General features: G+C 39.6%; 2 long non-coding RNA genes and 1 pseudogene across 2 annotated transcripts; 1 reads left to right on the top strand and 2 right to left on the bottom strand.

The window, feature by feature from the left end:
- The first annotated feature begins 62146 nt into the window (after window positions 1-62146).
- LOC101176155 lies at window positions 62147-93864 on the top strand. The gene is made up of 3 exons (XR_179003.3): window positions 62147-62284; window positions 92479-92535; window positions 93612-93864. It is a non-coding gene; the product is annotated as an uncharacterized LOC101176155 (long non-coding RNA).
- Window positions 93865-117546: 23682 nt separating this feature from the next.
- LOC115837452 lies at window positions 117547-117682 on the bottom strand (annotated as a pseudogene).
- A 1557-nt stretch (window positions 117683-119239) lies between these two features.
- On the bottom strand, window positions 119240-120930 carry LOC105740514. The gene is made up of 3 exons (XR_001116554.2): window positions 120847-120930; window positions 120453-120516; window positions 119240-119566 (listed from the first exon to the last, which is right to left on the bottom strand). It is a non-coding gene; the product is annotated as an uncharacterized LOC105740514 (long non-coding RNA).
- Between the last annotated feature and the right edge of the window lie 23249 nt (window positions 120931-144179).

Here is a 144179-nt window from a genome sequence, read left to right as displayed (position 1 = left end):
TAAACAGTGCGGCGGTTCCAAGGCTAGCCCAGTTCTATCATAGGTTAGGTACAGGCTTCTAAGGCATATCTTATAAATTCAACTACCAAATTTAATATGGATCCCACTGTATGTGTTCTAATCTCCAACTTTTGGAATGCATCATTACAGTCAGTAGGGAACTACTTAGACAAGTAAGTACAATGAATGAAGAGTATTTTGAGTGTGAATGTGGCATGTTATGACAATATGTTCAATGTTTTTAATTCTCTTTCACCATAGAATGTTTTTTTGATTTCTCATTTGCTTATTTGTGTAGCTTATAAGATAACTACATATTTAACTTAGCATTGTGAGAAACAAAATTGATAACATTGCTTTAATCTCCTGAATGTATAATATGTTCTTATTTCTGAACACATAAATTTTTCAGGATATGGAGGAAATAAGCAGTCCAATCTCCACTGAGCTGTATATTTTTTCAGATGTTTATTCTGGAGTGAATATTTACGGGCTAGATAGAATTTCTTGAAAATAGATATGTCACTTTCTTGTTTATATGTAACATTTATTACAAATGGCAAGAAATGATAATTTAAAACTAACTTTAAAAAATGAGTTCAGGACAGGTGCGGTGGCTCTCGCCTGTAATCCCAGCACTTTGGGAGGCTGAGGTGGGCGGATCACTTGAGGTCAGGAGTTCAAGACCAGCCTGGCCAACATGGCAAAGCCCCATCTCTACTAAAGAAAAAAAAAATATATATATATATATACACAAAAATTAGCTGGACGTGGTGGCGCATGTCTGTAATCTCAGCTACTTGGGAGGCTGAGGCATGAGAATCACTTGAACCCGGGAGGGGGAGGTTGCAGTGAGCTGAGATCACACCACTGATCTCCAGCCTGGGTGACAGAGCAAGACTCTGTCACACACACACACACACACACACACACACACGAGTTCAGGGAAGTTTAGTTTAGAACTAATTTATAGCTTGAATACTTTGAGGTAATATTTAGATCAATTTATTATTCACTAATTTTGTCGAAAATTTATATCATGACTATTCTGATTCCATCTCAAGGCACAAGGTTACTCTCAGTGGATAAAAACTCAGCTACAGCTGAGGTTATTGAAATGCCATGCATATAAGCATCCTGGCTGATTTTCAATTTGCATATGTATGTGGGTAGGGTGTGTGTGTCTGCACGCACGCACAATCCTTAAAATTACATGGAATATTAACAAATAATATCATGCACATCCGATGTTTGTGCAATAATATTAGAGAGAGAGAAGGTTATTCTCTGAGACCCTCCAAACATCTTGCTGATAACTAGTTTTATCCTTTGACACCACCGTTTGAGGCCACAGCAGCTTGCTGACACTCGAACAGTGAGTTAGTGACAGGCTCTGCAGAGAACAGAGCACTTCTCTGTCCACAGAATTCTGGGCACCAGGACGAACACATATGCACTGTAGACTTTGAGTATTTTTATATGACTCAGTATAAATGTATACATTCATAGCCTCATGAGCGCATGTCTGTAAATATGGGGTCTCAATAGCTTCATGCATTTTCCTCACTAGCCAGCGAGTTCTCTGGCATACTTAATCAATCCTCTACTATTCTTGGATAGGAAGTACTAAATTTCTGAGGTTTTAACAAATACCATGTTTCACTTAGGCAGTGTAGAAATTATCCCAGTATAAGTACATTACTATTTTTATGTTTTTGATTTTTAACTTTTATTATTTTAAAAATAACATACATAATGTATATTCATAATGGAAACATATAAAATGCAGATAAGTAAAAAGAAAAATATACCTGATCCCACCATGTGGAGATAATAGCAACCATAATAAATTTGATGTATACCTGATTTAGACTTTTTTCTATGTACTTATATACATGCATAAAATTTTTCACAAAAATAAATCATATAGATGTCTTAAAACCTTCAAACCCTGCTTTTAAAATTTAATATACCATAAATACCTTTCAATTTCCAACATAATATTTAATGGCTGCAAGCCAAGAATATTTTAGCTGAATAGGACCAGGAATTCCTTGCTGCAAAGATCTTATATTAAATTGAAACTTAATCATCCCAGGGCCTGGCCTCCTGAGGATAAGTTGTACCACTGTGGCATCAAAAGGTAGCCAAAGGGCACTGTTTAGGTAGCTGGGTGTCTAGGTGAGTGTGTGCATGTGTGTATGGTACTTCACAGTGTGGAACTGAGCTGGGGGTAGAAAGAGGTGTGAACTACAGCCCTGGGCCAGGAACCAAAGACCAGTGTCTGGGTTTGGATAGACCCACACTGCCACTGCGAATTCTAAATTTAATCTCATCTTCCAGATAATTTTGAAGCTTACATTTTTTAAGGAAAAAAAGAGATAATATTTTTTATTTAGTAGTTTGCTTTCATAACTTTAAAACATTTTGGCACATGATAGGTGTATTGTCCTTCATTTGTACTTGAGGCAGCCCCTAAAAATGTCAGGAGCAGGCCTGAATACACAGATTATATACTTCCTAAATTTCTAGAATGTATAATAATTGTTTTATATAATAATTTACCTTTCTGTATGAATGAAAAGGAGTATTACGTGAGTGCTCATTTATTGACTGGCTGAGGTTCAATTTAATATGATATTTATTGAAACTTCACCATATACCATATTCTACTGGGTACAGGATGAGAGGCAAAAATACATAGGCCAGACCCTTACAGGACTCCCAGTCTTCTGGAGACCTCAGACTGTGAAATAATTATCCCACAGAGTGATAAGTGCATCAGACAAGTGTGAACATGGTACAGAGCCACAGAGAGAAAAGAGTGGACAACTTCAGGGTCAGGACCCTGGGATCAATTAATTTATCTGGACAACTATAGCCTCACAGAAATTTTAAAAAAGCTGTGTAAACCATTCCATTCAAGATGAATTATTGTAAGCCTTTGAAATAGTTGAACATTTTAAATTTTTGATAAATTTGGTAAGTTGGTCACTAGACAAATTGATCATTCAGGAATTCACTTTGAGTAGATGATTTTCACCTAATCAGCCTGTTTCTTTGAGGGGCTGATCTCAAGGTACATTCATAGAAACTCCGTCCATGCTGGGATTTAAAAAACACATAGGAAGCCCAGGTGTGTTGGCTCAGGCCTGTAATCCCAGCACTTTGGGAAGCCAAGGTGGGTGAATCACCTGAGGTCAGGAGTTCGAGAACAGCCTGACCAACATGGTGAAACCCGGCTCTACTAAAAATACAAAATTAGCTGGGTGTGCTGGCGCACACCTGTAATCCCAGCTACTTGGGAGGCTGAGGCAGGAGAATCACTTGAACCCAGGAGGCAGACGTTGCAGTGAGCTGAGATTGCACCATTGCACTTTGGCCTGGGCAAGAAGAGCAAAACTACTCGAAAACAAAACAAAACAAAAAAACACACAGGAATTTGAATGGGAAGGAATGTGGTGAGTTAATGAGGAAAAATACTCTGTGAAGAGGGAACAGCACATGTGTCAGCTTGGAGGCACAGCATGGAGTGGCACATTCTGAGAACAGTAGGTGGTTAAAATTGCTAGAGGACTGAGGTGAGGAAGCAAAAGGAGATAAAATTGGAGAGAAAGAGAGGGCTACAACCTGGAGGGTTTTGTGGTGCTGGGTTCCATGGAGTTTTATCCAGTAGGAAATGGAAGCCATTGAAGGATTCAAAGGCAGGAAGTGAGAACATCAGACTGCATTTTAGACAGACTGTGCTGGCAAAGGAATGAAGGATGAATTGAAGGGGAGTAGTCTGGAAGGAGGGAGTTCACTGCTGAGAAGGGAGCATCCACAAGGGTCATGATAAGGGCAAATTCTGGATTCAGAGTGTTGAGATTCAAAACTGCTTCTATGACTTAGCAAATGTGTGCGTGGGCAAACCTGGTTTCCTCCTCTGAAAAATACAATAATAATAGCTGTGAAGATTAAAAGAAACAATACATACAAAGTGCTCAAGGAAGAGCCTGCTATATAGCTCTTAATACATGCTAGCTATTATTATTAAAATGTAATATAATTATTATATTTAGGAGTTCAAAAGAAAGATATTGATGGTCAGGCAGTGGAGGAGGGTGTAGGAATAAGAAATATAAGGAGTGGATTTGACAGGCCTTTTTGGCTATTAGATTCAAGATGAGGAAGGAGGAATTTGGGAAGACAGGAGCAAGAACAAGTAGGATGGTGGAAGATAATGAATTTTGCTTTGGACATGGTGAGTTTTAGATACTTTTGGGTCATAAAGGATATCCAGTGAGCAGATTGATATGTAGGCCTGCAGCTCAGTAAAGAGAAGTGAAGGCCACATAAGCAAAATGCCGGGGTAAGAGATTGATCAGAAATAGCTGCACTGATGTACAAATGCCATTCCATCTATTTGGCCCTTGATGCATGATGTCTGTTAGTACTCAGAAGAGAAGGCACCTTAATAGCTTTCTTAGGTGCAATCTCCACTGTAAAAGCTTTGCTTATCAACTGAACTAGGTAGGGCTTCTTTACTCTTACATTCTTTGTTATGGACTGAATATTTGTGTCTCTCCCACCCCACCAAATTCATATGTTGAAGACCTAATCCCCAATGCTGTGTTATTTAGAGATGGGGCCTTTGGGAGGTAATGAGGGTTAAATGAGGTCTTGAGAGTGGGCCCCTGGTCCTGTGGGATTACTGCCCTTATAAGAAGAGGCACTACTCTGTTTACATACACCAAGAAAAGGCCACACAAGCACACAGTGAGAAGGCGGCTGTCTACAAGCCAGAAGAGAGCCCTCAGAGAAACGACTCTGTTGGATCTTGATCTGATGCTTCTAGCTTCCAGAAATGTGAAAAAACTTTCTGTTGTTTAAACCACCCAGTCTATGATATTTTATTTTATTAGGCAGCCTGAGCTGACTAGTATATCCTTATATAAGGGGTTCTTTGTATTTCTCCTATGGGTTGGTCTTTTGTTTCACTCTCTTTATTAGTATATGTTTCTTATCACTCCTTCCAGATTATAGGTAGCTTGAAGGCAGGTCTTTCTTCATACTTATGTTAGCATTCCCTGTGGTGCCCTGCACAAGGTTTTGCCCAAAGGAGATGTTCAATAAACATTTGATGACCTTAAGATAATGCAGTAATTTCTGTGAAGAAGGTCACAGATAATAAGCTTAGGGCAGGAGACTAGGCAGCATTCAAGACTTGGGCTCAGGTAGAAACAGAGAAGATATAGGATTTCAATGTGAAATTTGGAGATTAGCAAGGACAGAGGTTCTCAACAATCATCAGTGAGAAGAGTGAAATGGCCAACATGTCTCTATGTAAGGCATATACTTTTTTGAGTATTTTGCACTATGCAAGCCATTATGTAAAATTATGTTTTGGCTTGGCTGCTTCAAATTAACTTTGAAAAAAACATATTGTTTTTGAGTTAGAGTTTGTCTAAAGCAAATGAGTTTAAAGGCTAAAATCGAGAATAGGTCATGTCCTTAATAATTTTACGTAGTAAAAGATATTTTTAAAAGAACTACCAATCAACTAAAAAATCCAAAAATCCAACAATGGCAGCCACCGCCCCCCAAAGAAACGAAATGAAACAAAACAAGCAAAACAAAAAATATTTTGTTTATTGTACTTCAAACTCTAGTTTATTGGGAACCACTTAAAATTGACATAATGTTCTTAAGTGGAGACTCAGGGGTGATGCTGTGATTCTGTGTATTTTCTGCGGGATGCCAAGTGCGTTCTGGGGGTCATGGTAGAAAACAGAGAGGGACTTTGCCACAAATGTCTCAAGATATCCCCCTGTGAGGATAGAAGAAGTGGGGGAGATTTATTTATTTATTTTCTCTGGAGCATCTTTCATTGCCATCTTGCTAATCTCCTGAGTGCTACTGGAAACAAGGACTTTCTAGTATCATCAGCGCTGAAGCCCAACAGTACAGAGGATGAAAATGGAGTACAATTGACTCTACCAACCTATCCACCTAAGAGAAACCAGCAAGTGGTTGAATGGATGTCACAGCCTGGAGCAAACTCTTAGACTTGTGTTCTCCAATAGGTGAGCCACTAGAGCCACAACTGGCTATGAGCACTCGAAAGTTGGTCAGTCCAAATTGAGATTGAGATGTGAGTGTAAAATATGCACTAGATTTCAAAAACAGTTAACAGAATGTAAAATAACTCATTAATATTTTCTTATTCATTACATGTTGAAATAATATTTTGTATATATTAAGCTAAAAATATGTTATTAAAATATATTTGCTTGTTCCTTTTTTAATTTGGTAACTTGAAAATTTAAGATTACATATGTGAGTTATGTTATATTTCTGTTGGACAGAGGCTAAGGCCTAACACCACCAATGGACAGATGTATATCCCAGTCTTGACAGAATGCAGAGCTTACAGGAATTTGTTTCTTCTCGTATGAATCATGCCAAGTGGTGTATAAATGCAGTTTTATTGTTTGTTTAATAGCCCTCTGCACATCCAGAGAGTCTTTTATCTGAAAATCTCAAACATTAATTAATTCTCACTGAATAGCTGAGGAAGGCCACTGTGTGCTCGCGTGGCCTTTCCTTGGTGTATGCGCAAGTAAAAAGAGTAGTGTCTCTTCTTATAAGGGCAGTAATCCCATAGGACCAGGGGCCCACTCTCAAGACCTCATTTAACCCTCATTACCTCCCAAAGTTCTATTTTACAGATGAGAAAACTGAGGCATTGGGGAGATTTAAATAATTTGCTTAGGGCTACCTATAATAGGGTGGCAGAGCTCAGAATAGAGAATATGAGTAATATGAGTCATTGTAAATAATCACACATCTACCAGCAAATAATACCTTTTTTCTCCAATCAGGTGAACTCCATCAGGGTAGGAACCATGCTTTTAAAATACTATTAATATTTCCAACTAGTAAAATACTGAATGTGCAGTGAATATTACAAAATAGTATAGTAATAGTCATTGTTATCAGATCTAATACCTTTTGGCATTAACTATTAAAGTACAAAAGTGGTAAATACATGGTCTTTTTAATTGTATGCAATTTTTCAAATGCCGTCTGAGGGAGGGAATCATTATTATCTCTTAGTTTGAAAGCAGACAAGTAAATCCCACCTTTGATTAGTTCACTTGTTTTTAAAATTTCATTTCCTACTTTGAAGAGAAGACATTGCAAGCAAAAGCTTGTTGCTCTAGATTTGGATTCCAGACTGGCAGAGGAAGGACGAAGCTTTGAAACTCTGGTGCTCTTACTAACATTCTTCTGTCATCTTCCACTTGTGATATAGATCTCTTTTTATAAGCTCAGGCATTAGAGCTTTGGTGAGTGAATTTTCTCAAAAGAGGCCATCTTTATCCAAGTTAAATAGGGGAGGGAAGGCTGTAAGAAACACACATCAGGCTTCCTGGACAAAAGCTACATGAAGCAGTTTTTTTCCCCAGTCTTCACATTATTTTTTTCTTGCACTGTGTAAGAAAGAAAGAGAGAATAAAATCTACTACTACTATGATTACATTTCCTTTGATTGAGCCTGATTGTCAATGTTACTCTAAAATACTGGGCTACTAAAGTGTACAAGTTTAGGAGTAGAACTGGGGAGTTATAGAAATCATTTATTCATTTACTCAACAATGTGTATGTATCTTGTATTATGTATTCAAAAAATATTGATCACAAATGCATAAGTGACAGATTTCTACATCTCCCTAATTCTGCTCCTTCTAAAAATCATTTGAATAAAGTATATTTTCCAAGAATAGTTGAAGGATGTTAATTTTTGCCAATACACAATTGTATATACAGGGGAGTATGTTCATATAATGCCCTGTTTACTTTCATTGCTAGTACAGTTAAGCCTGATCAGTTCTCAGTGTATCATCTTGTCCTTGTGACAGGAAATATGACTAGAGTGCTGAAAGGTTTTTAATTATACTCAAGGTTACCTCAAATAATGATAGTCTACTTGTGGGCACATGTCTTAGAGGAGAATCATAGTCTGTGCTTTGTGCATGAGACAGATTCCTTCATTTCCTTAGCTTTTTGCTTGAACCAGAAAAATGGTTCAGAGAAATTCATGCATACTTCCCTACCGTCCCCACCCAGCAATGGTGATGCTGATGCATGACGTATCAGTCAGTGTGAGGAGAGTTTCAATACCTTTGGTATCTTTGATACTCCAGGCTCAGAATGGAATAGGGGTTGGGGAGGAAGGAGTGAGTAAATGACCCCCCAAGGAAAATGCTGCAGACTCCACCTCAGAAAATCGTCTGCAATGCCAGGTGTGGTGGTTCACGCCTGTAATCCCAGGACTTTGGGAGTATCACCTGAGGTCAGGAGTTCAAGACCAACCTGGCCAACATAATGAAACCCTGTCTCTACTAAAAATACAAAAATTAGCTGGGCGTGGTGGCACACACCTGTAATCCCAGCTACTCAGGAGGCTGAGATAGGAGAATCACTTGAACCCAGGAGGCAGAGGTTGCAGTGAGCTGAGTTTGTGCAATTGCACTCCAGCCTGGGTGACAGAGAGAGACTCCGTCTCAAAAAAAAAAAAAAGGAAATCCTTTGCACCTGATATTTTTATTCCTTCAATGCTACTGAATTCCACTTTTGCGGTGTGAAGAGTGTGAGGGCAGGGAGAGTAGGAAGGGTGAGGTAGGGGAGACGATATATGCATGTTGAGTCCTTTAAAAACTTCCCCCCACATGGTCTCTGCAAATCTAATTGGTCATCACTTCCTGCCATTCAGTTTGTCCAGATGTATTTATTTTCTGTTATTGCAAAGCCACTCAGCACTCCACCACCAGAACAGGGTAATATTGGTTCTAGCACATCTCTGTTGGCAGAGAAATCAGAAGGACTTTGAAAAACAGTGATCGTTTAACTTTGCAGTATAATGGATGGTTTTGTAGGCCTTTTTAGCTGACTTTGAAGTTGAGATCTTTTACACAATTAAATGTAGTTGTTACAGATTCATGCCAGTGAGAAAGCATGAAGAGTTGTGTTTTTCAATACCTGGAGGAAAGAGGCAGTCATTGCATGGATTGATGCCTCACAGCCCTATAGTCTACGAAAAGGTTTATGAAATCAGACTATCTTCATTCTTTCAGTAACTATGCTAAATCTGTAGTAGCTAACCTGCCAGGAAGTATTGTCTGAATGACAACTGGACAGACAGTGGGGGGTAATCATTCGAACTTAGATATGTATTTAATAAAGATTATGCAAAATATTAAAAATTTAAAATGGTACATTGAAGTCATGAGAATACAATCGTCTTTGAGCAGAATTAATGAATTGATGCCATTGCACAGCAGGAGAAGTGGGGAAGGTAGGGGGAAAATAATAGACTAATGGAATTTCAGGGTGTTTGGTATTCAAAAAGCAAATGTTTCCGCTTCTGATGAGTCCTCTAAGGACAATTCCTGGAACATGGCCTGCAGAAATTCTGTACAACCACAGCCCTCTCACTTCTCCAGCAGCAGCAAGACACCGCCGGGGCAAGACCATGGCGCTTTCTGCCCAGGCTCTAATTCATGCCTGCAGAATAACAATCTGCTCTTGGTGCACCAAGCACAATGCAAGCCCTCTAAGCTGCCACTCATGCAGGGCCTGCTAACACTCCCGGCCCTTGTTTCTGATTCTTGGCATTGTTGGGGCAGGGAGTGTGGGGAGAGTCACACACTTCCATGCTGGGAAAGGCAGGGCCCCTGGTGGCCCAGCAAGTCATCAGACAGCCTGGGCAAGAGCAGCAGCCAGATGAGCTAGAGGGCAGCTTGAACCTCTTGGCAAACTTGCCAAACATTGAGGAATCTGGGGATTGTGGTTCCAAAAAGTCTGGTCTCTTTTGGAACCAGACTGAAGCATGAATTTGAGTTGGGGAAGAGGGATCCCCCAACTCAAAAAAAAAATCCACCTCATTAAAAATTCTTTTGGCATGGCAGATTGATACAGAGTCTGATTGTAGTGCCAATGTCTTTCTAACACCCTTCAAATAACAGTGCTGACAAATTCCCAAGCAGCCATCAAATTACATGATCTTGACCTGGTTGGATAAAAAGTGATGCTAGCACAAAGGTGATTGATTGAGGATTATGACAATCAGACAGATGACACAGTGAATATTGGAAGTATTAATAGCAGCTTATTTCTAATCTTTACACTGTAGGCAAAAGAAGTAACGTGTCAAAAACATCATAGAATATTTTTATTATGGGAGGAGGCAAAACGTTCTTAAGCTTATAATGTAGTGGCACCTCATAGGTAAGGCTTAAAGACTCAAAGCTTTGTTTTAAAGCAAAGACTGGTGTTGATTCTCAGTCAATTTAAAGGATGAAAAGAGCTGTGAAACTATTTTATGGTAAGAATAATAGCTACTACTTTTTGAGCACTATGTTACAGGGATTTTAAATATATTAGCTAATTTAAGCCTAATGGCAGCCTTGTCAGGTAGGTACCTTTGTCCCCAGTTTATATACAACTGCAAATTCTGAGACAAAGGATAGCTAGACAGTTCTGCCTGAACCCAAAGCCAGTGCTCTTCAATTCACTGCAGTAAGCCACCTCTCTGGAGCTGAAAAGAGACATGAAACTAGAGACATGAGATAAATGGATTTTTTTCTCTAAAGAATTGCCATTTTTCTTGATCTTGGATAGAGCTTTATCTTGAGAAGTAACCACGGTTGCTCTTCACAGACAAGATACAGCAACATCTAATATTGAGAAAAACTGTGAGCATTTCCACTTCTGATTAATGAATCAAAACTGAACCAATAAAGTCTAGCCTTTGTGACAGTTCTTTGTCTCCTCCTTGGCCAAGAATTTCTGCACACACTGAGTCAGAGTGTCAGCACTCTCTTAACTTGGCACACAACTTGACATGAGTCACTAGAAGGATTTGAAACTTAGGGTTGGAAAAAGCCACTGCTGTTAAGTTGGTACAGACAAAAATATTTGGGCGTCAACTCTTTTGTTCCTGGATACAGCTTGTTCATTCATCCATGTGTTGATTCATTCAATAAATATTCTAATGTACCCAATAAAATACAAAATACTGGGTAAGAAGTTTAATTAGTAAAAAAAAAAATAATAATAAACAGTGAAAAGCAAGTGTCTCACCTCAACCCCTAGTTTCTCTGTTGAGGGACAATCACTGCTAGCAGTTTCTTGGAGGATCCTTCTAGAGATACTCTAGGCATATATGTGCCTTTCCCTTGGTTTATGTAAGTGTTATTGCACCCCTGCAATAACCTGGGCACTGATTTATGTTAAGTGATGATCAAGACTTGGGCCCTGTCCCTGAGGAGGAAATAGAACATAAACCAACTTCTACTTTATGATTGACAAGTTCCCTGATTGGAGGTACTTATTAGGAGTGGTGGTGGTCTGAGTGAATCAGGATTGAAATATCGATGTGTCTTATCAGCTGTCACAAGTAAATTGTTGTTATTAATAGTGAAGTGCCAGCATTTGAAAATTATTTTTTAAAATAGGATAACATGTATTCCTCTGATAATCAACCTGAGTTGCCTCCTAATTTGCTTGTGAGACAGAAAGGTGTGGAGATTAAGCCGTTTCACTGAGAATTGTGCGTGACGCTGGACACACCCATGGTAGGTTCTCTTGTGAATGTGATCTGGTGCATATCCCAGGGAGCTGAACATGTTGTACAATCAGGGTACAAGAAGAGTATAATTTCTTCATTTTGTGGGGGACAATTAGAAAGTTTTCCCTAAATAGTATATGCTCCCATTTAGTGGGGTATGGTTTTCCTAGTTGCCTGGTTTCAAAATATTCATCCTTACAATGGAAAGGAAGTCAGGAAGTGACAAAGCCTCCCATCTGGATTGAATACAGTTTGGGACAGTAGTTTGTGCACGGTGAGGCAGATAACACTTTGCAGATTTAGGAGACAGCTGAATCTGATGCATGTGGATGCAAGCTACTGGTAGAAGGCTTGGAGCAAATCCTTTCAATGCAGCTTGGATTTATGGGAGATTTTCAGGCGCCTGTAGGCTTTGAAGAGGGGTGTACAGTAGTATTTGGTTCACAAAGAGTTCACGTTTACTTTGGTTCACCTGGATTCTCACTCCCAATTGAGTTTTACTTCCAGTATGCTTGTAAACCAACTCCAGACTCGGATGCAAACTCGGCTCAATGTCTGATAGGGAGTTAAAGAGAGAAAATAAAAAATGGCATAAATGAGTTTCACATGATTTCCAATCCAAGCTATGAGCTGGCTCTGGCTCACTCAATCAGCCAGGAGCAGAAAAAGTTTTGCAAACTTCAGTGACCCTTGCAAAAAACCTGGTCTACATCCTGCCTTCAGGAGAAAAGCCAGAACCGGTTAGATGTGCCCTATTTTGGTTTCTATTACAGCTTGCCTTGCAGCCGTCCTAGGAGAGAATGTGGCCCAAGTACATTCTCCTCTTGATCTTCCAAATGTGCCCCTCTAAGGGGCAAGAAGGTTTGCTTTTATTATGGCACATAAGGCAAAAATGTATCTTGGAATGAAGCACAGCTGAATTGCTGAGGGCAGGACTATAAAATACAATCTTTCCCAAGGATTTTCTTCCTTAGGAGCTCAAATGGCAGCCTAGCTTGACAGCAGGGGCTCTACGCTGACTTAAGTTTTTATATCATGTCAGAAAAATATAAATATAATTATCTTCCTTCGTTAAAGAACCCATAACCCAAATTTGTACAGTTAGTCAAATTTCAGTTTAAAAAATACTGAAATATGTTATTATCCTTTTAAAAGTCATCTGTACAACACTATGATATAGGGCATAAGGTTTGAGAGGGATTTTTTCTTCCTTCCTTCCTTTTTTTCCTTTCTTTTTAAATTCATATGAAGCAGAACTAGATCTGAGTGAAATCTTGCCTTTTCACCTAGTTTTTTTCCCTAGCTAAGTTAAATAAAGCACAAAAAGAGTGCATTTCCCAAGTACCTTATGAGATCCTGTCAACTTGTTTCTTCCCCTTGCTTTGAAAACCACCCCTAAAGAGATAAAATTACTTGCATCAATTCTTACAGAAAAGCAGCCAAGGTTTTATTAAAAACATTGTCATTCGTACTCTTGCATATTTTCTTTTTCTCCCTAACATGGAAGGACATCAAATATAAAAGAAACACAAATGTACAATACTGCCTCTTTCATCTTTGCTCAATTTCCAAAATCCTCCAACCCATCGCTTTACTTTTCTTTATTAAATTTTAAAGCTGAGCAAGTGGAATGCTGCATTTGAATTGTGAGGCCATGGGGGACGTTGGTGAGAGACTATCTGCATTGTTTCACTCATTCAATTCTCATAAACTCTTCTCACCCTGTATTGGGATTGGCGAAATACTTTTATACCTTGGGGAAGATGTTCAAACTAATTGGTTTCCTATAGAACTCAGAATTCTGGAAGCTCATGATCCTTGATATGACTGTATTCTTTAGTAATTAAAAAAAAAAAGATGAAAAAGTGTCATTGATACCTGGTTGAATACACAAACTTTAAAAACAAGTTCAGAGTTTTCTCTCAAATGCATACAATGTATTACAGAGTATTTCTTGGAAGAGCAATCCTCTGAAATACACATGAAAAATAATTTGAAGATTAAAAAATAATGAAAAAATGTGTTATGATCTGGATTTCTTCCTTTTTAAAATTTCCAGCTTGATAGTGTTCACTAAAGCATGTCCCTTTGAAAAGCGATCTCTAAAAGCCATAGTTGTGAAGGAGACTCTGTGGCAAAATAAAGGCAAAATATCTATAAGTTAAATGAAAAAAAATTCAAAATTTTATCTTTTTTTAAAAAGACTAAAAGGAAACACATCAAAAGAATAGCCTAGAATTGCTTGTCATCTTTTTCTTTTTTCTATTTTCATTCTTTCTGCAATTTGGAATAATTACCTTTCTAACAACAATAATACAAAGATCAGCTATATATAGTCCTTATATTTTTAGTGGGTCTGATTTATCCTGGACTGCCCTGTGCTTGGAGATGCAGACCTCTGATTTTTAAAAAATATGTGCTTTAAACACAGAATAGCTTATCAGAAACTGTAATTGTGTTAGATAAAATCTCAGCCCTAAAAGAAAACAGTACTGTACGTGCCAGGATAAGCATTTTGAAACCAAATGAATAACTGAGGTTATTAGTTCAACGATGAGCACACCTGAGTTTTGAGACGTATGACCCAATAGCATATGGTGAAATCCTGGATCCACAGATAGTGTCTCATATTCACTAAACTCATCAGAATGAGCATTTAGTTCCTCTAAAGCAAGGTGCAATAAATCAGGGGAAAGCTACAGATCCTGTCAGACCTGCTTGCATTCCTTTCCCCTCGGTGATTCCTTAGTTCAAGAGGGTTCATCCTTTGGGAATGTTTTAACACCCTTTGGAAACAGTGCCAAAGTCCAGGGCTTTGACAGCTTGATAAAACCTTATTTTAGGCTGGGTGCAGTGGCTCATGCCTGTAATCCCAACACTTTAGGAGACCAAGGCAGGCGGATCACCTGAGGTCAGGAGTTCGAGACCAGCCTGACCACCATGGTGAAACCCTGTCTCTACTAAAAATACAAAATTAGCCGGGCATGGTGGCGCATGCCTGTAATCCCAGCTACTCGGGAGGCTGAGGCAGGAGAATCGCTTGGACCCGGGAGTTGGAGGTTGCAGTCAGCCGAGATTGCGCCATTGTACTCCAGCCTGGGCAACAAGAGAGAAATTCTGTCTCAAAAAAAACAAAAAACAAAAAACAAAAACAAAAAAAAACACCTTATTTTACCCTGAGATGTAGAAAAATTAGCCTCTGGGAGGGGCTAAATTATCAAAGGCAATGCCATGTAGCAGCAGTAAGCTAACTAGCAGATCTTGGAGAGATGAGCGCCCCTTTGAACTTGCTGGGAAGTTTAACAGCGAGAGTGCAGATTCCTGGGAGAAGATCTGTTACCAAAAGACGATAAAGCACTAGTAAGTAGCTTTCCAGCTGGACAAAAGACAGGAGACAGAATCCATCCGGCTGCAGATCCGTGTTTAATTCTTGCACTGGGGGAGGGAGTAAATACATAGAATTTATGGGATGGCGTTGAAAATATAATAGATGCCCAAACAAGAAGTTGGGCAGATTCATCTTTCTTTTGTATTATGGACTGGAATTTAAAATGTCAGTTTGAACAGGGAATTAATTGGACTTGCTGGGATGACAAATCATGAGCCATTAGGGAAACTGGTGATTTACCGATGCCAAGGCCAGCTCTCTTCCTGGGGACTCTCTTTGAAGTCAGGGGATGTTGGGAACACAGGGGGTGAAGGGAGGAATGGAAATTAGGGTGAGAACAGGCTTTGTAGTGGTATCATTTCTCCAAAACAATATAATGCTTTTCCCTACTTCATTCATTCAGCAAATATTTCATGACCTCTCTGTGCCTGGCACTCTGCTAGTATTTGGGATTCAAATATGAATACAGGAGAATTCATCGCTTAAAGAGTCTGGAGGTAATTTCAAACACTGACAAACTTCCTCTTCCTATTCTTATTAGGAGGAGCAGCCTGGAAGATGCATTGCCCCATATTTCTATAATCTTATGTCTCTAATTTAAAGACATTTCAAATTTCATATAATTTTACGCTTTTTAGTAAAGGCAATTCATTAAATACATAAGATGTTATTTGAAATGCATTTTTTTTAACCTAAATAAACTCATTTATTAAAAGAAAATCCCCCAAGTCAGACAGAGTTTTTGTTCCGATTTTGTTGTTGTTGTTTTGGTAGAGACAAGGTCTCACTGTGTTGCCCTGGTTGGTCTTGAACTCCTCAGCTCAAGCAATCCTCCCACCTCAGCCTCCTAAAGTGCTGGGATTACAGGCATGAGCCACTGTGCCCAGACTAATTGTTGTTTTTTAACAATATAGTTTCTATATTGATTTCATGAGCCTCCTTTTCCATGTGTTGAAATTCATGGATTGTATTAGAAAGACATTTGACCTATTGGGGGAGATAGATTATTATTGTTTTTAAATCAATTAGACATCTAGCTAGGCTGAAAACAACCACTAAAAGGTTTTTGTTTGTTTACTTGTTTTTGCCTGGCAGCCATACAACCAAAGTACAAAGGCTTGTTTAAAAAATATCTGTTTTGCCAATCTAAACCTCTCTTAAAGGAAGGAAATAAAATTTTGTAACTTTCCAAGAAGTGAAAACCAATTAACATTTTAAAGTCACATTACACTCATAAGCTCTAATACATTGTTTTCAGAAAAGCCATTTCTGCTGAGTCAGAATCTAAAATAGGATTCAAATACCTATTTCCTTAATAGGTTTAAATGACTGTGACTAACAATTTCAATATTTCTTGTTTTATGGAAAAATTTTAGTTTCTCAAGGATCCCATGGGGATTGGACATGATGGTGTTTAAGGGCCTCTAATGATCCCTGCCTTGGATACGTGTAGTCCCCTCCCACACTGCATCAGGATTGGTCTGTGAATACGGCAGAAATGATGGTATGACTTTTCCTAGGCTAGATCACCAAAGACCCTGTGGCTCCTCTCTCTCTCTCTTTCTCATACATACGCACATCATTCCATCCAGGGGAAGCCAGATGCTGTGTTGTGAGGACAGTCAGGCAGCCCCATGGAGAGGCCCATGTGGCAAGGCATTGAGGACTTCTGCCAATAGCCATATGAATGACCATCTTGGAAGTAGGTGCTCCAGCCCTGGATAAACCTTCAGATGACTGCAGCCCCTGCTCAGAGCTTGACTGTAACCCCCTCAGAGACCCTCAGCCTGAGACACTCAGCTAAGTCACTCGGAGGTTCCTAACCCACAGAAACTGTGAAATAATAAATGTTTATTGTTTTAAGCCACCAAGGTTTTGGGGTAATTTGTGATGGAGCAATAGATAACTAATATAAAGGCCCTTTCAAAAGTGAGATTAATTGATTCTCTGATTCTCATATCACACTGGTAATAGCTGCCATATGAAATATTCTTACTGGAAGCCATGGGAAGTTTTAAATCTCTCTAGATTCCTGCACATTGCTTGCATTAATTAATACATATACCTGTGTATATCCATATATACAAAGTTAATGCATTTTTTAAACATTTTTTGAAATTCATTTTCAACTCTAAAGACAATATATGCTTATTAAAGAAAATGTGAGGGGAACATTAAAAAAGATTACCCATAGTTCTAACACCCAAAGACATTTTTGTGTATAGTTAGCACATTTGAGTGTACTTCCCTATATTTTCTTTCAGGGTGTTTAAAAAAGTAGTTGTGATCATATGCTGTATAACCATATTTTCACCAAGTCAAATCCACTTCCTTTAATAACAGAGCCCAATAATGTGCTTTGCTCATCTTTGTCATTCAGCTCCCTGCTCCCAGTGACAGGTTCTCAGAGAAATCAGATGCAACTATGTCCTTAGCGTGCAGATGGGTCGTGAGGGTGTCATGTGTTTGGAGCCAGGCTCTGGTAGGGAGTGACCAGTGCCTGGGGTGCCAGACACATGGAAGATAATTTACATCAACAGGCAGTTCCCTCTGTGCATATTCTTTTTATTTTCAGTACTAACATGTGTGAAGGGCCAACCCCTGTCCCCCACTAACTTATATTTATATCCACAAATTTCTTAAGGGAATCAACACTCCCTTATTCTCTGCTCTTCATAGAGGGCTGCAATGCTGGCAAAGTGTAGGCATCAGGACCCTCTCCAAGGCCCTGAGAGGGGTTCTACAAAATGTTCAGATGGTTATACATTTTTGCAAAATTTGCAAAAATGAAAAAACTTGAATCACAATTGGTTAAGACTGCTACATCTTTCCACTCTGCCCCACCCCCGAACCCAACACACATACACTTTCCTTTATGCAGGGTGGTGCTGAGTGGTCATGTGAGGGCATTTTATTGTTATGATTTTTTTTTTTAACAGAACCTGAAAAATTGTGTAAGTTCCAGGACCTAAAAACCTGGATATACCTCTTCGTCTCTGAATTGCAAATATATACGTAATATATTTTTAATATAAATATATATCTGTGTGTATTTATATATATATTTTAACAGCTTTTTCAATTGCTTTGTACTGTGAACGTAATTTATTATTTGCTAGCCTTATTTGTTAAGTCAGAGGAAATTTCAGAGCCGTGAGGGTTACAGGATGACAGGATTTCTAATGAGCTCAATGTGTTCTAAGTGGTTTTATGTGATTCCCAGGGTTGCTTCATCAGAATCCATAGGTTCTCAAGTGGCGCTCCTCCTTGTGCTTACAGAACCCCACTTGGTGACTCTATAGATACTTTTTGCAGAAAATGGCTGCCTCTTTAGTTGTCTACTGTGACTCTTCAACTAGGAAAGAACCAAATAGATTTAACCTACTCAACTCGACACTTTTGAACAAAAAAGAATACAGAATATATAGCGCCAACCAGGTGAGTGTTCAACTCTATAAAAAACTGTGTTGCTCTCTGAATGTTTATTCATTTTACTTGTTGATCAGAGGAATTTATCCTTCTTTTAAAAAAACTTTTGAAATTTTAAAATCAAATCAATGCCTGCTGTAGCAGCCAGGAAAATATGCTCTTCAGATGTCCCTTTAAGAGGACCTGCGGCAGGGCGCAGTGGCTCACGCCTGTAATCCCAGCACTTTGGGAGGCCAAGGCAGGCTGATCATGAGATCAGGAGATCAAGACCATCCTGGCTAACACGTGAAACCCCGTCTCCACTAAAAATACAAAAAAAAAAAAAAAAAAAAAAAAAAAAAAAAAAAAAAAAAAAAAAAAATTAGCTGGGAGTGATGGCGGGTGCCTGTAGTCCCAGCTACTCGGGAGGCTGAGGCAGGAGAATGGCGTGAACCTGGGAGGTGGAACTTGTAGTGAGCTGAGATCGCGCCACTGCACTCCAGCCTGGGCGACAGAGCGAGACTCCGTCTCAAAAAAAAACAAACAAACACAAAAACAAAAAAAAAACCTGCTGTGGGGCACATAGCAGAATGACAGCCCCTAGCTGCCACATCTTTTGATATACTGCGGCATTCATGCTGAGCCACAGCCCTCTGGGCTGCTCCCAGCCAATGACTGAACACTGCAGTGGTGCTAGAATGCGAGAGCAGGCCCATCCTCCCTGACACAGAACTCTGCTAATTGGCGACTTTTGCTTAGACATTCCCTATCAGCCCGGCAAGTCTTTCTCAGAACTGCTCTGGGTTCCCAGGCTCTTCCTATCCAGCTTTTCCTTGACCCTCTCTCTTCACAGGTGGCAGACCTGATCTCAATCCCAGCTCTCTGCCTGTCTACTCCTGCTTCCTCCTGCCTTTATCCTTCACAGGCTAAGCATTAAACATCAAGTAAGTAAACATCAAGTCCCATCTAAGCATCTGCTTCTCTGAGCATTTGAACTGACATATATACTCACTGTTAAAAATGAGCAAATCCAGAAGGGCATATACGAAGAAGCCACAGTTCCTTCCCTTATTCTCTCCTGCCCTGCATTTCCTCACATGAGGAAACACTTTAAACAGTTTCTCTTATAGCTCTTTGACAGTTACTTCTCTACTCCTAAAATAAGTTTATGCCATGCTTATTATTTGATATATATTTTAGATATTTGTTATATACATACAAATATATGTAATATATTTGTTATCTTTTTCTGTAATATGTTTATGCCATATCTTTCTTTTCTTTTTTAACCGTTGAAGTATAATGGACACACAATAAACTGTTTATTTTTAATGTGAGCAGTCTGATGAATTTTGACATTTATATATGCCACAATCAAGCTATTAAAAAGGGCAAGGAGAAACTTTCAGGGGTGAGCATATTCATCACCCCTGAAAGTTTCCTCATGATCCTTTTAATACCCCCTACCACCTCTCTCCATACTCTCTGATCTGTTTTCTGTCACTATAAGTTAGTTTTCGTTTTTCAATTTTAAATAAATGGAACCTTATAGTATGTGCTATTTTTTTCTGGCTTCTTTCACTCAGTGTAATTAATTTGAGATTCAACCATGTAGTTACATGTACCTAATTCATTCTTTTTTGTTACTAAGTAATATATCTCATTGTATAGATACAGCATGATTTGTTTATTCATTCATCTTTTGGTGGACATTTTAGTTGTTTCCAGTATGGGGCTATCACAAATAAAGTTGCTATGAACATTTTTACACAAGTGTTTGTATAGATTTACATTTTCTTTTCTCTTTCGTTTCTCAGAGATCATTGTTCTTTATCATCGGGCGTCCAAAGTCCTGAGTGCCATTGTTTCATATATTTTATCTGGTATTTTAGTTGTTTCAGGCAGTACGGTAAATCTAATCCTTCTTACTCCATTCGACTGGAAGTGGAATTATCACATACCTCTTTAGCTAATCGTAGTCTCCCTTTGAGTGATCCAATACCACTTCATGTGTAGTGTATGAACCCCCAGTATGCCTATTTTTTCTCTCCCAGCCTTTGTGCTATGATTGTCATACATTTTGCTTTTACTTGTTATAAACTCTTCAATACATTATTATTACTTTCCTGTTTCTTTAGTCAACAAGTGTAGACATTATCTGCTGATTTCTATAATGTTGGCTATGGATTTAACTCACTTATCTTTCATCTTCCAAATCTGGCCTTTCTTTTCTCCACTTCCACATAAATTGCCATTAGTTTTAGATTTTTTCTGCTATTAACAGTTACCTGTGTAACTACAAAAAATACACTCACATCCTTACTTCTAATTCCATCAACCATTTGACAGTACCTCTTAATTCTTTGATTTGTGAGGTGAAAGTATGAAAGCCCTTAGCCTTTCCTTCATTTCTTGATTCCTCCTAATCTCAACCAAATGCTTAATTGTAACTTATGTTGTCAAGAAAAAAGAAAACAAAAAACATGAACCTCATTCTGCAACTACCCTTAAGTCTTCCTTTTTAGGCTGACCCCATGGGTTGATTCTAAGAGTTGAAAATTGATCAGCAGTGATTCCATTATGACTATGTAAAGATTGTTCACTGCTTAGCTGCATAAGATACTAGGATTTTATATCTTTTTTTCATAGCTTTGTGATTTTCTTGGAATTTCTAATTATTTCCTCCTCTCCATCCCCATCTTTTGCATTACTGTGATTTTTTTTTACAACTTGATATTCCAATTTCTTAAAGGTAGCATCAAATCTGTGGATTACTTCAGCTCATATACATTTTTTTTTTCCAGATATCTGCCTTTTAAAGCCCTTGTCCTGCCAGGTCCAAACTGGGCTTTTCTTCTCTAGATTTATTGAAAAGCTAAAATGGAAGTGACAAATAAGCCATGTCTTCCTTCCATTTTTCTCCCATTTGGCTTGTTTCTTCAACTCCGTATTTTTCTCTTTTTTGGTTTACTCTCTTATTTTATTGGAACACATTCTTGAATCACCTCTATAAGAAAGGTATATGGGAGGTAAACTTACTAAGTCCTTCCATGACTTAGAATAACTTTATTCTACTCTTCAATTATATTGATAATTTGATTGAATGTTGACTTTTTCATTTAAAATCATTTTTCCTCAGAACTTTGAAGGCAATGTTTCATTGTCTTCTAGAATTCAGTATTGCTGAGAAGTTAGATGACAATGTGATTTTTTTGAAAAAAAAAAAAAAAAAAAAAAAGGCAATTTGGTTTTTTTTTGCTTTGAATATTTTTTGTATTAAAAAATCTTTGATATTCTTAAATTTCACAATTCTGTGACTGAATATGGGTCATTTTTCATTCATTTTGTGTAGTATTCTAGTATTTTTTTTCCTGCTTTTTTCTTCAGTCTAGAGACTCATGTCTTTCAGCTGTGATAAATTCCCTTTTAAAAATTTGTTTGTATTCTCTCATTTTGTTTGTTCTTTTTGGAGCTTCTATTCACTGGACATTAGCCTCCTGGATTTGTACATTACAATTTAGCCTTTTTTTTTTCACATTTTTAATCTACTTGTATTTTCTACTTTCTTGGAGATTTCCTTGATTTTATCTTTTAATCAATTTATTAACTGCTTAAATCACTATACTTTTAATTTCCAAGAGGTCTTTCTTATTTTGGGTCATTCCTTTTTTATAGTATCCAGTTCTTGAATTATAATCTTAATATTTTTAAATTCTGTCAGAGATAATTCTTGTAGTTAAAATATTACTTTTTAGTATGTATTCTTAAAATGTGCAAGTTTCTGTATATCTTGCGTGGGTAATGAGTGTGGACATGTCCATGGACATACATTTCTCAAGGGTTGGTATTTAAAAAATCTACTAAGAGATATTATTTTTCCTTTTGGTAGAATGCAACTTTCTTCAGTGTAAGTTGAGTTTTCAAAATATGGAGTTCACATGTTCAGAATACGTACTTTCTCACTGAACTAGACCAACTGCTGCATTGAATTAGCTTTAGAAAAATTTGTTTTTCTTCTTTCAAAAATTCAGGAGTTCTTTTCTTTTTTGTTGTATATTTATATCTCGCATGTCAGCTGATGATCTGAAGCCAAGGGACCAATACTGGGTAATCTATGACCAGAGTCAGATGAGAATACTTAGTAGCTGGGACAGAAACTCTTGCAAGTGTTTAGAAACTGATGTCCTCTCAGAGTAGTCCTGGGATGTAGATGCAGTGGGAGGGCAGGGGAGAAAGGTCATTAATCTGGTAATTGACCCTTTCAGCATCTGCTTTCCTCCAGATATACTAGTTGGGTGATCTAATTGCATGGTTGTTCAGAGTTTTAAAAGTATATGCAAATTGATAAACTACGCACCAAAATAGTAGCCTTGCTTATTTCTGGGTTTCAGGATATGGGATGTTATCTTTCCTTTTAAAAAATGTATATCCGGCCAGGCGCAGTGGCTCACGCCTGTAATCCCAGCACTTTGGGAGGCCAAGGTGGGCGGATCATGAGGTCAGGAGTTTGAGACCAGCCTGGCCAACATAGTGAAACCCCTTCTCTACTGAAAATACAAAAAATTAGCTGAGCGTGGTGGTGGGCGCCTGTAATCCCAGCTACTCAGGGGGCTGAGACAGGAGAATCTCCTGAACCCGGGAGGGGGAGGTTGCAGTGAGCTGAGATTGCACCATTGAACTTGAGCCTGGACGACAGTGCAAGACCCCATCGCAAAAACAAAAACAAAAAATATAACCTTATTTCTGAATTTCCTACAATGAACATAACATGTAATAAGAAAATAATTTATTTTTAAAGTGTATATATGAAACTTTCTTCTTAATCTCCATTTACTATGTTGAAAGTTGCAAAAAAATAAAAATAAGTAAAAAAATAAATTTTAACTCTAGAGCTAATGACTATACCTGAGATGAAAAGACTAAAATCCTTCAATGGAGAGGGCCAAGAATGTGATAGAGAAAGGGGAAGGAGAGTGGGTAAAAATATTGGTGGGGAGGATATAGAGAAGGAGGTGGGAGCAGAGAGAAGAGGCGTCAGGTATATACTCTTCTGCCCTTCTCAACGCTCACAAATGGTGGAATCATGACTTTGGATATAGTCTGGATTTGCAGATGGAATATAATTGAAATTGGACAGCTGAACTTTCAGTATTACTGTGGTGGAAACTCATGAGGTAGGTTTCTGCCCTGGTATGATAATTCAGAAATAAGTTACACATGTGGTTGGATGGTATGTGCATCACTGACTGCCCATTTAAACAGGCAATATTCAGATCACCCATACCACCCAGGCAGCCTCTGCTTTGAAGAGGGCTTTTGAGAGAAGGCTGGCTTCTCCCTACTGAGGATCTATTCATTTGTAAAATCAACAAATGCAAGGGGACCTGTACTGAGATTTTTACTCAGAGGCCAGAGTTTAAAATGCTGTCAGGATTGAACGGAATGTAAAAACCACATCACCACAGAATTGCATTAATGAATGATCTGGAAGATGGACTGAAAGTAAAATTTTGATGTACTCTCAAGAGAATGAGAGCAAAGCATTGGAATACAAAATTGACTTTTGTATTCTCCCTTTGTTAAAAGGAGTATAAATGTTATCCATTAGAAAGAGTCCATTCTTTTTTGGGAATCCCTATAATTCAGGAATTTGCATCCATGGGCATTATTGAGAAATGCCAATGTTTAGAAATCTTGTGCCTTGAATGGCTTGTTGGGCTATATTTTAGTATGTTTGAGTCACACAACGACCAACTGGCCTAAGAGACTTATTTTAAAATTCTAAGCCTGGAGTATCTAAGAAGACTTTGAAACCAACCCCTAACTTTAGGAGAGGTCAAATTTAAGCATTGCAAAATCAAACTACAATCTTATATTGTATAACTGACTTAATGATTACTGCTAAAAGTGAATTAACAATACCTAACAATAAATCAAAGGACAAATACTAACTGTGATATGCCTCTCAATATACAACATACCTGTCAAATTGAGTCACTTTCAAGCTTATCGTGAGTGCAATGACTTGTTATGTCTTGTCATATCTTTTTAAAGAAATATATTGTCAGTGTCAGGAACTGTGGCTTCTTTTGTTTTTCTGTATTCTGACAGCAAGGGTTGCAAACCTCCCACTCTCCAGCCACTCCCCCAAAACAAACGAATATACTCAAACAGCGTAATTTTTATTAGCTTATTCTTAAGGGTGATATCTTATCATCTTGGTGTAACAAGAGTTTCAGAAACATAATAACACCAGCTAATGTTTTTGTGCGCTTGCAGCATGCCAGAGAGTCTCCTAAATGCTTTACTTGTATTAATTTATTTAATCCTCACAGCAACCTGATTAGATAATATGGTCATTATGGATTGAATTATGTCCCTCCTCACACACACAAAAAGATATGCTGGAGTCCTAATCCCTCAATACCTCAGAATATGACCTATCTGGACATAGAGCTTCTACAAGAGTAATCAAGTTAAACTGAGGTCACTAGGGTAGATCGGGCATATGTAGATAGAAGATGACCAGAAGAGACACTGAGAGAAGATGCCATCTAGAAGCAAAGGAGAAAGGCCTAGAACAGATTCTTCCTTCACAGCCCCCAGAAGGAACCAACCCTGCCTACCCCTTAATTCAGATTTCTAGCCTCCAGAACTGTGAGATAAACTTCTGTGAAGTCATCTAGTTTATGATACTTTGTTACAGCAGCTCTTGTAAACTAATATAATTGTACTATTATTATTGTCCCCATTTAAAAGTTGAGGAAACTGAGGGCAGAAAGGTTAAGTAACAAGACTGAAGTTTGGCCTGGCGTGGTAGCTCACACCTGTAATCCCAGCACTTTGGAAGGCTGAGGCGGGTGGCTCACCTGTCACCTGAGGTCAGGAGTTTGAGACCAGCCTGGCCAACATAGTGAAACCCGATCTCTACTAAAAATAGAAAAAAATTAGCTGGGCGTGGTGGCGGTTACATGTAATCCCAGCTACTCGGGAGTCTGAGGCACGAGAATTGCTTGAACCCAGGAGGCAGAGGTTGCAGTGAGCTGAGATCACGCCACTGAACTCCCACCTGGATGACAGAGCAAGACTCTGTCTCAAAAAACAAACAAAAGACCGAAGTTTATGGCTAGTAAATGGGATGAAAACTCAATCTGCTTCCAAATTCTGTCTTCCTAAATGGCTAAGGTATTTTACCTCTCTAAATTCAATTATTGTAGACATTGCTCTTGGTTCCAACTCTCCCTGCCAACCTCTTTCCACCCAGTGCATGGCACAGTTATGATGAACCATTGATTAAAGTGAACCCGAAATGAACAAAACAAAACAACAACAAAATAACATAACAACAACAACAACAACAAAAACATCTAATAAATATATTGAGCCCTAGTGTCGGGCACTTATTATAATGAGGAACTGATAATATAAAGATAAGATTATTCTGGTCTGTGTTCAAGACCTCACACCTTAGAAGGGGAACATACTCCTTACTTAGGGTGAGGGAGCCCCACAGGGGTGCATAGCAGAGAGATGAGTCAATTTCACCTAGGAAGAGGCAAAGACCTCTATGGAAAATACCCCATGTAGGAGATAACCTTGAGTTGGGCCTTGGTAAGTGGAAAGAATTTGATAGATGGCTAACTAGAGAAATGTTTGGAAATAGTTTCATTTTGGTGAATGTAGTTGGATACCTAGGATTAGCTCTAATTTTAAGAATATATGAATGAAAAAGCAACACTGGAGCTCTAGGCAATTGCTTGGCAAGGCTACTTTTATCAAATGAGAGAAGAGCTGTAGACAGTAGACAGTTTCTACTTTTCACAGTTATACTCCAATGGTCATTGGCTTAAAGTTTAATAAACCTGCATGACCTAATGGAGGAAAGACTTGGGAACCTTAATTGAATTCTCAGGGGCAGTTGAATCTGTACCAGTTGAAACTGGGACCAGTAAGGGAGGCTGATTAATGTCTCAGGATCAGGGTAATATTGAAGCTGGAATATAGTCTGGAATATAGTCGTATTTTGTTTGACCTTCACTGTATTGGCTAATACTGAATGAACAGCTTCCTCATAATATTAAAAATTTCTGTCTTCTCCTAAAAATATAAATCAAAAGACATGTGTCAATGTTATTTAGGTAGCTTTTCTTTGAGTGATGACCCAGGAACCTAAACTTCTAATCTGTGGCTTTGCTGTATCCGTTGCATGGCTCCCAAGATCTCCTGTGGTATCTTTTTCACTTCAGTAGGGGGAAAAGAAAGAGTGAATAATTGAGTGGGAGATTTTTCATGGACCAGGCCTGGATGGAGCACCCTTTCCTACCATATACATTCCATTGGCCAGAACTCAGGCACATGGTCCTAACTAATTATAAGGAAAGCTGGGAAATATAGTCTAGCAGGAAGAAAAGGAAACAGAGTTTGTTAAGCACATAGCAACCACGTATGTATTCTCCAGCTCACCATAGCTCCTACTGAGACTTCTTCACTAATTTATCTACCTAGCTTCTGTAGGCATTTGAGTTTGCAATCCCCAGTTTAGGTATTGAGAGTTGTAGTAGAAATTACTCAGATTTGGAGTTAGACAGACCTGTTTGAAAATTAGTTGGCCACAGTATTGCTTAAGATAATAGGGTCTTAAGAGAGACCAAAACATAGTTGCTTAAATGAGATAAAAGAAATACTCCCCCACATAGAAGTCCAAGTTGATAGTGATTCTAGAATGGAGGGCAGCTCTACCTCTGAGGTCATTCAGAAATCCAAATTCCTTCTATCTTGTTGGTCTGCCACCCCTAAAGTGTGGTCTTGGTCCATGTGATTGGACCAGGTGGTTTACTTTCAACACTAGTGGGAAGAAGGAAACAGGAACTGGAGGGCATGACCTGGAAGTTAATCACATCCTTTCCTTCTGTTCACATTCCATTAACCAAAATACAGTCACCTGTCCCACAAAGCTGCAAGGAGATCTGAAAAATGTGACCATTTGCTGGGCAGGCATGTGCTAAGCCATAATTTGGAAAATTCAGTTACTAAGAGAAGAATGAGGGAAAACTATAAATAGGCCACAGTCACGTACTATTTGTGTGGCCTTGAAAAATAATAAAAATAAGCAGAGGTTCAGTTTTCTTATATAACAAGAGATCCGAAGGTGGGTTGTTGTTTATCAGGCTAATGATGTTTGGGAAAATATTTCACTGAATTTTCTTTTGGCTTTTCTCTCATGATTCCAAGACAGTTGTTCAAGTTTCAATCATCACATCCAAATTCAAGTAAAGAGGAAGACAAAAGATATACCAGTTGCATCTTTCACATTTATCAGGAAAAGCAAACATCTTCCCAAACTCCCAGGCATTCAGTGAGTGATATATACATATTATCTCAAAAGAGTTACTTATTTATTCTTTTTTTGTTTTCTTTGTAGTTAACATGTAATTTTATATATTTATGGGCTAGAGAGTGATATTTCAATACATGTATACAATGTGTAATGATCAAATTATAGTGATTAGCATGTCTATTTTTAATAATTCTGAACCTCAGTTTTCTCATCCATTAGATGGGATGCGAAGACCTATCTCATGGAATTGTTGTGAGAATCAACGAAATAATATTGTTGTCTAGAACACTGCCTGACATATGATAGATGCTCAGTGAAGAACTTATTATTTGAGGCAGTGAACCTTGACAGTTCTGTATTTGAATCCACATGACCTTGATTAAGTTGCTTACCTTCTTTGAATCTGTTTCCTCATCTTGAAAGATGGGGATAATTGTATCTTCTTTTTACAGAGCTGTTGTGAAGATTAAGTGGAGTTACATATATTAAGCACCTCATAGGAGCAACTCTTTTAAAGTTTAAGCAGGAGCCACCCTGAATTTACTTGGGGTGAGTAGGAGAAAACAGGAGATGCTGGGTATATGTTGCTGAGATAGCTTTTCCCAGCACACTCAAGGAAGGATGGGGTTGTGTAAACATGATGACTACAGCAAAACACCAATAGGGAGGGATGATGGGAAAGCCAAACACAGGTCAGGTCAGTAAAGGAAGCACAAGTCCAGGGGCCAGTTCACTCTTCTACCTGAAGCAGAGACAGCACCAGGCGAGTTTCAACAGGGCTCTGGTTACCTTCCCAGGTGGAAGGCCAGGCCCTTCTCAATTGTACAGCAGTGGGGAGCTCTGATAGTCTGGAGATGATCAGCAAACTTCAACAGGGCTCTGTCAGTGTCATCCCAACAGCCAGTTCTTGGGGCAGCAGAGGACCCAGGACAGGTCTCTGAAGGATGCCTTCTTCATCAGGGTGGCCAAGCAGCTGTGTTGGGGCAGTTCATGGCAAGCAGATATGGGTGAGGTTAGCCTCATGAATTACAAAGAGGCTGAAAATGAAGGCTTCGTTCCTGGGGGCAAATTTGGCCAACACTAGGAGGGCCTTTCCCCTTCATGACTCTTGGGAGGGGTTTGTTGGGGGAAAGAGACATTGAGAGGCAAGATGAAATAGCTCAGTGTTTACCCCAATCAGTTTACTCCCTACTCTTTGTCTTTCTTTCTCTCTCCCTCCATACTTTCCTTCTTTCTTTTTCTCCATCCCTCCTTCCCTTCCTTCCCTTCCTCTCCTCTCCTCGCCCCTCCCCTCCTCTCCTCACCTCTTCTCTCTTCTTTTCTCTATTTTCCTTTTCTTTCTTTCTTTCTTTCTTTCTTTCTTGCTTTCTCTCTCTTTCTTTCTTTCTTTCCTTCTTTCTTTCTTTCTTTCTTTCTTTCTTTCTTTTTCTTTCTTTCCTTCCTTCCTTCCTTCCTTCAGCTTTATTGAGATATGATTTGTGTACCAACAATATCATTCAGTGGTTTTTAATATAGCTGTTTGTGCAACTATCACCATTACCCACTTCCAGAACAATTTGATCACTCCAAAAAGAAACCCTGTACCTGATAGCAGTCAAATTCCCTATTCCTCTATCCCCAGCCTCTGGCAATCATTAACTACTTTATATCTCTATGGATTTGCTCTTTCTGGATACTTCATGTACTTTTGTGGCTGGCTTCATTCACTTTGTTTGAAAACCTTTGTTTTCAAGGTTTATTCATGTTGTAACATGTATCACTCCTTCATTCTTTTTTGGTCGATGATTTCCCCTTATATGGCTATACCACATTTCATTTATCAATTTGTCAGCTGATGGACAGTTGAGCTCTTTTCATCTTTTGGCTATTATGAATAACACAGCTAGAACATTTGTGTACAAGTTTTTGTGTGGACATGTTTTCATTTCTCTTGGGTATATACCTAGGAGTAGAACTGCTGGGTCACATAGTAACTGTATGTTTAACCTCTGAGGAACTGCCAGACTGTTTTCCATAGTGACTGTACCATTTTGCATTCCCATCACTGTGTATGAGAGTTCCAGTTTCTTCACATCCCCTTTTGCTGGTTTGCAAAAGGAACACCAGGTGTCTGAACCAATACTTGTTATTGTCTTTTGTATTATACCCATCCTAGTAAGTGTGAGGTGGGACCTCACTGTGGTTTTGATTTGCATTTCTCTGGTGACTAATGATGGTGACACCCCCACCCTTTTTTTTTTTTTGATACAGAGTCTCACTCTGTTGCCCAGGCTGGAGAGCAGTGGTACAATCTCAGCTCACTGCCACCTCCACCTCCCAGCTTTAAGTGATTCTTCTGCCTCAGCGTCCTGAGTAGCTGGGATTATTGGCATAGCCACCACACACAGCTAATTTTTGTATTTTTAGTAGAGACAGGGTTTCACCATGTTGGCCAGGCTGGTCTTGAACTCCTGACCTCAAGGGATCCACCCACCTCAGCCTCCCAAAGTGCTGGGGTTACAGGTGTGAGCCACCGTGCCCAGCCACCCCCACTTGTTTTAAAGAGCAAGCTGAGTGGCTCCTTCTGTGGCAAACAGCATGAAGATCATACAGCTTTTGGGGAAGGCCCTACCATATTCCAGAATGGCATCTGCAAAGACACAGAGCTTGTGCTCAGTTATTTAGAGAAGGGCTAAGAAGAATTGAGAAGTGTTCTGAGGTGGCTGACAATTTGCTTCTGTTCTCCCAACTTGGATGACAGAGATTTTAGTTATCTCTCCCAGGGCTGAAAGATGGTAGTTCCAGCTGTAAGTGGAAAGTTGCTCTAAAAGCCAAGGTGGTTAATATAGTAGAATATTCAGTGTTAAGCAGCTTCATTTGACTTTGCTGGAAACAAGGTTTATGAACAAGGTCAGGAATTCATCAAGTGCCCTAGCAAGCCTTAGGCAGAAAAGGACTTAGCATTTAGAACTCTGGTTCCCAGCTGCTTGCTGAGTTCTCGTTTTGTATGAGCACGAGCTGGCAATTAAAGACCCCAAATTGCTGAAAGTTAAGTTAGTAAAGAGTTTCATGACCATCTCCATGGAGCTAGATGAAACTGCTCCCTTCTCCTCTTGTACCTGGACAGCAAGGTCATGAAGAGGCTGCATCAAGCCCCAGGGAAAGAGAGGAAATTAGTTACTTCACATTGTGTGCCCTGATTTTTTAAAGCACTAAATTCACCTCTGCCGTCCTTGCCCACAATTCCCACTTCTTGCCCACAACCGTACAATAAAGCAGTAGATCTGAGATCTTATGAAATCTTGCCTGAAGTGCTCTTCACAAGGAATATTCTTTGAGCTAGTTCAGCAGACGAGGAAGGAAAAAGTCCTCTCCCTCTGCTTGGACAGATTAGAGAAAGATGGGAAAGGCGGGAATGCCTCCATCAATGACTGGTAGGGAGGAACACCACAGGAAGAAGTAATACTATGTTGATTGTGTTTGAAGTGGGAGAACCTGGTATTTTCTGAAGAGCCACCATTTCAAACAGCGTTCTCATGACCCTCTGATGGTGTTTAAAAGAAGTGAGTTGAGGGGATAGAAGCTGATTTGCAAAAGGAATACCAGGTGTCTGAATGATCTGCCCCTTTGAAATGTCTGGAATTTTCCTCTTCAAAGAACTGCTAAGTGGAATCTGGCTTTCAGATACTCTGAAAACGTCTCCAGACTTCAACAACTTTCCCAGATTGTGTGGGGAGCATTTATGTACTTAAAAAAATAATCATCTATAACATCTATTGTACTTGGTGTCTGTTTTGGGTAAATTCCCAGCCATGAAAAGTACAAGCCATGATCTGTGGAGAAAGGAGTTGGTTGTGTCTCTTACTTTGTTGGTCAAGCATGAGGAGTACACGTGGAAGGGGTGTTCTTAACAGGGAAGGAAATGGACTCATGCACATGCTGCAATTCAGAACCAAGAGATTTCCTGACGTGCTCTTGTGCTGCTTAGGATGAAATGTGCTTATAGTGGAAATTAAAAAAGACAGGGGATCACGCCCATAATCCCAGCACTTTGGGAGGCTGAGGTGGGCGGATCACGAGGTCAGGAGATCGAGACCATCCTGGCTAACACGGTGAAACCCTGTCTCTACTAAAAAAAAAAAAATACAAAAAAAAATTAGCCAGGCATGGTGGGGGGTGCCGTAGTCTGAACTACTCGGGAGGCTGAGGCAGGAGAATCACTTGAACCCAGGAGGCGGAGGTTGCAGTGAGCCGAGATTGCGCCACTGCACTCCAGCCTGGGTGACAGAGTGAGACTCTGTCTAAAATAAAATAAAATAAAATAAAGACAGGAGAAAGTAGTCTTCTGAAATGTTCTTGGGTGGGTGGGAGGTGAGGTGGAGAAAAAGGACAAATGGTATTATGATAATATATCTTTGTTCTAATGACTGGTATTCTGATGGAGAAATGAATAGCTCAATCCCCAAACTAGTGCCAGTGCCATAAATTTTCATAGAATCAAGAATTCATTTTCAATCTAAATTAGTTTTTTTTTTTTTTTCTGAAACGTGTTCCCCAAACACCAACAGTTGACTCTTCTGTGGTGGTGAATGGATAAAAGGAGAAGCAGAAGAGGCAGTGGAGAGGCAGTTTGTAATACTAGTATAGTTCAGAATCCAGAAATCAAAGACTTTTCTGGTTATCCCTCTATTATAGTTAATTATTTTGGATTCTTAGAAGGATTAAGATAATCTATATGAAAAGGTTTCTTGATCAAACTCACCTGGTTAATCTACTTGCTGGAGGGAATCCATAGTCTCATTAAAAGTTAATAAGTTCTTAGGCTAAAAATTGGAGTGTGTGTAACATATTTGTAACATTTAGCAGAACTATGTGGGAGGTTAGAATGCTGTAACCATACTGATTCTTTAAAAATAAAATGATTTACATGCCAAGTTGATATAAAAGCATTCCTCTGAATGAATAAAAAAAAAATGTAGTATTCTGTGTAAGAAGCTGTGTAAGTGTTTGGTAAAGAATTTTTTTTCACTGAGGATAGAATCATTAATGTATACATTTTCCATTGAAATCCAAGCCATTTTATTTTGGACTTGAGTTCTGAAAAATTATACAAATTTATATAGTTAGCAATGTATACTTAGAAATAATAAAAAGGAATATTAAATTGCTTATATATGTCTATTATAACTATAATCAGTGACCATAGTTTCAAAACCAAAAGCAGGGCACATAGTTTGCCAAACAGTCTTATACAATCATTAATTTTGAATGCATTGCTTGAATGTCTACGGTGTGCCAGATACTGTATTAGTTTCTGAGCATAAGACAGTGAACTAGAGTCACACATGGTGATCATAGGGCAGAATATTTCTTATTGAACTACCTCAGAAAATCTAGGTTGACTGATTGCTATAGTTATAAAGCATGCCTAGTTGCATATTACTACATCTTTTGGTTGAATTTAATCAGTAATTTCTTTCATGTGACAAAATGTCACTATTTGTACATAAATTTCCACACAAGGTATAAAATAGGGTACATATGCTGTGGTTTATGGGCTTTTGTTAATGCAAAGTCCCTGAAGCCTACAATTTAGAAGTGGTTTACGTTCCAGAAGTTTGTTTACAAGTCACTTGTTCAATGGTAGGTTTCCAAAGCCGATCAGAAAAAAACCTATTTAACCCATAAAGCAGCTGAAACCAAGCACTTGTCTTATAATTAAAACTAACCACTAAGTTTAACAATGTTTCTAAGGTTGAGGGCATTCCAAGTTCAATTTCAGGTTCTATCCACAAGCACATTTTTCCTGGAAGCAGTATGGAAATGCGAGTGGGAACATTTCCCTAATTCCAAGATAATCAAGGGAGCTACCACCTAAGCAGGGGCAGGTCCAGGCTTTGCAGTGGCCTGAAGATTAGACCACTTGGGGGGCCCTCTTTAAGAAGAATAATACAAAATTAGATATGAGACCTTGGAAAGGGCCCATGCCAGCTAGGACACCCGAAGTTTAAGCTTCATTGGTGTCCTTGGTAAATCTGTCTCTATAGCTATGGCAGGGTCAGGCCAGGGGTAACAATGGATGGATGGGTGGGGGATTTGTCAGAGGAAGTTGAAGCTCTGTGGGGAGCAATTAAAGGACTAAGAGAGATAGACACTAGGCCCCTAACACAGCCAATGTAGTGGGATGGGACATTCAACAGCTATGATTTTTCCCGTGCCAGAGATGGTGTTACCCTGACCTTTAACAGAGTCAAGGGCATGTTGTTGGAGGGACAGGACCTTTGGGGTGGCAGGATGAGGCCATATGTGGGACATTAACAGGATTGGTGAAAGGATGGGTAAGACTGGGTCAAAAGCGAAAAGTAGAGGGATGGGGATAGGGACAGATTCTGTAGCTGAGGTGGGATGGGGCACAGGGTTTAGGTTAGCTCCACATTGCTGTGATTAGCAGGTAGAAGGATCAGGCCAGCATTAGAAAAGGGGATTGCGAAGGAAGAAAGGAGGTGCATTCTCACCTGCAGCAGGTGGAGGAAAGAGGCCACTGGTGCAGGTGTGGTAAGAAGGGGTGGAGTCCCCTCGAGTTCAGAAAGGCATGATGTAAGGGGCCATGAATAAGCCAGAAGCCATGAGTGAGACACAGCCTGTAATTATGAAGAAGGATAACACTCACCAGGCCAGAGTGTGATTCGGATGCATATGAATTGAGAAAACCCAGTCATTTCAGATGAATTAGAACAATGTGTTAGCAAACCCCACATGAACCTATAATCTGCAGTAGTTAGGCTTAGGATAAAGTCTGGTGAGCACTCTGTGGTGACAAGAGATAAGCCTATGACCTTTGAATAAAGGCCACTGGCTTGGTTGAGAATAATTGTCTTTCCTGAGGAACAAGTGAAATGAGATTTTGATTTCTTACACCAGAAGAGCTTGAGACAAAGCCAGTTGAGAAATGTAGAGTCTACACATGAGCACCACACAGTCGTTTTCCCCTAAAACCTCTGTGGGTGAGAGACTCTGAATATGAGCCTTCTCTAATAGCTCAGCTTGGGTGACTTCTGTGGCCCCAGGCAGCTTGGGCAACTCCTCTGGCCCCAGGAGTTTGATCAGAGAGATTTCCACAATTAATGCTCTAAGTGTTCTTGTTTTGAAAAGAATGCAGTGGCCATTATGCCTATGCATGTATCTACAAATAGTGTCCTTTTAAAAGGCATCTATAGCATTAAGCAAAGATAAAGAATGGTAGTTATGAAATATAGGGGTGGGGTGCAAAAAAATAACGTAAAGCTAGTATGTTAGGAGGTCTGCAATGTGAATCTAAGGTCAGATGTTATATGAAAAAGTACTGAGCTGTTTTTCTTTCTCATGGAGAAGGGTGTTTCAAAGCAAGAAACAGAAAATGTGAAGTATATCAGTCAGGCCCTCTGGCCAGAAAAACAAGCCGTTCCAGGTTTTTCTAACAGTAAATTTGACATAAAGAATTGATTACCTATGAAATAGAGAGCAGAGAAGCCAAACATGAAATGCAGAGAGAATTCCAGAGATTAGCAACCTTCTCTCACTTTAAGACTGGAAGGACAATAGCAGGAAGTGGCATTATCAGAGCCCAGGGCCATTCTGTGGGGACTAGAACCATAGTAGAGACTTTCCATTTGGAGCTGAGACCACAGAGGGGACATTACTGGTGCTTGAAATACCACAGGGAACACAGAGAGAAACATACCCTGGCTTCTTTCTTCCTTTTACCCCTCATTCTAGTGCTCATGCCTTCCATTGGCTATAGCTAGCCGGACCAGAGGTCCAAGCAACCTGGGAACTGTAGTTTCTTTCAGCCAAAGCAGAGTACTGGATTCCTAAGAGAGCAAACTGCAGGTGGACTGCATAGCACAACAAATTTAAGTTTTGTGTAATGAAGGATATTGCCAAACTGCCTTGGAATTATTAGCCCTTTATGTGATCAACCCTGTAATAATGTCATAAGGTGACTAGAAAATATTACTGTATTATTAGTGAAATTCTTGAACTTGATCTTCACTATTTTTGATATAAACATTTTAATAAATAGGTAATACAGGCACATGAAACAAAATTCAACATTATGAAACATAGTTTAATGCCTACAGCTTTGTTTTGGTTTTTTGTTGCTGTTGGTTTTGTTTTTTTGCTTTGTTTCATTTTTGCTTAGGATTGCTTTGACTATTTGGGCTCTTTTTAGTTCCATATGAACTTTAGAATACTTTTTTCTAATTTTATGAATAATGATGTTAGTGGTTTGATAGGAATAGCACTGAATCTGTAAATTGCTTTGGACAGTATGGCCATTTTTACAATATTTAGATTCTTCTAATCCATGAGTGTGGAATGTTTTTCCATTTATTTGTGTCATCTCTGATTTCTTTCAGCAGTGTGTTGTAGCTCTCCTTGCAGGGATATTTCACTTCCTTGGTTAGCTGTATTCCTAGGTATTTTATTTTCTTTGTGGCTATTGTGAAAGGGATTGTGTTCTTGATTTCACTCTCAGCCTGGATGTTGTTGATGTATAGAAATGCTCCCGATTTTTGTAAATTGATTTTGTATCCTGAAACTTTACTGAAGTCATTCATCAATTTTACAAGCCTTTGGCAGAATCTTCAGGATTTTCTAGGAATAGAATCATATCGTCAGTGAAGAGAGATAGTTTGACTTCTTCCTGTCCTATCTGGATGCCTTTTATTTCTTTCTCTTGCCTGATTTCTCTAATAATTCTGTTACTATGTTGAATAGGAGTGGTAAGAATGGGCATCCTTGTCTTGTTCCAGTTCTCAAGGGGAATGGTTCCAGCTTTTGCCTATTTGGTATAATGATGGCTGTGAGTTTTTCATAGATGGCTCTTATAAAGCCACAGTAACCCAACAGCTTGGTACTGGTACAAAAACAACACATAGACCAATGCAACAGAATAGAAAACTCAGAAATAAAGTCACACACCTACAACCATCTGATCTTCGACAAGGCCAAGAAAAACAAACAATGGGGAAAGGACTCCCTATTCAATAAATGGTGCTGGGATAACTGGCTAGCTATATGCAGAAGATTGAAGCTGGACCCTGACTTTTCACCATATCCGAAACTAACGCAAAATGGATTAAAGGTTTAAATGTAAGGCCTCAAACTATAAAAATCCTGGAAAACAACCCAGGAAATACCCTTCTCAACATCAGCCTTGGCAAGGAATTTTTGGCTAAGTTTCCAAAAGTAGTTGAAACAAAAACAAAAATAGAAAAGTGAGACCTAATTAAACCAAAGGGCTTCTGCTCAGCAAAAGAAACTATCAACAGAGCAAACAGACAACCTGCATAATGGGAGAAGATATTTGCAAAGTATACAACTGACAAAGACCTAATATCCAGAATCTATGGGGAACTTGAACCAACAGGCAACAAACAAATAACTTCATTGAAAAATGGGCAAAGGACCTGAACAGACACTTCTCAAAAGAAGGCATACATGTCACCAAGAAACATGAAAAAATGCTCAGCATCACTAATCATCAGAGAAATGCAAATCAAAACCACAGTGAAATACCATCTCAATCCGAATGGCTGTTATTAAAAAGTCAAAAAACAACAGGTGCTGGAGAGGTTGCAGAGAAAAGGGAAAGCTTATACACTGCTGGTGGGAATGTAAATTAGTCTAGCCACTGTGAAAAGCAGTCTGGAGATTTCTCAAAGAACTTAAAACAGAGCTACATTTCAACCCAGCAATCCCATTACTGGGTATATACCCAAAGGAAAGTAAATCATTCTACCAAAAAGACACATGCACTCATGTGTTCAGCGCTACACTGTTCACAATAGCAAAGACATGGAATCAACCCAGGTGCCCATCAATGGTGGATTGGATAAAGAAAATGTGATACATATATACCATGGAATACTATGCAGCCATAAAAAAGAATAAAGTCATGTCCTTTGCAGTAACATGGATGGAGCTGGAGGCCATAATTGTAAGCAAATAAATGCAAGAACAGAAAACTAAATACTGCATGTTCTCACTTACAAGTGAGAACACATGGACATAAACATTGAGCACACATGGACATAAACATGGGAACAGTAGAGACTGTGGACTACTAGAGGGCATGGTGAAGTTAAAAAACTACCTATCAAGTACTATGCTCACTACAAGGGTGACAGGATTTGTACTCCAAACTTCAGTATCATGTAATATTCTCATGTAAAAAATCTGCACATATATCCCCACATCTAAAATAAAAGTTGAAATTAAAAATTAAATTTTAAAAAGTTATGAAAGGATAATGAAAAGTCTCAGCCAGTCCTCACCCTCCCATATAGCTATATCATATCTATATATCCATATCTTAATCTATATCTATCCTTTTTTCTATATACAGAAGACATATATTTTCTCTTCCACAAGTAATAGCATACCACATGTGCGGCTCTATTGATTCATTTGGGACCTACCAATTTAACTCCAAATATATTTCTTCTCTGTACAAATACAATGGCTGTGCCCACTGGGTCAGACTTATGCCTTTCTATAAATCATCAGGCTTGCAGTCATCCAGTGTTCAACCAGTCAGGCAAAGAATTCTCCAAGGCAGTAATTCAACAGAAGCTTTGTGGATTTGTCAGACTGATTCAAGGGTTTGGAATGACTCACTGGGGCTTGGGTTAAGTAATCTCTGCTTAATCATATCACTTGGAGCAAAGGTAAGTTGAAAATTTAAATCCTGGTGGCTCAGTAGCTCATCTGGACACTGGCAGAGTAATTCTCAGCCCAGCAACAGTGTCAGGGTCAGAAAAACAGCCCCGAATGCCTTGTATTATTGTACAGCAAGACAATGACTGCATGGGTTAAAAAGAGTATGTACATATGTCTGTGTTTATGTGTACATATGCACACATACAAATACATTAATATATTCACACACATATATTCATACATACTACACATGTATGTACACATGGGAAGAAAACAGATTTGAAAACTTCTCAAGTCTCTGGAACAGAGACACCTTTATAAGCTTAGAAATGATAGAAATAATTACAAAATGAAGAAAAAGCTCAATTGATTATAAGAACATTAACGTGTTCTGCATATAAAAACACAAGAACAACAAAAATACAAAACACTGGGAAAATACTTTTGGTAAGTATGACAGGTAAAGGGATGACATCTTAATTATTTAATACATTCATGTACAGCTATATAGTGAGGTGACAGTAAGAGCCTCAGCTTTGATGTTAGACTTCCTATGATATAAACTTATCTGGGTCCCAGTTTCTCCATCTGTAAAATGGTTATCATGGTAATACTTTTTGGAGTTTTGTGAGGTTTAGATGTGATATATATGTAAAATACTTAGAACAGTGCCTGGCACTTGATAAACACTCAATGGGAGTTACCTATTACTGTTATTAGTAAAAGCAAAATTGTTAAATAAATAAAAAATGACCTGAACAGTCAACTGCAATTGTAATGTTCAGGGAAATGTTCAAATTTATAATTTGTTCAAGAAATATATTGTTGTACTTTGGCCAGCGTAGTTAAAAAATTAATACCCAATGCTAGTGAAGATGAAATAAAACTAACACACTTTTTGTGGCAATAAGGTTAAAACTATACTTTTGAAAAGAAAATTGGCAATGTATATTAAGAGTCATGCAATGTTTAAATTCTTGTTTAATTTGATCACTTTGCAACTTATAATTTTCCTTAAAGGTATAATCCAAAGAGAGAATACCTTATAAACTAATTTTTTCTGCATTGTTTATGAGAAGGGCATAAAGTCCAAAGCAGCTAATATACGTACCTATAAAATGGTTGATTACATTCTGGTACAATAATTGTATGTATATGCATCAATACCAGATGATAGTTATTTGCAACAAAATGGCAATTCATATACTGTAGTTATGTAGTTTATATTAAAAATATAAAATTCAAAGTTATAATGACTATATAGCAACATTCTTATTATGTAATTTTGAAATTTTATATATTTTCCCCATACTTAAACTCATATTAAAAGCTTGGGAGGCAATACATGTAAATGAAAATTTTTGTGTTTGGGTGATGCAGTTATGAGTAATCATTTTTCTTTTCTTTTTTTATCTTTAAAATTCTTTAAAATTACTTTTAAATTACAAAAGTAATTCATGCTTATTGTTTAAAAAATTGCAAAGGCATATAGAGCAGAAACTAAAAGTCCCTTATGAATACCCTCTCCCAGTTTTCTACCCTCCCATCTCTATTCCAACCCCTCAAATCTCACACTCTTCCTCAGCAATGACCACTTAGGAATATGTCCTCCTAAATACCTCTGTATGCGTTTACACATACGTACATACATCTGCACATTTACCACACACATTTTCCTTACATTGATGGGATTTCTACTATTCTGCTATTTGCCTTTTCTGCTTCATTAGTATATTTTCTTTGGTCTTATTCCTTGACAGTTCAAATAGAATCATATGATTATTACATTCACAATATGGGCACGCAACGATTTGTTTTATCAACCCATTATTGATGAATTTTTGTGCAGTCTTTTTTTTGCTATTGGAAATATTGTTACAATCCTTGTACTCTTTGTTAATATGTGTGTTTCTTTAGGACAGGTATTTAGAATGAAATTGCTGGGCCAAAGATTTGCCCATTCAAATTTCTAAGAGTTGCTTCCAAACCACACTGTGAGAAGACTTTATCAATTTTTATCTCCATAAATTTTTTTAAAGAAAATAGTCAAAACCAGAAGTCCCATGAAACTAACTTAAGAGATAAGCAAAAGTGTCTATAACCCATTGATTTCCATACCAGAGGTAGGTAACTTAATTTTAGTTTTACTCTTTCAGTTATTCTCAGAAATTTGACTAACTCATGATTCTACCATACCCCTCATTCATTTTTTACTTTGACTTTACTTTGACATTCTGGTCAGTATGCTCATTTCTAGGTTTTGTCCTAGAAGTGTGTTTCAACTGGTTGGATCAACTTAGTAAATAAAGATGAGTAACTTTGTAAATAAAGCTAATTTCGACACTGTTCCTAGAGCCGCTGGGCATGGTTGTGCTGTTATGCTCTACAAAGGGGACTCAAGGGCACTGACATCCTGTCTGCGCTCCACTCACCAAGCCCTGTGAGTGAGGGGAGGGCAGAGTCTGCTTGGAGGAAATAGTTCCTTTCCAAATTCATGTAAAAAATGGTTTATTGAGGTCTCAGCTGCCCTGATGATTCATAATTAAAATTTTTTTAATTTAACTGATTCTTTACCTCTCAATAAGGTTTGCCATATTAAAAGGATGATGAAAAATTTACAATTAGCCTTAGAATTTAAAGGGTAAGTATAGTTCAAACATAGTTCTGTCAGAATTTGGCTATAATGAAAAAAAGTTTTGGTGAGCTAAGGAACCCAATGAGAATACACATCATTAGGACAAGAACTATAATTGAAAATTCAGAAGCACTCTAATAATTTCCTTATCATTGATAGATTTTGGAAAATCATAAAATGAACTCATGCGTATACTGCCAAATAATGAAATAGAATAGGGCTAGGATACATCTAGTTTATAATTATTATAGCTATTGAGTATTGTTCCACTGTTAAATATCTTTTTTTTTGGAAAGGCCTAACTGAGATATATTCAAGCAGATATAATTATTGCTGTTCCATGGATGCTAAACAAGATATTTCACATTATCTGTAATGAGGCATGAAGTAATTACAATTTCAATGGTGAGCACTTGATAAGTTGTAGATCATCTTCCAATGTAAGAAGACATCCTCACTCCACTTTATAATGTTTAAACTAGAACACACACAGTGTGCCTGTAAAAGCAGTCAGCAGTGAACAACTTAAATAGAAAATACTGAGCGTAGAGTTGATGGACTGATGTGCATGGATTGGGCAAGGATCTCACAAAAATCTTAACATGAGCTGATCCTATGGGCCTAAATAACATCAGGAAAGGTTTAGGTTATACCCAAAGGTAGGAAAGAAGAAAGGAAAAGGACAGACTTGCCAAGGGAAGTATTGTTACCTGAAGTTTCCAAGGTAACAAAATTATCTTTTGGGGATACCTTTATAATAAGACACATGAGTTTATGAACGTAGGCTTTAAACTTTTTTATTTTTATTTTTATTTTTTTAGAGATGGGGTCTCGCTAAGTTGACCAGGCTGGTTTCAAACTCCTGGGCTCAAGTGATCCTTTCACCTCGGTGTTCAGAGTAGTTGAGACTTACAGACATACACCACCATGCTTGGCTATGGCTTTTTTTGTTTTTGTTTTTGTTTTTTATTTCTGGCGATGGCAGGAATGTAAATTTTAGGAGAGAATGAGAGACTAGCTCTTGTTAGGGATTCTAAACTTCCACTAAATAATTCCTGACTCTGACAGTTAGCAGGTATATTCTGGATGGGCTCTAATAAGTTAGATCCGTATTTAACAAGCAGAATTATTTTTGCTTTGCTTTCTGCGACTTTGGATTCACTCAGAAGGAAAGTGAGGACAGGATGAGTATGGACCACAGCTCTCATGCTCCTTCTGGCAGCTCTAAAACCATCAGAGTCTAAGACCATCCCTGCCCTTGACTGCATGGGGAGTTTGGATCTACTAACATGAAGTTGCCAAATCACAGTAATATCAAATTCAGCCTGGGCCCAGCTGTTGAGTCCATGAAGTTCTCAGGCAACATGAGAACTGGTAGGACTGCTAAGAACAGAGCATCAGGTGGGTGGGCAGCATAAGATGTGTGTGCTAGAAAGAGGAGAGGGGAGGATATGCATGTTAGCAATGACTATTTGCCACATTCTCTGAGGCTGGCAGCAGCTCTGGAGCAAGACATTCTGAGTTACTGGGGCAACAAAAACTGAGTTGGTAAAGCAAAGCCACAAGTAGTTCTTAAATTTCGTTTAAGCCTCAGAATCAAGCCTCTTTCTCATTAAACTGCTAAACTGGGTCAGTTTACAAATAACATTGGACTGGTCTCAACCACCTCATTAATTCTCTTCTAGTTTATGTCACAGAAACTAGTCTATGCCTTCTCACCTGTCTGTAGGATGATCCCCTGGTTAACTGAATATAGTCTATGTGTTTTTATCTAGAAGATAGGTGTCCTGAGGTGAAATCCCAAATCATAAGACACCCATAATTTACCATTATAAGAAGACAAAGAGCTCACTTACAATGACAATAATAATAGTTAACATTCATAGAGTGCTTATGGTTAACTACTGTGCTGAGTGTTTGTACACATTGCATAATTCAATATGGAAAACATCCACTTTGAAATATAGACTAGTAGTTATTATCCTTATTATAAAGTTGAGGAACCTGAATGATAAAGAAGTTAAGGAGCTTGCCCATGGTCACATCACTGGTAATGGCAGTAACCAAGATGTTTGGCTCCCATAAGGAAAACCTAACCAAACCTAAGGAAATCCTAACCCTTAATATACTCAAGGAACAGGCTAGATCCACTTATTTATTGTAGCTTCTTTTTCTTCTCTTTATCCATGAATAATAAACTATTCCTGAACATCACCCTGGAAAGATAGCTTTGAGTTGCATGCCTCCAGTGCATATGGTATACACATTAAATTGTATACACCTAGTAACAGAATAACACGAAAGACTGGACCCAGCAGCCTGCTTGGCATACTGCAGTCTTTGAGCCCCCTTGCAGGACCCCCAAAGCAGATTTAGTGCTTTTGGGAAAGAACTGTCCCCTCTCAATCACAGAATTCAGTCGAAACACTGTGAGTATGTAATCCATGACACATAGTGAGGGAGGAAACCAGTATTTATCTATGGGGCTCAGCCCCCAGTGATAAGGGACAATATGAATGGGACTTTTTCTTTCCTCATGGTTGGCAGAGGCCCAGTCAAGCTGCCAGCAGCTCCTCCCACGGCCAGAGGCTTAAAGGAACTTCTGAGTCTAAAAAAAAAAAAAAAAAGCAAAGCAAAGGAAAAAAAAAAAAAGAAAAAGCTAGGTCACCCAACAGGTAGAGCACGGCAGGTGGCAGGTGACAGGCTACACGCCCTGCTGCTGGGACTGTGTTCACAGCCTGGCTCTAGCAGTCCTTTTGCTATGGCTGTGAATTTTTCTCTGACAGCTTAATACTTTTGGGTGGGACAAAAAAGTGTTAATGTAGTGTAATTTTAGATCCATTTAAAGGAGCTTAATTCAGAATGCTCTCTCCCATTCTTTTGGCTAGGACGCCTGTGGGTCAGCATTTGAGATACAGTTAGATTTGATCCAGCTGAGCAGGGAGTACCTTGCAGCCAGCTAGTGATCTGGAAAATGTTCATGACACCTTGTCAAGTGAAAACAACAGCATATAAAACACTAGTACACTTGAAATATGCACAGAAAAATATTAGTAGGATAGATACCGCCAAGTTAACAGTGTTTACCTCTAGATGGTGGAATATGGGGGGTTTCTCTTTCATTCTGTTCTTCATTCAGATATCATCTGAGTGGTTTCCATGACTGAGGCATAACAGATTCTCACAGGTATTTTCTTTTGTATTTTAAAACATTTATGCTATACGAACATCTGTTTCTTTTGTAATAAGAAAAGAGCTATTTTTCAAAGACTACCTCATATCTCTAATAAAAATTTTTACCTCTTTAGAAGACAATCCAGTGCACAAAAATCCTCAACTTAAAAACAAGTAAACTATGATGTGACCATTCATCTTACAAATAGATTCGCCATGTGGTTTTTTTAATAGAGTGCTCCCTTGCCCTCCATATCTGATTCAGTTTTCAATAATTTGCCTCGATAACAAGGGAAATGTAAATTCAAACTTTGTAAATTAGGATAAAATTATTTACATGCCCTTTGGTTTAGCTTTTTAATCCAGGTTGGAACCAATAAATGAGGAAAGTAAACTATGGTGATGGAACGCCCTTGCCCACAAAATAGGGATACGCGTGTAGCAGAGACGGCCTCTTCCCATTGACATCTCTATCAGGCCTGGTGAGCTGGATCTGCTGCAGGGACTCTGCTGCTCCTGCCCCTAACCTCGCCCCTTCTCCCTCTCCAACAAGCCTTGCTGCTTTCTCTCATTCATAAGTGCCTTGGCTGTGATGGGGCCAGTGGAAGGTGAGGCATGTGAGAAAAGGGGAATGATGCTCTGCAGCCGAGTGCATGGCCTAGTGTTAGTGCTCAAAGAACAGAATGGAAGAGGTTTCATTATTTTCAGAGTTAACCATAGAACTTGAGTATCTATCAGAAGGAGTTTTATGCAATCCGAGAGGCTGAGGGAGCCTTGGGCAGAGTGAGGGGTATAGTTGGTGCTGAGACCCCGCATTGCTCCTGTGGGGATTGAAACTGTAAGGGGTTGAGGGATAGAAACAAGGATCCGCCTATAATCAGAAACAGTAGAAAAGGTGAGTTGGGCCAGGACTAGTGTGGCTTTGTATGCCCACTTGAATCCACTCTATTCCGTTCCTATCATGTGCCAGACTACACACTAGCATGGAAAATACACGTGTTGTGACTCAACTGGCTTCCAAGGCAAGGCAAAGTAAGGGTTGCATAGGTCACAAATCCCGTAATATTGGAAGAAGTTAGCCGTGGGTTGTGGGAGAAGTGTCTACAGAAAGTCTGAGCATACAGTGGAGACTTACAGGAGGAAAATATTTCCTGGAGTGGGTGGCATTCAAGAGGGTCACGGACTTTGAGAGGCAGGAAAGGGGAGGGGGATATCAGTGGATGTATTAGCTTAAACAAAAGTGTGAAGCTGGGAGACATTACCTGCTCCTGTCTGGTTGGAGGGTAGGGTAGAGATAGGAGCGCGGTGACACCCTCTGTACCTGTGCAGGGAAAGTGCCAGCTACAGAACTAATAGGGTTTGTTTTAACTATAGACAGAGATATATGTCCATGGGTATCTTTTTTTTTAAGTTTGTATTTTAAAAGTGCAGAATCAGAGCAACCATCACCACTATCTAATTCCAAAATATTTTTTATCAACCCCAAAAGAAACTTCATACTCATTAACAGTCTTTGTTCTCTCCCTAGACCCTGGCAAGCACTAATCTACTTTCCGACTCTACCGATTTGCCTATTCTGGATATTTTATTTTATTTATTTATTTATTTTTTTGAGACAGAGTCTCGCTCTGTCTCCCGGGCTGGAGTGCAGTGGCGCAATCTCGGCTCACTGCAAGCTCCGCCTCCCGGGTTCATGCCATTCTCCTGCCTCAGCCTCTCCGAGTAGCTGGGACTACAGGCACCCGCCACCACGCCCGGCTAATTTTTTGTATTTTTTAGTAGAGACAGGGTTTCACCGTGGTCTCGATCTCCTGACCTCGTGATCCGCCCGCCTTGGCCTCCCAAAGTGCTGGGATTACAAGCGTGAGCCGTGCCCGGATATTTTATTATAAATGGAATCATACAATATGTGGCCTTTTGTGTCTGGCTTCTTTCACTTAGCATAATGTTTTTAAGGTTCATCCATGTTGTAGCACATACGAGAACTTTGTTCCTTTTGATGGTCAAATTATATTTCATTGTATGGATATACCACATTTTGTTGATCTGTTCATCATTTGATGGACATTTGAGTTGTTTCCCTCTTCTGGCTATTACGAATAATGCTGCTAAAAACATATATTTACCCATAGGCATCTTAAATAAATACACAGGAGTATCCACTTGAGTGAATGAAGTTTCAAATATTTTCTTCTCTACCAATGAATGTGGAAGTCTTTCTAGGGCTTCTCTCTGGCTTAGCTCTCAAAAATCTTTATAAACTCTTTGAGGACAAGCTTGCTTTTGGCCAGCTTGCTCTTTTTGCAGGCTCTGAAGTGGATCCATTTCTGGGTTTCTGTTTGGTAGTTTCTTAATCTAAGAGCAGGCATTGCCCCCTCATTCCCTGTACAAACAAGGTTCAGCTGCCACCTGCATGTGTCAGGCTGGGCAGTTATTTTACAGGGAGGATTCCAGGTCTCACATGTTCACTGCTGTGCTCAGGGCTGTCTTGAAAAAGGCAGGATTTTCACCCTGCCACAATCAGAAGAGAAAAAACTCTAAACTCTGGGCAATCTTACACCATCGATGCATCAGAATGTTACCTAAATATTTATTTCAAAGAAGGAAACATTCAGATTTATTGTTTAAAAATACTCACTGTATAATATTCAAAACTGTATTTTTGTTCTTTTGGGTACATTTTTGAAATGTATATATTTTATATGTGACCTAGAGTCCGAGACAAGTGAATTGTGGCCCAAATCCAAAGATCATTTCTTCAAACTACTTTTCTTTGCTCTAATTTTTCTTTTGATCCCCTTATTCCAAACCACAGCCTTCTTTCTTCTATTCCCCACTCAATAACTCTAGACCCTCCTTTGAAAAAGTCCCTAAATCATAGCCTCTCTTCTTTAATCTCTCTTTCCAGACCTCACCCCCTGGTCTTTCTAGTTACCTCATCCTCCAAATCACAGTTCTCCCTTTCAAAACTTTTAAAACTCATTTCCTAAACCAGCTTCTTTTCCCAAATCCACTTTTCTGAAAACTATAGTTTACTTCTTGGAACTGAAAGACACACATGTCCTACAATCAGTAATGGGGCTGGGACTGCTTCATGGAGAGAAGAGACCAGGAAGCTATGAACTTTGGAGGCTGTGGAGACACGTGGAGAGGCTGCTGGAGGCAGAAATTCAGAAATTCTAGAACCATACTTCAGGGCCCTCTGGATAAGCCTGGGGCTGTGGGCAGCTGCCCTCATTTTGCTGAACTTTGATTTTCTCATCTGGCATGTACTAAGCCTCTGGTTCACAGGAGGTCTCAATAATAATATTTGTTGACTTGATTAAGTGGTCGAATGCCTTCATTCACCTAAGACAAGGTGACTTCTAAGCTGCTTTCAGCTCTATGTAAAACTCTAATATCCATGAAGTCAAGATGAAGAAGATTGGCAGAACTTTTGAAGTTTGAATTATCCAACCAATTATTTTCATTTTGTTCTTCACTTTGCTTGTGTACATGAAGTCTTTTTTTGTTGAGGAGGAAAATCAGTTGAATTTTCCTGGGAATAGATACAAGACAGTTTACTCCCCTCTTTGGACTCCAAACTCCTTGACTATATATCTGTCAGTAGGAGCTAATGAAAGTAACTTTGGTTCCATGGAAATAACTGTGGGGACTATGAAATCCAGGGATGTGAGCTGGGAGTACAGGACGTCCAACCAGGATTGTTCTAAAGTGCTCAGAATGTAGTAATGAAAGTGAAATGCCATGGCTAATAAATATTTGTTGATTGATTAAAGAACATCAAATACTGGATATACCTCTGATAAAAATATCTTGTAGCTCTAAGTTTATACACCAAGGACCAAATGTAAATGGGGATGGTGGTTTCAATTAACAAGTAACCCCTGTCAAAACGTTTGAAAAAATTTTTTAACTCAAAATGGGTCACAGATCAAAATGTAGAAAGTAAAACTATACAACTTTTAGAAGAAAACATATGAGAAAATATTCATGAACTTGGGCTAGGCAAAGAGTTCTTAGATAAAATACCAAAAACATGATCCACAAAAGAAAAAAATGGATATACTGGTCTTCATGAAAATTAAAAACTTTGCTCTGTAAAAGACACTCTAAAGAGAATGAAAAGACAAGCTATAGACTAAGACAACATTTTCAGAAATCACATATTCATAAAGAGCTTGTATCCAGGATATATAGAAAATTCTTAAAATTCAACAATAACAACAACAACAACAACAACAAAAAAACCAAAAAGAACGGCCAAGCACGGTGGCTCATGCCTGTAATTCCGGCACTTTGTCGGGCTGAGACAGGCAAATCACTTGAGGCCAGGAGCTCAAAATGAGCCTGGACAACATGGTGAAACCCTGTCTCTACTAAAAATAAAAAAATTAGCTGGGCGTTGTGGCCTGTAATCCCAGCTACTCGGGAGGCTGAAGCATGAGAATGAACCTGGGAGACAGAGGTTGCAGTGAGCTGAGATCACACTGCTGCACTCCAGCCTGTCCCCTACCCCCCAAAAAAAGGAAACAACCCAATACAACTGAGCAAAATATTTGAACAGATGCTTCACAAAAAAATGATATATGGACAGCAAATTAGCACATGAAATAGTACTGGAGTATATTAGTCATTAGGGAAATGTAAGTTAAAACCACAATGAGCTACTACTACACGCTTATTAAAATGGCTAAAAATAAAAACAAAATTGACATTTTCAAGTGCTGGCAAGGATATGGAGCAACTGAGTTTTCATACATTGGGAATGTTTGGAATGCCGGTAGGAATGCAAAATGGTACAGGCACTCTGGAAAACAGTTTGGCAATTTCCTACGAAATGAAACGTACACAAATCGGATGACTCAGCAGTCATACTCCCAGGTGCTTACCCTAGAGAAATGAAAATTCAATTTCACACAAACATCTGTATCCAAATGCTGATAGCAACATAATTCATAATTGCCAACAACTGAAAACTATTAAGCAGTGGGTGGATGGATAAGCAAACCATGATCCATTCATACAATGGAATACTACTCAATAAGGAAGGACTGTTGATATGTACAACAATATTGATTATTTTCAGATGTATTATGCTAAGTGAAAGAAGCCAGATTCAAAAGGTTACATAATATATAATTAAATTTATATGACATTCTGGAGGAGATAACACTATAGGATGGAGTTGCCAGGGGTTGGGGGTGGGTGAAGAGTTTGACTCCAAAGGGGAAGGATCAGGGACATGGGGTGAGAGAATTGTTCTGTGTCTTAATTGTGGTGATGGTTACATGACTATGCATTTAAGACGTTCACAATTGTACACCCCCGCAAAAGTTAATTTAATATATGTAAACAAACAAAAAACTTCTCTAAGTAATGGAAGGGAAAAAAATTTAGTCATCAGAGATCTACCATAGGTTAGTCATGAGGCTTTAATTTTTACTCAGAATAATCTTGTTTTTGATGCTAAACTGACTGTACAATGGGTACAAATGAATATTTTCCCGGTACTATATTTACATAGCAGCTAGAATGACCCTTAAAGACAATCCCAAACACCGGGCAGCTGCATCCCCTAGCTTTCCTAACCAAGCTATTCGACACTCAAGCTCCTGTAATGTCGGAAGAATTATGACTGCCCAGCCAAACAAGGCGTAGATAACACCACACCCTGCACTTTTCACCTGAGCAAATGTCACCAAGATCTCATGCACGTCATCTGCCTTGGTGAGTGTGCCGGCCTGAATGCAATCCACGGGAGGCTTCCACGTCCTCCTCACCAAATCCTTCCTGACCTTGCCCCACTGATTAGATCCTACTTTGATGACAGCTGAGATGCAACCTGGGTGCTGCCCGTGGGCGGGACTCAGCTTTGACAAGCCTGATTTAGCACTCCATTTCTTTCCCTTATAAATCCTATCTTTAACCTCAGACCATTCATTGTTTAGGAATTCAAGGTCTCCTTGGGAGTCTCATGTCCTTGCCAAGCCTTTGCCAGGCTCTCGCCACTGCTGTTCCTCTGTCAGCCCAAGGCTACTTTCTGAAGCTCTAGGAACACGAGAGAGAAATCCAGTGCTCACATCCCATATTGACCCTCTTTATGTTCTTGAATTACCACCTACCTGAAAAAGCCTCAAAGTCTCGGGGGAACATTCTGGAGTCCCTGCTGCCAAAGAGGGTTTTTTGAGTTTTGGTGTCTTCCAAAGTTTATTGTATGAAGTCTTAGTGCTTCACTGGAGTTTGTCATATGTCTGGATAATCAATAAGTTTCAAAAATGTAACTAACATAAGTTCCAGTTGAATTTCCAAGGCTAGTAGAATTGTGTTCTTCTTCCTCTCCCTTTCCCTCCTCCCTGCCTCCACCAACTGCCACAGCATATATTAAAAGCTGACGTGCCAAACTTTGCCTTCCGGCAGAAATTACCTCGGAAATAAAGCTAAGATTCCAGGGGTCCTGGCCTTGAAGAGAATCTAATCCAAGAAGACAAGCGGAACTGAGAGGCCTAGGAAGACTTAAAGTTGGAAGGAAAGAATTCACAGCTAATTTGGAGGATAAACAGAAAAGTAGTTCAGCATAATGTGAACATTTTTCCATGTGCTACAGCAAAGGAAGGGGATTTGGGATATTTAAGGAGGAGAATTGCCCTTTCCACCTTAGCCTTCTTTTCTCAGAGTTGGCATTCAACCACCTAAACAGCCAGAAACCAGAGGGCTGTTCCCACACCCACAATTTATATAGCTTTACTCCATTCATAGCAGGTAGGTATCTAACGACACTAAGGCTTCCTACCATTTTTTTTACAATTTCATTTTATTGCTCATGATTCTCTTTTGCTACTTTTATCAGCTTTGTGTCCTGGAATTTCACTTAGCCTGGCAGGCCTTCCCTCTGCCACAGCTAAAAGAGAACTCAAATAGACTTTGTCTCAGGAGTGGGACATGACCCAGCCATCTGGGGTAGCATATATCCCTTCCCACACTAATTGTTCTACTGGTTTTTTAAATCCTTACTTTCAAAAGAAATGTAATCCTTATGTTTCTACCTCATTTACACTCAATTTAGGAAAGCCCTCTTTCGTAAGAGCTGTGTGATGTCCAAATAGCCTTCTTGACACACATGCCCCTTTTCAAGAGCCTCTAGAAGTCTTCCAAAGTCAGAACCAATGCCCTCTGACTCTAAATTGAAAATCCAATGAAACATGCAATTTAGGTGAATACCAGAAAGTTTACCCTTGAATATTCAGCTAGCGCCTACTCTCACAAAAGTATTTGAGAGCATCGAAATTCTAGAATCTAGAAAAAGAATCTCTAGTGTGTGCTAACAATTCACTTCTCTAGCATCAATAATTTCTGACCCTGCGCAAGTCCCAGCACCAGGAAGTGACGCATTTGAATTCCATAGGTCACCTTAGCATCTAGTAGCAATGCCCAAGACATGGGCTCCAGAGCATAATTCCTGCATTTGAATCCTTCCTTTTACATCATAAGTTATTTGTAAATATCAAATGAGTCAAAGCAGGCAAAGCACTTATTGTAGTGCTGGACATAGTCACTACTCGGTCCTATTATCTGTGATCACTAGGCTTTTGCACACTGCTCTTGGTGCTTATTGGGAACAATATGAGAATTTATTGTATCTACAGGAAGATATTTCTGCAATTTTTGTAAAACTACTTTTAAAGATACTGCTTATTTTTCCTTTTAATGCCCCATCTAGTAAATAAGCCTTTGTTAAATTAATGTTAGATTACTCAAGCTAGAAAAACAGAAATGTGCCCTCCTGATTAACTAATAGGCTTCCTTTAACTTTAATATCATAAATACAGATGAGTGACTGGTTTTTAATTCTTATTTTATTCTTTGCTTTGGCTGTCAAAAAAGTCAGGGTTTACGTTTGGCTATAGTAGCAATCCTGAGTTTAACAATAATAATAGCTCTCAGTTATTTACGAAAAAAGTGCTAATGTTTAAGAGCATTTTGTAATGTTATTGTCTGATTTTTGCACTCCAAAAATAAAAACTAAAAGAGGGCAATTCCTGCAAATAAATATACCTGAAATTAATACACAAGAACTTTTTGAGCCACTTGCTTTATTCCTGTCCTGGCTCTGACCTATGTTATATTCTGATATAAACAAGAGAAAAGTGTATGTAGTCTAATGTTACAGATTTCAACAGCTGTTAAAATCACACAGTAATTGTTCCTTCACACTGTGTAGAGTTACACCATGGTGAATTTGCTGCTCATACACAAGGAAGGAAATCAGAATCTGGGCATTGATGAGTACTCAATAATGAGACACACACACAAAATACTTTGATGCACTCTTCTTTCTTTTGTCTTTTACTCTAGTTCCATGTAAAATATACAGCCAAGACTTTCTGGAAGTTTCTGATTCTCCATTGCTTCATGGAAACGCACATGAATATAAAGCATACAAGTGACCAGATCTGCGGCTACCCCCATCAACTGCTTACTACCTCAGACAACCCAGTCCAGAGGACCACCAAGGGGAGCACGAATTCAAATTACAGTTCTTAGAGGTTCCAGATGGACTTTTCATTTATGATTATAAATGAAAAATTGAGAGAAAAAGAAGGCACAATGAATAATTTTGCCAGGACTATAGGTGTAAATATATACTAGACAAATTAGAATGCATAATCACCATACCTAACAGGCTCAGATTATTTCAAATCTACCGTTGCAATTGTTGGTGGACTGGAAAGGATGTTGAGCCAAAATATTTCTGCACCTCCCTTTCCTTACTGATGACTTAAATTTCACCATTACAGATTCATTCCTTTGAATTAGAAGTTGTCAATCAGGGATAATTTTGCCACCAGGGGATATTTGCCTAATAATATTTTTCATTGTCACAACTGGGTTGGGGGCTGTCCCTGGCATCTAATGGATAGAGAACAGGGATGCTGCTAAGCATGCTACAATGCCCAGAACAGTTCCCCACAACAAAGAAATTATCGAGCCCAAAGTGCCCATAGTGCAGACTGAGGTTTAGAAACCCTGCTTTGGATTAAGCAGTCTCTTCTGTTGCTCCCATTTGAAGATACATGAAGATCAAGAGAATGATAAGACAAGCCACAGTCTGGGAGAAAATATTTGCATAAGACATATCTGAGAAAAATCTATAATGGTTATCCAAAATATACAAAGAACTCTTAAAACTCAACAATAAGAAAACAACATGAATAAAAAAATGGGTAAAAGACACGGACAGACACCTCACCAATGAAGAGCTACAGATGGAAAATAAGCATATGAGAAAATGCTCAACATCATATGTCACTAGGGAATTGCAAATAAAAACAACAATGATACTATTACACACCTATCACAACAGCCAAAATCCAGAACACTGACACCACCAAATGCTGGAAAGGATGTGGAACAACAGGAACTCTCATGCATTGCTGCTGGGAATGCAAAATGATACAGCTGCTTTGGAAGACAGTCTGGCAGTTTCTTACAGAACCAAACATTTTTACCATAGATCTAGGAATTGCACCCCTTGGTATTTACCCAAAGAAGTTAAAATCTATACAAGTTTTATTTATAATTGCCCAAACTTGGAAGCAACCAAGATGTCCTTCAGTAGGTAAATAGAAAATTTAACTGTGGTACATCCAGGCAATGAAATAGTATTCAGTACTAAAAGGAAACAAGCTATCAAGCCATGAAAAGACATGGAGGAACATTAAGTGCATATTTATTAGGTGAAGGAAGCCAATCTGAAAAGGCTACATATTGTACGATTCCATCTATGTCACTTGTTTGAAAAGGCAAAATGATGGAGACAGTAAAATGATCAGTGGTTACCAGGGGTTAGGAGGAGGAAGTGATGAATAGGCAGAGCACAGAGGGTTTTTAAGGCAATGAGATTATTCTGTATGATGCTATAACAATGTATGCATACCATTATACACTTGTTAAAACCCATAGACTGTACAGCACCAAGAGTGAACCCTGGTGTAAATGGTAGACTTTGGGTAGTAATGATGTGCTGATGGAGGTTCATTGATTATAACAAATGTGCCACCGTGCTGCAGGATTTTGATAGTCGGGGAGGCTGTACATGTGTGGGGGGCATATGAGAACACTCTGTATCTTTTGCTCAATATCGGTATGAACTTAAAACTGCTTTAAAAAAAGATACATGAAGGACACACATAAGTCCCTCATACTTCATACGGAATGATTTTATCAAACGGTAAGAGAAAGTGATAAATGCAGGAGTAGCAAGTAAAAATATTATTGTCTTTAGATTATCGCCTATGCTGACTCTACTATAGTGGACTGGGAGTGGTCAGGAGATGAGGGAGCTGACTGAAATTAGCTGATGCTTTGAGAGAAGATATAAAAATCATATATTCATTTATTAATTTCACTAGCCAAATTTTATTAAGCCCTGCTATTGGCCAGAGCCTTAGGGATTTCCCATAAGCCTCCCATTTCCATAGTGGAAAACAACCTAAAGCTTGAACTAGTGAAGCCTAACATCCTGGCCATTCTGCTGCCCCCAGAGGCCACCATTTACCATGCAGTCACAAGACCTATGCTGGCATCATCACAACTTTGAGTATGAACCTTAAACTGAGGCTACAGCTTCCCCAAATGTGACATGATTGGTTTTACTCAACGATTATGCATTCCAGTTATTCATCTTGTGGGTAGATTCGAACTGCAGCAGTACCCTGAGTTTTAGTGTGTAGAATGGGTGAAGTTGAAATGAGTGGGAGAGAAGGAAGACATTTATCTAAAGAAGCATTTCCCTTTGTGTCCCATGCATGCCAATGATTGGCTTCTGTACTCTTCTAAAATGTCCTAACTTAAACTATAGAGTTTGTCCTGTCCCACTAGCTTCAGACCTTAGAGACATACAGGGCATATCCAAACAACAACTAGTAATACCAACCCTGGTTACACTGATGACACCAAGACCCTATGCAGATGCCTCAGAGTTCATGTTGCTATAGAAAGACAGGCCAACTAAATTGATGGTGGGATTAGCATGTGCTGAACCCTAGTAAAAGCAATTTATTTTTTTGTCTCATTCCAGGCAGCCTTGGTGAGATTTTTCCCCACCCCACCCCCCAAAATAGAGAATCTTTGGTTTTCCCAAAAGTAGCATAATTTTCTTGATGTAAACAGTAGATACTGCCATAATCTCTTGTCAAAGATTTCTTCAGAAGGAATAATTGTTCTGTGAAACTTTAATTAAGGAAAGAAGTAGCTCAGTGAGTATGCAAACATATAACAGGTGTAACTCTGAAACTTCCATTGCAAGTATTATTCTATGCAAAATATTATTTTTTCTTTTTATATATGATGGGGAGGTGAGATTAAGAATTATTTTAGACCCCATTAAACCACTCCCCCTGTCTTTACATTTCTTCTAGTTATCCTTTCATCTTCTAAGTCCCTATATTTTGAAGTTTTCAATTCCCTTTTGTTTCTGACTTCTGATTCTAGATTTTTATAATCCTCCTTTCACTGCCTTTCTTTTGGTTCAATCTGATGCCTTTCTTATTTCATTCTCTTTACTACATTTTCTATGTGTACTTTTGCACTTATTTCCACTGCCTTTTTGCTCCCAGTTTTTGTGTCTAATCTCCTTTATCTGTTGTGTGTGTATGTTTTGCTTTTTGCCAATAATGGTAATTATTTTTACTTCTGAGGATTGTTTCTTTCTTTCAAAAAAAGATTTAGAATGTGAATGTTTTATCTGCTCTCATTTTGGTATCTTTGTTTATTTCTTGAGTCTTCCAGTTTGGAACTCTCTCTCTCTGCCACAAATTCTGCCCTTCAGAAACTCTTTTACAACATGCCATAGAGTGTGGCTCAATCTAATTAAGAGAATAGGAAAAAAAACCCAGATGATGAAAAAATTGGGCTGAGATTATCAGCCACCAATATTTTGGTTTGTTAGAGGACTCTCTCCTTTTGTTTGAGTGGGTGGAGGGGCTGTCCACTGCAAATATACCTCTCTATGCCTTGATGACATGTGCATTGGAGGAGTTTCTGGAATAGATATTTAATGGCCTTCAATGGTCTCTGAAGGACATTAGTCAGTGTTGCCAAAAATATCAGAGAACTAAGCAGAAGAGTAGGAATATCATGGAGCATGGGCTAAGGGATTAAGAAACAAAGAAAGAACTGGAATGTTCAATTGGTTAAGGAAAATCTGAGTATGGAAAAGAAACACAAAGCCTATGTCTGTGAATGTCCTAGAAGCTGTGTTATATCATTTCACCTGTTACTTTGATGAATTACTATTTACTGTAGTGAAGCCACGTTACACCATCCACGTGGGTCAAGCTTCCTTTTTAAAAATCTGACCTCAGGTTCCCAACACCTAGTCTCCTAAGGAAGAACAGCAGGAACTTTAACTTGTACTTAGGAATTAACAATTTGAATGCTTCTGTATGTGACTCTACAGATACATCTTTTAAAAAACACACAGAAATTAGGCAGTTTCTAGTATTTTTTAAATAGGTAGGCCACTGGCTTGGGATGGAATTGTTCCTATGTGTATTATTTATTTGGAAGAGAATTTGCCTGAGCTAACTAGATTGCAAATCAGCATGTAATGTAAATTTTTTGAGGGCTAGAGGTATGTCTTTTACAACCATATATCCCTGGAGAACCTACTGCAGAGCTCTGTACATTGTTAGCACTTAACAAATATTTGTTGAAACAATGCACAAAGGAATAAAAAGCAAATTTCGGTGAAGTTGGAAGGGACCCCAAGTGATCAGCATGTGCTTCTCCATCCGGAATGAGGTAAATGGACAAGTGCACATGAAGGCTTCTTTCTTTCCTGGATTCGCTTTTAATATAGGAACAACAGGGTCAGTTCCTCGTTCTTGAGGATTCATGGGGATTGGAACTTACAAGCCAAGTTCCCAATTTGCAGAGTATGTGGAAACAGTTTGACGGATAAACTCTGTAAGGACAAAAGTGTATCACTTATCAATCACCTTCAGCAACCAAACTGGGCGTTCAGAACAGCCCTTGTTAAGTAACCATATAGGTGAGGCAGCACAGGAGATTCAAACAAAATCAAATACGAAGAGACTGAAATAATGCTTTCTGAGAATTGATATTCCCAAGTTGGCATACAGATCTAGTTAGACACAAGGCCATTCTCTTTCCCATAAATTCAGGGAATACTAAGCTAAACCAAAAGCCTGTTTTATTTTAGTTGATTGGACAAAGTGGGCTTTCTAAAAGTTAAAGGAGACAAAACGAAAAGACTTCACAAGTATTGTTAGAGAATTTACAGCAGGAACCAGCAGTTTGTTTTTCCTTCCGAATTTACAGCCTGTGACTGATGACTAGTTAGTGAGTAAGCAAGTATAGAGTAGTAAGTGTAAGGAAATGATAATTATTTCTTATCAATACTGACAATCGTATCAGTTTAATAGTAAGCAAGTGTGCTTTGCGTTGGCAAGACTCTAATTCAAAGTAGTATTTCTACAGTATGGACCTTGGGATTACTTTTAGCACATTGACCACCTTGTAAGCAAGACTTTGGCCCTCTTCATGGCACAGATATTTACTGGGCAATACCTTGCAGTACACACTAGGCACTGGAGATAAAGAAATCAAGGAGGTAGCAACTGCCTTGTGGAAGGGCGGTTTCGTCATGCCAACACAACCTAAGGGAAGCTCAGAAATTCCATCCTCAATGGCTTTTTTTCCCCTAAGAGCATAACACATACAGTAGTTCCCCCTTATTTGCGGTTTGTTACCTGTCGTCAATTGAGGACAAAAAAATATCAAATGGAGAATTCCAGAAATAAACAATTTATAAATTTTAAATTGCCCATTGTTTTGCGGTGATGAAATCTCTCAGTGTTCCACTCAGCCCTGCATGGGACATGAATTATCCCTTTGTCTAGGGTATCCATATCCACACTGGATACGCTACCTGCCTGTGGGTCACTTAGTAGCCATGTTGGTGATCAGATGGACTGTTATGGTATTGCAGTGCTTGGGTTCAAGTAACTCTTATGTTTCTTAATAATGACCTCAAAGTGCAGGAGGTAGAGATTCTGGCATATTGTTATAATTGTTCTACTTTATTATTAATTACTGTTGATTTCTTACTGTGGCTAATTTATCAATTAAACTTCACACTAGGTATTAATATATAGGAAAAACATGGTATATATAGAATTTATATCTGCAGTTTCCAGTATCCACTGAGGGTCTTGGAATGTATTCCCCACAGATGACAGGGGATTACTGTATATTGGTTGATTTGAATGGATTTCCTTCCCCCACCTTGCCACCTGATTCCACCACAGCCTCTTTGAATAGACCCCATAATTCAGACATGATAATGTCATGGTCTCTAACATGACAGTATTTTTTTTAAAGACTTTTAAATGAGTCTATATGTTGGCAACTGCAATTTCATGTGCATTTTTCTTGATAAATTTTGATTAGCTAATGAAGTATAGCAATACCTAATATTTATAATGCCTCCTAATCCAGCCTCATATAAAAATTTAAATTAAATATTTAACATAGCATGTTGTGGTTACTTTGAAATATTATGTGCTGAGGTAGGGCACTGATTTGTTTACTAAGCACTGACAAATATATTATGTTTTATTTACTCTCAGTATCACTTTATTGTTGCCTTCCTTCTACTTCAGTTATGTCTTAAAATAACTGTTCTGTACTTTAGCAATAACACATATAGCAGAAAATTTGGAAAACAAAAACTCAAAAGAAACAGGAAAATAAGTTACCCCAAATCCTGTCACACGTGGGTGGCTTCCATTATGTCTGGCAAAGCCTTATAATGTTTTTTTCATGTATCTTATGTTGCTTGACAAAAATTGCATCACATTATATTTACAGCTTTGAGCCTGTTTTTCTCTTAACAACATATTGGGGGCTGTTTTCCCACGTCAACAAAGATTCCGTTAAATGGCTGAATAGCATCAAAGTGTGTTATTCTTAAACTGCTACATGCTGCCTTGCCAAGGGCCAGTGGAAATACAGCCCCAGAAGCAGTGGTTTTATCCAGACCAAGTAGCCATTCTTTGCATTCTCAGTGGAGGGTCCTCCCCTTAGGAATGTGGAGCTGATGATGCCAAGTGTGTCCTTGACCTTATGGGCAGGATGGAGAGCTCTTCTATTTTCTCAGGCTTCTGCCTGATAAGGGTGATCAAACAGAAAGATTCAAGATTTATTACTCAGGAATCTAATTTATTTGCAGTTGTTTAGAGCTTTCATTGGTGTCCTGATCCTTTTATCCATTTGCTGCCTTATTTTAGAAACTCATCAGTTGAAACCAATATCAATCAACAAAACCCCAGTTTGCACCCTATTTACAATTCTGAATCAGTTTCTTTTCTGTTTTAGTGTTTCTCTTCTTATGTGATTGTTCCTATGGTGGTCAATATCAATATATCATATTTGGCTGGTTGTTTAAAAATGTAAATCCAATGGAAAATTTACCTCAAAATTTGACTGCGATGTGTACATGAATGGATGTATTTACCTATATCTATTATATTGTTATATATGTAATTTTTAATAATGCAAGCTCCAATTTTTAAAAACATTTTTCTCTTGAATGTATCAGTTATAAAATTCCTGAAGTTATTAAATCCTGTGACATGGCATCTTGATGCTTTTTTTTTTTTTGAGATGAAGTCTTGCTCTATCACCCAGGCTAGAGTTCAGTGGCATGATCTTGGGCTCACTGCAACCTCTGCCTCCTGGGTTCAAATAATTCTCCTGCCTCAGCCTCCTGAGTAGCTGGGATTACAGGTGCCCACTACCACCCCTGGCTAATTTTTGTATTTTAAGTAGAGATGGGGTTTCACCATGTTGGCCAGGCTGGTGTCGAACTCCTGACCTCAGGTGATCCACCCACCTCGGCCTCCCAAAGTGCTGGGATTGCAGTCATGAGCCACCGTGCCCAGCCAATGCATTTTAGAGTATAGGTTTTGGAAGTCCTAGAAAAGCTTATGATAATCAAAAACAATACATTATTTCTAAACCATGACATAAAATAGTAATAGTGAACAGTTCTGACACTCATGCCAAGCGTGCTCTACTTGAGCACTTTTCATATTTTATTTCAATAAACTTCTTAAAACACCTCAAAAACAGTTACTATTATGGGCCCCATTACTGCAGACGAGGGAAACACAAGTGAGAATTTCTTAAAAGCCTCATTTTTCACTACCTTTTTCCTCTAAGAAGGTCAATATGAATCTCAGTGCTAATTGCTCTCCCCTTAAAGCTAATAATGACACTATTAATAGCAATATGAGTCATCATTCATTGGGTGCATATCATGAGAAGCAGGTAGCAGGTACCTTATAAATATTATTCCTAATCCTCACGTGGTAGACTGTATTTGTAGCTACAATAATCTCTCCTTTCCACATGCTCCTCGGCAATGTGACCTAGCCAATCTCCCATCAAGAAGAGATTTTCTCCAACCCCTCCAATCTCCACTCCCTCAATTTCTCCACCCCATCCAATAAGGGTGGGCCCTATGACTGCTTTGATCAAGAGAATACAGCAGAAGTGACATTATGCCGGTTTCAAGACCCAGGCCTTATGATTTTACCTGCTTCCACTTCCTGCCTCACAGAATATTTGCTATGGGGACCTAGCTACTGTGTAAGAAATGTGACTACTCTGGGACTACCATGTCATGAGAAACCCAAGCTGTATGGAAAGGTCCAAGAGTAAGGGTCAGCAAACTATAGCCCCTGGGCCAAATCTGGCTCATCACATTCTTTCTAGCTAAGAATGGCAGGGAGGGGCAGCCAAAAGAATAACAACAGTCTGTGATATGTAAAAAGTATATGAAACTTAAATAAAATTTTATTGAAACTGTCACACTCATTTGTTTACTTATTGTCTGTGGCTGCTTTCATGCTACAATGGCAGAGTCGAATAGCTGTGACAAACATCATAAGACCCTTGAAGCCTAAAATATTCACTATCTGGACCTTTACAGGAAAAGTCTGCCAACCTCCACCCTTAGAGGATAAGAGGGAGAGGCCAGGAAGCATCAAGGAGCTAATACATATAAGTATATAAATATGCCATACATTTCAAACCTTCCACCTCCAGCCACTCAACTGATGCCACATGGAACAGGGACAAATTACCCAGCTGAGCCCTTCCCAAATTCCTGATCAACAATAGCAAAAGCAAAATAAATGGCTGTTTTAAGGCATTAAGTTTTGAGCAGTTTGTTACATAGCAAGAAATAACTGAAACACCTTACAACCACCCTAAAAAGGAAGACGTTGTTATGCAAATATTTGGATGAGGAAATGGAAGCTCAGAAAGATTAAATAACTTACTCAAGTTCACACAGCTGGCAAATAAGGAGCTCGGATTTCAACCCAGGTCCTTCACAATTCCTAAGCTTTGTGTTACAGTAGCCCCATAATATTCAGCCTTTACTCTATTGCAATACATTTTATGCTCATGTCAGTCTTCATTAACTCAATAAATGTGTACTGACAATTGTCACCACAGGTAAGCACTGCACTAAGCTTTGTGGAGAAACAAGAGATGTAATTTAGATGGAATCTGAAAATTTTACTTAACTTTTTACTTAGCTAAGAAGACCAAGGGTTATTATAATGTGATGACAGATGAAATATTATAAATTCAAATTTGACACATTTACTCTGAAGGTGGTGGCCTACAGAATCCCATTCTAGGTAATAAAACTTTCAGAAAAGCTATTTGTTTGATCTTTATGTCACAGTTCTAGGACTTTTTTTTAAGGAGCAAATTGTCAGCAGTCAGTGAAGAGATGGCTTGAAACCTCATCCTGCCTACCCGCAAAGTTAGTTACATGTTAGTGTTTTACTTTGTTTTTTCATTTCAGATTAACTGTCCTCTTTCACGTTCAAACCATATGTAACTGTAATTGAATGGAAGTTAAACATCTGGAAATCGTTAGGACTGAATAGCAATGAAAGGCAGGAAGTACAAGACTATGGAAAGTGATTTTGGACAACCAGGGTAAGGAATGTAAAGAAAACTATTTAAGCATATTCCAAGTTGTCTGCCATTATGATACACTCTCAAGGTCATTACTGGAAATAGGTCACTCTGAAGTGAAGGCTGTCAACTAGGAACACAGCTAGATGAAATACAGTATGGTGAAAATGGAGGTAACTGTGGGTTTAAAGGTCATTTCCTTATTTATCAAGGGCCCTAGTTAGGTGTAGGCTGTTTGAGAGCCAAAATATGTCACCTTTATAACATCTGATAGTCAGTGGTTTGCTGGGACTGGCACATACCAGCTTACAATAACTGATTACATTTTTAGGAATTTTTGTGGGCCGATTGTTGAAATTTGCCATGGTAGGAGCACTTACACCATGGAATCTGGCAAATACAGTAAGTCAGGGCTCTTTTTTAAGAGAGCCAGTTTACCAGCACACCACTGAGACAGAGTTAATTAAACATGATTAGCCAGTAGTCCAAAATTCTTCAGAGTGTATGATAAACTATAAGGCATTCATTACATTTATGCTGTTCAATAATTTTTAGTGACATGAGAGACAAATCTGGAAGCAAAACTATAGCTCCAGTACAGTCCCCAAAATGCTAAAACATATAGCTATATACAGAAAATTATAAGAAAGAAAATACATCAATGTCTTCACAGTGGTTATCTTTAGGTTGTGGATTTACAGGTAACTGTTGTTTCATGCATTATATCTTTCAAGTATTCTATAAGCATTGCTTTCTTAATTAAAAAACCCAGTAAAAATAATGTACCTAAGTATTAACCTTTTTAAGTTTTGTGTACAGGAATGACACAGGAAGGGTTTACAGGAAGAAAGTTTGGAAGAGGAGGACTTTCTCTTCTTAACTCATTCAGTCCTGTGAGAAAAGGATTGAGGAGAAACCATTATGATTAAATTGGAGCTAGGAGTTCAGCTAGGGTCACAGAGGGAATGAGTAGAGAAGCAAAAGACAAATGAATAGAGAGAGGCAGGAAAAGGGAATACTAAAATAGGGATAAGAAATTGTATCCCTAGCAGCTATATTAAGAAGCCATGTCATAGTCATTTCACTTTTTGAGCATCAATTTTTTCATCTCCAATGTGTGCAGGCCACACTAGAAAACAATGCACAAATTTCATTTTAATCAAGATGTTCTAAGTGAACTTCCTCTTAAGGGCAGCCAGCTCTCAGAGTGGGTGTGCGGCAGCATAAGACTCACCTGGCAAAGGAAAGTAGAGGAATATTTGCTGGAGAGGAAGGAAGGGAATTGTGCAAGATGAGAGTAGAGGGGTGTCGTTTAGTGAGGGTGCTGGAAGAAAACTGTTCTAATTGTAAAACCTTAATGGTAGTATCAAAGGGATGTTTGGGGACAAAAATATGGTTCACTTTTGTTTTATTTTATATGTAGATAAAGAACCCTTGCTTCTCACAGACACATTTCTAACTTCTACCAAGGAATTTCTGAATGTAGTCTGTATGACGAGATCCCTGATTGTGTGTTATAACAAGAAAATTAGGAATCTTCATTAGAACATTACTCTGAAACTAAATAAAATTTTTTAGCAATGTTTTAAACACATCTTTTAAGGTCCAGATTATTTTCTAGGATCACATTATAAAAAAGATCTTAAAAATATAATAGAATTTTTTTTTTTGAGACGGGGTCTCATTTTGTCACCCAGGCTGGAGTGCAGTGGGGTGATCCCTGCTCACTGTAGCTTCAACCTCTTCAACCTCAAGTGATCCTCCTGCTTCAACACCCCAAGTAGCTGGGATTACAGGCACCCACCACCAAGCCCAGCTAATTTTTGTATTTTTCACAGAGACGTGGTCTTACCATTTTACTCAGGCTGTTCTCGAACTCCTGAGCTCAAGTTATCCACCCGCCTTGGTTTCCCAGAGTGCTAGGATTACAGGTGTGAGCCACAGCACCCACCCTAGTAGAATTTTTATTAGTTGTTAACTCTGACACTAATGTAGTTAGAAAGAGGTAGAAACTAATGGCTCAGTATATTACTTTATCTGTGGGTTCCAAATATCTATACAAAGTTGTTGCTTATTTCTACAATAGTTTCACGACTATTATAGTTATTCTCACTCACTTTGAAGAAAAAAAAATCCCCTGATGTGATAAAGTACAATGGTTCCAACTCACATATTTAAAATGTAATAAAAGTTTAAACTTTAATCGTTTTATAAAACTTGTTTTAACGCATGCCATGTGTGCCTTTTTCTCAAGGAGATCTGTATTTTTCAAACAACTTTGTAAGTCAGTGTCATGTACACATATGATGTGGGAGCTAATTGGTTATCTCCATTTTAATTGTATTTGTGAGACATTATAAGAAAAACACCAATGTTGCATTCCACTGGATCCCTCTTCCCAAACAGACCTGGATGAGTCTAGATTTGCCCAGGACCGTGGACTTCCGTGTTTTGTGGGGCTGGGTGTTGAGGACATCGACACATCTGTAACCAAACCAGTGAACCTCAGTGGGAGCTGAGAGCCATGTCTCTGGAATGAGGGCCTCTCATTCCTTTGTTCTGGATATTTCCTGGCAACGTGTACACAAGCACATGCTATTAACAGATGGTAGAATTCATAATTGGGATTTTTATCATAACATATCCCTCATGCTTCCACCATGCGCCAAAGAAGAAGAGATGCATGGACTAGCTAGCTTCGTCACAGCAGGACTAAAACCCCCTACTGTACTTCAAACCTCCCAAGACCCGAGTCCCTCCATGACAGATTCAACCAATCAGTTAGATGTGGTTTTCAGTCAGAAGTACAGAGCCAACTTTGGCAGACACGTTCATTCAGATTCCTTTTAAGATCAGTTGTTAATATGAGAGTGACTGGAGCCTAGTTTATCTGGTAAGTTGAGGCATACATCTGTGCTGCAGAGCTGAGGCCTATGGAATTGGCAGAGAGCCCTAAACTTTGTACAGACAACTGTGCCTCATAACCCACACAGATGAAAAGGTCTCCTTTGCTTAACCCCATAGCTATGTGCTGAGCAAGTCAGAAAGAAAGCAGGAACAAGTATGGCAAAGAACTTAGCCAAAGAAGCTTAAGAGGATTATTTTTGATTTTTTGCTGTTGATGTTCAAATCTAGTGTGTGCCTTCTCAGTTCAAAATTGATGACCCACGTCAGCTTTATAAAAGCATACATACGTAGTGCATATTTTTGAGAAAATTAATTCTTCATAATTTATAAGTCTCTAAAGAAGTACTGTTCATAATGTTCGTATAACTCTTGTGCATTTATGCAGCTTGCATCATCCAAAGAATTTGAGGGGTTTTGTTAAAGGTATCTGCTGGCTGGGAATATTTCACATTACACCCAGGATGATTAAAATCGCAGGGCTATCCTTTGGGCACATGCCTGAGCATTGTAATCAGTGAGGTTTATATTTAGTGGTCAGTAGCATAGCTAAAGAAGTACCTCAGAGAACTTGAAATCTAACATGGTGGTGGTTATAGCTGGTGGTTAGGAGCTGGGAATCAGATGGTTGGGTTCAAATCTGACCCTTTCTCCTACCAGCTAAGTGACTTCGATCAACACACTCAACTTCTCTAAACCTTGATTTCCTTATTTGTAAATAGGTATGAAAATATTATCACGGGGTTAATTATATCATTATAAAATATTTTAAAATATGTAAAAGAGATCATTATAAAATATATAAAATATCATAAGGTTGTGAATTTTAAATGAAGTAATATGTGAAAGTACTTACCATAATACCTGTTGCATAATATGTGCTAAATAAACATTAGCTATTATTTATACAAAGTGATAAACAGCGCTACATAATTTTCTGGCCTCACAGCAAAATGAAAATGTGGGACCTTTGTTCAGAAAGCAACGCAAAAAAAAAAAAAAAAAGTGCTGTTAAAGGTACTTAAAAAAAGCTTTTTATTCTCTTTTGTGCTGTCTCTCGGCTTGTGATGGTGGTGTTGTATTTAATTACTAGACTTTAGTTTTTAGAGCAATTTCAGATTTACAAAAAAAAAAAAAGTAAAGAAAAAAGAAGAAAGTGGAAAGTGGAGTTCTCATATTAATCCCTCCAGGTTTCCACTATTGTTAACATCTTGCATTAGTGTGGCACATTTGTTATACCTGACAAACCAATATTGACATATAATTACTAACTGAAATCCATAGTTTATATTAGAGTTCACTCTTAATGTGTATAGTTCTACATGTTTTGAAAAACGCATAATGTCATATATTTACCATTACAGTACCATACAGAATAGTTTCACTGATCAAAAATATCCTTTGATAACTGGCTAATCATATGCAGAAAAGTGAAACTGGATCCCTATCTTTCACCATATACAAAAATTAACTCAAGATGAATTAAAGACTTAATTGTAAGACCTTAAACTATAAAAATCTTAGAAGAAAACTTTGGAAACACCATTCTGGACATAGCTTTGGGAAAGAATTGATGACTACATCCTCAAAAGCAATTGCAAGAAAAACAAAAATTGACGAGTGGGACCTGGTTAAACTAAAGGGCTTCTGTACAGCAAAAGAAACTATCAACAGAGTAAACAGACAACCTGCAGAATGAGAGAAAATATTCACACACTATGCATTCAACAAAGATCTAATATCTGGAGTCTTTAAGGAACTTAAAGAGCTGAACAAGCAAAAAACAAACAACTGCATTAAAAAATGGGCAAAAGACATGAACAAACACTTGTCAAAAGATGATATACAAGTCACTAACATACGTGAAAAAATGCTTATCATCACTAATCATCAGAGAAATGCGAATCAAAACCACAATGAGATACCATCTCATACTAGTGGGAATAACTATTATTAAATTGTCAAAAAACAACAGATGTTGGTGAGATTGTGGAGAAAGGGAAAGCTTATAAACTGTTGGTGGGAATGTAAATTAGTTCAGACACTATGGAAAGCAGTTTGGAGATTTCTCAAAGAACTTAAAACAGAACTACCATTTGATCTAGTAATCCCATTACTGGGTATATATCCAAAAGAACACAAATCATTCTACCAAAGAGACACTTATACTTGCATGTTCACTGCAGCACTATTCACAATAGCAAAGACGTAGAACCAACCTACGTGCCCATCAATGAAGGGTTGGATAAAGGAAATGTGGTACATATACACCATGGAATACTACACAGTCATAAAATAGAACAAAATTGCCTGGCCAACATAGTGAAACTCTATCTCAGCTAAAAATACAAAAAAAAAAAAAAATTAGTTGGGCCTGGTGGCAGGTGCCTGTAATCCCAGCTACTCAGGAGGCTGAGGCAGGAAAATCACTTGAACCTGGGAGGCAGAGGTTGCAGCGAGCCGAGATCGTCCCATTGCACTCTAGCCTGGGTGACAAGAGTGAGACTCTGTCTCAAAAAAAAGAAAGAAAGAAAGAAAGAAAGGAACAAAATTGTGGTCTTTGCAGCAACATGGATGTAGCTGGAGGCCATTATCCTAAGCAAATTAATGCACGAACAGAAAACCGAATACCACATGTTCTCACTTATAAGTGGGAGCTAAACATCGAGAACTCATGGACATAAAGGTGGCAACAATAGACACTGAGGACTATTAGAGAGTTGAGGAGGGGTTGAAAAACTAACAGTTGGGTACTATTCTGTATCTGGGTGACAGGATCATTTGTACCCCCAACTTCAGCATCATGCAATATAACCAGGTAACAAACTTGCACATGTACCTCCTGAGTCTAAAATAAAAGTTGGAGCCGGGCGTGTTGGCTCACGCTTGTAATCCCGGCACTTTGGGAGGCTGAGAGGGTGGATCACTTGAGTCCAGGAGTTTGAGACTAGCTTGGGTAACACTGGCAAAACCCCGTCTCAACAAAAATATATAAAAACCTTAGCTGGGCATGGTGGGCACACCTGTAGTCCCGGCTACTACTGAGGCTGAGTTGGGAGGATCACTTGAGTCCAGGAGGTGAAGGTTGCAGTAAGTCAAGATTGCACCACTGCACTGCAGCCTGGGTGACAGAGGGAGACCCTGACTCAAAAAAAAAAAAAAAAAGTTGAAAAAAACAGAAGATTCCTTGTGCTTGGCTTCTGCATCCTTTCCCCACTATTTCCCCCAATCCCCGGAAACCACTGGTCTTTTCATTGTCTCTATAGTTTTGCCTTTTCAGATATCATATAGTTGGAATTATATAATATGTAGCTTTTTCAGACTAGCTTCTTTTACTTAGCAATATGAATTTAAATTTCTCTTCCCTGATTCTTTATGGCTTGATAGCTTATTTTTATTGCTGAATTTCATTGTATGGATATGCCACAGTTTATTCATTCATCTACCAAAAGACATCTTTGTTACTTCCAATTTTTGACAACTGTGAATAAATTTGCTGTAAACATTCATGTGCAGTTCTTTTGTGTGTGGGCATAAGTTTTTAACTCATTTTGATTTTAGCCATTCTAATAGGTATGTGGTGGTATCTCATTTTGTTTTAATCTGCAAATTTGTAGCAGCATATGATGTGGAACATTTTTTCATATGCTTACTTGCCAGCTGTATATCTTCTTTGCAAAGGTGTCTGTTCAGATCTTTTGCTCTCTTTCTAATTAGATTGTTTGTTTTTTATTGTTGAGTTTTAAGAGTTCTTTGTATATCCTGGGTAACAGTCCTTTCTCAGATACATCCTTTGCAAATATTTTTTCTCAGTCTGTGCCTTATCTTTTCATCATCTTAATGCAGTTTTTCACAGAGCAGAAATGTCTTATTGTAATGAAATCTAACATCAATGTTGTCTTCTAGAAGTTTTATAGTTTTACATTTAGGTTTGTCATCCATTCTAAGTTAATTTTTGTGTAGTATAAGGTTAGATTCTATATTCATTTTTTGCATGTGGATGATTAATTGTTCCAGTGTCATTTATCGAAAATACTATCCTTTCCCCAGTAAATTAATTTAGCTTTGTCAAAGATCAGTTGACAATATTGTGTGGGTCTTTTTCCAGATTCTCTTTTCTGTTCCTGTGCTCTATTTGTCTATTCTTTAACCAATACCACATTGTCTTGATTACTGCAGTTTGTAGTAACTCTTGAGGAAGTATAGTGTCAGTCCTCTGACTTTGTTCTTCTTCAATATTTTGTTGGTTATTCTGGGTCTTTTGCCTCCCTATGTAAACTTCAGAATCAGTTTGTTGGTCACCACGAAGTAACTTTCTGGGCTACTTTATTGAAATTGCATTGAATCTGTAGATCAACTTGGGAAGAACTGATATTTTAACAACATTGAGTCTTCTTATCCATGAACATGGAATATCTCTTCATTTATTAGTGATCTACTTTGATTTCTTTCATTAGAGTTTTGTAGTTTTCTTCATGTACCCATGAGATCTTATAGATATTTTGTTAAATTTATACATAAATATTTTATATCTTTTATTTGCTATTTAATGTTGTTCTGAGTTTAAAAATTAAAATGTAAACTTTACCATTCATTTCATATCATGCAATTCCAGTTTTAAGTGCAAACATAAAACATTTAATTCATATGTAGAATCACCAGAATTACACAGTGGAAAATCTGTACAGAATGTATGTCCGTGAAAACAGCCCAGCTGGTAAATGAGAAGTGGTGGAGATACAGGCAGTACAGCTGATCACAGAAGGATGTTAACTAACTAGAGAATAAAGAATATTTCAGCTGGAAAGGAAATAATGTTGATCTCTAGTTCAAGAAACTAGGTCCCAAATGAAAAGTGGCCAGGGTCACACAGGTAAAGAGTGATGAGAACCTCTCTTACCATCCAAGCAGCATTGTTGAAATTCACTATGTGATATTAGTTCAGGTTTCTTATATACTGGATTTCAGGTCTGCTGACATTCAAAATTTTATTGAGCTTGACTAGATACTTCTGGGAATATTCAGATGTACACACTGTGAGTCCAAGTAGAATCCCAACGCAGTTACAACTGTCACAGATGTAGCAATACCTTTGGCCCCAAAACTTGTTGAAGGAGAGACTGAATTAGAACTAGTCACACTGACATGTTTTTAATATTAGGCATTGGTTCTGCTGGGAAATATAAGAGGCATCTTCCTTCATGGGGGAGAAAAGTGACTGGTGTGTATGTGTTCTTGGCAGGAGTTTTTGCCATCTGAGCCAGGCTCAGATGGGGAGAACATCAGATTCAGAAGAGACCTCAGAGATAAACTCACTCAGTGGCTTTTAAACTGTGTTCTATGGATCCACACACATTTCGTTACATTTATTTTATTATTTGAAAAACTAAGTTAAAAAATGCTTACTACTCAAATGTGTTATAGATCAAAGCTTGATGTGGTGGAAATCACAGATCATGATAATATTCAAATGTCTCATGAGGAAATGCTGTACACAGTAACTTATGAAATAGGTATACTACTTTTATCTGTGCTATGTATTGGGGAGCCATACAAGACTTCATTTTATGAAAGGATTCCCTTGCACAAAAGTGAAGTTTGAAAACCGCTGATCTATTCATCCCCCTCCAAATAAGCCTCTAAGAACTGTAGATAGATTCATAATACATGTTTAACAAATTTCAGCCATCATTATTTCCTACAGATAGAGAAATTGAGGCCTAGGTTGACTAAATGACTTGCCCAACACATCCAGATATTTAGCAGCAAAGCCAGAATTTTACCTGTGTCTTGACTCCTAGATCATTTTTCCTTTCACTTTATTGCAACCTCCAGATTCCATCCCCAACACAACAGCTACAATATTAAGTCTTCCAGGCATAGTCTGTATTTACTGTCCCTTTGACCTATCCTTTTCTTAGTCCTGGGAGCCAAGAGGTGAAAAGAGAGACAGAGAGAGAGATCTCACCAGAGGACTCCCCAAGATGTTCTTATTTTGACATCTTTAACACTGAAAAGAGACAAAAAAGTGACAATCCTGCTTTTAAATGTTTATCCCATTTTCCTTATAAAAACACTTATATGTGGCAGACCATGGATCCTAAATTTTGATCAGAAATGTGATCTTTCTTTCAGTGGTCCCAAAGATAACCAATTGTTTAGAGCCTAGAGGAAAGGGAAGAACCCACAGCTACCATGAATGAATAAGTGGTGAGTTCTGACCATCATCCTCCAACTCTACAAACTGTGGCACTACACACAAATTTAAGATATCCACAAACCCCACTTTTGAAAACTTTAGTCACTTATGCAGCCTGTTCTGAAGATACTTTCAAACCATTCCTTCTCCCTCCTTTTCTTATCCTCTGTACATCGATATACCCTTGTCTATGCCTGTCTTTCTAGTCTTTGAACACCTCCAAATTCAGGCTTAGAGCAACAAATGAGTAAATGAGGAAAAAATTAAAGCCCTAAACCTCTTTACAAAGGCTTAAACGTATGATTAGAATATTATTGTAGTATCTACATGGCAAATAATAGGAACTCAATAAATATTTGAATTAATAAATTTGTTTTACATACTTTTACTGAATATTTCTTATTTTCTGCCTACATGTTAAAGTGATTGTTGAAAAGCACACAGATTGATAAAATGAATAACTCAGTAACCAAAGCTGCCTTTATAGGGAGGTTCCGCCCATGCCCCACAACACTAGGCTACTTGCTGGTGGGTTTTAGTGATGGTGATGAGTGATTTACCTGAATTCGGCCATCTTTAACCTACTCCCCCTTGTGGTTAGTGTGAGACATTTTAAGGTGTCTGGTATGGCTTTCACTCCTTTAGCACTATGTTCTGACCTAGAGATAAAATAATTCACGGACAAAACCAAATTCAAAACCAAAACATTTTGAGTGGACTAGTCTAATGTGAATGCTGAAAGACCTAGAGAGCCAGGCCCTTTTCTCTTGATCTCTTTCTTTCCTAAGCAGCTCCTTCACCTTCATCAAGACTCAGCTCAGGACCAACCCCTTCCAGAAAGTTTGTTCTGGTTTCTTGCTCTGTGAGTTTGGGGCCTCACCTTGTGATTGCCTTTATCAAAGAGCCTAACACTCTGTGTCTCTGCTCACTAGGTAGGTATCCCCAGTGGACTGTGAACAACTGGAGGTGGGGGCAGGAACTGTGTCTTGCATTTCTTTATTCCAAAATGTCTTCTTTTGCCAGCTATAGAGTAGATGTTCAGTAAATGTTTGTTGAAATAAATAAATGGTTCTTGCCACTAAAAACTTTAGACAATTGGCATAATATCTCAGGTTGCAATTTTCTCATTTATAATCTTAGGGATTTAGGACTTTAAGTCCCTAAAGAGTCTGTGTGTCTGGAATTACATTTATTATAAAAATATTCTGTAAGAATTGGTCCCCTTTTGACTTTCAAGTTCTTTTATTTGGGGGCTTTTGAATATCTTTTTGGCTCTATAGAATTGTATGTCATGGTGTGTTAATATTGGAGGTGGGAATGGAAAATAGCCTAGTAGTTACTAGCAAAGATGGCATTGAAGAGATTTCTTCATAAATAAATGTCTGAATGATTATTTTCCAAAGAAAATCATACATTCCATATAGACCTCAAATAAGTTTTTATTTACATTTTTTATTCCATTTGAAGACATACCAGCTTGTGGAGAGGTCTAGAAGCATTTCTCCTCTTGGCTTGGAGTTCCCAACATATCAAGTTTTAATAATATTTGACTCAGGACCACAAAGCATTATTTAGCAAATATACAGTTTGTGTTGAAGACATTTGAGGAAAATAAAAACGTGAATAAAAAATTACTAAGCTTCCCTCAACGTGGTTTAAATTTCTGGGTTGATTCAATGGGTGAACATTGAAAAATGTGTATGACTGTGAATCTAAGAATAGTAATGCTTAGTACGACTCTGCCATAAAACAAAACTTTGTCCAGGCTTTTCTCAAAAAGATAATGGATAACAAGTGTTGGCAAGGGTGTGGAGGAAGGGGAACATTTGTACACTGTTGGTGGGAATGTAGATGGATGCAGCAAGTATGGAGGTTTCTAAAGAAATCAAAAGTAAAACTACCATATGACCTGGCAATCTCCCTTTCGGGCATATACCCAAGGGAAATGAAATCACCACCTCATAAAGATAGCTGCACTTTCATGTTGATTGCGGCATTACTCACAATAGCCCAGATATGGAAACAACCAAGGCATCTGTCAACCAATGAATGGATAAACTGTGGTATATATAGTATGATGGAATATTATTCAGCCTTAAAAAAGATTCTGTTATTTGAGACAACATGGATGAATGGAGAGGACATTATGCTAAGTGAAGTAAACCAGACCACAGGAAGAAAAATACTGCATGATCTCACTTATATATGAAATCTTTTAAAACACTGAATAAATAGAAATGGAGAGTATAATGGTGATTGGGGTGGGAGGACGGGGGAAATGGGCAGATATAGGTTAAAGAAGACAAAGTTGCAGTTATATAGGATGAATTAGTGTAAAGATCTAATGAATAACATGAGGAAGACAGCTAAAAATATTACATACTGGAAATTTGCTAAGAGAGATTTTAGGTACTTTTACCACACACACAAAAGTAAGTATGTGAGAGGATGGATGTGTTAGTTTACTTGACTACAGTAATCACTTATTGTGTATGTGTATGTCAAAACATTGTGCTGTACATCTTAAATATATACAATAAAGAAAGTGTTCAAGCTGCCTAAGATCTAGAAGACATCGGAGAGGATTGTATACAAGTCTGGCAGTGAGGCCAAGTGAGAATTCATTGTCTCATCCCATGTTTCTCTTTTGTTTTTGTGAGAATTTGGGTCCATCTGAGGCAGAGAATGGTGTGTTCTAAGGATACTGAAAGCTGGCACTTTTGTTCTCCTAAAGTAGGAAGCATTCAGAAGTGGGAATGTTTTCAGGAGACAGTCCTTTCAGAACTGAGGTAAAAATTTTTCAAATTAAAAAAAAAATTTTGGAGGCCATGGAAAGAAATTGATATTTTTAATGAACTAAGTTAGGACAGGAGGACTCTTCAACTGGTCAGAAAATAGAATTTCGAGTAAGGGGAAGAAAAATAAATGTAGATATCAGGATGTTTGTTGTTAAGCAATAATTTTTGGGTGTGTGTGTATGTGGTGGTGTTGTTGTTGTTGTTTTTTGAGCCTTACTGCTAGTTTGTAAAGATGGACTTTTCGATTATAAAGAAAACTGCAGTCCAGGCATAGTGGCTCATGCCTGTAATCCCAGCGCTTTGGGAGGCTGATGTGGGCAGATCACCTGAGGTGAAGAGTTCGAGACCAGCCTGACCAACATGGAGAAATCCTGTCTCTACTAAAAAATACAATATTAGCTGGGCGTGGTGGCACGTGCTGTAATCCCAGCTACTTGGGAGGTCGAGGCAGGAGAATTGCTTGAACCCGGGAGGCAGAGGTTGAGGTGAGCCGAGATCTCACCATTGCACTCCAATCTGGGCAACATGAGCAAAACTCCATCTCAAAAAAAAAAAAAAAAAAAAAAAAAAGAAAAAGAAAAAGAAAACTGCAGTTCGAAATGTAAAATGACCCCATAATGAGGCCTGAATTTGCCTTTACTGCGGTCTTTTCAGGAATGTAGGCACAGGTTAATCTGTATGTACAGGATTATGTTAGCCTCTGAGAGACTCTGGGAAAGGTTGTCCTATTAAGGTCATAAAGGCTCTTCTTTTCCTTCAAAGCGTATTTTTTTGTCTATGTAGAAAATCTACCAGAAAACCTTACCAAATTTCTAAGGATGGCAAAAGGTGTTATCTTAGATCTTCTATTCATGTTTGGGAATTCTAATAAACTGAATTCATGTTTTTGTTTATTTGTTTGTTTTGTTTTAAATTTTTGTGAGTACATCGTACATCTATATATTTATAGGGTACATGAAATATTTTGATATAGGCATACAATGCATAATAATCACATCAGGGTAAATAGGGTATCCATCATCTCAAGCATTTATCCTTCTTTGTGTTTCAAACAATCCAATTATAGTCTTTTAGTTATTTTTAAATGTACAATAAATTATTGTTGATGGTAGTCACTCTGTCATGCTGTCAAATACTAAATTTTATTCATTCTATCTAATTATATTTTTGTACCCATTAACCATCCCCAGTTATCCCTAACCCCCGCTGCCAAACTATCTTTTTCAGTCTCTGGTAACCATCATTATACTATCTCCGTGAGTCCAATTGTTTTTATTTTTAAATCCCACAGATAAGTGAGAACATGCAAAAGTTTGTCTTTCTGTGCCTGGCTTATTTCACTTAACATAATGACCTCCAGTTCCGTCCATGTTGTTGCAAATGACAGGATATTATCCTTTTTCATGGCTGAATAGTACTCCATTGTGTATATGTACATTTTCTTTATCCATTCATCTGTTGATGGATGCTTAGGTTGCTTTCAAATTTTAAGTATTGTAAACAGTGCTGCAACAAACATAGAAGTGCAGACATCTCTTCAATATACTGATTTCCTTTCTTTTGGGTATATACCTAGCAGTGGGATTGCTGGATCATATGGTAGCTCTATTTTTAGTTTTTTGAGGAACCTCCAAACTGTTCTCCGTGGTGATTGTACTAATTTACATCCCCACAAACAGTGTGCAAGTGTTGCCTTTTCTCCATGTCCTTGCCAGCATTTGTTATTGCCTGTCTTTGGATATAAGCCATTTTAACTTAGGTGAGATGATATCTTATTGTAGTTTTGATTTGCATTTCTCTGTTGATCAATGATGTTGAGCACCATTTCATATATCTGTTTGTCATTTGTATGTCTTCTTTTGAGAAATGTCTATTCAGATCTTTTGCCCATTTTAGAGTAGGATTATTGAATTTTTTCCCTATAGTGTTGTTTGAGCTCCCTGTATATTCTGGGTGTTAATCCTTTGTCAGATGGGTAGCTTGCAAATATTTTCTCCCATGCTATGGGTTGTCTCTTCACTTTGTTGATTGTTTCCTTTGCTGTGCAGAAGCCTTTTAGCTTGATGCGATTCCATTTGCTCATTTTTGCTTTGGTTGCCTGTGCTCATGGGGCATTACTCAAGAAATCTTTGTCCAGTCCAATATCCAGTAGAGTTTCTCCAATGTTCTTTTTTTTTTTTTTTTTTTTAGTAGTTTCATAGTTTTAGGTCTTATATGTAAGTCTGTAACCCATTTTGATTTGATTTATGTATATTGTGAGAGATAGGGGTCTAGTTTCTGCATCTGGATATTCAGTTTTCCCAGCACTGTTTTTTGGAGAGACTGTCCTTTCCCCAGTATATGTTCTTGGCACCTTTGTCAAAAATGAGTTCACTGTAGGTGTATAAATTTGTTTCTGGATCTCTATTCTGATCCATTGGTCTATGTGTCTGTTTTTGTGCCAGTCAGTACCATTATTTGAAGTCAGGTACTGTGATTGCTCCAGTTTTGTTTGTTTTGCTCAGGATAGCTTTGGCTATTCTGGGTCTTTTGTGGTTCCATATAAATGTTAGGATTTTTTTTTCTATTTCTGTGAAGAATGTCATTGGTATTTTGATAGGGGTTGCGTTGAATCTGAAGAATGCTTTGGATATATGGACATTTTAATAATATTGATTCTTGCAATCTATGAACATGAAATATCTTTTCATTTTTTGTGTATTCTCTTCAACTTCTTTTATCAGTGTTTTATAATTTTCATTGTAGAGATCTTTCACTTCTTTGGTGAAGCTAATTCTTAGCTTCTTTTTTGTAGTTATTGTAAATGTGGTTAGTTTCTTAATTTTTTTTCAGATTGTTTGCTGTTGGCATAAAGAACTGCTACTAATTTTTGTATGTTGATTTTTTTTATCCTGAAACTTTACCGAATTTATCAGTTTGAATAGTTTTTTTTGTGTGTGGAGTCTTTAGGTTTTTCCAAATATAAGATTATATCATCTGCAAACAAGAATAATTTGATTTCTTCCTTTCCAATTTAGATGCCCTTTATATCTTTCTCTTGTTTGATTGTTCCAGTTAGGACTTCCAGTACTATGCCAAATAACAGTGGTGAAAATAGGCATCCTTGTCATGTTACAGATCCTAGAGGAAAAGTTTTCAGTTTTCCTTCATTCAGTATGATACTAGCTGTGGGTCTGTCATATTTGGCTTTTATTGTGTTGAAGTATGTTCTTTTATACCAATTTTTTGAAGGTTTTATTAATCATGAAGAGATATTAAATTTTATCAAATGCTTTTTCAGTATCAATTGAAATGATCATGTAATTTTTGTCTTTCATTCTGTTGATATGATGTATCACATTCATTAATTTGTGTATATTGAACCATCCTTGCATCCATGGGATAAATTCAATTTAGTCATGATGAATGATCTTTTTAATGTGTTGTTGAATTCAGTTTGCTAGTATTTTGTTGAGGATTTTTGCATCAATGTTCATCAGGGATTTGGCCTGTGTTTTTCTTTTCTTTTTTTGATGTGTCTTTGTCTGGTTTGGTATCAAGGTAATACTGGCTTCATAGAATGAATTTGGAAGTATTCCGTCTTCTATTATTCAGAGTAGTTTCAGTAGAATGGGTGTTAGTTCTTTTTTAAATGTTTGATAAGGTTATCATGTTGTTTCTGAGCTCTAACAAATAATATAAGCTTGTTTACTTTGTGACAACAAAAATTTGTTTCTCTAGGAATGCATATGCTTTCCCATTTTTTATGTCTGTTCCTAGAAAAATAACTGTGTATTCATATATCAGGGCCATTGGACATTTTTTAAAAAAATAGAAAAACAGGCATAACTTTATTTTTGATTTGTGGGGCACTATTAATAAACCTAGTACATTCGTAGCACTACAATGATGTTGAAGCAGGAAATTTCCCTGACCCCACTGTGGGCAGGAACTGGAGTGCAGGCACTGGAACTAGTCAGCTGCTTCAGCACCAGCAGGGGCAAGCTCTACTCACTCAAACCCACAGCGCTTCACCCCTTGCTGAAGGGAGCATGCAGGTGAGGAGGTGCACGAGCTGGGGTGGGTGTTTTGCAGTGCCAGCAGGAACAAACTTTGTACCAGTCCTGTGGCAGTGTCTTGGGGGTGCCTGTGACCCCTGAAGCCCCAGAAGGAGTGTTATAGTCAGTGCTCTTTTAGCTTTGCTATCCATGGACAGCTTAAGTGTTAACAGCTCAATAGAGGGTCAGCGTGACGGCCTTTTGCACCCACACCTGAGTTATTTTCTGGCATCCAGGAAGAATGTTGCATAAATGAATTTGAAAGATGGTCAGTGTGGGGGATTTTATTGCCAATAAAGGTGGCTCTCAGCAGGAAGGGGAGCTGAAAAGGGGACGGACTGGGGGAAGGTAATCTTTCTCTGGAGTCTGGCTGGGGATGGCCAAACTCCTCTCCAAAGCTGTGCCATCAAGCTGTCCCTCTGAAGTCAAGCCACTTCTCTCCATCTGTAGTTTCTGACATCCAGCTGCATCTCCTCTTCTCTCTCTGCTGGCTGAGCCTGGGGTTTTTATGGGCACAGGATTGGGGCAGGGGAGGCCGTGGGTGGTTTTGGAAAAGACAACATTCCAGTGGGAAAACAGGGATGTATGTTCTCACTTTGGGCCACAGTTCCAGGCTTGAAGGTCAGGCCCTTGCTGGGGACCTGCCCTCTTCTGCCCAGAATTTTCCTGTCTCCTGTCCCTATCAATGTGAAAATTGGTTTTGATTTAAAATGATTAAATATTAGTTAACAGAATCAAAAGTTTTTTATTGCTAGAAAGACTTAAAAAATAGATCCCCCATTGATCTATTTTTAGGCTTTGTGGTGACAGAGCCTGGCACTTAAGGGACATTCAATAAATATTTGTTGACTCATGATTGACAAGTGTCAATTTTGAGGCTAAAATGAAAAGTCCACTTAGAGTATAAGAAGTTTATATAACTTACCTTAACCACTGTAATGATTTTAGCTGAAGTTTTCATTTTTCTTCCTTCATTTGGATTTCCTGACCTCTGAAAAGTGGAAGACAATTTTATGTTAACAAAAGTATCTCTAGGCCAGGCATGATGGTTCATGCCTGTAATCCCAGCACAGCCCTTTGAGGCCAAGCCAGGAGGATCACTTGAGCCCAGGAGTTTGAGACCAGCCTGGGCAATATAGCAAGACCGTCTCTCTACAAAATTTTTTTTTTTAATTAGCTGGGTATGGTGGCACATTCTTGTAGTCCCAGCTATGCAGGAGGCTAAGGTAGGAGGATCACCTGAGCCTGGAGGTCAAGGCTGCAGTGAGCTGTAAATGTTTGAATTTTTGAACTGGATCTTTTATGATCCAGTGCACTGCAGCCTGAGTGACAGAACAAGACCCTGTCACAAAAAACAAACAAACAAACAAAATCTCTACAACCTCTAAAATAATCTGTTGTCTGGGATTAGCTTCAAAATAATGAACAAGATGGGCTACAAGTTCATCACTGTTGAAGTTGAATGATTCATACCTGGGGGTGCATTATATTATCCTCTCTACTTTTATATATATCTAAAACTTTTCAACATGTAAAGTTAAAAAAAGGATTTATAAGATTGAAATGTAGTTCCTGTGTCTTTCCCAAATATTTATTTCTCATTCTGGGTCCCTTACTTAAAAGACAAATGAGGTTGGGGAAAGCATTTCCAGGCTCCAAAAATTTGATAGTATTGCTTATCTCCCTAATCCTAGGCCTCCTCTTTAGAAGCTTCTGGACAGGAATGAAGGCTTTTGGAAGCTTCCCAAGACTTACAGTTGAACAGCCTACTTTAGTTTCCATTACCTTCTTTTCTGGTTGGAGGAAAAAGCCCTTTAGGTTCAACAATTTACAGGGATGTGGCAGGGGAGGTGGTTTTCCATTGAGAACGAGATAATGGCAGCATTCCTTGCCTGAGAAAGGAGCTGCAAGGTGCTATTGCCTCAGGGCACACTCTGGACAACTGAAACCAGCTGTTGCGGACTGGGCTGGCTTTTAATTAATTATTTTGGTAATTGCATCGGCAATTTTCCCTTTTCCTTTGTTTTTGGAAAAAAAAAAAAAGCAAACACATCTAACTATTTATGTAACTACTAGAAGAAACACGAGGTTCTTAGCAACAGACCTAGTGTACCTTGACCGAATTGTATCATGTTTTGTGGGCATGGACTGCCATATAATTTGTGAGTCTTTTTTGATCACTTGGGTTTTGCTGGTAATATTTCAACAAAGGGAGGAGACATTCGGGGCTGTCTTTGCTCTTGCCTTGTGAGATGTTCTCACCCTGCTCCAGTATAATTGAGCCAATATGAGTTTTAATCTTTTTTTCCCCATTAAGAAATGCTCAAATTTATATATAGAACACTGACATCCAATATATATTTAAGAAATTATCTCTAGGCAGTATAAAAGAAACCAAATACATTTGTAACACTACAATGATGTAAAAATTTGTTTTGTTTGACTTAAAATGATTAAATATTGGTTAACAGAGTCAACACTTTTTTATTGCTAGAAAGACTTAAAAAAACAAACCCTGGAGATTATTCTATCTGAAAGTTCTTATTTATACAGCAGAAGTTACTGATGCCCAGAAAAGCAGTGTGACTTGTCCACTATCACAGGTCCCTTTGAGAAAACTCAAGTTGCTTTTGCTCTCTCTGAAAAGCAGTTTTACAAGGCCTGACAAGAAAATTCACTCAGCACAGCCATAGTTCAAAAGTTAGTGAGCCATAGGAGCTATGGCAGAGCAGAAAAATGAATTTGCTGTCATCTGCTGTTTTATTTTATGCAAGACACATACCATGGAACCTCCAGCTTTAGGATTCTCAGGGAGACAATGTAATGTAATGTTTCTATTACAGAAAAAAATAGAGAAAACTCAGCCATAAAAGATCCAGTTCAAAAATTCAGTTAACATGCATTTGGGAAATCAAAATATCCTTCTCATATTCAAAGAAAATAATTGCTGTTAAAGTCAATTTGGGGGAAGTCTGCTTTTAATAATACTTTCTTTAGAGAATAGTCACTCAAAAAAATTGAGAAAATAGATTCAGCTTCAAGTCAAATATTCTCTATACGCTATACTGATAAGACAGAAATTGGGGGCACGGGGAGTCTTTTAGAAAAGAATCAGTAAATGGAGAATATATTACCAAGTGAAATGCATCTAACATTTTATTTCTCCTGAAGGAATATTTATAAGAATTAACTTTCCTCTGTGTATGAAGTGTATATTATTTACAGCTATTTAAAGCTACTAAAAGAAAATTGATAAAGGCAATTTAAAAGTGTTTAAATTCTCTTAACCTTTTTCATTTTGACTTATTCCAACCGCTGCCACCATACACAGAATCTTTCCCATTCTAAAGGAGACAGAGACCACTTTGTGGAACAAAAGTGGCTTTAAACACTTATCTTGAGGTCTTGGGAGAGTGGAGAAAAGAGGGGGGAAGGGGAGGAAAGTAAGGAGGGTAGAAGAAAGGACTCCTTTCTAACAAACCTTTTAAGAGCAATATTCTTAGAAATATTTAACTCCTATAAACTTTGCCTCACATATTTGCCAAGTGCTAAAAAAAAAAAAAAAGAGTAAAGGAGACAGTAATAATAGTGGGCTATAAAGGTGGAAGGAAGACAACAAAGATAACTCCAGGAAAGGAACAATGCCTGTGCACTGACCCTGGGGAAGGAAGCAGGGGCATATACGTCTGGACCCTTGAGTTGCGAAGCACTTGACCTTCAGTTCCTCTGTGGACAATGTAAAATAAAGAGCATCCCCCGCTTATTTTAATTCCAGTTAACCTAAGTGCATGAAACTTGAGAACTGAGTCATCTGTTCCCCTTAGCACTAATGAGAAATTTTGAACTGAGTAATTTCACATGTATGAGCTGGATTATCTATCAAAATGATTTCCTGAAAAAATTGGATAGTGATATACTGTGGATATTATTTATACATGATACTATTGACATACTGCAGATATTATTTTAAAGGGCCTCAGAACTTTTCTTTGCTCATGATCTACTGTAAGAAATACATTTTATATCACAACACACATATGTGAACATGTGAATCTAAATTACTGAAATGGAAGTTTCATTTAAAAAATACTTTTCCGGCTGGGCACGGTGGCTGATGCCTGCAATCCCAGCACTTTGGGAGGCCAAGGTGGGCAGATCACCTGTCGGGAGTTCAAAACCAGCCTGACCAACGTGGAGAAACCCAATCTCTACTAAAAATACAAAAATTAGCTGGTCGAGGTGGCACATGCCTGTAATCCCAGCTACTTGGGAGGCTGAGGCAGGAGAATCCCTTGAACCTGGGAGGCGGAGGTTGCAGTGAGCTGAGATCGTGCCATTGCACTCCAGCCTGGGCAACAAGAACAAAACTCCATCTCAAAAAAAAAAAAAAAAAAACAATCAACAAAAAAATACTTCTTAGTAGGCATGATGCATTCTGATATTTTTCCATTTCACTGTATTATTTTTTAAAAAATTCTGGATTCTAATCCATTAAATTGATTTTACCACCTACAAAAGAATTGAGACTCAGAGTAGGAGTCAAAATCACAAACATAAACAAATCAGGGTGCTGATTGTACTTGAGAATAATGTGAAATTTAAGTATATTTTATTTGAAACAAACAAGTCTGGTAGAATCCAGAAGTTATCAAATTTGCATTTCATTTGTCATAATGTAAAACTTCAAATTTTTCAGAATCAGATATTTTTCCAATTAGCATGTGGCTTATGCTGGTAAAAGACAATTTGGCACCATAACTCTTTTAAATATTAGACATTTTGCAATGAGAAGAATAGTGATTTCTCAGTTCTGGGGGCTCTAGTATAAATTTGGAGGCTTAGATAAGAAAGAAAATCTTCTAAATAGAGAATTGCAAGAAGGAACTGACAACAATCTGGAGATAGAAAAGGGTTCTTAAAAATTGTAAAATACTTACTAACACATTGCACACTTACCACTGAATTTAGCTTTCCACAGGATGATGAATGCTTCCAAGAATTTCACAGTTAAAGTATCTTAAAGTTTTGCATTCCAATGCCCTGCTCAATAAATGCAGGATTCCCCTCTGTGTTATTCCTTCAATCATTACAAATATATTTATTAAACATCCACAATATGTCCAGAGATGCAGAAAGCAACAAAATTTAAAAAGGTGTCCTCAGGGCACCTGCAATTAGTTAGAAGAGATAAAAGATGAGCAAAAATATCCTAAAATGAATGCTTATCCCCAATAAGCGGTGAGCTCCCCCTATTTCTTTTCTCCTGCCACAGTAACTCAGTTCCTTTGATTACTGGCTACTTCTTTATTAGAGAGCTCTAGTTGTTAGAAAGTTTTTTACATTGAATTGTTCCTTCAGTGACATCAGTCCAAATTCTATTTCTGTCCTTGGTGGCCATACAGTTAAAAAAGAAACAAATTCAGAGTAAACCCTGCTTTACCAGATTGACATCAAGAGGGCAGACGCATTCCTAATACCCCATGAAAATCTGAGTGGGACACACCCACTGGCATCCCAGTTTGAGAAATGGTAACTCCTGGACTGAATCCTATAACAGAATCAGAACCATAGACTATCTTAGTTGATGGAGACCCCTCAAAGATATTTAGCTAACTTGTATAATTCTTTAAATAGGAAAATGAGTTTGCAACCTAATCCACTGAAATATTTTCTAGGAGACGTGATTTTGATTTTATCAAGGACATCAGTGGGAAAATAAGATTCACTTTTCAGAAGTTTAATTAAGTCAACTTTGCTGCAACAGATTTTTTTTACCCCTGAGGCTGATATTTGATATGGTTTAGCCCCTAAAGTAACCTTAAACATAAGGCTCTGGACTTTTTGATGAAGAATTTGTGTACGTAATATCCCCAAGTGAGCTGAAGTTAAGAAGAACTAGTATGAACAACTAATAAATTGTAGTACAGGGTACAATTTATGTAGTACATAGCTTTTTCAAGCTATGGATTATTACTGTTATTATACTATATTCACAGTTTACAATGTGTGTTCACAAACCTGCTCTTTTTAAGCCTTACAATAATCTTTGAAGTAGGCTTTTTAAACCTTTCTTTCACAAAAGGGAACTAAGAAAGAATTGCTCTTACACTCATAGCAAATGAGAACTGGAATAGTGTAAAGATTTTCTAGTTTAACTCCTTGATTTCATAGAACCCGAGGCATGTAAGGGTTAAGCAACATGGTAGATTTAGGACTAGAACTCAGGAATAAGACTCTCAGGAGATCTGTTTGCCCGAGGTTCTGCACCTATTTGCCAGAATCCTGTGGGGGTGATCTGTAAGTCTCATCAGATTCCTCTAATTGGACCATGTTACACCTCGTGTTACACAAATTCGTTTCCTCACTTGGCTATAACTTGGACATCTTTCTATGTTGATACCTATGTTGCGATCTCATTGTCATTTTTGAAGGGTGAAATAATTGGTACTCAGTAAGTATGCTCCAATGCAGTAATACCTATTATTTGTGCCAGTGTCAGTCTTGACTTGTCTGTGCCTGTGCCATATTAGCTATTAAATATTTTGAAGAATGATTCCTAGTCCTTTCTCTGTATTCCAAAATAGAGCAGCTGTATCTCTCAGTTCTTGAATGTAACCCACTAGATTTCTCAACAAACCTAGAGCTCAACAAAGGCTAGAACTATGTGATAAGCATGCAGATCTTCACAATGCAAGGCAGACAATCTGGTGTTCTGAGAGCAAGACTGAGGTCTTTCTGTAGATGCCCAGGCCATACGTGGAAGTTGACACTTGGCAACAACAGGTAACTTTTGTTATTTTATTTTCCACAAGAATTCTGTCTGTTAGAGAACCTTCCATGGGTATTCTAATCATTTCTGCTCTTTTGGGCAAATTTAAAGACATCGTAATCCTTAATGATAGTCTCTGAGAGGTAAGAAAGCAGGATTTCTTGCTCCGTACCATCTTGAGTCACAATTGCACATGCGCAAACAGTTGAGCAGAATATCCTTTGATGGAGTCATCAAAATGGCTGAAAAGGGCAATGATTTGACTGATGGCAAAATCAGATATTTGCCATTTGATGGTAGAATTGGATAAGGAAATATTTTGGAATCTCCTCTCAGTTTTCTCATCAAGTATAGTTTTGACAGAATGCAGAATGTAAAGTGGTTTGGTGTTTTTTTACTCCTAGCTTCAAAATAGAAAACTTTCACCACTCTTGTGAATTCCTAATGAACTCAGTATTATTCAGTGTCATGTGTTGCCAACATTTATGCCTTGCAGAAAAATAAGCAACTCCATAGCGTTTTATATTAGATATTTGTGATTTTGACTCATGTCTCTGTCAAAATGACAGTTACAGTGTCACTTTGGACTGTTGGGATTTGCAGCATGTTGGAAAATCGAACCTCTTCCTTTGCAGTAAATGTGAAACCATAATTGATGTAAGTTCCTTTTTTTTTCTCCTGTCATCATCAACTAACCCCCAAAATAATAATAATAATAATCATGTAATCATGAGGAGTACTGTGGGAAAGTGTCTGTTCTGGCTGGTCGAGCAATGAATGAAGCTGATAGTGGTGGATGGGTGGTGTAGTTGTTTTTTCCAGGGAGTCAAGCTTTTTAGATCTCTGACAAATGGAATTGCTCTTTATTTTTCATTTACACATTGGCTCACAGCATAATACCTGGTGCCATTTAATGGAACCTATTACCCAATCTAAACAAATTTACTTTAATAATCCACTTATTTCTGTAATCATGATGTATTCATCTTAAGCGCTAGAAGAAATAGAGGAAGAAACAAATACATTTTGAAAGCCTAAAAGCTCCTATTATCATGCTATCAAGGCATAACTTGATAGGGCCTAAAAGCCCTATTTTTGTTTTATCAAGGCAAACTTTAAATTAAAATAAAACTTATACTCATCTTAAAACAGAAAACATTCTGCTCATGGTAAGACACAGAGCAGTGTAAATTACACACATGCATGATGACATCAGAAGTAGCTAACAGACATGCTCTGACCTGAATTAATGTAGGACCAACTCTCAATATGTTCTCATTCAAACTTCAGCATACTGCACCAGTCAATATGATTTGGTATAGGTTTTCTTATTTTAGGTACTTTTATGAAAATGACAGATATTGCTTTTATCCCCTTCCTCTCCTGCCCCTCACCCAACATGTACACAATTAAATTATATAATTGTGTATTATTGTCAAATGACAGAGTCTATTTCTGGAGATTCTGTTATACTACCCTCAATTTTCTCCTCTACCAACAAGCCTATTGACAACATCTACATATTTGCTCTTAGATATTCCTTCTTTGATCTAAGGAACTGAACCTTGTTTAAATGAAAGCAAACACCCCTAAAAGGGGTAATGTTTAAAGATTGTATCAGTCATTAACACCATAGCATAAATTGTTGAATTCAGGTAATTAGCATTTATTACAGGGTTTTTGAGGGCCTGTGTCAGGTCCAGTGACAGTAAAGACATACCCTTGAGGAGCTTTTGACTTTTGTCCTTGTTTCATTTGGTAATGTTAGACAAGTTGATTCACTTCTGGGCTCAAGTTTGTCATCTGTGAATTGAAGGGACTGGATTACAGTAATGGCTTTTTAAATATCTGGGGATTTCCAGGCTCTCCCTCTGGAAAGAAAAGGAGCTGTAACCAGTGTAGCTCTTGGTTCACTTATTTATACCTTAGGCCTTTTTGAAACTTTTTTTTTGAAGAAAGGGATTTTCAGCTAAAATATTAAAAATTAACAGTTCTGGAAATAACCCTACTGGATGATTTTCAAGATTTTTAAAAAAATCGTTGCCTCCAGTGGCATTCAACATTCTGTAATTTGACCCTATTTTCTCTATTCACAATAGGATAATCTCCTAAGAGGACATTTTCACTGAGAAGAGAGAAGTCCAGTAGGGCACTCTCTGGGCGTTTCTTGGCATTGGTCAGACAAAGAACTAAAGTGTTTAGTGCTGTGTGTGCCAGTGTGGATGTGCAGGAGGTTGCACCCAAGCTCAGCTTGACAATTTCTCAAATTTGCCAGAGGGTAGGCCTGGGGCTCACCAAAGCCTGGGCCACCAACTTCGTGAGAAAACGTTTCCCTCTGAGGAACTTAATTTCCACCAATTCTCCCAATTAAGAAATGTCATTTCTCTCTAAGAAGTGCATTTCCTGCTACTTTTCAGAAAGAAGTTTGGGGCTTCAATAATTCCACTGGCTACATTTCAGCAGGCAAAATGTAGCTTAAAAATATACATAGGAAAAAGGAACTTTCTACACAATAATCTCATCTGATATGGAGAAACTTTAAATACAAACCATATTATGCCTTTGGCTCTTTTCCTCCAGCCCCAACTTGGAATCTTTTCTGGAATTGTTCCAAGAAAACTCTCTTAACAATGTCAAAAGAAATGTTAGGACACTCTTTCAACAGTCCTTTAAAATATTAGAAATTGCAAAAGTCACTAACTGATTTGAATTGACCAAAACAGAGAAGGGCTTGTTGTTTGGCATGATTTTTATGATGCTCAGATAAAATCTCTTCTTGGACTGAGAGTACAAATGGAAAAGATTGAAAGCTATCTGGAATCCTTTTTATTGGGGGCCATAGGGTTTGAAGATTGAGAAAAGCCTCACACTTCCTTAACTTCCCGCCATTAAACTCTGAACTTTAGGACTGAAATAAAATCCACTGGGCAAATTTACAAGGGCCTCAGAGCGGCTATCCTAGTGGGGGAAAACACAAGGGGAGGGAGTTGGACTTGGGAATCTTAGCATCTTCTTGTTGGTCCTGACTGCAACAGCATGTATGGCTGGAGGTCTGAGATACAATCTCTACATTCCAGAGAAAAGAGGAGTATCAGTAAAGTAGGAAGATGGCCCAGAGACTGGAGAGACATAGGCAAGTAAAAGTAAGTAAACAGTGATAGTTAGCTTGAGGACTAAGGTAGAGGTAAAATGGAATTGTCCATGCCCACCCCTCACTGATCTTGGAAACCGCTCAGCCTTTTGAGTGACTTCTGGTCAAGAAGAAGCCTGGATTTTTGGAGTGTGGTAGGTGTAGACTTTATTACGTGCCATTGTCCCTGAGACAGCTTTTTGTTGAAAGAGGAGGAATTTTAAATATATCAAGTGTATTAGTCCATTTTCATGCTGATGATAAAGACATACCTAAGACTGGGTAATTAATATAGGAAAAAAGGATTAATGAACTTACAGTTCCACATGGCTGGGGAGGCCTCACAATCATGGCAGAAGGCAAGGAGAAGCAAGTCACGTCTTACATGGGAGGCAGCAGACAAGAGAGCGCTTGTGCAGGGGAACTCCTCTTTTTAAAACCATCAGATCTCGTGACACTTATTCACTATCACAAGAACAGCATGGGAAAGACCTGCCTCCATGATTCAATTACTTCTCTTCGGGTCCCTCCCACAACACGTGGGAATTCAACATGAGATTTGGGTGGGGACACAGCCAAACCACATCATCAAAAGAATACAGATGTCCAGTGAGTTCTAATGATAAATATTTTCCTCCAACTAGGAGGATCAGAACAAGTGTGAGGTACTTGACTAGAGCCATGGGTTAGGCACTAAGAAAAAGTCTTGCTTCAGACACTAGACTACCCAGACGAGGACTGCCCTTTCTCTGATCTTTGTAGTCCTTCTTGGAAAGGCATCATTCATAGTGAAGGTATCTAACTTGGCTCAGACTTGGTCCTCAGTGAGGCAGTATTTATAAAATGAGTTTATTTCTAGTTAGTAAAGATGTTCAGAGGATGTACTCTGTGTCAAATGTTGTCTGTTTGGTTTTTTTTTTTGGTAAGTTCAAGGTAGGCATTTGAGTGCCAGTTCTTTCTATCAGTTCTCTTCTTTTTTTTTTTTTTTTTTTTTTGAGGTGGAGTTTTGCTCTTGTTGCCCAGGCTGGAGTGCAATGGCACAATCTTAGCTAGCCGCAACCTCTGTTCAAGTGATTCTCCTGCCTCGGCCTCTCAAGTAGCTGGGATTACAGGCATGCACCACCACACCTGGCTAATTGTGTGTTTTTAGTAGAGATGGGGTTTCTCCATGTTGGTCAGGCTGGTCTTGAACTCCCAACCTCAGGTGATCTGCCCGCCTTGGCCTCCCAAAGTGTAGGGATTACAGGCATGAGCCACCATGCCAGGCCAGTTTTCTTTCTTTATGGCCTTTCTGCATATGAAGGCATAGAGTGTGATGTTTTCTATATACTTTGAATTTCTAAAAAAAAAATTCTATTTTTTTATAGAAAAAAGTCAAAACCACAGTATATTGTGTTTTTAAAATAATACAATATTTTGTGTTAAATTGATTATATTGTGTATTGCACAATACTATTTTATAATTCTGCTAACGCCTAGTAATGTATCTACAACCCTGTATTGAAAGAAGAATGTGTTCTCATGAAGAACCAAAACAATAGAATCTCATAAAACGGGCCTGTGCCTCCAAGTACATTATCAGTGACTTCTGACTTTTGTGGTATCTCTAGTCAATGAAACTACAAAGTGAGATCATTTGGAACTTGGGGGAGGCTAGATAAGAGAGAAAGCAAAACTTCAAAATACAAGACTGGTTTAATCAAGACCAGGGGACCATGAACTATTTGGGACTCAGAAGAAAAAAAGGAGAACTTGAAAGTGACTATAATAAATAGGCCCCAATCTGCTGTTCCAAGATTGCCTTCTACTTGATGGGAAAATTGTGGTTCCCCAAAGTAAAGACTATAAATTTGATTAAGGGATCTGCCTGGAAAAGGGAGTGAACTCTGACCTCTGGGAGAGGGTTTTGCCTCACCACATCCTATGTGTACACTGGATGAGTAATATTTATTATTGGGCCATGTGATGGAACGACGAACAAAGGTTGTTACTGGTCATCCTGTGTCCATCACCACAATTGCTCCTCTTGTGGAATGTGATATATTGCTGTCCACCCTCAGCTGTTTTTGAAGCAGCAACAAATGCTATTTTGTAAATACAGCTTAGAACCCCTGGACATGTACCAGGACAGCTTATCAAACATATTGCATGTTCACTCTCATGCTCAGTTGCAGAAGGATCTCCCAGCACTTCCTTTGCCATGGGGCTGTGCTTTAATTGGCTGTGAATGATGTCATCACACTGTTTACTTTTTTTAGTGAAGGCAAAGATCTGAGTGTGATGTGCATGTCCACATTGTGTTAGGTTTTGGAAGTTTCTGTTTGTCTTGGGTGCTTCCTCTTGGACTATCTTTGTAAGTTTAGTATTTGGGTCCTACTGTTAACAAGATGGGTTTTTTCTGCAAACATAGGGCAATCTGTACAATTTGAAATGAAATTTACACATAAAATTCTGCCTTGACAAAATTTTAAGACAAGTAGGCTTTGTTTATCGTTGAGAGTTGAATTGGCAGGTCTTTGCAGCTCATTTCCACAAAGCAGAACCTGTCTGGGAAAAAAGATATTTGACTAGGTGGTATAAGAAAAATAACGAATTTCTTGAGCTTACAGAAGATTGGATTCCTCTCTGCATTTCTAGAGAGGTAGGAAAATGCTCAGTGTTAAGTTAAAAAATAACTGATTAAACCGTAGAATTGAACATATGCAATACTGGTCAGCGGATGTCACGGAATAGACCAACAGATTTTCAGGAGGGATGAATCCTACCAAAATGTCTTCGAAGTTTTGGTTTGTTTTTTTCTAAGTATGATTTCACCCTGCTCTATGCCAGGAATATTCCAGAAATTTGGGTTGCTCAGTTAAAATAAGAATAATAATATTTTTACAATTACTTTTATTATAATTTGAAGGTACAATGTCCAATAAAAAGCTGAAGACTCTAGTTAAATAAAAACTAGGCTTAAGAACCCAAGGGGGCATCCTGAGGCAATGTCAGTTCTGGACATTTAAGGCTTTCATATCCTCATTAATCCATCCACATGATAAGCCTAACAAATATTTGTTGATGCTGATGAGGGCTATTTCACATGATTTCAGCATATTCATTAGAAGCATCTACATACCAAAGCATTCCTCAAAGTTGATTTTTGAATCATTGACAACTTTGGCTGATACCATGGGATTTCCAGAAGTTGATTATTCTTTCAGGGCATTCAACGTAACTCACTCACTTGAAACTGCTTTCCTGGACAAAATGTGTTTCTAGGTCTAAGGTGAGAGAAAAATAAATAAATAAATAAAAGAACAAAATGTGTTATGCTTTTATTATAGCACACTGATTTTCGAAAAGGCTAAATTACATTATGTAGATAAATATAATTTTGGGTTCTCATCAGAATGTATATTTGTCTAGAACCTATTAAACTTCTTTAAACGATTTGTAGGCATTATCCAAAAATTCTCTAAAATATTTAAAATCTTGAACTTAGATAAAACTGCTGTAAAATTTATTTAAAGTTAGGAAGTTCTGTAAGCGGTTGTAAATTGCCAGCCTGCTCTGTGCTTTGCAGAATCACAGCTTGAACAGGGCCACTAGGACCTCTGGATGATCTATGACCCATAGCATCCACTCTGTTGTCAGACACTGCCTATGATGCAGAACTTACCTTTCATGATAAGCCTTCCAACCTTATGTGGCTTTCAGGAGAAATTTATTTGGTTGGCCTTGGGCAACAGGTTTAACTTTTCTGGGTCTCAGTTTTTTCACTTGTCAAGGTGTTCAGTCATTTTTGAGTTTCTACTATGGGTCAAGCAATCCCAAATCCCAGATATTTTCTTGTGGGGGCTGGAGGAGGACGAAGGCAGGGTATAAATAAGCAGAAAAATGGAATGAAATAATGTGCACAGAAGTTTTAGGCATTAGGAAAAAAAGTTCAGCTTTCCCAGGGGAAAGGCTGGGACATTAACAGTTATGAAGACACTATGGTGAGCAATTTAATAAGGTTCAAGGAATTCTTAGAACACTGAAGAGCACTGGGAACATCACTATTTGATTCTTTAGCAGCTCCTTCCCCTCCAAGCTCATGAAACTGATTTTCCTTAAAAACAGGTTAGTGGCTCTGTTCTCTGGATCAGGACTTCACTCTAGGTACTCCCATCCACTCCCTCTAGAGTCTCCTAGACTGTACATGCCCATGAAGGCAGGGACCCCATCTATTTAGTTCATCTTTCATCCATATCACCAAACCCAAATCTGACATGGAGATCTCAATAAGTATTTGCCGAATAAAAAAAATACGTGGACCATATCCAGAAGCTAAAGGGGAGCTACTACAGGAAGTTACGTAAAATAGTGACATGCTTTTCTCTTCCCTCATTAGGCAACCTGGAAGCATACTTCTGGTAGCAATGGGGACATGAATCAAAGGGGACTTGAGGTAAGGAGGCCTTGTAGGATGGTATTGTAATAATTCAAGTACGAGTGATGAATAGGTGAAATAGGGTGATTCCAAGGATACTGGGGTTAGCCTTGATGGCTTACTGGCCACCTGTATCATTTGGATAAGGGTCTTGTTATTGACAATTGAAAATATCCTAACAAAAACAGCTGGAGCTATATATTTAGTAGTCACCAGCCAATGGGTGACTGCTAAAGCCAGGGATGTTACAGAGACTGCCTGGGAAAAGTAGGTTGAGAATGGGGTTCTGTGCACCTTACATTTGTGATTGCATTCAATTCTGAATTCTAGCCTATGACCCAAGACGCCCTAAAGCATCAAGGTACATCTTCTTCTGCTTAATTTCAAGGTTATTGTGTGGAATGAGTGAGATAATGTAATGTGCTTAGCACATAGTATTCAATAAAGGTTACCTGGCATGATTATGAATAATTTAATATGTAATTTATATCTAATGATGAAAATACACTTCCACATGTGTGCTTATTTAATTTTTCTTTTGCTTGCTTTAATGCTCCTGTCATTTCCAAGCAGAACGTTCCTCCTCCCTCCCTCTCTTTCTGTCTGCCAGGGATGACCTAACCAGTAGACACAGTGGGCCCAGTGCTTAGGACCACAGAACTTTTAGGAGCACACAAAAATGTTTTTATTTCTTTCAAAATCAGAAGAAAAAGATGAACTTTCAGGTTGAAGAAAATATTTTTATACATAATATAAGTGTATTCATCTTCATTCCAATGCAGTAGTAAAATAGAAATTTTAATTTTTTTTTTTTTCTGTGGAGGAAGAAGCCCACAAAAGTCAGGATGCAGTCCTGTTGCCTTTCCCCTTTGAGCTGCTGTTTTTCTTTTTTTGTTATTCTCTCCATCTTCATCTCCTCCTTGCCTTCACCCCACTCTTTACTGTCGGAATTCCTAGTATTCTTCTACTTCTAGCATTATTTGGCCTATATCCATATGACTCCTTCATATTAAGTGAAAAAATAAAATAACATAAAAACTAGCATTTTCCTTGCATTGGTTTTCCTTTCCTGTGTCAGCTCTTTAATTCCTCAGGTTATCAGCTTTCAGAGTGAAGACATATAATCACTATTAGAGTGGAAGACTTAAAATCGAGTTTGAGACACACCTTCTGAAACTGCACCCTCTTGGGAGCCTGATTTCCAGTGAAGAGTGTTGCTGCTTTGCATTTTTCACACTTGAACACAGTGAAGAAGATGAACATTAATTAGGATTATAGTGCCATGGAGGCTTACTGTGCTGTGAGAACTCACAAGAAAGAAAATGCCATTTCTTTTTTTGGATGCAATTCTGAGTGTCATGTATGTATTAGTTCTTGGGCCCAAGCCAAGTTACTTTAGGGGTGATATACAATCTGTTATTTTTAGATCATATTGGGTAAGGGTGTAGGCTATTATTTTAGGATAGTAAGAGAAGATAGGTTTGTCTAATTTTAGATGATCAGGTTTCCTAATATGAATCTTCCTTTAAAAAGTATTTTTGAAATGTTATCGTTTATAGTTCAAGCTTATGGAGAACTTAATGTTGGAAGCATTCCTTAGTTCAAGGGGATTTCATGCCTGGGTAATTTTCGAGTTTGATTGTTTTCCAGCTTACTTGCCTGACTTACGATCTGTGCTGCTTCTTAAATTTCACAAATAATGAGTTAAGGAAGAAAAGCAAACACACCAAAAACAAACCAACACTAAACTCCCTTCTCCAACAACCAGACTGTCCCAGGGAGATGTATGTAAAGTAAAAAATAAAGTGACAGGATTCCTGTTTCACAAATAACTTGAATTCTAATTATTTTTTAAAGATAGATTTAAAACAAAGCATTTTATGAATAATGTACAGATCGTTAAGACTATAAACGCTAAACTCTAGCATATAATATAAGCCTCTATTTCACCACAGAAATTCACACTGATTACCCAGGATGATTTCCAGATGTTTACTCTCTGCATGTAATAAAATGTTGGTAAAAATTGTAACTTAGCTGCTATTTAAAAAAAAAAAAAAAACAACAAAACCCAACTCTCAAGAGACATGTGAAATTTTCACCGAGACTTTCTCCCCATGGAGTCACCCCTCTCATGACAGAAATCTTCTTCAAAAATCTCTGGCTTACTTAAACCCACTTTTAATTTTAGCCAGGGAAGAGAAAGTTGAACTATGAAATGTGATGACTGGGCGCGGTGGCTCACGCCTGTAATCCCAGCACTTTGGGAGGCCGAGGCAGGTGGATCACCTGAGGTCAGGAGTTCAAGACCAGTCTGGCCAACATGGTGAAACCCCGTCTCAACTAAAAATACAAAAAAAAAAAATTATCTGGGCATGGTGGCGGGTGCCTGTAATCCCAGCTACTTTGGGAGGCTAAGGCAGGAGAATCACTTGAACCTAGGAGGTGGAGGTTGCAGTGAGCCGAGATGGTGCCATTGCACTCCAGCCTGGGCAACAAGAGTGAAACTGTCTAAAAAAAAAAAAAAAAGAAATGTGATGAATTGATCACTTCACATGTATTAACCGGGTGGAAATTTCCACAGAATTTGCATAACTAGAAAATTGGTACAAGTAAATTATTGGGTCTGTATTCACAGATGTGAAAGGGAATAGGAAAAAGATTAAAATGGCAATAAAATTAAATCTTCAGGGAGAATAAAAATATTATGGTAAAACAGGGTATGAATATTGTCTTTTTATGTGTCAAGAATTTGAAATTTGTGAAAATATGCACTGGATCAACTTGGAGCATGACAGTATCATGTACAACAGCTGAAGAAGAGACAGGTGCCACATGAGGAAAAAGGGAACAGAGAGCCAGGTAGTTCAAAGACACCGGAAAGTAGTTCAAAGATGGATATTATGTAGAAGTCATTAAAATATACTAAAGAAGGAGATGCTAAAATAATCAAATACAGGATAATAAAGTGGAAGGGGAATACAGTGAGGGAAGGGGGAGGAGGTGAGATAATTTGAAAAGAGAGAAGAGATGAAGAGGTAGAATGAGAGTACACATGGGTGCAATGGTTCTGTAATGACCTGTTTCTCATGAAAAATGCATTATCCTAGAAAGGAATGATTTTTCTCCTCCCTCACACTACTTTGATTTGTGTGTTTACAACACGCTAAGCCCACTGGGATGCAACTGAGGATTCAGAGCCTTTAGAATGATCAACCAGACACTGCTATTCCAAAAGACACCAAATGCAGTGTAAATAATTAAATATCAATACAAGTCAACTAACATCTATTGAGTGTGCACTCTCAGAATGATGCAGGCATCAGCCTTCCGATAGACCTTAGGGTTTTGACAGAAAGCAAAAACCCAGATGAATAAAATGGTGATTTGGGAGACAGGGACTCAAAAAAGGCAAATGTAACTTAGCCCAGTAGGTCATAGCTTTTTGTGAATCTGACGAAAGCCTCAGAGCTTCACCCGGGAAAATACACATTTGTGTGTAAAATAAAAATTTTGCTTATGTCATGGAGTTTATAGATTTCCTGAAGTTCAATTGTGGGCCCCCTAGTTTAAGATTCTATAGTAAGTGCTGAATTTAATAGATGCATAATTTTTAATAGGCAACTGTTTAAGCTGCATACAAATTCACTTCAGTTAAAACCTTTGGAATGGTTGGAATTCGTGAATTGAACTAAAGAGTCATCCTCAATCCTCCAGTGGAGTTAAATTTTGAGGGGTTTGTTTATATGTTTATTTACACCTTGCCATCCTCTAGAAAAATTATGACTTATAAAAGCACATATAATACAAAAATACAAAATAAATATTTTAGGAAAATAAACATCAACCCATGTTTAGGATTGAGGAAGTTGAACTAGCAGAACTTACAGTGTCATGGTAGACATAGGTTACAATTTTGTAACTTCCTGGTGGCTAAAGTTAAGATGAAGTAGGCTTAATTGCAAGACTAATAACAATCCATAAAATAAAAACGAATCTGGTTGTTAGATTACTGGTTAGGATACATTAGGTTGCAAGTAACAGAACACCTAACCAGGAGTGACTTGCAGGCATTGTTAGGATTTTTTTCTAACAGCAAGAAGCCCAGAGGTAATTCAGTCATATTATCAATGATGCGGGCTTTTTCTATCTGTCATCTTTGCTATCCTTAGGATGTCAGTTTCCATCATACTTGTAGCTTCATTGTCTCAAGTGAACTGCTAACTTGTGACATCATATCCATGACCAAGACAGGGAGAAGACTAGAGAGCTCTTCTCCATCTGTAGCTTTCATCAGGAAGCAATTGCCACCTTAAAAGCCCCCTTGTAGACTTCCTTTTATGTTTCATGGCCAGAACTGGATCATATGAACACCCTGGCTACAAGAGACACTGCTAGATTGGTGTCTGCCATTCTGGCCTTTTCAGAGCAAAGAGGTCAAAGGAGGGTCTTGGGGATGGCATTGGGTTAGTATCTTTTACAAAGGATATGAACAGTTTTTCCTGATATTGAGCAACTTCATTCCTGGGTGTCATCAAATAAAGATACTGTGTGATACATCAGACCATGCCCTAATGTCACCCTATACAGTAAATATAGCAGTGAGTTCTATCATGTATCATGGAGTTTCATGGTTCTCTCTGTAGGCTGATGGCTTAGACCAAGGCACAAATTGGGAGAAGGCAGGTCTACAGGAAGTCAAACCAATGTATTCAAGTACAAAGCCTTGTTATGATCTAGTTTAATCCAATGGTAACATTTAGCTTATCTAGAGTCACGTATGAACAGCAATGCCCTTGAACCACCTTTCCATAAATATTATTTCTCACAGCTGGACATTGAATAAGAATGGGACCACAGGGAGTTAAAGGCTATAATCTCTAACACAATCTCACCTGGAGCACAAAAGCCTGCATTGTTTATAAGGACAGATACATATGCTTTGACAACCAATCAGGGAGAGAGTAAGGTTAAACGCTCCTTATAAAAATTCAGAAGCATAACCAAGACATGTGCCTGTTAGACAGATGATCACTGGTGGTTAGACTGGTGGAGGTGAGCCCCAAGAAGAGGTAATTATTCTTTCCACTATCTTCCCTTAGAGTTTGTCTTTATCTCTATGATGGTATGTACAGCCCATATTTATGTAGTTTGCTGGCTATCAGCCTACTCATTTTGTAGCCCCTGATCATGTTATCTTTTATATAACAGACTTGGGTCTAAATTTCGAAATATTTAGAAAAAAATATCCTTTTATTGAACAGTGAATAGTAATTGCTTAGGTAATATTTGGAGGGACAACTTTGAACAAAGAAATCAATGACAACTTATTTCATTCTATTTTCAGTACTAATTATTTGACATCAAAATATTGGCCAAAAAACGCAATTACTTTTGCACCAACCTAATATCAAGCATTACTTAAACTTTCACTGCTTGAAGACCAGAATACTTGGTGTAATGGACTAGACACTAGAGGTTAAAAGCTCACGGGAAGAAACATATGTGCCTTCCCTTGAAGAACCTATGAACTAGATGAACTGGAGGAGCATAGAAAACATATCTGAGAAAGGAAACCAGAACATTTATAAACACTGTTGTTTTAATAAAGGGTAATTCTACATTTGGAAGAAAAGGTACAATTTAATTATAATGCTTTTATGTCCAATTCTATGTTTAAGGTATTTGCTTGATTACAAAGAACTAAGGTTTATGACTTGCTTTATAGTTGGAGGTGTTAATAAATGAAGAGAGTTGGTGAATGGAGTCTCCCTATGTGAAACTTTTAAATGTATCTGTGAATATGTCTTCATCATTTATACTCAAGCTACATCTTTTGCACTAATTGTTGGTTTGCATTAGAAACACAGAAACACAATTTGAGAATTGTTTTTATTGCTATAGACATAAGGAGACATTTTCATTTTATTGGTGGTTTAGTAACAAATGGAAAATTACATGACACAAATTACACTTAATTGAAAGAATAACAGGAAATCAAAGATGATTGACATGTGGCAATAACAAAAAAGCTTAATTTATTCTCACAGAAAATTAAAGAATTAAGAACTGGGATGTCAGTTATCTGGGAAGTGTGAAATTCTGGACAAAGAATTTTAGATACTATTCAGAGAGTGATTGGTGCTTTTTATATTTTTGCCATTAGATTATAAATTATTTGAGAGCAAAGCCTGTCCTCTAGTTTTACATTTATTCATTCAATAAGCACTATGGCACTATGTGGGGGATCAAAAATAAATAAGAAATAATTTCCTTTCCTCTGTGGACCAGGGTCTATTTTGGAAGAAATAATGTTTATACAAAAAAAAAAAAAACCGTAATAGCGGATAGACTGTTCTAAATCTCACACAGGAGATTAAAACAAGTTCCCAAGATTCTGGGAAGAAAAGAGTATCTCCAGCTGTCCTGCGTCAGGAAAGGCTTCACAGCGGAGGTGACATCTGAGCTGGACATCAAGGGGCCAGCAGTATTTACCATAGGGAGATGGAAAGAAGGACATTCTGGGGAGGAAAAACATTGTAACTAAAGTGCTGATGGCAGAAAAGAGGCTCATGTATAAAGAAGAGAAAATCATCCAGTTTTCCTGGTCCACAAGAGCTCAGTAAGCAGAGAAATGAGAGATAAGGTTTAAAACATGAGTTGAGGTCACGAAAACATGGAGAGCCTGTTAGGTTTAAATTAAGGCCCTTGGACTTTGTTTGATAGATAACGAGGAGCTATTGATGGTTTCTTGAGTACCTGATAGACATTAAACATAAGTTTTTTGAGTGGATGAGGTGTCAGGTGATCCAAACCATGCTATCATTCTGTACATTCTGAAGTGCCTAACACAGTGTTAGCACATAATAACTGTACAACAATAGTTTTTAATTGGCTATAGAAAAATACATAAGCAGGAGAGCCATCAGAAAAGGTACTGAGAATGTCTGACAGCTTAGAGATAAGCCAGACATGCTCTTCTGGCACTCGCTGTTCACATCTAGCCGCTTCTACACACTCTTGTGTCACAGGGGCTGGAAGGCTAACAACTACATTTCTCAGGCTCCCTTGCTGCCAGAGTTTGAGGTGAAGTCCAGGAAATAAGATCCTTCCCATGAGATTTGGAAAGTGAAATGCTGGTGGAGCCCGTTTTTATTTCTACGGCGGTGGTAAGCCCTGGCAGAAATGCATTTTGTAGTGGACGGACTTCACAATCACCCTATAGTGACCAGCTTCATGAATGTGAAGCAACTGTGAAACTGGCAGCAGTTTCTTGACCTCTGCATGTTGACAGTGGTTTCCTGACCTCTGGTTCATAGCTTCAGGGTTATAACCTTATAACCTAGCATCAGCATGATCTGTAAGTCTAACAGGACTTCTTCACATGCATTTCTACAGCCCTTCCACTCTTCCAACGATTTTGTGGCACCCCATTCCCTGTATTAAATTCCTTTCTACTCGAGATACCTAAACCCTTTTCTATTTCCTGCACCAAATCTTTCCAGGAACAAAAGATGAGGAAACTTGCATGACAGAAGGTGAAAGCCATTCAAAGGCAAGTCAATGTGGGACTGAAGAAAAATACTTCAAATCCAAGGCTCTTTTATACTACTAAGGGCGTCAAAGTGCCTTTCAGTCTGTGTCAATGCAGGCCTTGTCCTCCAGCCTCTCTCTTACTTACCTAAAAAAAAGAAACCATTTTTTTGCCAATTTATAAATATATATATATGTATATATATATTCATTGTAGAAAACTTAGGAAATACAGAAAATTATAAAGAAGGAAATAAAAAGCATCAGTAATTTTACTAGTGGGAGATAACTTCTTGAATCAGTAAAGGTGAGGTTAAGCTGTGAGAGACAGAAAACTCAACATACAGGCAACTTAAATTAAGTAGACATTTCCCAGAATGAGCAACATTGCAAAACCCTGTCTCTACAACAAACAAGCAAACCCCACAAAAATTAGCCAGACATGGTAGCATGTGCCTGTAGTCCCAGCTACTGGGAAGGCTGAGGTGGGAGGATCATCTGAGCCTGGGAGACCGAGGCTGCAGTGAGCCATGATCATGCCACTGCATCCAGCCTGGGCAACAAAGCAAGATCCTGTCTCGAAAAAAAAAATTTTTTTTTAAGTAAACATTTCATTCTTTGTTTCTCACATAAAAAAGTTCAGGAGTAAGTAGTCCAGGGATAGTGGCTCTAAGACCATCAGGAATCCAGGCTCATTCTCTCTTACAGTTCTACTATTCTTGACACACGCTTACACTTCATTGCCCAAGATGAGTGCTCTAGCTCACTCTCTCTTACTACATTCCAGCCAGGAGAAAGGGAGAAAGAAAAGTAAGAACATATCCCCCTCTCTTTAACAAAGTCACATGTGAAATTTTGTTATGTCCCATTGTTCCCTGTGGTCATACCTATTTGAAGAGAAAAGTGAGAAATGCAATCTTTATTCTGAGCAGCTGTGTACTTAAGGGAAAACTGGGGGTTCCCTCCTGAAGAAGAAGGTGCGAATGGGTATTGGAGGACAGTTAGCACTCTCAGTCACATAACTGTAGCTAGCCAGTCCTCCTTCATACAGAAGCATGCAGTTTTCTCTTTCTTGGCATCTCAGGTCCCAAAGCCACCCTCATTCCAGGTATTAATGCTTCTGCTGATATCATATTTTGTCACTTTGGCCTGTTGTCCTTTCCTGAAGCATTTTGCCTGGACTACTTCCATTCACATTAGTTACTTTTATTTTTTATTTTTATTTTTAGAGATGAGGTCTTGCTCTGTTGTCCAGGCTGGAGTGCAGTGGTGTGATCATAGCTCACAGCAGCCTTGAAATCCCAGGCTCAAGCAATTCGCTTGCTTCAGCCTCCCAAGTAGCTAGGACTGCAGATGTGCTCCACCATACCTGGCTCATTTATGATTATTACTGTTTTAGAGATGGAGTCTTGCTATGTTGCCCGGGCTGATCTACAACTCCTGGTCTCAAACGATCCTCCTGCTTTAGCCTTCCAAAGTGCTGGGATTACAGGTGTGAGCCACCATACCCGGCCAGCATTAGTTATTTTAAAAATTCTTTCTCTTATCAGTCCACCTCAGGCCACCTGACTTTTCTCTTCTCAACTTACCTGAAAATGTAACACCCCACTGAGCCCTCAAATCAAACTTTTTTTTTGAGACAGAGTTTCACTCTTGTTGCCTAGGCTGAAGTGTGGGATCTTGGCTCACTGCAACCCCTGCCTCCCGGATTCAAGTGATTCTCCTGCCTCAGCCTCCCGAATAGCTGGGATTACAGGTGCCTGCCACCATGCCCGGCTAATTGTTTGTATTTTCAGTAGAGATGGGGTTTCACCACGTTGGCTAGGCTGGTCTCAAACTCCTGGCCTCAAGTGATCCACCCACCTCGGCCTCCCAAAGAACTGGGATTACAGGTGTCAGTCACCATGCCTGTCCTACAAATGGTCATTATACAAGTTTGATCTGGCCAGGTGCAGTGGCTCACACCTGTAATCCCAGCACTTTGGGAGGCCGAGGCAGGCAGATCACTTGAGGCAAGGAGTTCGAGACCAGCCTGGCCAAGATGGTGAAACCCCATCTCTACTAAAAATACAAAACTTAGCTAGGTGTGGTGACACCTACCTGTAATTCCAGCTACTGGGGAGGCTGAGGCATGAGAATTGCTTAAACCTGAGAGGCAGAGGCTGCAGTGAGCCGAGATCATGCCACTGCATTCCAGCCTGGGTGACAAAGTGAGACTGTGCCTCAAAACAAACAAACAAACAAAAAAAACCATTTGTAAAGCCACCTTGACCTGTATCTGAGTCCTTTTCCAGGAAGGGCTGCAGGCTGTATTGCCTGTCCTTCTTCTCACCTACCATTCTATCTTTCCCTCTAAATGTCAAGTCGTTCTTTAAAACAACACCTCTCTGAAGCATTTCCGGATTATTGCAGCTCTCATGCTCCCCACAGGAAGCGCCAATCAATGTCCGTTCTTCTGTGCCTTACCAGGGCTGCAAATTATTTTCTGTTCAGTACAAACTGTGTTTCTTCTGATTTTTAGCCAGTATTCTTTCTAGGTCCTTTAGAGTCTGAGTTTTCTCTAATCATATTCTTCTTTTTTCACTTTTTCCACTCTTACATTAAAAGCTGCTTAGGGACTACAACCTCTGACCACAGAAATATATGCAAATAGACACTTAACGCAGTCTGTTGGTGAATTTCTCTCATGGCTTCTTTTAGGCTAAGCAAGACTCAAAGAGCATCTTCTGGCTTCTTTCTTGGGACCTATTATGGCTCTTATCTACAACATCTTGGGCTTCCCAAAGCTTGAGGTTTTGAGAATCAACCATAGACAGTTGACTTCCAGTGCTACTCCCTAGGAGAAATTCCCTGGCTGTGAGAGTTCCTTGCATAAATAAGCCAGGAGTGCTTTCTCAAAGAAATCAAGGATCATTTCACTATCTAACCTCTGTGAGTGCAACTGGACAAGGAAAGGAGTCTTTGGGGCCTGTAGCAGTTAACAATAATCTAGGTTATGCTGCTATAATGAACAACAGTCAAATCTTAGTGGCTTTAAACCAAAAGTGTTGATTTCTTGCTTATGTTACTTCTCCCATGTGGGTTGGCAGGAGGACTTTGACATAATAGAGTCCCCATACCAGTGACCCTCATTCCAGAGAGGAAGAGTTCTGGAGCGTCTTGCATCAATAATTCAATATTCCAGCCAGGAAGAGACCCACATCACTTCTGCTCATCGGCTAGAACTAGTCACATGGTTCTGACCAATGAGACCAGGAATTACAATCTACCTCGTGTTTGAGAGGAAGGGGAACTGGAAATATTTAGAGAACAGCACTAATGATGTCCACAGACCCAATTGTAATGATTAACATTCACAGGCTAGTATTTGACCCAGACTAACTTGAGGCAATTGCAGGCAGCATTTCTAAACCTCTTTGTATTTCAATCAAAAGAAATCACTTTCAACATTTTGCCCCTAATTACTCTGTATCCCTTTCAAATTGTTCCAGTTCAAGGTGAAATCAGTGAAATGTTTTGAGAGCTCTGGTGCAGAGTTTCAGGCCTGTCACAGCTTCTTTGCTAACATCTTCGCCTTGGCACTTGGGTTCTCCTTGAGTGTCCTCCCCACCCCCTTCACCAGCCTCAACCTCACTCTGCCTACCTCATCACCCTGGGAGCTGCTTGCATGCATCACTGTTTTGGTGGATGGCAGCAATACACAAGGGCACCTCATTGTTGGAAAGGAACTGCCTTCCGCCTGCCAAGGACAAATGCAGACACACAAAGCAATATCAAGCAAGACTTCACATCAAAGGGAACCCTGCCTGGGCTTGCCAAGAGCAGGCTGCCTCTGTGTCTTTCTCTTCAGCCTTGTCAGTATTCTTAGGGTCCAACAGGCCTATGGTGTCTCTGCCAGGCCGCCTCATTCGCCCAAGCACTCCTGTTCACTCTGACACCAAAAGCTCAGGGCTCTCCCTGAATCTGGGCTCGATAACTTGAACGGAGCACAATGCCAAGTGTTTAAAAATGCTGCATGATTAGGAAGGAAAATCTCTAAGAAATATTTACTCTGTGAACTCTATATGAGTAGGAGAACAGAATACTTTGCCTTGTTCAGTGAAGCAACACATAGAAAGTTAAGAAATCCCTGCCTAAGACCTAGGAAAGCTTACCTAATGAGGAAGGAAGAATGCTCTATGAGTGGAGATTTGGGAACACTGGAACCAACACTGAAATTGACACTGGCTGGCCTGGGCATTCAGACTTGACTGGAGAAGTTGTGTGACAAACAGAAGATCCAGAGAAACTTTAAGTTCTGCTTTAGAACCAACAGAAGAATTCAGGTTCTGTTGCTTTAAGGAAAAGAACACGTTTGTTTTACAAAGAGGATGAGGGAAAAATAGAAAGGAGAGACTGGCGGACACAAAGAAGGGGATTGAAACTTTATTTTAGACAGCAGGTAAGCCTATCTGTCTGTTCTGGATGCTAAAGAACTCTTCTGGAAGGATACAGTCATCATCAAAATATAATGGAAGTTACAAAGTTTTAAAGTCAAATATTGTGAGAACTTGAAAGGGGAGATGGTCTTTTCCATTTTTTTTTTTTTTTTTTTTTTTTAGTTATGAAAATCTAAGGCTCGGGAATGTCAAGGGGCCTTTTCGCAGTCACACAGCTGCTTAGTGACAAAGCTGTAGCTAGAACCCTGAGCTTCTGACTCTCAGGCGTGGGTTGTTAAATCACAGCGTGGTGTAATGGTGCTACGTGTGGCACGTGATCAGAGAGCACAGGTCTGCAGCTTCATCAAGTAAGGTATTTTTAACATGGTGACTTCAACCTTTTGACTAAGCTCTTCCACTGTAGCCAACCCTACTGCACTGTTCCAACAGCTTCCCAGAATGGTAGTAATTAGAGCAAAGAAAAAAAATAGGACCCAGAGAAAATTTAACATTTCTTAGTAGTGGGAGGAGGTGGAAATAAATGTATTTACATAACTTTCTACTTTCAGAACACTTCATGTGACCACAGGTTATTAACCTAGGGCCCATGGAGAGAACTCAGGCATTCCAGGACAGGAAAAAAAATTACATCTTTTACTGAACTCTCACTGAAATGCGTCATTACCTTCATTATAAATGTAGGCAACAAATCACAACAGTGTTTGCAGTCTTTGGACTTTGTCACTAATAGAAATAAACATTTTCACATTATATTAGCTGTTGCAGGTATCTTGAAATATCTTTACCTTTTTTATCACTTTGCTATGATGGTAGTTTTTAGATGTGCTGCTAGATTTTGTTAAACAGTGCTTAATAAGCACCTGTATTACTATTCCACAGATTTTTATAAATGTTTTGATAATATTTCAATATAATTGGATTCTTTTATAATTCTATGTATGTATTTATTTTAAGCAGTTAAAGGCATTATTCTGAGAAGGGATCTGTAGACCTCACCTGTCAGAGAGGTCCTTGGCATGAAAGTTAGGAACTCCGACATTTGAGGGGTCAACGAGTGTCAGGTTGCCAATGGATACCCATGTCACTAGGTCCCCTGTCCCTGCACCATCATTCTGTGGGCTCAGAATGAAGGGATGCTTGCTTGTCATTCTGGGTTGGAGAGCTGCCAATATCTCTTGCCACAGACTGTGTTTATAATTCCAGGGTGTGCCAGCCTTTGAAAACTGACATGATTATATTGCAAAACGTGACAGAAAAGAATCCATTGTTTGGCATTATTATTAAAATTAAGGCTGATATGGAGTTGGTAATATTTATGTTAAGAGGGCTGTGTTCACACGTCCATGGAAGTTGACTTTTCTGCGGGAACTGGCATTTTAAAGTCCAGTCAAAAGGAAGTCAGTGTTTTCAAAGATGACAAAAACTGATTTGGCATGGTCAATACATGTTCAGACTATTATTAAGTAAGAAAAATAAAAATTTTAAATATTAAGGAACCATTTCCACCTCTCAAATAGGCCAAGAGTTTTAAAGATGGTAATTCTCAGGATCGATAGGGTGTAGTAAAATAGATATTTTCCTAAACTACTCACAAGACCAAGGCTTGACATAACTTTTCTAGATGGCAGATTGGGCTTTATGTTTTAAGTGAGTGCTTTTCACCCAGTAATTTCACTTCTAGGAATTTATTCTGCAGGCAGAATTACAAAGATATTCTCCAAAATATTATTCATAACAGGAAAAAAATTGGAAACAGCATGAATGCCAACAACAAGAGCTTGGTCAAATTATGCTACATCTGTACGATGAACTATTATGTAGCTAATTTAAAAAATAGCCATTCTGACAATATGTAATGATATGAAGAAATGTATAAAAATAATGTAGACTTAAAATACGACACATAAAACTGCAAGTATAAAATAATTCTGTTTTTTAGTTTTAAAATATTCTTTGTATTTCTTTGCAATCTTACTTATGTACATATACCTATAGAATATGTGTGTGTAAAAAACTAGAAAGAAATATATCACAGTGTTAGGGTAGTGGCATTTAATTATTGGGTAGAAGCATTTTAATTATCTTTATTTACTTCCTTATGTTTTTGGAACTCCTGACGTTAAGAGAAGCAGTAAGACACTGTTTTTAAGAAGATGAGCTGGTGCCACATGGGCTGATGTGTTTGCTGTGCCTTCTTGTTGCTCCAGACAAAAGTTTGTTTTGCTGGTTGCTACTGAGTGTTATTTTTCTTGTAACCTTTGCTCTCTTTCCCCACCATTGGCTTCCAGATGTCTGATTTCACCAAGTTCAGGGCACTTGACGCATGTGCATTTTCACCTCTAACTTGAACAGGAAATTCAGAAACTGCCTTAAGCCTGCCAGCCTGATAGAGACAGCACCAACATGAGTATCACCTCAAAACCTCTTGGCCTAATAAAAAATAGCTCGATGGGGGAATTTGAAGCTTTTGTAAAAACTGGTGACTGAGTTTGAGATAGGGAAAGAATTTTAGGAGGCATCTGCCACTCTTTCCTCTTGGTCAATGATGGCTTCTGCCTAGTTGTGCTTTCTGCATGCTGTGGGTGAAGAATGGAGATAAAAAATAATAATTCTACAACAGCTTAACCTTTTGCTGATATTTGGTAGAAAGTGATAAACTTTCAACTTTCAGTCATTATTTAGCATGTAGTGTATAAATTAGCTGGAAAAAATTCTGTTTGAATAGATGAAGACATATTTTCTACGGATTTTACCTTGAAAGTGAGAAATACAAAGGTAATTTTCTGTTTGTGAATGTTTGTTTTAGCGTTCTATTATTTGCAGTGCCATTTAGAATTTTGGAAACATTAGAGTCTATATTCCATTCCTCCTCTCTTTCTTAAACTTGGATCAATTTTCTCCTGGGTGAAGTTTAAAATAATAAAAACTGGGAAACCATTTACTCAATGCCGCCTGTTGCATAGCAATCTAAACAAACAGGCCCCTTTCCTCTGTTAAGAACTTCCAATAAGACAAATCACAAAGCTTGTGTTTAAAAAAATGATTTCCAAGTTCCCCACCCCCAACCCCATTTGAAAGCTTCCTTTAAAAAAAATAGAGGCAAAAGATTGTAGACAAGAAACTTAATTGACTTTTTAGTGAGTCACTTCTCATGCTACTACAGGGATTAGAAAACTCTTTTGTTTGTGGTGAAGCCAGAGGATCTGAGCTGGACACATAAATACCAAGCCAACCAAAGCAGGACAAATAATAAGAAATAATAGTAACCATCAGGTGGTCAGTATCTTCTGTGTAGCAGACACAGTGCCATGTAAGTTATCTAATCTCACAACAAACTTCCTGTGTTGGATATCTTACATTTGCACCCCCAGGTCCTCTCTCTACTCTTTTCCATCCTGTTCTCTGCCCAGGGAGGATGACCTATTTAGACAGCAGCAAAGGGCTTGCTTACCCAAGAGTACTGGCAGGAGAGAGGAAGGAGGAGGTAAGATTAGAGTATGTTCCTGGCCCCTTCTCTGCTGGTTCCCGCAGGTTGGCTGTGTCCCTTCACCCAGAGATACAGCTCCTGCCAGGCAGCCCTTTCCATTCCACTCCCCTCCCTGGCTTCCAAGAATGGCTCCTCGATGCTTCTTCATTCAGGTCTAGTGGTGGGAAGAGCTCCCTGTGGTTGCCAGCTCCATATCGAAGTGAACTCTTAGGCAATGTCTTCTCATGCAATTTATTGGGAAATCAATCAGAGATTGACCTTTGCTAGACAACCTCTAGTGTCTTGTAAATGTTATTTAAATTTTGAATTATTTGTCTTTTCAAAATCATGGGCTTTGGCACTAAGTAGTTTTGGCCTTGACTGTAGGCTTTGTCAACACTGAACACCTGGACAAAGTATTAACCTAGCAGAGCCTCAATCTACTAAAAATTAAAGAGTAACAGTAATATCTACCTTACATGGTATTGTGAGAATTCAGTGAACATATATAAAATTGTATTTCAAGATACAGCACATAAATATAATTTTATTCCTCTTTTTTCCCTCTTTCCTCCAACTAGGGGCCAAATTTAGCTAACATTTACTGAGTGATTATTATGTGTCATGTACTAGTTTACGCATTTTATACATATTAATTGATTTACATCAATCCTATATACTATTATCCTCTCTTTTACAGGTGGAGAAATCAAGGTGCAAAGAGGTTAAGAAACTTGCCCAAGGTTTGCCAGGACATAGATGTACTAATTCACAACTAGATGGTAAACTTTTCAAGGCAAAACCAACTGTATACCAAATTTCTTTCTTTCTTTCACAGGGCCTAGCATGATGTCTTCCATACGTAGGTTTTCAATAAGTGCTGATTTTATTCCAGGAGCAGAGGCAATTAAGCTAGGGTTGCAATAGTTAGGGAGCCAGGAGATCCACATGGTCAAAGTACCAGCTGCTTTCACGAAGCGGCAGTAAGGCGTGCTGCTCGAATTTGGATGCAAGGTCCTGGTAACTGAGGAATGGGCCGCTGCCAGAAGATAGAGCAGAGAGCAGCCAGTTATCTTGTGGAGGGGTGAGGAAGGAAAGAGAACTTGAGCTGGGAGGCCAGCAACGGTGGAAAGCTCCCCAAGTGAAGCTTGAGCTCCTCTCTCAGCAATCCTCCTGGCCTTGAGGAGACAGTAAATCTCACTCCATCCTGTGGTTATACCACAGAAGCATCTTTAAAAACACTTAGTCCCAAACAATGGGCCCTTTCCTGCTGCTTTTCTTACCTGAGCCAGCAACCTCAGAGCTTTCTGGGATTTCTGTTAAAAACACCGAGATCCCAGGACTCCTTCTCTACCAACACAACTGTCGCTCATGCCAAGCATGGGACATATGGCCGAGCATCTGGGAGGGAGAAGATGGGCCAGGAGTGCTGGCAAGCGGCACATACTTTCATTATAATGGATGTGTCACAGTAAATCATTTTGTAAATGTGTCACAGTAAATCATTTTGTAAATGTCCCCTCCCCTCTGTGCTGCATAGCAAAACATAAAGGAAGACGAATTACCCACAGCACCACAATGCTGGTTGAATATGCCAAAACTTGTGCCTGAGACACTTACTGACATTTCCTTAAATATCTTCTTAATATCTTGGCCAGGTTGGGCATACCAATGGCATTACAGAGCTTGCAAATCAATACCCCAGCTGTTTTGGTTTTTTAATAAAACTGAATGTGATCTATTTTAAATGATTGCCTTCCGCCCCTCTAATTTTCTACAGGGCTTTCAGAGAGCAAGACTGTGGGCAGCCCTAAAGTCAGGACTTGGCTCTGAAAGGGTAGTTGTTCCTTTTGGGAGTGGGGGTAGAAATTAAACATTTGCTGGATTACTGTCATCATTTTTTCCTAGTCCTCTAGTCTCCCAAATCTAGTGATCTACATGATTTACAGGACCAATTTGTGGTTTGCTGCTGTTTTTAAAAAATGAGTTTACCAAAATGTTGCGGAAGAATCTAAAGGGCTTAGATTCTACAAATCAAATTGATTTCTCCATTTGGGATCAGTCCAAGTGATTTATTTATAATTTTATTAGAGATCTTTTCCTAAGGAAATTCTTTGTCTCTGATTATCACCATAAAGATAATTGAAAGAGCTTCTACCAAGAATTCAGTCATATGCATGCGACTTTTGCCCCTCTGAAAAATGGAATATGTAAAACTGTCATCAACAGCAACCATCTTGATTACTGGACATCCACAGTCCTCAATAACAACAAGAATTCCTCATGCAAATAGGGAGGTGGTTCTGTCACATTTGGGGTCCCAGTAAGCAGAAAAGCCCAATCAAAGTACCTATAAATCAGAGTTTTATAAAAATATTAGTTGACTGCTACTTATGTGGGTCATAAATGTGACACCACAATAAACAATTAAGTTTCTTTGAGGATGTATTCGAGGACTCTTTTATTGGCTTTGAGAAATCACAGTACTTCCATCAGGAAAGTCTCATCTGCTTGCGCAGTTTATTGCTTTTTATTTTCTGTAGTTTATACAAAGTGTCTAAGCTTTTTTCCTTCCAATATTTTTCCTGGGCTACATTAGTGCAAGTCCATGTTTTCCCTGGGCCAGCAGGACCACAAACCAGATTAAAACAAAAAGGGAGCTGGAGCCTCGGCTGGGCCCCTGGAGAGGCCTCCTCCCTCTGCCTTCCCCACCCCTGACCTCTCACAAACCAGCTTCGAAGCAACCGAAATTTCTCTCTTTCTTTCTCTTTTTTTTTTTTTTTTCCTGACCACAGACAAAATCCTGTCTCCTTGGTTCTCTGAAAGTTATCCATTCCTGAATTTTACCCTTAACCACAGTGGAGTAAAGGGAATAGCTGAGGTCAGGAAATATGGAAAGAATGTTAACAATTTACCACTAAAATATACATTAAGATTATTTTCAGCAAGTGTAATCCCCACGTTGAACTTCTAAATCTAGAGTTCTCCTGTCATGTGACTATATTCACATTTATGTATGCCCCTTTCAGCTTCATTTCATCCCTTCCTGAATGAGCTCTCTGTGAAAGGTAGGACTGAGTGAAAATAGACAAGTGAAATCTCCAAGTTTCCCTCCCTAGTTAACACTGATTACAAATGTCGAAGTGGTTCGATGAAAGTAGTTGTTTTTTACCTGAGCTAGTGCACGAATATCATCAGAGATTTTAATAGGCATAAAAACGGAAGTGAAAATAGACACACAGGTCATACTTTCAATCAAACAGCTAGTTCTGTATAGAAATCCAAAATTATAAACGTTTAGATGCTGTTAAGAGCAAAAGGAATGAACCAGGGATATCTCATCTCAGGTACTTTTAAGATAATCACAGAATGCTAGCATTAGAAAGAAATAAAGAGAGTCTTTCATTCAACTTCTTCATTTTCTATAGGACAAAACTAACAATAATTACTATTGCCAGTATATATGTATTTTCCCATTTAATTATTACAACAATCCTAGAATGTGTCACATCCATTTTGTGGAGAAGAAAAAGAAAGGTGAAGGAACCTGCCCAAGGTGAAGTGGTAGAGGTAGGATTCAAACTTGAGCACTCTGGTTCCCATTCAAACATCAAAGTAGAGGTCCTCCAAGCACTTGAACTCATTTCTTTCGGAAACCAAGGAGTCTTTGCCCTACTCTGGGGCAAGTAGATGGCTGCTAACTACCTGGCTTTATCCACCCCTTCTTTGCGCCATGTCTCACCCTCACTCTGGCCTCAGGTTGGTTTGGAGTGGCTGTCATGATTCAAGATGGATGTGCCTTTCCCCAAGGGCTGGGGCCAGTGCCTCCCCAGACACACATGCTGCGCTGCATCTGTCGCTAATGGGATTTCCAGATTTCTGCCTCTTCATGAGTCCCATTTGGCAGCCCTGCATATCTGTGAATCTAATGTCTGTGTGTAGTCGTGCTCCTCAGCTGTTCCAGTTTGGCAAATAAGTGATGATGGCTGTGGCCAGGTTAAATCTGAGGGCAGACTTACTGTGAGTTTAGTTTTCTGAGTCCGTCTTTGCAGGGACTGAAGCTACCTTGACAATGTGGTATGTGATGTGATCATGACGGCCCTGGACATGTCCTAGACTCATCTTCTTCAGTTACTAAGCACTTCATGTATTGTTTCTTTGTAGGTGAACTTTCCTTAGGGGGTGTAGTCCCTTTTTATCCCTTTTTTTGTTAAGTGACAATAGTACCTGGGAAGTCACTGTCTTGTTTAATTTTGTCTCTCCTATATATTACCTAGCTTAGGGCATTAAACTTTGGAAATCAACAAATGATTATTACATATAAGAAGGAATAGGCTGGGCATGGTGGCTCACGCCTGTAATATCAGCACTTTCAGAAGCTGAGGTGGGTGGATCACTTGAGGTCAGGAGTTCAAGACCAGCCTGACCAACATGGCGAAACTCCATCTCTATTAAAAAATACAGAAATTAGGTGGGTGTGGTGGTGCACGCCTGTAGTCCCAGCTACTCAGGAGGCTGAGGCAGGAGAATCACTTGAACCCAGGAGGCAGAGGTTGCAGTGAGCTGAGATCACGCCACTGTACTCCAGCCTGGGCAACAAAGCAAGACTCTGTCTCAAAAAAAAAGGAAGGACTAGATTGTAGTAAAGTCCTCCGACCCCTCTGTGTAGTAGTGTGTAGTAGACATTTGTTATTTCGTGGCTACTCACAATCCATTCTATATCCCAGTAAACCCTGCTTCCTGCTAGAGCATGATCTCCTCTCATGGCGTGAGCTCTTACTAGTCAAACAGTCCAAGTACACTACTCATTTCCCACTTCGAAAGCTGAAGGGAAAAGTTTCTGTTTCATAGGGTTGTTATGAGTATATTTGATAAGTTAATTTAGAAATAACACATAAAACATGTGGCAACTGCTAATATTAGCTCTTCTACTTCTTCTTCTTCTTCATCCTCTTCTTGTTTGCCTTCTCATTTTTGTTGTTATTAGTAGTAGTATTATCCTCTGCACAGCCAGGACAAGGGTACTTGACCTAAACTTTGCCACTCAGATTCCTTGGAATATTGAATATTGTATGGTTGACACAAGGACAGAAGATGCAGTTAGTTTTTTTTAAATTGTGAAATATAACACAATTAAAGAAAAATGCAAAAGTGACATGAAAGATTTGCAAATAACTGAAAGCAAATGCCCATGTAGCAGCATCGTCCAGTTTATTAACCCACCGAAGCCTTCTGTACGCTCTTCGCCAGTCAAAACTGTCTTCTTCCCTCAGGGACAGCTTCATGGGTTTGGGACCTGTGCAATCATACAGGGCTCCATGCCCAGAAGGGTCCCATGCTTGGTTTAATGTCTGCAGTTGCCTTCTTGAAATTGTTTATAATTTTTGAGCAAGTGGCCCTGCATTTTAAGTTTGCTCTGAGTCCCACAAATTATATAGCTAGTTCTGCTTTCACTCTTAAGGTGACCATTATCCTGACTGTTGTGAGGATGACTTTCTTGCTTTTCTTTATAATTCTACCACCTGTATGCATCTGGAGCTCTTTCATCCTCAAGGTATGCTCTGACATACTATTCCTGCTCTAAAGTCAGTCAGTTCTATGATTCCTGCTTCATAGACTGCAGATGTTCCAATGACTGACTCCTTCAATATTCTCCCAGTACATTCTACTTTGCTTAGGTTTGCCAGTGTTGATTTCTGTTGCTTGCAACCAAAGGAACATATCTGGTATCATCGTTTTTCTAAAAGACTCTTGATTGAGAAAAAGATAGCGTGTAATAATTTGTCTTTGTTTTATTCCTTTCTGCACAAAGTCTTATGAATGTTCCATAGATGTAAGATTTCTTTTAAAACTAACGTCCTGACAAACTTATTTTCCAGCAGAGAAAGTTAAAACTTGAAGTTGTTAACGTAGTTATCTATATTTAGAAAAATGTTACCTTCGGGACAAGCCATGAAGGCCAAAATGCCTGCCAATGACAATTTTTTTCTTCTCAGAAAAGTTGTCAGAGGTTGCTAGTGGATCACCACTTTCTTGGAGAAGTCTTCCCCATGACATGTGGTTAAGATGGGATCCCAAAATTGCTGGCCACACATGTATCCTCAGCCTCCTGGCCTCAGTGATTAGAGCAGAGATAGGTGAATAACCCAAACAAAACCAATAACGATTCTCCCAAGGAGTTTTCTGCCTTGAGCTATCAGGGAAGATAATTTCAGGTCTTTGGGTTGGGGCTCAGGGTAGTCAAGGTATGGGGAAACCCTCCTACCGCAATAGAGACAGTAGAGACCAAAATTGAACAGCACACATACATATGGTGGTAAGCAGAAGCCATGAGGCAGTAGACGCTATGAGGTGTCCAGGGAGTTGGTAGTTGAGATGTTGGCACAAAAGCAGAGGCAGAGAAATGCTGGCTGCCAGACTTCTCTTGAGTGCCTGGGGTTACTGTGATGCCTTAAGGGACATTTCAGTGCTCTATGAAGCTTGGCTTGGCCACAGTTAAAATGGCTTCTTCTGCTTCCTTACTTCCCTGCACATCCTAAAATAAACTTCCTACATCTGTCTCAGCCCCAATCATCATAATTGGTGTCTATAATGAAACATGTACAAACCTTGGAACTTGTTAACTGGACTTGAGACCTAAAATGAACCCTTCTCCATGCTTAGTCAACCATTGTTCTTTCTAACAGTGGAGCTCATTTATGCTCAGTCCCTGCAACTCAGGGTTAAGTGAAACAGCTTAAAGCCAGAAACATCAAACGGTAATCCAATGAAGAGGACCTAGCAATAATTACCTGTCACACTGGAATGCTGACCTGGTGATTCTGGAATTGTTTTTTCTCCATCTTTACTCTGTCCATTATATTTCAGGCTTCCAGAAAGCTTCCCCTGGATTGAAGTGGGCCTCCCTGCTTGCAATATTGCTCCTCTTAATTCTATTCTCCAAAGAGCAGTCAAAGCAATCATGATCAAATTAATAGTAAAGTGACTACCTATTGCTCTCAGGATGTGGCCCCAAATTCTTAGTTCACATGTGAGGTTGTTTATGATTTGGCTCTTGTTTACCTTCCCAGCCATATTCTTCCTACCTTTCCCCACTTCTATACCATCACTTACATTCTCTGCTCTAGACTTGAACTCACTCTTTTGCCTACTTACCTTTTGCACAAGTTTTCTTCTGCCTCAAATGCCTTCTTTCACTCCTTCCCCTTGCTTTCTCCTACTCTTCTTTAAGGTCTTAGTTTAAATGTCCCTTCCTCCAGAAAATTTCCCCTGACTTCCAAAGACCAGGGTTCACAAACACGCACTCTGTAGAGTTCTCTTTTTTAATATAAAATTGCCCTTTAACTTGTCTGTCTTTAACTTGGCTGGCACATAGTTGATGCACAAATGAATGTACAAGATTAGAGGAAACAACAGAATGTTTCTACTCTTGCAGCCAGAGTCCAGGGCTGTGGTGTGGGTGAACAGAGATCTGAGAATTGGACTAGTAGCTGGGGCAAGATATGAGGCCAGGAATCCCACCCACCGATCTAACAAGACCGCTAGGAACCATGAATTACTTAGGAATTACCATCTTGATTAGTTTAGTTTAAGGCAAGTCCCCAAACCCATCCATCTCCTTTCCTTGCATATTTTAACTGAAGGCAAATAACAGCTTTTCCCAAATGGTCAATACTTACATGTAAGACAACTTGCCTATTTCATAATTTCTCAAAACAAAAACAAAATCAGTCCAACTAGGATGCCTGGTGAGCTGTAGTTAGACGCTTGGCTTGGGAATCCATTGATTGAAATTGTTTGGACTGGCAGTAGAACAAAGTACAAATGGTTAAGCAGTTTCCTCAAATTCTGCTAAAACAAGAGGAAAGATAAGAAAACCAGAAATGTCACCTCCATCCTGGCCAATGTAGAAGAGCTAATAGGTGAATGACAGCATATTTTTAATCCATTATGGAATGTTGGTTTGCTTTCTTGTTTAACGTCTTCCTTTCTTTAGGAGATATAAGCAAGCAGAATTGTGGAAGACAACATCTTGAGAGCCCTGAAGTGACAACGGGATCCTGGGAAAGTCAATTCCTGGAGCCCCAGTCTCTTCATCTGCAAAACAGAAATAATGATTACAGTGGAGACTCTCCTGCCTGCTGGGTGGCATCACAGGAGACAGTGTTTCAGAAAGTCCTCTGTATGTTCAGGGTAGAATTAACACCACCTCCCACTGCCTCCTGCCAATAAGAGCCCACAAAAGAAACACAGCCAGGGAAACTGAATCAGTAAGCACTGGATATGGGAGTTTGAGTATTTCCAAGCAGAAGTCATGAGGTCAAACTTTGTAATACTAATAGGAAGAAGCACAGGAATCCCATTTCTCTGATCAATTTATTAATTTTTTAGTAAATTCTCTCTCATCAATTGTGCTATAATGTTTTTGCATCCCAGACAGTTTTATATAATATCATGTGTTTCCTGCTCCTTGTTCATCAATATAATGCAGTTAGTTGGCAAAATAGTTACAGGAACTGAGGTTACCCTTTCTATTCAGCATAGAGTGGAGATATGGAAGGAACGTTCAGGAATATATTTCTACCTGGGTTTCAAGTAAAGGTGGCCACTGGCACCAGTTAGGGCTGGACTCTGGGTAATTATGGGGCATGCACACAGCTCCATCCCTTTACCATAGCAGACATCAGTGATCTACCACAGCAACTTTCCCCTTCTTAGACCTGGAGATGGCCTCAGAGCCCTTCCCAACACAGTGGTAACTGGATCAGATCACAGTGAAACGCATTCGTCACGCCATGTCTAGGCACTGATCAGAAGCCATGACTCTTCATTATCAAGCTGTTAAGCAGCTATTAGGTGATGCCCTGATGCCCTACTGAGAAAATTAAACTAGTAACTTACAGGTTTATTACTTATTCTTTCATTTTTTGAACTCTTATTGGTTGCACTTAATTCAAACAAAGAAAACAGGGTAGCAGAGTTAACCCAAATGCTTGGGTTGTAATTCCAAAGTTCTTTTCTCTTCTTCCAGCCACACAGGATATTTGATCCTTCTAATGCCTTTAACTGTTGGCTTCAAACAACTGTGAAGAAGAGAAGGAAACCTGACACTTTAGCTGGATGATGTTTATACAGATGCAGCTTCTTCCTTCACATATTTGGTTAGGAGGAGCTCAGTGAGCTGGAGGCTGAATCTCAGGAATGTTTAAATAAAGTGACATTGACACAGACCCTGAGCAATATTTGCAAACCCCATTCTAACCTCACTTAGAGCTGAAGTTCTTAATCTTTATTGGACATGGATTCCTTTGGCAGACTGGTGAGGTTTATGCATCCCGCTCAGAATACTATCTTTATATAAAACAGTAAAAGAAAATAAATTGGGTTATAAAAAGAAAATACATTGGGCTAAAAATGCATCTGGGCATACTGAAATACAGTTACTAAAATATTTTTTAAAATCTATGATAAAGATTTTTATATGTTCTTATTTATTAAACATTATACAAAAAGATCTAATGGCAAGTTAAGTAACTTCCATAATTTTGCAATAGCGATCAGGGCAAATATTTTGAGACATCTGGGGTAACTATAATGTTATATGAAATTATCTTGATTTCTATTGGTGACTAAGCCACAGGTACCAGACTACTGTAGTTTGTTACCATATTTAAACTGGTAAGAACAGATACTACACTTGATCTTAGCTAAAAGGCCAAGAAGCGATGTTACCATATTTAAAATAGGAAACTTGCTAAATTTCAGAGAGAGGTTAGTGGAAATAGTGATTCCTCCCCCAATCCAACTAGTCTGTGAACCCTTTGGATTATGCCCAGGGACCCCAGTAATAAACCTTGGACAAATTTGAATGTGGAGACCTCTGAGCTATCAGGTGTAACATTCCCACCACTAATTCTCCACTTAGAGAATTCCTGAGGTGGCCGGGCACAGTGTAATCCCAACACTTTGGGTGGCTGAGGTGGGTGGATTGCTTGAGCTCAGGAGTTCAAGACTGGCCTGGGCAACATGGCGAAACCCCATCTCCACTAAAAACAACAACAACAACAACAACAAAAATACAAAAATTAGCTGGGCATGGTCGCCCCTGAAATCCCAGCTACTTGGGAGGCTGAGGCAGGAGAATCTCTTGAACCCGGGAGGCGGAGGTTGCAGTGAGCTGAGATCGTGCCACTGCACTGCACTCCAGCCTGGGAGACAGAGTGAGACTGTCTCAAAAAAAAAAAGAAAAGAAAGAAAGAATTCCTGAGGCAGAAGAAAAGGGTCTTATATGGATTGCTTTGTTTTGGTGTGAGACTGCACTGCCCTTCTCTTCAAAAAGAGGATCTTCTTTACTATTAGAGCCTTTTCCTCAAGGGTCACATGGGGTTTAAACACATTCTCTGGTCTAGAAACTGCGCGCCCCTGTGGATGTGAGGAAATGGGAGCCCACCCAGGTTAAGCGACCTGAACCACATAAATAAACAGTGGGAAAGGCCATCCACATTTTCTATCCCTGGCAAGTTGAAAAGTTAAGGTGGCCCCAAACTCTTGCTAGGTCTGACATGAACCAGAGGTTGAATCTGGGACATACAGTCTGGGACTCTGTGGTCTAGTGGGGTTGAACGCAATTCCCACCGGCACCAGATAAGCTTAGAAATTTTCTGCAGGCTTCGTTCGGTAGGGGAGACGCTAAAGAGCGAAATAACCCCTAAGCCTATCTGTGTTGGTGGGAGCTGCTCTAACAGTGTATCACCTAAACATTTGTTGGTGCTAGATGTTCTGCTTTGTTGTCAGCTTAGTACTAGATAACAAAATCACGGAGGTGTGAGAAGCATGTGTGCTTGGAGGTGGAAGCTGGGTAAGAACATTTTAGGCTGGGCGCGGTGGCTCACAGCTGTAATCCTAGCACTTTGGGAGGCCGAGGCGGGCGGATCACCTGAGGTCAGGAGTTTGAGACCAGCCTGGCCAATATGGTGAAACCTCATCTCTACTAAAAATACAAAAATTAGCTGGGCATGGCGGTGGACGCCTGTAATCCCAGCTACTTGGGAGGCTGAGGCAGGAGAATCACTTGAACCTGGGTGGAGGTTGCAGTGAGCCAAGATCGAGTCATTGCACTCCAGCCTGGGTGACAAGAGCAAAACTCCGTCTCAAAAAAAAAAAAAAGAAGAGACATTTTAGAAAATATTGCCATTGGGATAATGTGCCTCTGACATATTACAATTTAAATTCACATTGTAATTTGGCTTACATTCTCTATGAGAGCATTAAAGTTGATTCATTATTTGAATTGCAATTTCACTTGTTTATTTACTCAGAGATGATCACAAAAGGGTTCCCTAGAATTACTTAATGCTAGAAAAATAGCTCCCGAGAGTCAATCAAATTAACCATCCCTTCCTAACAATATAGAATCCAGCATACTTTGGTTCTCTCATTTGACATTTTGCATGATGACAGTTGCAGAATTTGACTTCTGGGCATTTTGGTTTCTCCCCAATTTAGGAGAATGCCCAGAATGCAGAAACATGAGAAGAATGAACAAAACAAAGATGACTTTATAGGTCTCCTTTGAAGAGCTTTGCTTTTCTTCCAATTGCTTTCTCCTAGACTAAAAAAAAAAAAAAAAAAAAAAAAAATTACCTCAGTAATACATTCTCGGGTAAAATATAAAAAATATAGAAGTGAATTGAGCAGAAAGTGAAAGTCTTTCTTTGCCATCCTCCAATCCCACTTCCCTCCCCAGAAGTTAAGAATCTTTCCAGACCTTTTTTCTATGTGTTTATATATGTGCATGTATATAGATGCACAAAAATACATGACCGCAAATAAGATGCGTATATTTGTTTACATAAATGGGAACATGTATACTATATATATTTTCCTATGACTTGCTTTTTTATTTACTAATATTTCTTGAATATCTCTCTGTACATATAAAGCTACCTTTTTTTAAACTACATATTATTCCGTAATATATATGAATGTACTGGGTTTGTTTAAGCAATGTCTATGGATAGACATTCAGGTTGTATGCAGGTTGGGTTTTCTGATTTGTTTGTTTTGTTGCTATTAGAAACAGTACTCCAAATTTATTCTACCTCTTTTAAGCTGATAAAAACCATCCCTAGATGTGGATTTTCTCTCTCTATTTCTGCAGCAATAAGAGTGCAGATAAGTGGGAAAGGGAGAGAATGCAATTCCTTTTCTTCCTTCTGACCACCTTCTTCCCACCTTCCACCTCCCACTGCCTTCCTGTCCACAATATACAAAAAGAGAGCTCCCTCTACTGGGAATGCCATTCTCTTCCTCCCGCTTACCTGGGTAAGTCCTTTCTTCCTGCAAATTGCACCTCACTCTATCTCCCCGGGGTCTCCAGCTCACCACCTGGGAGGTCAAGGGCCTTCCTTCATGCTCTTTTGGCCCTCTCTGTATCTGACATCATATTAAAGTTACCTATCCAGACACCTGCCCCTGAAGGGAGAGAAGGAACTCACCGTGTATCCTCAGCACCTAGCACTGGATCAGCTGCGGCAGGAGTCCAGGGGCGTATCTGGTGACCTGAAATGAAGGACCTCCAAGTGAATAGATCTTTACATAGTGTGCACTTGGTTTAATTACCATTAAATCCATGTTGAAGCCAACAGCATTAAATGATGAATCACCTGGATAACATCGGAGCCCGGACAAGGTGTGCAGACTAAGAACAGGATTTCAGAAACGTTAAAATAACACACATCACGCCAGCATTTGCAGGTCCTTTTTATGGCCTTCCCCACACTCATCACATTGGTAGGGATCACTCTGATATTGGCAGCAGGCTTCTGCCAACTGAAAAAGAGCAATACCTGTTTTGCAGGTTCTATTTTTAATTTTTATTAACATTTTTACCTGTGTCTTGCTTGATCTCTCTCAGGCAGGCTGCTCTGATACAACCGGTTTAGTTATGTCCTTTCCCTGGTGCATTTATGCCCAGAGGGAAGGCCAAGTGCACAGAAGAGGGTGGGGACAGGTCCATCTGGAGTAGCCAGTGGGTCAGACCACAGGGCTAATCCTGAAACTAGACCATCAGGTATCTTGGAGATCAGCTAGTCAGTACTGGAGAAAAGGGTGGCTTGGAAGAGATGGATCTCATTTTATGGAAAGCACAACAAACACTGGTTCCTCCCTGCCACCAGCTTGCTGCTCCCTAACTCAACCTGTAGAGAAATTCGGAAGAAAACTGGCAATCAGCCAAAACTCCCCACTCTGGCTTGTACAGCTGGACTCTGATATCCACACAGCCGCCCCAACAGTGAAAGAGAAGGAAGAGGGATGAGGAGAGGAGGTGGTGGAAGGAGTGGTGTGGACTGGTTCTTCTTCCTACCCTTCATTCTACAGAGAAGCACACTGACACCCACAGAGGTGAAGGGTCTGAGCCCCTCACTGTTGAGTTGGTGGCAGCCCTCTGAGAATTCAGCTCTCCTTCGTGCCAGTCTCCATGCTGTTCTTATGCCCTGCATGTTGAATAGGTACAGTAGTTATCGCCACACTTCTGGTATAATCTATGGCTAGGTGAGGGATCTACTAGGCCTTAAATGCCTCCTCCTCCACTTGATTTGCCAATTTCCCATATAAAATAATGGTTTTATTCATTGGTTCTTTTATAAATGCAAATACCCCTGGGAGAGGCAGCATAGCCTTAAAGGATTCATTAAATCTTTTCTGCAAAGTAGATGAACCATAGTTCATGACCTGGTCTGGCTGCTCCTACAGCTGTAAACTCCCACTGACCCAGATTCTTCCCAGCAGCCCACAGGAAGATGAGTGTGTGATGACTGGCAGATTAGCTCTTTCAGGTGGAAGACTGCCAGAGAGATGTGCCAGCACTCTCCTTGGCGGCAGAGGGTGGGAGAGCTTGCCTGGGAGTGAGGTGTATCCTCATGCTCCTAAATCACCTGTGTGTGTCCATGCCCGTTCCTTCTCTCCTCGCGGTGGATTCCTTAGGTCTTTGCCAGCTCCAAAAGCAGGGGTGCCTTCAAACCCTGACAGCTGTGCTGATCTGGTGGCCCTACCTTTAATAGCTATTTTAGGTTCCTTCTATACCTTGTGGAGTCTCCACACTTCTACTTAGTTGGAGGCGCCTAGAGTGAAAAACAATGTATATACAGTAGCCCCCATTATCTTCAGGGGTATGCCTGAAACTGCAGATAGTACAGAACTTTATACAGACTATATATTTTCCTATACATGCCTATGATAAAGTTTAATTTATACACTAGGCACAGTAAGAGATTGGCAGCAATAACTAAAAATAAAATAGAACGATTATAACAATATACTCTAATAAAATTTATGTGTATGTGGTCTCTCTTTCTTAAAATATCTTATAATACTGTCCTGCAGGTAACTGAAACCACAGAAAGCAAAACTGGATTATGGTGGGGGAACTACTGTACGGCGTATACTACAGCAGCTACAAATGCTAGGAAGATTGTTTAAAGAAGCCTGGCCCCCCTCTTCCTCTTCGAGTTCCCTTGTGAGGATGAATAAAGGAAAGTAATGCATCCAAAGCTCACTGAGCTCCTTGGGGAGAGGGGATATGAATGCCCAGATTCTGTGGTTTTACACCGGGCATTTAATAATACCACTGACAGCTAGACTTTCTCCTCCCTAACAGAATTTGATTGCATGAATCACCCAAAGGCCTTCTTTGCAAGAGAATTTTTTAAAAGCCAATGAAAGTGGAAAACATCATAGTCTTCCAATAAAGACTGACAACAGGCAAGGTTCTGCTAAAACTGGGGGAGGGGGTACATTTCCTATGGGACATGGAGAATTCTTCCTCTCTGGAAAGTCTCAAAGACCAGAGAGGTAATGGGAAACACAAAAGCGAGTTTGACTACTGAAATTTAATAAGGCCTGACATTTCTGTGCCTAATCCTCATATATATTCCATTATGGTGATTTTCAAGACACGCCACCAGAATGAGGCTGTCTTATGCATACAAAAGGGAGGCAGAAGGCAAGGGGAGGGAGGGGTTGTACTCACTATAAAAATAAGAGCAATCACAAATAATCCCAACAAAACTTTTGGAAAAACCAGTACTGATTTCCATTTCTCAAGAAATTCTCCCTTTAAATTATTCTGCCAGGCTCCAGTGAAATCCTAAATCAAGTTTTTTATAGGCTTAAAACACAAAATCCAATGTAAAACTAAACATTTTAAAAATAGGTACATGAAATGACATTGTGGAAAACCAGGAGAAAGAAAGTTTGGTAAGTCAACTCTTTCTAAAATATTTCAGCCTGCCTGGATCTCTAGACAAGGAAGGAATTCAGAACCCAGCTGCACAGCTTCTCTCTGTGGCTGGTCAGGCATTCTTCAGTGGCTCTGGTGGCAAAAAAGCTTAAAACTTGCTTCAAAAAAACAAGCAGCTCCCATTCGGGACTGTTAGAACTCTGAAAATCAGGCCTGTGTTCACACTGGCCCAATCAGTGAAAGATTACATGTCTCATATAAGGCTGCAGTACCAACTACCCTTGAATAGAATGAGTAATTTTGTGCTATTTTTGGATGGTGCAGTGCTTTAAAACAAAGTGATAAATTAAAATGGCCTCAGTAATGCAGCAAAAATGTTAAACTGTTTGAAGGCAAATGGAAAATGTGGCCTTAGTATACAAAGAAGGAGCCAGCAGATGGAAAGGTTTGGAGTCTCTCAACTGAGTTAAGAAGAATGGCAGCCAATCAGTCTGGTATTGAATTTTGGAAACTATGCTGTGCCCAGTATTGTGCCTGGGCATGAGGAATTATTAAAGAGAAATTATTATTATTTTTTGTTTCTAAGTCCCCAGTAAAATAACTCCTTGAGGGCAGGCACATCATTTGTTTTTCTATAATAAGACCTAGATTTGTGTAGCCAAGTTAACATCCCACCTTCTACAGATCAATGGCCTATTTTGGTCACTGCCAGCATCCATCAACTCTTCCCATCCCTCTTCAACTCCAAGCCCAATTTCTCCACTTTACACTTAGCCAAATCCTACATCCCACACATCCTCCAAGGTCCAGCTTACACCCCCTTTCGTTTCTTCATGATTTCAGCCTGTGCTAGTTGCTCCTTTCTCTCCTTTCCTATTGCACTCATACCACACAGGGGTTTAGATGAGCAGTGGGGAGCAGGGGACACCCCAGGAACAGCATGGGCAAAGGCAGATTGGGTGCACCTCAGTGATGCTGAGAAAGAAGAAAGGGACAAAACGGAGGGAGCAAGGAAGAACATGATAGATTCATATCTCTCCACTCGTGAGCTCCATAATATTGGGCAAATGATTTTCAAGTCCCGGAGCCTCCGGTTTCTCCACTCCCAAAGACCTCCCACAAAGGATTTTCATGAATGATCTCCTGTAGCATCTGAACCATAAATATATGAATTTGTGTTAGACTCATCTAACTTAAGTCAAAATGGCACACTGGGGTGAAGAGGGTAAGACCATGAGGCAGTAATGATCTTCATCATGTTTGGCCCAAAAGGGTGCATCTTAATAGCAAGATTTATTGAGTCCTTACTATGTGCTAGGCACAGTCCAAAGACGTGCTAATCCAATTACTCCTCACAACCATCCTGTGAGGTTGGTAGCACTATTATCCTCATTAGTTGGGGAAGCCAGGATTCCAGCCAGTCTGACCTGAGAGCCACTAGGCTTAACCAGTACAGTATACAACACAGCTCCACCCCTTGCCCTTTGAAAGGAATCCTATGGCTTGCCTTTGCATTTGCAAGTGATTTTTATTTTATTTTATTGAATAGATGATGTCGCAATGTTAAACCCAATTTTTAAAAACCAGTTTATGTATCTTTACTGTTACTTTCTGGGCCTTACTCATTTTTGCATGTCATTTCAAAAAGGACCCTGGTTTGCCTCAACTGTATATGCAAACTTAGAGGTGACGATAGCATGAAGAGCATTACCTTAACCTGGCCCTGGCTCACCACTCAGTAATAATGACATGCAGTTATAAATTAATCTTATTAAATAATAATTATTTTTGTGAATTTTTATGTATCCCAGTTCTGGTTTGTGATTTACTTTCCTAACATGAGAGAAAAAAAGTACATTTACTACTTTATGAAGGAAAACATTTATGTCAAATTATCTTTGTATCCAGGAAATACAAGCTGTCAAATGTTGGATCTGAATGATAAGAATATAGGTAATTTTCTTTTGATTACTTTTTGCTGCCCTTTTTAACATGGCACAGTGGAAAACATGTAATTCACTATATGTTTTTAAAATCCCATAAAATTACAGCATTAATTAAAATAAGACCAAACTGTACCAAACTGCCCCTGAGAAGCACTTTCTGTGGCTACAGGATCACCAGAGCATGTCCCTATACCACCTCCACTTGCAAAGACCCTTCAGTGCCTTCCTTACCATGCCTCAGGCCATAACAGAGCCAGAATGTAGGGATTCCAACATGTTGTTGGTTTGTCCAAGATTATTATCCAATGATGGTCCAAAGAACAGAATTCAGGCATCCCGATTTGCTGCTCTCTTACTTGTTAATTATATCCTAAATAAGCCTGCTTCTTGAAATTTTCTTTATAGGGATTTCATCACATGCAATTTCCTACTTTGCATTAGGTTCATGGGTTCATGGCTATAGGAACCTAAATGTGGTAATTGGGTGCAGGAGTAGCAAAAATCTGGGGTACTCTTACCTTGTTCTAGCTCCCTTACCTGTAGCAGACATTATTAATGGATCACAGAACTCCTTTGAGCTTAGGTTATCTCAAATCCTTTTCAACACAGTACTCCAGGCAGCCACCACAATAGTTGGCTTCAAGGATGAATCTATTTGTTCTCCCTGGAGATGGCATTGTCAGTGTCGACCTTTTTCTTTGTTAGTATCTGACTTCAGTTCTATGCCAATCATAGCTATGTCCTTGCACTTCTTTCTCACTCTGCTTGAGATAATATATTCTGAAAATGGTACACAGGCCAAAAGCTACTTTCATTCCAAAACAATTTCCCCAGACACAAGGGCTGAGGGAATCACAGCTAGCCCATTTACTCTGCATGTTCAGAAAACCTCAAATGACTGGCTCAAGCTCACACAGCTGGGTTCGTGATAGAACCAAGACCAGACCCCAGGCTGGCTGACTGCTTGCCCAGAGCTCTTTTCACCACTCTGCCTATCTGACTCTGGGCTTTGTCAGACAGAACAAAGAAAATGTTCTTGGGATCTGACACTTGTAAACACTTCTCCATCACCCTTGCCACGGCAGCCTGCCAAGACAGGAATCAGGCCAAATTTAGTGGGTCCTTCAGCCCAGTGACTGTAGTTGAAACAATCCCCTGATATAGAAGAGGGGAGGCCAGAGGAAAATGCACTGTTCTACAAAGAACAAAGCCTGGGATGATTCATTTCCCTGATTCCGGTGGTGGATGATTGCTGATGCCTGTCACTCATACATGGCTGTCAGCAACTTTGCATGAATTCTCATGTAGATTCTTGTCTTGAACACATAAATCCCTAGTTACTTCTTCATAGTTCTCAGACTTTCAGAGGTCCCCTGGACATACTCTTCTGGCTGTCCCTTTTGGTATTTAGCAAGATACCTTTTTTATTTTTTGTTTTTTTTTTTTTTTTTTGAGATGGAGTCTCGCCCTGTCATCCAGGCTGGAGTGCAGTGGCACGATCTTGGCTCACGGCAACCTCTGCCTCCTGGGTTCACGCCACTCTCCTGCCTCAGCCTCCCAAGTAGCTGGGAATACAGGCGCCCACCACCAAGCCTGGCTAATTTTTTTTTTTTTTTTTTTGTATTTTTAGTAGAGACAGGGTTTCACTGTGTTGGCCAAGATGGTCTCAATCTCCTGACCTCATGATCCACCCACCTCGGCCTCCCAAAGTGCTGGGATTACAGGCGTGAGCCACCACGCCCAGTCAAGAGACCTTTAAAAAGAAAAAAAATGCCAAATAGTCCGGGGGCCTTGGAAAACTAGCTTCTCTGGACCCCAACTTTAGCTTCCTTAAAAGTCAGCAATTGGACCAATTGGCCTCTAAAATCCTTCTGGCCCTAAAATCTGATGGCAAGAAGCATTTGAGGAAACCCTCTCCCCTTTTTCTGAGAAAATCCTTTTAAATATTTGAGGCTTTTATGTCTTAAATCTTGTCTGGTTACCAGTATACTAACAAGGCCAGGCTGGTCAGGTCAGGTAGGGCCCTCAGTTCATCACAGCTGGCCTTCTGCCATGCTTTGGAAACTGTTCTTGGACAGATTACTAATGATTTATTTGTTACAAAATTCAGTAAATACAAAGTAAAAGCAAATTATAGAAGCAGTATGAATATATTCTTACGAAAAATAAACAAAGCAGAATTACATAGTGTATCGTATATGTATAGACACACAAAATTATGTATACATATTACAAATATCTCATTTTTAGAGGGGTTTATTCTACATGTTTTAGTTTAGTTTTATTTTTACAGAAATGGGATCAAATGGAACATATTACTCCACAACATGCTTTTTCCATGGAACAATATCTTGGATTCTTTACCACGTTGGCCCACATAGAGTTTCTTTTTAACCGCTGCAAAGGATCCATTGTGTGAATACACCATGTTTTGTTTACTTCTTTTTGTGAACCACTCCTCCATTGATGGATATTTAGTTTGCCTGTAAAGTTTCACTACTCTAAAAATGCTGCAATAAGCTCATATTTTTGTCTACATATTTGACAGTTTCTCTAATATAGATATCTAGAAGCTAAACTGTTGGGTTTAGGAAAATGCAAATTTTACCTTTTGAAAAATTTTTGTCAAATTGTCCATCAATATGGTAGTACCAGAGGGAATACCTGTTTCTCCATATTCTTACTGATCTTTCATTGTTTTTTCATTGCTAGCTAGGCTGAGCACTTTTACACATGCTTTTTGAATGAATTGCCTATTTATACCCTTTGCTCATTTTTCAGTTAGGTTGCTCTTTTTTTTTTTTTTTTTTCTTTTTTTTAGTCCATTTGTAAGAGCATCAAAATTTTTTTAAAAATCCGTGTACTCACCATCTGGCTTCAATATATCTACTCATGGCCAATACATTCTCCCACCTACTTCTAACCCAGGCAAGGATTATTTTGAAGCAAATCCTCATTACATTATTTCATTTGTTAATATTTTACTAAGTAAATGTAAAAGACTAAAACTCTTAAAAATATCTACAATCTTATCATTGCTTAGAAAGATAATTCTCTTAATATAAATATTCAGTGTTCATATTTTCTCCATTAGCTCTTACATTTTTAAAAATAATTGCCTTGATATCACCAAATATTCAGCCAGTGTTTAAATTTTTTCCATTGCCTCATAAATCTTTTTTAAAAAATTTGTTTGAATCAAGATCTAAGGACCATAAATTTTATTCATTTGTTTTGATATGTAACAACTGTACATATTCATAGGCTACATGTGACATTTTGATACATGCATATAACATGTAATGATCAAATCAGGTTATTTAGAATATCCATCACCTCAAATATTTATCACTTCTTTGTGTTGGGAACATTGCAAATCTTCTCTTCTAGTTATTTTGAAGTATACAATAAATGATTGTTAACTATAGTCACCCTGCTGTGATATCAAAAACTAGTACTTATTCCTTCTAACTGTATTTTTTTTTCACCCATTAACCAACCTGTCTTCATCCCCTGCACCCCCAGTCTTCCAAGCCTCTGATAATCTTTCTACTCTCCACCTCCATAAGGACCACCTGTTTAGCTCCTTGACTGGCTTATTTCACTTAACATAATGACTTTCAGCTCCATCTATGTTGTTTCAAGTGACAGGATTTTATTCTTTTTTTTTGAGACACAGTCTTGCTCTGTCACCCAGACTGGAGTGCAGTGGCGCAATCTTGGCTCACTGCAACCTTTGCCTCCAGGGTCAAGCAATTCTCCTGCCTCGGCCTCCTGAGTAGCTGGGATTACAGGTGTGAGCCATTGCACCCAGCCAGGATTTTATTCTTTTTATGGCCGAATAGTATTCCGTAACAGTATTCCTGTTATCAAAAAGCTGTTATCTTTTTGATAACAGCTATTTTAACTGAAGTGAAACGATATCCCGTTGTGGTTTTGATTTGCATTTTCCTCATGATTAGTGATGTTGAGCATTTTTTTCATATACTTGTTTGCCATTTGTATTTTTTTGAGAAGTATCTATTCAGATGATTCACTCATTTTTAAAATAATATATATATCTTTGCTATTAAGTTGTTTGAGCTCCTTATATATTCTGGTTATTAACCTCTTGTCAAATGAATAGTTTGCAAATATTTTCTCTCATTCTATAGGTTGTGTCTTCACTCCACTGGTTGTTTCCTTGCTCTGCAAAAGCTTTTTAGCTTGATGTAATCCCATTTGTCTATTTTTGCTTTGGTTGCTTCTGCTTTTGAGATCTTACCCAAGAAAATCTTTGGCCAGAACAATGTCCTGTAGAGTTTCTGCAATGTTTTCTTCTAGCAGTTTCACAGTTTCAAGTCTCTCATTTAAGTCTTTAATCCATTTTGATTTGAATTTTGTCTGGTAAGAGATCTAGGTCTACTTTCATTTTTTGGCATATGGATATCCGGTTTTCCCAGCACCATTTATTGAAGCGGTCGTTCTTTCCCCAGTGAATGTTTGGTGCCTTGTTGATAGTCAGTTAGCTGTAAATATGTGAATTTATTCCTGGGTTCTCTATTCTGTTCCAGCGGTCTACGTGTCTGTCTTCATGACAATACTATGCTGTTTTGGTTTTGTAGTATGTTTTGAATTCAGGTAGTGTGATGCCTTTAGCAAGGTCCATAGATTTTAATTAGTGCCTTTTAAGTCTCTGAATTTATAGATTATTTCCCTCATTTGTTGAAGAATTCTGGTTATCTTCCCTATGGAGTTTCCCACAGACTGGACTTTCTGATTATACTCATGGTGTCATTTAACATGTTTCCATGCTCCATGTATTTCTTGCATACTTTTAGTCAGATTTAAGGCTTGATCAGACTCAGGGCTGATGTCTTGACAAGAATACTTGAAAGATTGTGTTGTACATTTCCAACAAGGCCACATAGTTCTGGCTGTCTCTTTGTGAAGTTAGCAGCCATTCGTGATTGTGTTGTTGTGGATCCACTCAAGAAACAGAAGCCATTCGTTAATTCCAATACTGGAAGTTTCATAAAAACAATCATTAAGATAAGTGACATGATTTAGCTGTGTCCCCACCCAAAATCTCATGTTGAATTGTAATCCCCATAATCCCCACGTGTCAAGGGAGTGACCAAGTGGAGGTAATTGGATCATGGGAGTGGTTTCCCCCATGCTGTTCTTGTGATAGTGAGTTATCTCGAGATCTGATGGTTTTATAAGCGTCTGGCATCTCCCCTGCTTGCACCCACTCTGTCCTGCCACCCCATGAAGAAGGTGCCTGCTTCTCTTTTGCCTTCTACTGTGATTGTAAGCATCCTGAGGCCTCCCCAGCAATGCGGAACTGTGAGTCAATTAAACCTCCTTCATTTATAAATTACCCAGTCTCAGGTATGTCTTTATTAGCAGTGTGAGAATGAACTAATACAATAAGATAAGAGAGTACCTATGAAGACATAAAGAGACTTCTGATGAGTACCCTATGTCTAAGGGAGAGTACTCAAGGAAAAGCAAACCTGGAAGGGGTGGGCTCTTCCCCAAGGCTGCGGTTCCAACATTATTGGAGTAGGCAAGTGTGTGGCCCACTAGATAGCAGTTAAGTTCACTGGGCTGTCCAGCCAGAGCCGGTCCACAGCCTCCAGGCCAGCAGGAAAGAAACCAGTGGGTGCAGGTGCGTTAAGTCTGGGAGGTGAGTCCTCATGTGTGCAATGGGTGGAGGGTCTGGTGTGCAATGCTCATGTTGGGTGGGCCCAGGGAAACAACATCCTGGGGTGCAGGCCAGCTGACACTGGAAAGCAGTTCCCAGGAGGAGTTAAGACTCCACTGCGGATGTTAATCCACATCACAAGGACTGAGGTGAGGTTCACTGGGCCTAGGCTGGGGCTCTGAGGTCACTGATGGACTGTACGTTATGGGTATGTTGCTGGGGCAGAGCACCACTGGGTGACTCACACACGCACTGTTGACAGACCATGCAGCTGGAGCAAGAAAAAACAAAGGTCAGTACCCTGGAACCAGGAAGAAAAGCCCCCTTCTCCCTGCAGTGTCCCTCCAGCGCCCTCTACCGACAAAGCTTCACATCGATCTCATTGTAAAGGAGAAATGCTTGAAGAGTCCAGTCCATTATCACAGAGCAGTTACTGAAGGGTGGATGTGGGGCTGAGAGGAAATAAATTAATAACTGGCGTAATGATCAGTGGCTAGGTTCATTATTCATTAGAGGTTGCAAAATGCTGATAATCTAATTCTATCCATTTTCCTACATTAGGTTGGAAGGCTACTAGTGGGAGAAACTTCCCACATCCCCTCTTTGGTGAGGCCCCAAGGCAAAATGTGCACAAAAACCTGGCTCCCACTCCACTGCCACCACTTTCTCTCTTCTTACCTAGTGTAGATCCTTAGGGTCTTAGTAATTTTCAAATTTACCGTATCTTTAATTCCAGATCTGATCTGAACTCTACTTCTGGCCTCTTGGCATCTCCTTTTCGCTCTGGTCCAATGCCTAACTTCAGGTTGAAACTATTTTCTTACCACCTCTTGAATCTTGACTCTGCCCATAAATTCCCTGAAGAGAATGTATGGGAAGTGGAACTTCTCATTTACATCTTATGTAATCCTCGCAAACACCTCATGAGATGGGTGTTATTGTCTGGGTTTTACAGATGGGGAACCCAACTAAGGCTTAGAGAGGTGAAGCAAGGAATAAAGAGCTGGGGTTAGAACCTGAGGCTGCTCACCTCTGAACTGTGAGAGTTGGAGGCCCAGGAGGACATGCTGCCTTCTGCAGATTCCTCTTCAGGTAACATCAAACTCACATACCTCCTGGATTCTCACCAGTTCTCTGTTTTTTCCTGAATTTCCAGGTCATTAGAAATGTTCTTCACATTGTCTCCTGCTAGCTTCACCATTGAAAACTCCCCATCTCTCTTACAGGATCACTTCCTCCAGTATCCAATCCACGTCTTTATTTTCAGGCCAGAATTTCTTCTGTAACAGTTGCCTAATACTATTTAACTGAATTTACTTCCCCACAACTTAATTGCATTTTATTTTCTCTTGTCTCAGATTACTGGGACAGACACCTAAATCCTCTCTAGTTCTGAAGATACAGTTTTTACCTCCTCCATCATCTGCTCTCCTGTACTCTCCCTACACAGAGAAGGGAATGAGAATAGAGGTGAGAACTTCTCTTCCCAGAGGCAGGTATGCTACTGGGGGTGGGGATGGGGGTGGGGGATGGGGTGTAAAGAAGGAAATAAAAAACTGCCAGACCTGGCACTGATATTGAAACTCTCTTCATTCTCCACTTCAGAAAACCATGACCCAGCTATGAAGTCCCTATCATTCCAGCTATGTAGAGACAGCTAAAAATCATGGTGAAACCTCTGCTCTCCTTTCTTCCTTCTCCAGTTCATCCTTCCTCATTCAACAACTCACCTGCTACTTTTCCTTTTCTCTCGAGTCATCCCCTCCACCCCACAGTTATGGCTCCCACCTCCTGATCATCCTGAGCCCCTTCCCCTCCATTCCTTCCTCTTGGTCCGTGGCCCCTCTCTTCCTCTTTCCTTCCTTTTACCCAAGCTTCACTGGCAAAATCAAACAACATAACAAAAGAATGGGGAATAAGCAAACAGCTGCCTACCCTTGCTTGGAAGTCCTGGGAAGCAGCTTCCTTCACCTCCATTGATTCTGAGTCTCTGCGCTTCGGAGTGTTTGGCCCTCGTTCAAGGCTACGGTGGCCATGGACTCATTGTGTTGAGATGAAGGTAAATCCAGGGCAGTTTCTCTTTTTAGATGCAATTGTGTTTCTGGAAAAGGCTGCACATCACATAATAGGAAATCCTGAGAGGGTGAAGACTGTTTCCTGCCAGTTGAAGCATTGTTGTCTTTGGCTGTTCTGACAATAGCAGAAAGCTTCGAGTAAGGTGGAGGGGCCGGCAGGGAAGAGCTGGCTGCACTGGGGTAGATGAGGAGTGAACTGCGGAGTCGGGGAAAGTGGAGATTGCCAGGGACGGTGATATAAACTAAGTGAAAGCAACTAAGTTGTAGAACCCTGCCAGAGGATGAAACCAGCCAAGGAAAAAAAATGAACTCTGATTACTTTGAAAAAATATCTGTCAAAATGCTTTCAGCTAGGGGAAGACATTGTCAGCTTAGTACGGGCTTTTTTTATATATAAAAAATGGTCCATGAAATAAGTAGGTATCTGATGGATCCTGCTTGGGGATGGTAATGATGACAGTGATGACGACAATGATGGGGATAGTGATAACTATATTGGAGAAAGTCACAGCTTCATTTATTTAAAATAGAAATGCTCTCTGCTGTAGAATCTTCAGACCTAAAAAACTGGAGGCTCTTTGGGGATCTGTGGATAGTTCTGGAGCAGGGGCTTCTCATCTTTTAAGTGCATATGAATTTCCTGGGATCTTGTTAAAATGCAGGTTCTGATTCATACCCTGGGATGAGCCCGAGATTCTGCATTTCTGACCAACTCCCAAGTGAGTTCTGCTGGTCGTTTAATAGATCCATCCTCTTTCTACACTCGGGACTAAGGCCGCTTTTTCCTACTTCAGGTTCAATGACTTCATGTTGGGGACTTGAAATTGGCCAGTGCTATATGTGAAAATCAGGGCTTTTTTCTCCCCCTACTTTTTTTTCCTCTTTCTTTTTGGAGAGCTGGTTTACCAGCATAACTTTGGAGTGGGGGAATGACTACTGTGTGGTCCATGGACCCATGAGGCCCATTTTGAGACTGACGTGGACCATTTATCACAAGGTTCTGTATGTTCCACTCTAACAGGGGGCCATGGTGGTGCTTGGGTCAACTGTCATTCATGTCCACTTGGATCCTATGTCTAATAGTCCTTGAAAGATCTAGGGGTTCTCCTTTCTCTGGTGTAGAATTACTCAGGTAAATGGCTAAGGGAGTCTCTGGGGAGGACTGGGGGAAGAGCTACCACAGATAATTGGTGTGGTTTGTTGCAGCATCCTTCCTCAAAGGGACCTGGCCTCCCCTTCAATCAATGAGTCCTGGATCTTAGAGCTGACTCACACGCAGAAACTGGGTGAGGGATTGTGATTTTTACTGTAGCAGCTGACACCAGCTTTTTGCCCACTTGCTGTTGATCTTTTCAGTGACATAAGTCAAGCCAGGCCCTCACTGGCTGCCCAGGATCTCACCCGCAGACACACCATGGTCTATCAGCCACCCCGAGGGGTCCCCTCAGGTCAAGGCTCGGGGTTGTCTTTCTGCTGTGCTTCTCATTATGACAATTACTTCCACCTTGCCTCTGATGGTTCAGTGCCTCCACCTGGACTTTGGTATTGCAGCGTGGTATCATTCCCATTGACTATGAAGCCCAATTCTAAGGCAGCATCTCCTGCAAAAGAACCACTGCAGAGCTTCTCAGGGACACTGATGCCTCCCTAACTAGTGGACGCCTCATTATTGTAGTAAAGGGAGAATTCTCTTTGCTTTTACCAGGATATTAATCCTCAGTCATTAAGCTCTTCCTTATCCAGCCTTGTTTTCTGTCCCTGCCAACCCTGACTCAACACTGTCAAGATCCATTCCCATTCATGTTCTCCCAGTCCCTGCCAGTGTTTATTAGCCAGGTCCTGTGGCCTTCCTCCCTTGCAGGGATGCTGCTTCCCTGCCTGAACCTTACTGAGACTTGGCCATAATTGATCTAGCAGCAAAGGGGAGAGGCAGGAGCAGATCTTCAGGACAGCAAACATTGTCTAGGAAGGTACCTGACTCAGGGGAGGTCTTTGTCTAACCATCTCCTCTAGCAATTAAGAGGGGCTAACTTCTGCCAGTCCAGTGGTTCCTGGGAATCTCGGGGTTCAGGTTCTCAGGAACATCACCCCAGACTCCCCATCTTGGATATCAGGGCCCTATTCCTTTCTTATCAGGGACCTCACTTCCCATAGGAGATACACCAGGGCTGTGAATTCAACTTCCTTTGTTACTAGAACACTCTGAAAAAGAGGGCCTGGACCTGTTCTTTTTCCTGATCTGCCTTCCAGCTGCAGGAGATGAAGGTTTTTAAAATGCTTCCCTGGAAGCCTTCTGGCATCCACACTATGTTCTAAGTGGATGGTTGGCTGATCTGAACCTGTCATTTTCTTCTTTCGCGGTTCCAATTACAGCTAAAGACAAACAACCATCTCTACAGACTTTTACTACCATATTGCTCAAGTGCCAGAGCTATTGCATAAGCTGATGTGTCTCCTTCCAGAGGACTCCATCTCAGTTCACTGCATATGAGGATCTTACAGAACTCAACTGCAAAATGAGTATGACAAGAATCTTACAGAATCTTTCAAAACTCCACTCAACACCAACTATGGGGTCTTGTGACCACTGGGCTGGTGAGTGATCCACTTCCACAATCCCATCCCGAGGGTCTGCTTCCCAGGACCACTTCTAGCCCCAGCTGTCTGAGGCTGGGTTCTCTCCAATTAGATCACAATGCAAGGATTTGAATGCAAGTAGTTTATTTGCAAGAGGACCCAGGAAGCATTCGTAGAGACAGAGAAGGTAGGAAGCCAATAAAGAGCATGTTTTCAGGCAAGTGGGGCACCTGGGCTTAGACCCACTGGGGAACTGGGCAGCCTTCCTCAGAGTTACTCACTACCCTGAGGGATGAAGAAGTTGGTGTATTTATCCAGCTGCACCTCATCTGTCATTGCTTAAGGGCTGCTTATGGGGGCATTAATTTGCTGGAAGCCCAAAACAGCCCTCAGCAGAGAAAAATTATGTGTTCACATAAGGAACCATTGGTATTCAGAGGTGAGTGCCAAGGAGATATGGACCTGGCATTGTCAGCCTCCATTATGATCTTGTACCATACACGATACAAGGATAATCTTGTATCATCCTTAGAGTGAGCTAAGGATCATCTTCCCTGAACCCCCTCAGCGGTAGTAGCTGTGAAAAAAAAAAAAAAACAATCCAGAGCACACCCAACCCAAATGGGGACAGCACTTGGAAAAATCTCTTAGGGAAAGAGAGACAGGGTAGAGGCCGTGCGATCTTGATGCTGGAGCTGTTGGGCGAGCGCAATGTTCAGGAAGCAGGGTTTCAGCTGGGGAGCTAGGAGACTCCCCTGCGCAGGAGGAGTGGCCTATGGAGGGCGCAGGAGGAGTGGCCTATGGAGGGCTTAATCCACAAACTACCTTCTGTGGATTAACACTGTGCTCTCCAGGTAACAACGCCTTATCCCAGCTAAGAAGATTCCTCTTTGGGTGAGAACTGCAGTCACATGCTGTAAGAGAGTCATTTTGAGGTATGTTTTTTTTCGTAGGATCCCTCAAATTATATTGAAAATACAGCATCCGTTTGCATTTGCATGTGATTTTCAGAGCACTTTCACGTGTATCAGACTAGCTGACCCTCCTAACAGCCCAGTGAAGACAGACGAGGGTGAGTATTTTTGTCTTCATTTTACAGATGAGAAAATTGGACTCAGGAAGGTTAAGTGTCTTGCTCAAAGGTCACCATACTGGGTGGCGGTGGAGGAGTTCAGTCGCAGATCTTCTGATACTCTGTCATTCAGCGCTGCTTCCTAGGCCAGCATTTCTAAACGCTCTCCTTCAATTAATTATAAAAGGAGCACCTTAGTAGCAGGAGCATATCTGGTTCATTCTGGCATCGCCAGTGCTGGCATATTCTGGATGCTTCATATCTGTTTGTTAAGAAAATGAATTTTTAAATCCCCCCAGAGGACTTGGGAAGCCGTGAGACAGCCACTATCAACTCTTCTTTCTTGTCTCTCCTCCCAGGTACACTTGCACACAACACACACCAACAGAGATGCACACACACACTACACACACACACAGTCTCTCTCTCACACACACACTGTCTCGCACATTCTCTCTGTCACACACACACACACATACTCTCTCTGCCCATCTCTCTCTCACACACACATTCCCCATCTCTCTCTCTCTCACACACACTCTCCCTCTCTCTCTGTGTCTCTCTTACACACAATCTCCCCATCTCTTTCTCACACACACACACTCACACATGCACTCTCCCCATCTCTCTGTCACACACATACACACACACACTCTCCCATCTGTCTCTCACACACAGTCTCCCATCTCTCTCTCTTGTACACACATGCACTCTCCCCATCTCTCTCTAACACACACACTCTCCCCATCTCTCTCTCTCACACTCACTCACACACGCACTCTCCCCATCTCTCTTTCTCACGCACACTCTCTCCATCTCTTTCTCACACACATACACACTGACACACACACACTCTCCCCAACACACACTCTCTCATCTCTCTGTCACACACAGTCTCCCCTCTCTCTCTCTTACACACACACACTCTCCCCATCTCTCTGTCTCTGTCTCACACACACTCTCCCCATCTCTCTCTCACACACATACACACACTCTCCCATATCTCTCTCACACATACTCTCCCATCTCTCTCGTAAACACATACACTCTCCCCATCTCTCTGTCTCTCTCTCTCACACACACACACTCTCCCATCTCTCTCGTACACACATACATCTCCCCATCTCTCTGTCTCTCTGTCTCTCACACACACACTCTCCCATTTCTCTCTCGCGTACACTCCCCATCTCTTTCTCTAACACACATACACACACACTCTCCCATCTGTCTCACACACACACACACACACACACACACACACACACACACACTTTCTCCATCCCTCTCGCCCCCGCTCCCTGGACCCTGAAGGCTGCACTCTTGATGCTTCTTGGAAATCCTCATACAAGGGAACACCTGAGAAATCTAAGGAACGACAGGGGTCAGAGGAGCCCTAACATGTATGAGGAGACCCGAAATGCTCCCTGGGGCCGGCTTCTGGGTTAGAGGGAGAATCTTTCCTGACTCCTGGCAGCGTTAGGATTGTCCCTCTCGCTGTTCCCGGATTTGCTCTCCCCAGGCCATGGGCTCGCTGGGAGGGACTGCCATTCAGGGGGTGTGCAGTGACCGCAGAGAGCCACAAGAGGGAGCCAGTGCCGCGGGGAGCCGCCGGCCGCGGAGACCCCGAGGCTCAACTGAACCCACAAAAGGAATCTGGGCTGAGAGCCCGAGTGCACAACCAGGAGGCCTCAGGGAGCAGGACAGACAGAGAGCATAAGAAAAACCAGAAATGTGGAGTAAAACAGAGGGGAGATCAAATTTTAATTAAATTTGATATTAAAAAATAAATAGTTGGAGGACTTTGCTCTTTTACTTTACACTGCTCCGATTTTGGGGGGAACAAGCATATGTTTTTTTCATAATTAAGAGTGAATAAACATATATTTTAAACAAACTGGAAAAATCAAACAAGGAGAGGGCAAAGCAGTAGGAAAATCTTGACGTTTCTCTGGAGTTCTGGGAAGAGGCAGCGCGTTCCCAGTCTTGCCTTTGCGGTGGGGCCCTGCCCCGACTGTTCCTTCTTTACTGTTTCTCCTAAGAATTGTGCAGGCCTGCTGAGGGTTGAGCACACTACCTTTAGCTTGAAATGAAATAGAAGTGAATTAATAGCAGGGAGTGTCAATGTTTTGTGATGACTCTTGGCTGACACCATTAAGATACCATTTTTACTCCCTTATGAAGATAATCCCTTAAATGACTGATGCCATTAATGAACCATAAGCTTCATTATTAGAACTTCATGAGAAACAATAGTAAAACTGATTTAGTTGCCTCTTGGAAGTCTCTATTGAAAGAACTTGTTTTGTGTATCTGAGGAGGCACAGCTATAAAGCAATGAGAATGTTTTTAATTAAGCATCTTAGTTCTCATAAATCTAATTGACACTTTTCCTACAAACCACGGGGACCAACAGGACTATTATAAGCAAACCCAAAGCATTTGGCTGAGGAAATTTGCCCCCAGAGTCCATTTAGGAAAAATAATAATAATAAAAAATCAATTTATGTCGTGCCTCTTCGGGATTCCAAATGTTATTAGCTATATTAAAATGTGTTTTATTCATTTGAATTTAGCTGTGGGTGATGTAAAGCTCTTCTGGAAATTAATCCACCCTCAGAGGATGAAGAGTCCCCACCTCCATTGGAGGCTGTGGTGCTAGGAGAAGCAGTGAGGGACAAACAGCAAATGGCCTTGGTGTTAGGGGCTGGAGCTCTCTGTTTGGTGGGAGAAGAGGTTGACTGCCCCAGCTGCCTGTTGGATGCCCTCTTAGCTACCCTGGGTCCAGGCAGCTGATGTGGTTAGAGATGCCTGGGGCAGCCTGGGGAAGTGAAACTTTTATACCTTCCTATTCCATCCCAACATTTTGCATATCATAATTACATAGAAAAGGCCACTATTTGTGTAAAAAGCTAGAACTGAAAGCTATTTGGAGGCATCTGTAGGGGAGTTGGAGAAAAATTTCATTATTTTTCCGATATAATGGTGACTATTGAATTTGTATGAAACTTCCAAAGAAAATCTTCTAGTACTTTTAATGAGAAGCTTGAGTTTGCTTCCATGGACATAATTTGTGTGTCACCATCACTGACTTTGTATCAGAAGGGGATATGAATTTTAAGACAGGTTTTACAACTGTAAAACTGCAATGATTTGTAACAATTCCTCAAGACCCTTAAATGATAAGTTCTTCAAAGTTTTGATAGTCACTATCACTGACTTTGTATCGGAAGGGGATACGAATTTTAAGACCAGTTTTACAACCATTCAAAAAGTTACATTTGAAATTGTAACAAAAGAGAATTCAACTTTTCTTCTTGTTTCATTGACAAAGGGAATGTTGACATTTCCTGTGATAAGGGGATGGATTTTGAATCCAATGGAATATTTTCAGGTTAAGCATTTCAAAATAAGGGACTCTAATTTGCAGAAGGAGCACGTACCATCAGAGTGCTTGCCTTGCAGCAAATAGCCAGAAGTATCCCAGGAGTACAAGACAGAGATTAGGAAGCCTGGAGGTTTTCTGTCCCCTCATTCTCTGTTGGTCACACCTTGGGTCCCTGGAGGCAGACTCCTCTGGCAACTGCCCAGATCCCTGATCTAGACAGGCAGTACTGTACTCTACAGCTATGAAGCTGCTCAGGTTGAGGGTTGGGGGACATCTCCTTCACTGCCTTTAACTCACCAGTATGCAACAACCAACTCCAGCATGTAATGCCCCAGGCTTTTGAGTTTGGAAATCAGGGTATTGGGGGTACACTAGTAACCTATTGGAATGCACCATGTGTACTGCTGCATACAGTCTATAGCTGGGAAACTCTTTTCTAGTTTGGGCCCAAGGAGTCTTCTCCACTCAACTAGCTCCTCAGGGAATAGACCAGAAGGTGATCTCAAGCCACAGCTCCATAGGTATCAGATGCCCTCCGCTGACTTTGTACCTGGGGCCACACTCTCTCGGAGCTCACTGGGGTTAGCTGCAGCTACAGAAAGTAGATGTCTTAGGCCAGGCGCGATGGCTCATGCCTGTAACCCCAGCACTTTGGCAGGCTGAGGCAGGGGGATCACTTGAGGTCAGGAGTTTGAGAGCAGCCTGGCCAACATAGTGAAACCTTGTCTCTTTTTCAAATACAAAAATCAGCTGGATTTAGTGGTGTGTGCCTGTAATCCCAGCTACTTGGGAGGCTGAGGCAGGAGAATCACTTGAACCTGGTGGGTGGAGGCTGCAGTTAGCCGAGATCACGCCACTGCACTCCAGCCTGGGCAACAGAGTGAGACTCCATCAAAAAAAAAAGAAAGAAAGAGAAAGAAAGAGAGAAAGAAAGAAAGAAAGATGTCTTAGCATTCCTGTTTTACAGTATCTGTTACTATTGAATTGTTGCCAACGATCTCTTTGCTACTTACACTGGAATATCTAAGAGTCCTTCCAGTTGTGGTTGGAACAATAGTGTTGCTAGAATAAATGTACTCTCAGCCAAGGTGACCACTTTGAAAGGAATGACACTCATGTGGATTTTAAAGTTCTCATGTTGAAATAACCTGCATCTTTCCATCCTTATGTGTTCCTCTATATTTGCAGGTGGAGAATTGTGCAGAATTTCAGAAGCACTGGCTTAGTGATTGGTGAGTCAGCATGAAATTGGTTTTGTGAGTGGGCTGCTTCCATGTTCAATCAGCTGTAGCTTCATACCTCTCATTTGTTTATAAACCCCTACTGTGTAAATATTACCCCAGAATTTAGCATCTCAAAATTAACAGATATTTACCATCTCATAGTTTCTATGGGTCAGGAATCAAGTGTGACCCAGCTGGGTGTCTCTGGCTTAAGACCTCTCAAGAGATTGCAGTCAATCTGTGGTCAGTGGGGCTGCTGTCTCATTTGAAGACTTGATTGGGGGAGGACTGTTTTCTAGGCTCACTCATGTGGTTGTTGGCAGGATTTAGTTCCTTGTGGGCTGTTGGACTGGGGACCTCAGGCCCTGGCTGGCTTTGGCTGGAGCCTTCCCTTAGTCTCTTCCCACAGGAGTCTTTCCATAGGGCAGCTTATCACATGGCAGCTGGCTTCCCTCAGAGTGAGCAAGTAAGAGAGAAGAAAAAGTCCCCAAGGTGAAAGCCGCTACATGTATAACCTAATCTGTTGTGTGATATCTCATTACTTCTCTCATACTCTGTTTCTTACAAACAGGCCACTAAGTTCAGACCATATTCAAGGGGAGGAGATTTCCCAAGGGCATGAATGCAAGACGGCAAGGGTCACTGCTGGCCATCACAGAAGCCACCTCCCCACCTCCCCAAACACCTGCACTTATTCCCTTTCTCTGAGGCTGTATCTGGATCCTGAACTGGTTTCCCCATCCCTCTAGGAGATGATCATTGCTTGATTCTTGCTAGCGTCTCCTTCATATTCGCTCAGTCACTCCTCCATTAAACATGTCTACATTGAGGCCTACTATGCCAGATTCCATGCTGGGCACTGGGAAATCAGCAGAAAACAGGCACCATCTGTATGCACAGAGGTTCTTTCCTTCTGGCCTCTTGCCTGGAACCCTGTGGCTGCTGTAATCCTCCTAGAGGACAGCTAGTGCCTGGGTGACCCACAGGTTTGCCAGGGCAGAAACACTGTGCCTCTGTCCGTGGCCTCCCTCCTGTGGCCTCTTGCTGGGCCTCCTCCCAATACTGCCTCCCTCATGGTCATGTGCTTCCCCACCAGTCTGACCACCACCCTCTCTTCAGCAGCCAAACCCTGTTTCTCCATCCTGAGAGTCTCCAGTTTAGCGCATCCCACCGTCTTCTGAGTGACGGACCCGTTCCTCATGGGGTAATGACCTGCATAGTGAACCCAAGACAGTACAGGAATCATTCTCGTTATTATTATTCTACACACCTGTCCAGGCAGCCACAAAATTAGTCACATTACCACAGCATCATCCCCATGGGGCTGCATAAATGGGAACATCGATATAAGGGTTATGCTTGTTTCCTTTAACTTAATCTTCACATCGAAGCTCTTTTACTAAAAGGACATCTGATTTCATTATAGAAACCTAAGCTTTTTCTCATCAACACTGGTTCTTTTCTTTAAAGTCTCCTGTTTTACTGCCATCAGAGAAAAGGCTGTTAGGTGACCAGGATGATTGGGAGCCAGTCTGCTGTCCCCAGCTCCTTCACACTGCCTGGCTGTAGCCCATTTTCTTTCTTTGTGATGGCAGAGACACCCCTTTCACCACAGGGTGCTGCAGGTGGGAGGATCTGGGCCAAGATTTCATTTTCAGTCTCAGCGGGGTAGCCTGTCTATAATGCCACATGGTAAATTGCACAACAGCTGTTTGGAAAAGACTGCTCAAAAGCCAGTGACTATGTTGATGTTGGAGTCCCTCCTTGAGTGTTGGTGGGATTTAAGGAAGTAAGAGGTCCCTGGAAAGGCTTGTTGAGGCCTGCCCCAAGCCCCTCCCACATCCCTGAGTGTTGGCAGAGATCACATAGGCAGCTAAACTTAGCTCAACGCCACGCCACTGTCAGCCCTGCTTCCCCTCCACAAGGCAGGTGTTGCAGGGATCTCGCTAAACTTGCCCTCTCTCTGTCACTGCTATTCCGGTGTATCCCTAACTGCTGAGAATTAGGGTGAGGCCTTCTGGCTCCCCCTTTTTTTGTGGTACAAATAAGTGTTTGTGTTCTCCTCTTAGCCTCCTATCTGTAGCCTGATGAATAGACAATGAAGGAAGAATGCTTATTGCTGACCACAAGCCAGAGAGGAGGGGGAGTGTGAGAGATGGCCTGGGGCAAAGTGAGATTGTGACTCATTAAAACAGAGGTCTACAGCTCTCTCCTTAGTATGGGGGCACCAGGAAGCCTTTCTCCCCTGATCTGGCTACAGCTGCCTGCCCCTTTCTGATATTCACGCCCTCATCCTTTCCTGATTTTTTTCTCACCCAACCCTCCCATCCTCCCTCCTTCCCCCTCCCATCTCCCACTCCCGCATCACTGTCATTTCTCCCATAAGCTGTCTCCTCCTTGCAGGCTTTGCCTCCTCACCTGTGGAGCTCGTCTGAGAGAAAACATCCTCTCCTAGTGCAGGTCCTCTTCCCTTCCTTCTCCCACACCATATGCTCCTCCTTCCTTGAATTCCTGCCACTCTGCTGCAGCTGTGGTTGGGGATGAAGGTCAGTGGCTTCCATGCCTGTCGTGGGTAGGTTAACAGAGCTTCTGTGGATAAGAGTAACGAGCATCCACAAGGAGAATGTGGGTTTTTCTTCAATGGAAGAGGGTACCTCGATTTAGGGCAGGGGTAGGTGAGTGTTAGATGCCTTTCCGTTCCCTCCTGATCTACCACCATCTTCTGCATCCAGCCTCCTGGCTCCTACAAAAGGACTGTTTGTCTCCACCTGGATCTTTAAGACTTCCTGACAGATGTGTGGTTGGGGATTGGAAATTACCAGTCGAGAAACCCCCAGGATATGGAACTCCTGCAATTCAACAACAAAAAGATAAACAACCCAATCAAAAAATGAGAAAAGGACTTGAATAGACATTTCTCCAAAGAAGATATACAAATGGTGATTAAGCACATGAAAAGATGCTCAACATCATTAGTCATTAAGAAATTGTAGGCCAGGTGCAGTGGCTCATGCTT

Source organism: Nomascus leucogenys, chromosome 11, assembly GCF_006542625.1.
Source record: "Nomascus leucogenys isolate Asia chromosome 11, Asia_NLE_v1, whole genome shotgun sequence".
NCBI lineage: Eukaryota > Metazoa > Chordata > Mammalia > Primates > Hylobatidae > Nomascus > Nomascus leucogenys.
Note: the sequence above shows the minus strand (reverse complement) of the source record. Positions and strands in the feature narration are given on the sequence as shown.